This window comes from Carassius carassius, chromosome 7, assembly GCF_963082965.1.
Source record: "Carassius carassius chromosome 7, fCarCar2.1, whole genome shotgun sequence".
In the NCBI taxonomy this organism is placed as follows: Eukaryota; Metazoa; Chordata; class Actinopteri; order Cypriniformes; family Cyprinidae; genus Carassius; species Carassius carassius.
The window spans coordinates 28,134,719-28,256,614 of NC_081761.1; the positions used below are offsets into that span (position 1 = coordinate 28,134,719).

At 37.3% G+C, this 121,896-nt stretch overlaps 8 protein-coding genes across 15 annotated transcripts; 1 reads left to right on the forward strand and 7 right to left on the reverse strand.

Moving 5' to 3' along the window:
* Window positions 1-7,002: 7,002 nt before the first annotated feature.
* rtn4rl2a (reticulon 4 receptor-like 2 a) lies at window positions 7,003-10,519 on the reverse strand. Its single transcript, XM_059554432.1, has 3 exons — window positions 10,291-10,519; window positions 9,342-9,568; window positions 7,003-9,146 (listed from the first exon to the last, which is right to left on the reverse strand). Exons 1-3 carry the CDS (start codon window positions 10,346-10,348, stop codon window positions 8,055-8,057), a joined length of 1,377 nt encoding a protein of 458 aa, XP_059410415.1. The 5' UTR covers window positions 10,349-10,519; the 3' UTR covers window positions 7,003-8,054.
* Window positions 10,520-25,757: 15,238 nt separating this feature from the next.
* On the reverse strand, window positions 25,758-28,954 carry crybb1l2 (crystallin, beta B1, like 2). Its single transcript, XM_059554433.1, has 5 exons — window positions 28,819-28,954; window positions 28,460-28,578; window positions 28,237-28,369; window positions 27,575-27,717; window positions 25,758-26,426 (listed from the first exon to the last, which is right to left on the reverse strand). Exons 1-5 carry the CDS (start codon window positions 28,915-28,917, stop codon window positions 26,255-26,257), a joined length of 666 nt encoding a protein of 221 aa, XP_059410416.1. The 5' UTR covers window positions 28,918-28,954; the 3' UTR covers window positions 25,758-26,254.
* A 7,145-nt stretch (window positions 28,955-36,099) lies between these two features.
* On the reverse strand, window positions 36,100-48,729 carry unc93b1 (unc-93 homolog B1, TLR signaling regulator). The gene is made up of 13 exons (XM_059554434.1): window positions 48,547-48,729; window positions 48,112-48,243; window positions 45,409-45,550; window positions 44,833-44,986; window positions 44,390-44,551; window positions 43,014-43,143; window positions 42,706-42,799; window positions 40,462-40,586; window positions 39,309-39,491; window positions 38,768-39,041; window positions 38,569-38,687; window positions 37,050-37,172; window positions 36,100-36,771 (listed from the first exon to the last, which is right to left on the reverse strand). Exons 2-13 carry the CDS (start codon window positions 48,196-48,198, stop codon window positions 36,514-36,516), a joined length of 1,851 nt encoding a protein of 616 aa, XP_059410417.1. The 5' UTR covers window positions 48,199-48,243; window positions 48,547-48,729; the 3' UTR covers window positions 36,100-36,513.
* Window positions 48,730-50,060: 1,331 nt separating this feature from the next.
* Window positions 50,061-52,283, reverse strand: timm10 (translocase of inner mitochondrial membrane 10 homolog (yeast)). The gene is made up of 2 exons (XM_059553281.1): window positions 52,062-52,283; window positions 50,061-51,017 (listed from the first exon to the last, which is right to left on the reverse strand). The coding sequence occupies exons 1-2, from the start codon at window positions 52,130-52,132 to the stop codon at window positions 50,822-50,824; spliced, it is 267 nt and encodes an 88-aa protein (XP_059409264.1). The 5' UTR covers window positions 52,133-52,283; the 3' UTR covers window positions 50,061-50,821.
* Window positions 52,284-52,761: 478 nt separating this feature from the next.
* Window positions 52,762-59,068, reverse strand: LOC132143853 (uncharacterized). Its single transcript, XM_059554435.1, has 5 exons — window positions 58,378-59,068; window positions 56,959-57,785; window positions 56,300-56,747; window positions 53,415-55,487; window positions 52,762-53,322 (listed from the first exon to the last, which is right to left on the reverse strand). Exons 1-5 carry the CDS (start codon window positions 58,481-58,483, stop codon window positions 53,006-53,008), a joined length of 3,771 nt encoding a protein of 1,256 aa, XP_059410418.1. The 5' UTR covers window positions 58,484-59,068; the 3' UTR covers window positions 52,762-53,005.
* Window positions 59,069-60,080: 1,012 nt separating this feature from the next.
* On the reverse strand, window positions 60,081-91,639 carry ctnnd1 (catenin (cadherin-associated protein), delta 1). Of its 6 annotated transcripts, none has more exons than XM_059554439.1 (20): window positions 91,339-91,637; window positions 75,375-75,526; window positions 72,962-73,033; window positions 72,344-72,469; window positions 71,978-72,258; window positions 71,621-71,896; window positions 71,213-71,468; window positions 70,514-70,736; window positions 69,262-69,454; window positions 68,467-68,584; window positions 67,895-68,048; window positions 67,471-67,488; window positions 66,357-66,422; window positions 66,111-66,238; window positions 65,404-65,554; window positions 65,083-65,278; window positions 64,791-64,981; window positions 64,635-64,682; window positions 63,941-64,023; window positions 60,081-61,822 (listed from the first exon to the last, which is right to left on the reverse strand). In XM_059554439.1, the coding sequence occupies exons 2-20, from the start codon at window positions 75,519-75,521 to the stop codon at window positions 61,814-61,816; spliced, it is 2,736 nt and encodes a 911-aa protein (XP_059410422.1). In that variant the 5' UTR covers window positions 75,522-75,526; window positions 91,339-91,637; the 3' UTR covers window positions 60,081-61,813. The 6 variants fall into 6 exon arrangements, with proteins under 6 accessions (XP_059410422.1, XP_059410419.1, XP_059410420.1 ...); XM_059554436.1 differs by lacking the exon at window positions 60,081-61,822 and adding an exon at window positions 63,561-63,661 and having other exon boundaries at window positions 91,339-91,638; XM_059554437.1 differs by lacking the exons at window positions 60,081-61,822; window positions 91,339-91,637 and adding exons at window positions 63,561-63,661; window positions 91,054-91,325.
* Window positions 91,640-96,463: 4,824 nt separating this feature from the next.
* On the forward strand, window positions 96,464-106,595 carry slc43a3a (solute carrier family 43 member 3a). 2 transcript variants are annotated; one of them, XM_059554443.1, is made up of 13 exons: window positions 96,464-96,602; window positions 97,684-98,302; window positions 98,409-98,538; window positions 98,931-98,977; window positions 99,070-99,146; window positions 99,230-99,322; window positions 99,535-99,674; window positions 100,452-100,591; window positions 100,732-100,872; window positions 102,110-102,217; window positions 105,061-105,247; window positions 105,336-105,456; window positions 106,313-106,595. In XM_059554443.1, exons 2-13 carry the CDS (start codon window positions 98,110-98,112, stop codon window positions 106,454-106,456), a joined length of 1,521 nt encoding a protein of 506 aa, XP_059410426.1. In that variant the 5' UTR covers window positions 96,464-96,602; window positions 97,684-98,109; the 3' UTR covers window positions 106,457-106,595. The 2 variants fall into 2 exon arrangements, with proteins under 2 accessions (XP_059410426.1, XP_059410427.1); XM_059554444.1 differs by having other exon boundaries at window positions 99,118-99,146.
* A 386-nt stretch (window positions 106,596-106,981) lies between these two features.
* cabp2a (calcium binding protein 2a) lies at window positions 106,982-120,161 on the reverse strand. Of its 2 annotated transcripts, none has more exons than XM_059554446.1 (7): window positions 120,026-120,161; window positions 119,009-119,197; window positions 109,207-109,237; window positions 108,392-108,526; window positions 108,061-108,170; window positions 107,829-107,976; window positions 106,982-107,402 (listed from the first exon to the last, which is right to left on the reverse strand). In XM_059554446.1, the coding sequence occupies exons 1-7, from the start codon at window positions 120,086-120,088 to the stop codon at window positions 107,377-107,379; spliced, it is 702 nt and encodes a 233-aa protein (XP_059410429.1). In that variant the 5' UTR covers window positions 120,089-120,161; the 3' UTR covers window positions 106,982-107,376. The 2 variants fall into 2 exon arrangements, with proteins under 2 accessions (XP_059410429.1, XP_059410428.1); XM_059554445.1 differs by lacking the exons at window positions 119,009-119,197; window positions 120,026-120,161 and adding exons at window positions 112,074-112,286; window positions 113,380-113,829.
* Between the last annotated feature and the right edge of the window lie 1,735 nt (window positions 120,162-121,896).

The window sequence follows — 121,896 nt, forward strand, 5'->3', positions numbered from 1 at the left end:
ACAGCAGCAGGGATGATGCAGAGAAGACAGTGAGCGTGAAGTAAAAGATGAGGGACTGAAAATTTAAAAGACTTGAAAGGGAACACAGGAAGGAAGCATAAATATGGTCATAGACATATGATTGATTAAATATTTTCTGAATACATTTTTCTATTGTACATCTAGATAAAATCTTTGTTGAGTAATTATATTTGATACGTCAGGCGCTCAAATAGTATGATATAGGACAATATGGAACTAATATACGAGGAGGGAAAAAACACCCTGGTTTTATTCGGTGGTCCAAATTATTCAGAGGAAAATTAGCAACTTTCTGATATTTATATGAACAAAAGATACGATGAAATTCTGATAGCTTGTCCGGGATGTTTATAACAGTATATCAGACTACTTATATAAAATGTATATAAATATTACTTGTCACACCTTACATCTTAGTAAGATGTTTAAATGCTTAATGTTCTGACCTGTAGTTTTTATTGTGGGGCAAAACATATGATGCCATATATTACATATAATGTAATATAGTGATGACTGAGAAATGTACAAGAAAACATTTCTCAAAAGTCTGATATATCATATTTGATACTTGCATTTGAACATGTTTGTTCCAACAAGTTCTGTGTGGAGTCACTTCAGTCCAGTAAGTGCTTATTTTGAATAATTATTGCTAAGAACTTTTTTACGTTTACTTTATAATAATCAGTAAATATATATTTTCAAAAAGACATGTACCACAACCTGAAGGTGGACATTTTTATATTAAAAGGCCTTTTACTTGATTAAAACTATCAATCAGACAACAGAAAAAAAGGTAGAAGATTGTCTACAACATGCTTTTCAGCAAAACATATTAATAATTTAGAGGCCTTAGAAATTTGTGTATGAAATATGATATAGTAGATTCTCTAAGTTAATGACACAAACGGTTACAACACTGCTAGTTTTAATAACGAACATAGCACTAATAAAAAGTATAGATTTTTCCCATTTGTAACAACTCATACATTTTTTTGCAAATCTATTGGCCCGTGATGTAGAACATACTTTTTTTTTTTGAAACAATACATAGCACTTTTATTGTAATAAAACTACCTTAATATTCTAATAATTGTAAAGATGCAAACAGTATTACAGGCCAATGTGATGCTGAGTCAGTGATGTATAGCTTCTTAATACTGCATATGATATTAAACGTTATAAAATCTCTCAAACTTTGGACATAGCACAAAAGTGCAAAATAAGCAAGTCTGTCACTATAGCTTCATCAAAGTGAGCTCTGAGCATTCAAAGCTGGGCAGATATTCATGGTGTTCCTATACTGGATGTAGAACCAAAAGATTGAGTAGGGAAAAAATAATGACGGTTAATTTATTCATCTGTGTCGTCACCAAATGTCTGGCAAAAATGTATTAATAGTGTAGTGTGGGTCGACAGGGGGCAAAACTGAAATAGTCCTCACAAGACTTACATCTTCACAAGACTCACCTGATGTGAGGGTGTGACAAAAATATTAAGAAGAAAAACAACGCTAAACTTTAAGAATCACTGTCAGTTTTCTGAAACCACTATTTACACATCTTTAGAAGTCAGGCTCAGACTGGTATCTTATCCAGCCTCAGGAATTATGGGATTTCCAGTGGGAGACAGTGAGGAAACAAATAGGTAATTGACAAATCACATGGGCATTGTTTTTATTTATTTTTTTACGTCATTTGGCATAAGTGATTAATTTATATGATGTCACGTCAAGTTAAAAATAGTTCAGCTTTGAAAAAAAAAATGGAGACCGTCTCCTCTTTGTTCTGCTTTGTCTAGCTGTTTTGAATACAATGCAAGAAAACCTCTTGCATTAACGGCCCCTTAGAGATGAAAGTGTGCATCTCGTCTCTGCTGTTAGATCCAATTTGGATACTGATTTGGTCTTCATACAAGCAAATGTGTGATCTAGCTTTGCAGAAATAAGTGTAAACAGATGGCACTGGGGGTTTTTCAAAAGCCTAGTCAGTGACACTGTATTCACCTTTTGTGGCAGCTGTCTTGGTGCATCACCTTGGCATGTTCTTTGTAGCCTGCATTTCACATAATAATTCACACATGATAAGCTGCTGCAGCTTGACATGTCATGTCGACTACCCAAAAATATCACGTGCATAAAACCAAATGCATTAAAAAATTACAGATGATGAAGTTGCAACCATGTTTTTGTCATTCTCAGACTGGCTTAAATGCCTTCAAAAAAAAGACATCCACTCTAAAAGATGTATTTCTTAAAGATCCACTCTAAAAGACACCCTAATAGATAATATGTGACCCTGGAGCACAAAACCATTCTTAAATCGCTGGGTATGTTTGTAGCAATCGCCAAAAAAAAAACACTGAATGGGTCAAAATTATAAATGTTTCTTTCATGCCAAAAATCATTAGCACATTAAGTAAAGATCATGTTTCATGAAGATATTTTGTAAATTTCCTACTGTAACTATATCAAAACATAATTTTTGATTAGTAATATGCATTGATAAGAACTTCATTTGGACAACTTTAAAAGTGATTTTGCAACCTCAGATTCCAGATATTCAAATAGTTGTATCTCGGGCCAAATATTGTCCAATCCTAACAAACCATACATCAATGGAAAGCTTATTTATTGAAAAACAGTATGCATAATATGGAGAGGTCAGACAGGAAGTGTGGAAAAAATAAAATATGATAAACAACTGTAAATTCTAAGGGAGTGTTTCCCCAACTTTGGTCACTTTTGTTACAGTTTTGCTGCTGAAAGTATATTTTTTATTTTTTAATAGCTGGTGTACTTGGTTTCCAATGAGTAAAAAGTGTCAGAGCATGTTTAAAAAAAAAATAATAATAAAAATTGTGATTATATCTATATATAAACAATGGAACAGAACAGAATCTGAAATATCAAGGTAAACAGAGAACATGTTTTTTTAGGCCATTTCTAATCAACCTGTATTTGTATTAAATTATGCAGGAAGTGCAAAACCTATTATTTGATTAAATGTGTTTGAAATACTTAAAATGAAATGCTAGCATGTTAAAACAAAGAAGTCTGTCATTTTCTTCCAAAAAAAAAAAAAATGTCATTTCCTCCAACATCATTTCGACAACTGAAATAATGACAGAATCCTTCTTCAATTGCGTTCATTTTGCTACTGGATATTGCTAATTAGACAAAGTAATAAACTAGTGTGAAAAGTGCTATTTTTGTTTAAGTCCTGTAGGTAGCTACCAAAAAAGATGTTCCTTGTAACTAAATTTTACTTATTTCACTGGAGTGTATTTTTGACATTATTTTCACGTTGAAGGTGAGAAACAGTGTCAGAATATCAGGTGTAGAATGGGATACAATTTTCTGAAAAGAACACATTTCTTGGTTCTAATCCCTAAAGCCCACTCTTACACCTACCCCGAGCTTAACCATACTGCTGCAGATTGGCTTGCTTTTTCACAGCCAGTTACAGTAGGTGCTGAACACATAAGAAGATATTTTGAAGAATGTTGGTAACCAAACAGCCATTGACTTCCACAGTATAGAAACAATAATAATACTATGGAAGTCAATGGGTACCAGTAACTGTTTGGTAACCAACATTCTTCAAAACATCTTGTTTTGTACTCAAAAAAAAAAAAAACACATCACAACACAACAGCAACTTTAGATTGAGTAAATAATGACAGAATTTTTATTTTGGGTGAACTATCCCCCTAACTGACAGCTGTAATTTGTCTTGTATGAGTGCAGTGAATAGGGTTGTTTATGATTAAGATGTTTATGATTTTGCTTCAAGTTGACATGAAAACAGTGTCATCAGACAGTTAAGTTACAGGTATATGTGTAAGATTGCAACTCAGGCAGTGGAGACACGTGAAGCCTCCACGGTCCACTGATGAGAGCGATGACGCACTCCATTTGAAACCGTCTGCCTCACTGCGGGAAGAGTGCAGCTCTCTGCGAATGTGTGATTAGGGCTAAATGAGTGTGTATGTGTGCACCCGCGCAAGTGTGCGACTTTGCATACGCAATACATAAACTCTCCAAATGTCTGTGGCGCCGGAATCTGCCAAGAATGTGACTCAAATATTTCACATCTCCTCTCACTCCTCTCTGCATTTTATTCACCGTTTCACACACTATTTCAGCCCTGCCAATGTCTCTTGCAGTCTGTCTTTCTCTCTCTCCATCTCCCTTTTGGTTCCCTTTCAAGTTTCAACGTCAGCCACTGTCTCCTCCATTTACGCAGAGCAGTAGGTTTTACAGCTCTCTACACTTTGAAAACACATCAAAACATATGAGATTAAAAAAAAACCTGTCAGTGTGTTAACGGGAAGAATAGGAGTTGACGCATCAAATTAGCACCCCCGCCACTTTTTATTTTCCTCCCGCAACAGATAGCCAGGCTAGTAATCATTAAGAAGGACATCATTAAATTCTGGGCCTCCAATACAAATCAATCCTTGGGTTCATTACTCAACAGCACTGGGCTCAGAACACCTATAATTAAGCCCAAAAAAGGGAGAAAAGAGGGGAGAGTCAAGAAAAATGAGTGATAGGAAGAAAACGGTGACATGCTCATGACAAGAAGAGCTGGAGAAAGTGAGGAAACCAAGGGAGTGAATTGGAAAATGAGGGAGAGGAAGGTGAGGTGAGAGAGGAGCTGATGACGACAAACCAAGCGGAAAGACCAAAAGAAGAGAGAGTGTGGAAAAAACAGAATATGGTACAAAGAATGAGAGCTTTGAGCAGTGCACAACTGCACGCTAGACAGAGATGTGGGAATTTATTTAAAATCATTGCTAATTTATACTGAATGAAACTCCAGCAGCAGCTAGAAATGAGAAATTTGTGCTTATACGTTTTGTAATAATGTTTCATAGAGAGAAAATGCAATTTCAGATCACAAAAGTTTGCCTTTAAAATGAACTGAACAACACCAAAGGGGCATCCATGTGTATGTGTCGATATGTACCAGTTACTGTATTTATTTGACATTTCTTTTCATGGGGGCGATTACCGACACTTCCAAACTCTTGCTGTGATGAGCAACTTCCGGTAAACTCATTTGCACACATGCACACACAAATAAAAAACAAGTCGTTGCCTCCCATTTCTTTCTTTCTCACACATATCCCCCATTCATGTGATTCAGTGACTCATTCTTCATCTAATATTCAGCGATATTGACGTGGTCGCCACCCCTCGATTGCCAGCCGACTCATTGTGTCTCATTGTTGAATAGCGTGGCCGACAGCCAATAGGCACGCAGATGGTGGGTGGGATGATGAAGAACTATTTGCGCAACTGTACTCCATCCAATGGGTGCATCGCGATGCAGATGTCTTCCATTCAAAGGCCTGATTCAGAAAATAGCCTCATGCATCATAATTGGCCATAGTTTACTCAGTTGGTTGATTAGTTGAGTAATAGAGTAAATGTAGTCTACAAAATCTTGACATGAATGTGATTCACATCACTGATATCTTTAATCCACAATCAGTGCAAGTTGTAACACAGACAGGCTGATGACTGAGCATTGGATGGAAGATGAAACAGCCTGTTGGCAGTAGTTTTCATGGTAGATTTACAGTGGAATTGAGAGAAAAGGCACTTGAGCCTCTCATGGGGTCTCACACGTATTTGTGTGTGTGTGTATGTATGCGTACACGTTTGTGTTAAGCACAGCCTGCCTTTGCACATGGTGGGAGACTGAAACAAACTCTGCATCTTGCTGCTCTTTCAGTGAGAGCCATCTGCTAAAGACAGAAAGACAGAAAGAAAAAGAGGCTTTCTGAATCTGAATTAACAATAACCATTCAATACCACTCCAGGAGTGCTTTGTGAATACCTTATCCAATAACATCATCTTTTTGTCAGCCTCAGGGGTGCGCTTACTCGCACACACGTCTTGCATACTCTGCAACTCTGAATTGAAGCTCTGAATGGCGACCAGAGCGTTGCATGGTAACTGCATGCTATAGTGAATGATGTTGCCTTCAAAGAACTTTGCAAGCGGTGAGGAGTAGAGTTTGTGTATGTGTGTGTTTCTGTCTATTTGTCTGTCTGTCTGTATGTGTCAAGGGAGGTCAGACTGAGAGATGCGAGGGAGAGAAGGCACATGCAAGATTCTGCTGTAGAGTCATGGCCGCTGGATAAAGATATAAAGAAAGTACGCCCACACCAGAGATGTTTCATATTCACAGATAAGCATTTATTCTTTTGTCATGCTTTCTGTCCATCACTTTGTGTTGTAGTGAAAAGATTGAACAGCTCATTCTTTCACATTCTTACATTCGATTGCACATGATGCATACATTCTGGGTAAAAAGGTATAACTAATGCTTTGGTCATCTATGAGCAACCTCACAAACATGGTCACTCGAGAGCACCTTAAGGCAGTTTGACCTTACCCGTTCGGCTGATATACATTCACAAACATTGTAAGACATAACTGTGTCATGGTAACATCCGAGGGACAAAAAGATCAGCATTATTTGTTTCAGTACTGTCTCAGGGTATACAGGATATTGCTGGAATTAACAGTAGATCTTTACCTATTGTATTAAGGAACTTTAGATTGCATTTCTCTTTATCAGCATGTCCATCCTTTATCATCTATCTATTCGCCTCTGCTGCCCACATCCACCTCTGCTTTCCATGCATTTTTCCTCACACATTCATGTCCAATGTTAGACATTAATCTGAATGTCGACCAATATGTCAGTAAGCACATTTTTCTACAGTCACCAGTTCTAATTCAAGAGATAGTCTTTCCACAGTGTCCTTCATATATCGCCTTGTCTTGGATTCAGTCCTAGTTTTTAGCATTTTGCCAATTCTTTTTTTTCTGACTATAGCTGCAAGCTGTTGACTGGTTGGATTTAAAATTGATACTTTAAATGAGAAAGGATGTAATTTGCTGGAATATTCAGATACAATCAGTTACATTTGAATTTGAAAGGAAGAATAAACAAAGGGAAGTCTTGGAACAATGTAGGTAGTGTATTTTACAGTAATAACATATTAACAGTATTTTGAAAGACATACAGTAAAAAAGGACATTCACACTCAGATTGATCTTTCCATGCACTGACCAAATGATATCACAGATGTTACTCACAGTGACATTCTTGGCCATTCAGAACAGTGACAAGCATAAGGCCTTTCATAGCGTTATTTACAGCTCCCTCTGCCAAGATGTCATATTTACACAAGTGATAATTGCTGTCATATCTGGTGGGTGATGTAATGAATTCTTTCGCCTTTTCTTGTGCGTGCTCTCTGTCTCTCCTGCATGTGCTTTTGCGCTCTCCGTGCATCTTAAATTATAGTTGTATTGCAACACTTTCAAATTCATCACTCCATTGTGCTTTATCTATCTTGCTTCGCTGCTGCACGCCATTCCTTTTGTGCTTTTCAAGCCCTGAATGATTTTGAGACCCTTCTGTTATAATAGACGAAGTATAACATTCGATCTCTGCTTCCAAAGGGAATCAAAAGATTTGCTCATTTTGCTATTGTTACCAACTAACTACCGAAATAATGGAGCTGTGGCGTTGTTGGAAAGAGGGTGTCGTAGTGACATCACAAGCTATAATTACAACTATCATAGAAGCACTTACAGTGGCTGAAAAGTCTAAAAGTATACAAATATTGTACGTAAACCTAAGATGGAAATTTCTATCCTCTGTCTGCACTGACTGTGACAGAGACGGCTTAGAATACACTTGTCCTCAAATAAAGAAGGACCGAGTATCTGCTTAACTTAACCAAGCCCTCTGAACAGCTTTCATTACTTTCCATTAAGGGCCTGTACCGCCCAACGTTCCCTGCTTACCCACTGTATCCTAAATCAGTCTAGTGCCCTCTAGATACCAGGAACTAGAGGCTCGAACTGAACAGAACAGAGATACAGGTGAGGCTGATAGTAAACAGGAATCAAGGCATTGAAGAGTTAATTTGAGCAAACAGGGTTTTCCCTCCTCCAGAGAGGAGAAAATGAGGGGGAAGAGGGTTCTTCTTGAGATAAATAGATTCAGCCAAAAAGAAGATGGATGCAGACAGTCAAGACAGACATGGAGAGTAGCAAGAGAACAGAAGATGAGGAGCGAGAAGTAGAGGAAGATGGTGGCAGAGAGTCAAATTCGGGAGGGCACTCAAGCTCAAAGCAGCGCAAAGAGGTGATGCCCGCATCTTCATTGCCATAGTTGGCCCAATACTCTTCTGGGTCAAGCTTGGGAAGAAGAGCCTCTTCCTCCCCAAGCTCATATTTTGTGGATGTAGATGTGATTGAGGGATGCTGGGACTTGAAGGGGTATGCCTTGGTCTCGGAGGTCTTCTCAAAGATGCCCTTTGAAGTGCTGACGGGCTTGTGCTTGGAGAACCACCAGCGGGTCTTGGTGCTGAAGGTGGTGGTGGTGGTGCCAGAGAGGGAGCTGGGGTCGGGAAGAGGGCACAGAGCAAAGTCCATCTCCCTCAGAAAGCGCAGGTCCTGTCCACGACGAGAAGCTGGGGAGGCACACAGAACCTCGGAGCTGGACACACGGACGCCTCTGAAGAAATCCCACAGGGGACGAGCCTCACAGCCGCAGGCCCAGGGGTTGTTGTTCAGCCGCAGGAACTCGATGGAGGAGATGTCACGCATGGCCTGACCGGGCAGCTCTGCTAGGGAGTTGTTGAAGAGGAAGAGCATGGTCAGCCGGCCCAGATCACGGAAAGCGCGGCGATTGACCTGACGGACCCTGTTGTCGTGCAGCAGCAGATGGTCGAGGTTGACCAGGCCACGGAATACGTTCTCGGACAGAGTGCGGATGCGGTTGCCATGCAGGAAGAGTTGGCTGAGGTTGATCAGGTCAGAGAAGAGATCGTCCTGGATGAAGTGGAGCTGGTTCTCCTGCAGGTAGAGGAACTGCAGGCTGTAGAGCTTGTGGAAAATGTCATGGGGAAGGGCAGCAAGCCGGCAGCGGTGCATGTGGAGGCTCTGGAGCTTCTCCAGGCCCCGGAAAGCTCCACCCTCAAGGCGGTGCAGGTGAGGGTTGTCGCCCAGATCAAGCTCCTCCAGATCGCGCAGCTCGCTGAATGCACCAGCCTCAATCCAGGTGATGTTGTTAGAGAAGAGCCACAAAACCTGGTATGTGATGAATTGATGGACGGAAAGGAAAGGAAGAGGTAGAGGGAGGGAGACGTAATGAGGTGAAGGTATTGAGAAGAAATACAAAATTAGTAAATATCTCATAAATGTACTTTGAAATGTATATTCACAAATGTAAATATTAAATGTTCTATTCTGTCGCACACCAAGAGCCTACATACGCTTCCTTACCTGTGTTCCAAAAGCAAAAGACCCCACTCTCAGTTCAGTGATGCGGTTGTTCTGCAGAAAAACGCGCTGGGATTCGTAGGGCATGCCGTGGGGCACAATGGTGAAGTTCTGCGCCTGGCAGCTCACTGTCATGGGGGTCGGGTAACACACGCACCGGTGAGGGCAGTTCTGCGCAGGAACGGGTTTTACCACGACCAGCCAGACAACCAGCCACAGCGAGAGCGCACCTGATGGAAAGAGAAGAGCGCGTCACATCACAAAGTCCTAGTAGCTAAAGCACAAGTTTCCATTTTTGAGAGCTCTCTACAATGTTCTGTAAGTCTCATCTTATCCTTTGCCTTAATTCATGATAATAAAAGGATTTGATTTTGAAAAATTCACGGAACTCGGAACGAATTACTACAAATGTTATGTTTTACACATTATGCTAACATCTTGGTTTCCATCCATTTACGTTGTGACAATAATTTCTCTCATTAAGAACTTTTCGGAATTTCAGTTCTTAAGTCAGTCATTTTAAAGTGTTCGAAAAAAGCGTGTTTTGTTGTATCTTTAATTTTACTGACAGATTTTACAGCCTACCGCTCCGATTATTATTCTTTTGATCTCTTTGAATATAAATGCAATTCCAAATGTAACGTTCAACTTTTAAATATATGCGTACATTTGCTAAGACTTGTTTGAATAAAGTCATAAATTCAAAGAACTAAAGCATTCATGCAAAACATTTTACGCATCAAGCACAAAATATATATTCTAACCATGCTGCGTAAAACCAAGCATTTTCGGTCATATGCTAAATCCTAAAATAATTGATGTATTAATATTTATTATTAATAATAAATGCATTCATTTCCATTACTTAGAAATAGAATAGGCTACTTAAGAAATTCAGCATTTCAAAAGCATATTCACTATAAAGATGAACAGAGAAGAAGCAGAAACTTACTCTTAAAGTTGTGCGCAATGGAGCTGCGTTGGCTCCGCGTAAAAGTTGATGTTTCCATTCCGAACCAAAGCCGAGAGCGAGTTAGCCTAAGGAGTTTAGCGACTGATTCCTTGCTATCTCCGCTGATGCTCTGGTTCCCGAGTCGGAGCGACTGAGAGAGTGCCGAATGATGGGTCCCGGGCCCAATTTATACCCGAGCGCAGCGCGCGCCTACGGCTGTGGGCACCATGGAATCTCTCCTACGTCACTAGTCGGGTCAAGCCCAAGCGAGGGTGGCAAACGGAAAAGGCGGTGCAGAGAGAGGAGGGGAGGGCTCTAACGCACAAGTTTGGACAGAGGGAAGTTGGACGTCTTAGCTCACAATTACGATTGTGGAGACGTAGTTGGAAAGGGCGGGGGAGCGCAGGCACGGTGCCCGGTAATGACTGAGCTGAGAGCATGCGAGGAGGATCGCACGAGGCACATGAAAGAGGCACACAGCTCGTTTCTTGGCTTTGCTTATGCGTCCCTTCGGATTATCTTGTCCTCCGCATTATTAATGAGATGCCCGAATGAAACAAACGCATTGTTTGAAGTGGAGACTTTATGCTCTGGAGACACAAGTCATGACTTCAAATATAGAAATATAAAGCTATAAGCCTGAGATAATCGTTAAGGGATTTGGTAACGGATGACTAAAGAATGCAATTACTGTCACTTACTGCTGAAAGGAAAGACAAACCAATACCAAATTTGGTCTCAGCATATCCTATTTGGGCATCTTCCTGGAATCGACTAAAACATAAACCACTTTCCTTTTGTGTATCTCATTTAGCTACTTCAAAGCTTTTTGCATTATAGGTATATGCTGCATTCACAACACTAGTTCATACACAGAATCATTAAAACCAATAGTAATATATTTTGTGACAATTGTATTGATTACTTTTAAAGTGTATATGTGAAAAGTGCTGCTTATGGTCATACAGCACCATTTCTGTAAGGAATAATGTAAAGCCAGCTATTTATTAACGAATAATAAAGCCAGAAAGGTAGATCAGGACTCAATAATAAACAAATAGATGGACTTGAAATATTGATTTTACTTGAAATTATTTTATTATGTAAGTGAAAAAAGTGTGTCCAGGAAAACAGAACTCAATCAATCATTGATCATTGTCTTATTAGTTTCCTTGTAGAGACTATGAAGAGACCAAACAGAAGCACAACTATTAAGGAAACATAGGATTTCAGTGTGAGTGGTCAGTTACACATGCGCTGCCCTGGTCAGTGGCGTCACTGACCAATCAGAATCTAGCATTCCGAAAATCCTCGTAATAAACAGACAGACAAACTGAAAGACAACAGTAGACCCGAGGATGTCCATGTTGTTTATTTAACACCTCTTCCATTCGCTCATGTTCTGGACACCTCTTTCTTTTCCTCCCTCCCTCTCCACCTCCACAAAAACTCAAGATGACTGAACGAACAGGCTTTCCCCGCTCCACCTACACCTACCAGCTGGACGTGTGAGTGTGTGTGTGTGAGGGTTTTCATGTCTCGTGTATATTTCCCTATAACCAACAGTCAGCCGAGTGCACGCCATGACTGACAGCTTCTGGGTCGTGGGACAATTGTGTATGAAAACGAATTACCGGGCAACAACAAAAAGACTCTGACGGGGGAAGAGGAAGTACAAAGTGTGGTTGGAAAGGAGGAGTTTATGGAATTAAAAACAAGGCAAAGAAGCGACACATGACTCATAGATAGTGGAACGAGAGGGATATGGGACAGCACTTAGAGGGATGTAAGGCTTGATTAGTGTGCGGGCCAGCAGCCTAATGCATTAAAGCTGTATCCCTGTAGTATTCCAAGAGTGGCTTTGTAGTGCCCTAAGGGAGTGCTCTCCAGTGGCAACCCACATATAATGACAGATTTGCTTTGCCCTGTTGCATAGAGATAGCGGAATAAAATCAGCTCTGATAACTTTAGAGTCCTGCGTCATGAACCTCATTGGTTTGCTGTGCGTCGGAGAAATAATAAAGGGTGGAGGGGAGGTTTTGAGGAGTCTGACCCCCAAATTTATGGGAAAATTGACCCCAAAGTGAAAATGATGACATCATGACTGTGAAACAAAAAAGAAGATATTTTGAAAAATGAGTAAATGATGACTTTGTTTACAAATTCTTGTAATTTATAATTTACTTTAAAGGTTTAAATGAGTCAGATACATATACTTTATAGGAGTCGAATAAAGAGGTTTTGAAAAAGTACATTTATAAACTGAAAATAAAATGAAGTGTAAAATAAAAAGTTTGCTTTGACATGAAATTTTTTAATAAATATTTTTTACATCCTTCTCCCTGGTGACATCTCCAGTCATTTAGTCTTCTTAAACTCCACCACTTTCTAACTATCAGCTGCAAACTTGCATTCTGCTTTCATCCAATGAAGAACTGATGGATAAAAGCAAGCCCCGATCGTTCTTTTCTTTTTCAATAATCTGTTTCACCCAGATGTACGTCACAATATGAAAGAAAAGATCTGTCACTATTTCTGTTTCATCACAGCTTTAATTTACCAGCACCTTAGTATTAAATTAATTTCTGTGTTAATCAAACAAAAAAAAAGACACATTCAGGAATAAAACATAACTGGGGGACAGTTTATTGCTTTCCAAACACAGACTATCCATTTAGGTTATCTCTTAGACCCAAATTGTATTTTGGCAGCTCATTTTTCTCTAGACACAGTGAGCTGCCAAAATACAATTTGGATGTGAGAGACTAACATAAACGGATCATGGCCTGAAATGAACTATAAAAAATATTTTTTTAGAGTCATCTTTTGTACACTTGAAATAGAATATATGAATATATATATATATATATATATATATATATATATATATATATACACTTAGGAATCTGTCTTATATAAGTATAATTGATAGATTGTTAGTTTTTGTTAATATTTTAGATTTTTTTCTTTTACTTTAATTTTAGTCAAAGTTTTAGTAATTTTGTTTCACATTTTTGGCATTTATATATATATATGTTATATCTCTATATAGTTTATATATCTTTTTTATTCATTTATTGCTTTTAGTTTATTTAGTTTGTTATTTTAGTACCCTAAGTCAACAAAAATGAGAAATAAGTGTAAGTTTTTAATTATTTAATTTAATTATTTTATTTTATTTAATTTCAGTATTTTTTTTTCAGGTGGTGCATTTTTACGGTTTTAGCTTAATGTAATATTGAGGGTAGCTATCTTTGTTGTTTATATTATATAAGTGAAGGTGCAGTGAGGAATGTTCTATATACGTACGTACAGTGCTACATCACATATACTGAGGCTGTCGCTGTTCTCTTCCGGTGGGCTGTAATTCCCTTAGCTCTGCTTGTCTGGATACAAGAATAGTTACAACAAAGCCCAGAGCGCTGTAATCAGGTTTCAGAAGAATCTAATGATGCAGAACCACAATCAAACATTTAAAACCCCTGTGGTACCTTCACAGCCCACCTTTACTCTCTGTCTCTCTTTCTCTATGTCTCCGTTTCCCCTGCTTGCTCATTATTTCTTCCTTCTTAAGCTCTTTATGTCTTGCTAATTATCAATGTTTTGCGTTGATTAGGATCATCATGTATATATTCACATGTTTGAATTTGTGTAAAATTCTGAGGTGGTAGTGTCAGGATCCTTTCATGTTAATATAAACTGTCATCACACCTACACCTCTCAATTTCATAATTATTTATGAATATTTATAGTCTATTGGTGTAAATAACTTCTAAACATGCTATCCATTTGAGAATGTCTACAGCACCAAGTATAAGATATGGATTATGTTTCTATTAGACGTGTCTTATATGACTCTTCTGTAACTGTCTCTGTTGTATGTCTGTTGTAGCCGTTTGCTTTGATTATTCTCATTAGATGAAATCCATCTTAGACACATTCGCCGGGCTTCATGAAGCAAAGTGTCCACTAGAGATTTGGCAGAAAATTGGTGCTGCGGTTGACTAGAAGCGTTCTTGTTGGCTCAAGTGGCTCATCTTGAAGACTGGGAAATATAATGATGTTGCCTCGACTGTGCAAGAAAAAACAATCCCAGTTGGATCATAGGACTAAAATAGTGTTAGATACTGGTTCAGTAAAGTCACAGAAAGACCCAAATCATATATTCGAATGTTCCTTCAATTATGGACACTTTTGGCCCAGTCGAAATTAAATGTTCACTAATAAATATTCTGTCTTTCTTTTCCTCCCAATTTGTTTTGTACAAATTACATTTCCATCACCTAGTGTTTTAGACACAACTGGTTGTGTAAAGTTTGTTTACAAACTTTAATGTTGGCCTAAAAAAGCCTAGCCTTAGATAGATAGATAGATAGATAGATAGATAGATAGATAGATAGATAGATAGATAGATAGATAGATAGATAGACTCAAAATGAAAATATTCTGTTCACAAGTGATATTTCCCTTGATTTTCCTTTGCTCACACATTTCATATTTCTCATACAATACTTTCTTCAAGTCTCATTTCATCATATTCTTGCTCTTCACAAGCATTGGAGGGTCCTTGGAAAACAAGTGCAAATAAAACCTTTTATTAGTAGCAAAATTCTAGGTCATATCAGACCAGTACTGAGCGACAGTCATAATAAAAAAAAATTAATAAAAAGAATTACTATGAGTTTATATTATAATGATTTTACATGCAATAATTATATATATTTTTAAGACCATACGGAAACAAGATTTATTTAATATGATGAAGAAGCCAAAAGTTAAAATGTGTTTATTTTAATAAATTCAACCCCTGCATGGGACGTAAAAATGCCTTTAGTTATAGAAACACTCGTTTGCATCTGGAAAGTTCTTCCATCTAATACATCACTGCCTGCCGTGACAACACAAGATTATAATTAGGGAGAGACTTCCAGTCACGCGTCAGACAAAAAGACCATGACAAGCTGTCAGACTTTTCCTGTCCTTCTTGACAGAAGCATTGTGTTTGGTAAGTCGTTGTCTTTCTGTCTCCTCTGCCTACTTACAGACCCACTTCCTCTCGGTGTTTCTCATACAGCAGCCATGCACTCTGCACCGGCCACTATTTATTGATTTGATCCATTTCTGTAATGATGCACAAACTGAATCTACTGTAAAGTGATTTGACACTTGACACTTTAAAATCACATTACAACTGCATAAATATCAAATATTTTAAGGAAAGATAGCTTAAGCACACTTTTCCAACAAAATGTTTCACAAAAAGAAGTTTGTTGAGTTAAGATCCCTCTACACTTTTGGGTCACCACACTTAGTGGAACATGTCCATTGTAACTGTGATAAACTATGTACACTTATCCTGAGACTTACATGAATCTAAGCAGAACTGACTTCATACATCCACTAAAAATCATTAAGCAGACAGTCATACTAATACGGCAAGTTGTGATGAACCAAAGTGCAGCTTTTATTCAAAGTAATCAAACAAACAAAGAAAGGCTTGGCTTGGCTTGGCTTGGCTTGGCTTGGCTTGGCTTGGCTTGGCGACAGCAGGTTACAACATCAATACTCGACAGGAGACAATGGCAACATGAGGGCTATTTATATCAAACAATACAGGTCACATGATTAAGACAACCAATGAGAATATGACACATGAACAAAAATAACCAATGGCAGGATAACATGAGGGTAAAGGAATCTCATGACTAGACAGGAACCACAACAAGGCAAAAATATCAAAATAAAAGACAAGAAAAAAATGAACAAGGAACAAATCCCAAAACCCACATTGACTTGTAGTTCCAGTGTTACTTATATTTGGTAGAATGTCTAAATTAAACTATCAAAACAAGGCATTACCATTATGGATGCCACTTATTTAGATCGTACGTTTTTAAAGTATTTGTAGGTGTCCAAGTAGTTTCTGAGGCCACATCAACCTGTAAAGGTACAGAATTAAGTATACAGTGGACTGTAAACCTAATGGACTGAATGTGTCACAATACAAAAATACACACAGGTTTCTTTAAGTGTGATGAGATCAACCAAGCAAAAAAAAAAAAAAAACAGCGTAGTGGCGCATTCAGACGCTTTGTGTTCAAATGCCTGATGCGACTTTGATTTCATTTGAAAAGCTTTTTTATTTTTTACATAGTGTACTGTGGATTGTGTCACTATTGTATGCCATGCTGAGAAAGTACAATCATGAAAAGAACTCCATGTGATTCAGTGTGAATAAAGGAGGCTAGAAAGTGTTCATCTGACTCTCTCAGATCTTTGTACAGGGCGAGACGGATTATTAATTATGCATCGCAAAGTGCAAAGTGTGTCTCTGGTACACTAAGAAGCTGAACGTCACTGATGTTTTTCTAAAGCATTTCTTTTAAAGCCTGCGTCACTGTGCTGTGGTTCTCATCCTTATAATTTTATCATAATATAGCAAAATTATTTATATACTCAAGCTGTTCTTTCTGAAATGCAAAACTGCATATGGGTTGTCTTTGTGTTTTTACTGCGATTTAATGATGTACTCAATTATTACATGCATTATAATTATAGATGTGCACTATATCTACAGAAACATACATATATCTGTCTATACCCACACCTATATATTTATTTGTAATTAAAAGTATATAATACTGTCTTTATAATAATATTTGATCTAAATAAATATTTAAAATTAAAAGGTAATGATAATAATGTTACATTATATATATTTGAAGTGATTTATCAAATTGTTCCTGTCCTAAAAAGCTTGATAAGACAGAATTTTTTTTTTTTTTTTTTTTTGCCATCTGTGACCCATTTATTTGAGAGCCACTTCTACATAGGCTAAATGCACATGTACTGTAGACATCTATCTTCTCTATATTTGTAAGACTTGAACAACTTCTGACACTTTGATCTTTTGAGATACAAACAATACAAACAGAGTATCTCCAACAATATCTCACTGAGAGTAGATGTGGGTAAACTCTTTTTTCACCAATCCATTACATCCCCTTCCTTCTCCTCACCCATCCTTTCCTTCAGTCAGCTCACTCATACTGGGCAATAGCGTGTTCTACATTAATGCAACTGAAATTCATTTGAAATGTTTCCCTGTGACTGGTCCAGTGGTCTAGGTCTTACAAGAAGTACACTAAAAGGTACAGTAATACAGATCCTAAGAATTTAGAATTATGTTGCTTACTGTAAAGGGTGTGTCATTTCCCAGTGTCTTTCTTGCAAATTACCATCTGTCCCCAAAAGGTGTAAACTCTCCATGTCTAGGACTTGATCAATGTAAATTCCAATTGTTAGTTCCTGTCTCTATTAAGAGGATGTTTATCTACTTAAAGGGATAGTTTACCCAAAAATGAGAATTACCCAATGACATCCTACCTCATCCGCCATAAAGGCACATTCTCGTGTTAGCGGAAGTTAGAGATTAGTGTTTATAAAGTTTTAAATATGAATATTTTTGTTTAAAAAATGCATCCATTCGCTACAGGAGGTCTTTAATCACCCCCTGGAGCCATGTGAGGCACTTTTCTTTATGGATGGATGTGCTTTATTGGAGTTCTTTTGAACTATTGAAAAATAACACCCATTCACTGCCATTATAAAGCTTGGAAGAGCCAAGATGTTTTTAAATGTAACTCAGATTGGATTTGTCTGAATGAAGAAAGTCATATACACCTAGGATGGCTTGAGGGTGTGTAAATTATGGAGTAATTTTCATTTTTAGTAAACTATCTCTTTAAAGACATTTTTCAAGAAGGGGTACACCCAAACATACACACACACACAAAAACAAGCACACAAACAACGTATAATGTTTGTGTGCTTGTATATATATATATATATATATATATACAAGCATATATATATATATATATATATATATATATATATATATATATATATATATATCTCCTATGAATAATCAATAATAATTGCCATCCTAACCTAAATTTGAGGTTATAATAAAATTTTCGTACAGCAACAAGTCCACCATTGGATGCCTTTGTTGATCTCAATTAGGTGGACCTTACATATTGTATCTGTCAGCATCTATCTATATCTTTATCTATAGGCACTAAAAGTGTACTTGTTTACATCCCTATCTATAGACAGCTATCCATATCTACATCTACACATCTATATCTCACTATGTATTTATATCTATAGGCACCCATATATATCTGTCTATTTCTACATCTATATCTACACCTACATCCATGCGTAGAAAACTCTTCACTTCTTGACTTCTCTTTGCAGTTGTTGCATAACCGTGACCCACATCTTTCAGTCCATTTCTCTGTTATTAATGATACACAGTCGCATCTGCGTGTCGGCCTTCATTTTTGTCCTAATAAATCTTAGATCTTTCTGTTTTTCTCTCAGGCACATCCCTTCTCTCTGGCTCTCCCTCACATGTGCCTTTTGAGATTACAGTTCTTCTTAACTCTTCCTGCCTCATTCCTTTTTTTTCTGTTATGGTTTTTTTTTTGTGACATCCTCACTTTCCTCCTGTACCGTGCTGTTTTCCTCTCTCTCCTTTTCTTCCTCACCTTCTTTTCTGCACTGACTCTTTGTCAGACTCAAAAAGAGAGATGCAAGTGTTAGTTTGCTCACTGCCTTCTGTGTGTGTGTGATCGGAGTGTGGGCAAGTGTTCTGAAGGCAAAATGTGTAATGTTTGTGTACAGACACAGCCACAGTATAACTGACCCTGCATGTGCATTGTGGAAATGTGCTTGTGTGATGCTCAGCTTGAACCGTACACGTGTCTCTCTATGAATGTGACAATGTGACCATAGTTTTTATACAACAGTTTGTTCCAGTCCTCTGATTTGATTGGCCAAGCCATTTTCTAAGAGTCAAATCAGAGACCTATAATGTGGAGGAGGTGAACCACACACATAGAAAAATGATAGGAAATTTCTATACCATGATTTGAGCTAAACTAGCTACATTTGGCTGCAGTTATAAGCTAAATATTGCTACATAAGCTTAGCCTTTGGCTTTTGATGATTTTTAAGTAGCTATCTATGACTATTTAGTTTGGAGATGTACAAGGTCTTTCAACAAAAAGTCCGGCAGTTGACTTGGCATAAAAGGGATTTGCTAGTTTGCTAGTCTTTCACTGTCCTGTGGTTTTGCCCAGGGAAAAGAATAAATCAGAATTTCTGTGTTTTTTTATTGTCTTGCTTCAAGACAACATGCAAGCTTGATACTTTGACTTATTTTGGAACTATTTGCGTTGATGGGTGAAAAAATTCAAAATATCCCACCAAATTTGATCTGAAATTATAGGTACTTGATATTAACTTGTGGTTTATTTGACTGTTGTATACGGCTGTTTCTGAAAGCTGTGTTCATAGGCAGCACACGGAGGTAGGAAAGTAGCAAAGCAAATCCAAATCCAATGATCATATCAAATTCTGTGCCCTGATATGCTTTCTTCTGATTCATTTTTGAAGGCAGCATAGATGGTAGTCCTAGCTGTCCATGATATCCACTTTCCTGTTCAATTCAAAGACAGATAAGCATAACTAATACAATGGCATCTGAAAGTTGCAGCTGCCATTCAGTTTGTTTAGGTTTTTGCCAGGTTTTTTCAACTTAAACTTAATTTCTTGAAATAAATTAGTATACAGATGCTTCTCAATAAAGTAGAATGTTGAGGAAAGTTCATTTATTTCAGCAATTCAACTCAAATTGTGGAACTCATATATTAAATAAATTCAATTCACACAGACTGTAGTAGTAGTAGGCCTTTGGTTCTTTTAATTGTGATGATTTGGCTCACATTTAACAAAACCCCACCAATTCAAAATCTCAACAAATTAGAATATGGTGACATGCCAATCATCTAATCAACTCAAAACACCTGCAAAGGTTTCCTGAGCCTTCAAAATAGTCTCTGACAATCATTGACACCCTTCACAAGGAGTGTAAGTCACAAAAATTAATTGCCAATGAGCTGGCTGTTCACAGAGTGCTGTATCCAAGCATGTTAAGAGAAAGTTGAGTGGAACGAAAAAGTGTGGAAGAAAAGCATGCACAACCAACCGAGAGAACTGCAGCCTTATGAGGATCGTCAAGCAAACTGGATTCAAGAATTTTAGAGAACTTCAGAAGGAATGGACTAAGGCTGGGGTCAAGGCATCAAAAACCACCACACACAGAAGTGTCAAGAGATTTGGCTACAGTTGCCGTATTCCTCTTGTTAAGCCACTCCTGAACCACAGACAACATCAGAGGCATCTTACCTGGGCTAAGGAGAAGAAGAAATGGACTGTTGCCATTGGTCCAAAGTCCTCTTTTCAGATGAGAGCAAGTTTTTTATTTCATTTGGAAACCAAGGTCTGTGATGATTTGGGGTGCAATGTCATCTGCTGGTGTTGGTCCATTGTGTTTTTTGAAAACCAAAGTCACTGCACCCGTTTACCAAGAAATCTTGGAGCACTTCATGCTTCCTTCTGCTGACCAGCTTTTTGAAGATGCTGATTTCATTTTCCAGCAGGATTTGGCACATTCCCACACTGCCAAAAGCACCAAACGTTGGTTGAAAGACCATGATGTTGGTGTGCTTGACTGGCCAGCAAACTCACCAGACCTGAACCCCAGAGAGAATCTATGGGCTATTGTCAAGAGGAAGATAAGAAACAAGAGACCAAACAAAGCAGATGAGCTGAAGGCCACTGTCAAAGAAACCTGGGCTTCCATACCACCTCAGCAGTGCCACAAACTGATCACCTCCATGCCACGCTGAATTGAGGCAGTAATTAAAGCAAAAGGAGCCCCCTACCAAGTATTGAGTACATGTACAGTAAATGAACATACTTTCCAGAAGGCCAACAATTCACTAAATGTTTTTTTAATTGGTCTTATGAAGTATTCTTATTTGTTGAGATTGGTGAATTGGTGGGTTTTTGTTAAATGTGAGACAAAATCATCACAATTAAAAGAACCAAAGACTTAAACTACTTCAGTCTGTGTGCATTGAATTTATTTTAATACATGAGTTTAACAATTTGAGTTGAATTACTGAAATAGATCAACTTTTCCTCGACATTCTAATTTATTGATATGCACCTGTAGTGGTTTTACAATATTTGCTTGATGATGACCAAAGTTCTCTCTGTTTAATTATAGATCATTATACAGTGATGGTGTCTCAGAAACCTGTCCGAAATCAGTTTCAGGAGGTACTTTCAAGTTCAAACACTGTCTGAGAAGTCACTGGCTAAAGGCTGTGACAAACCAAGTCGACGGTCGGCTGTCTGCCAATGCCAGACTGTTGTTGAGTGTCTGTCGACTCCGCTTTTGTGGTGATTTGGTTTTGGGCAGTTTGTGAGACAGATCACTCTGACTGGCTGTTATAGCAGATGAGTGTATGAGAAGAAAAGCGAAAGTAAAAAAAGTGAGCAAACAACAAAGTCATGAGGCCACATCCAGTACAGACGGGACTTCTAATTTTACATCTTCATCTTACCTGAGCCTTACGATATGCAACATGAAATAATCCAGTATTTTCATAATGGCATGCCTGCCTTGAATGAACAAGGATCAACAAGACCATGCAAAACCAACGTGCTATTTTCCTGTTGCCTGTATTTGCAGCATTTGATGTTGATTGATGTTGGTTTGGTGTGTTATATTCACAGCAGCAAGGCAAAAAGTAAACTACCTATGCTTCAGGGGCTGTTTACACGACAACATTTTCATCCAAAAACAGTAAGCGTTTTATGAATTTTGCCTGTTCGCTTACACGACAACAGGGTTATGGGAACTGAAAATGCATATTTAAAAAAATTTAAAAAGGCACTGTTGTCGTTTCCGTGTAAACACTCAATAAGGGAATCTTTAAAAATGGTGATGTCATGCACGTGCGTAGTATGTGTAAGGTATGTAGACATGCGCAGTACGTGTTGATTTTCTGACAGTGATGCGGAGAGACACATAGGAGACAAATTGTTGAATAAAGTCATTATTTTTGTTTTCTTCATGTACCAAATGTATTCTCGTCACTTCATAATGTAACAGTTGAACCACTGATTGCAGATGGAGTATTCTGACGATGTCTTTCATACTTTTCTGGACCTTGGCACTGTTATTTACTTGGCAGTCAATGGGACAGTCACAAGCCTCCCGGTTTTCATCCAAAATATCTTAAATTGTGTTCCAAAGATGAACAAAGCTTTTACAGGTTTGGAACAACATGGGGGTAAGTGATTAATGACAAAATTATCATTTTGGGGTGGAGTATCCCTGTAAGTACTCAAATAAACAAAAACGAATAAATAAAAGATTTATTGAAAAAATAAAGATAAAATTAACAAGATTACTAAAACTTTAACTAAAATCAAAGTGAAAACAAAAATATTATATACTTAACAATAAGTACAATAGTTTATTAATATTAGTAAAATAACACTTGAGTAAAATGACAACCGTGCTCATATTCAGCAAGTTTACATGTTCACATTTTCCAGTTATCCTCTTGCCACGTTTTCTGATGTTTTCATTTCCAACAGATGAACGCTACATATAGATACTTTTTCCAAATAAAGGTTATGAGTACTATATATCATCCTCTTTCCACTTTTACACCTATCTAACACTAACTCATATTCTCCCACTAAAAATACTCTGCCTTCACATATGGCTCTTCCCCCAGATTCCTCAGACTTGCCCCAGCATCCCAATGCAGTTTCTGGCCTCTCAGCCTCATGCACTCGCTCACGCACACACTCTCACCCCTCTCTGCTCTTTATTTTTAACTCAGTCAATCAGACACCGCTCACCGATGACGCAGATCCACATGCAGCACTGACACCATCAGCCAGAATGAGAGAAAGAGAGAGGGAGGCTGGCAAAACAGGGACAAGCTGTGGCAAAGAGAAGAGACGGAGGGAGAAAAAAGTGCCAGATTTTAATCGAAGATGAAAATCCTTGAAATTTACAACTGAATGACAAGTGCATTGTTCAAATATTTTGTCAAGTAACATCTAAATTAATTGGTTTTATTCAAATAATGATATAGTATCGCTGAATCAACCACCAAAAAAGTTCCCGTTTTTAGTCAGATCAGGTAGAAAAAGCTCCTCAAGGAAACACCTGTACATTTTCACCTGTTTTATACAGTGTACTGTGTGTAAGATAAATATGCATCTTTGTAGGTGTCTTCACCCTTTGCCTGTCCTCCACTTTCTCTCTGTCACTTTCTCTCTAACTCTCTCTATCTTACTGATAGGTTCACACCCACTCGTTTGTTAAACACTGAGACAAATAGCTTACATCACTCTCGGCGGAAAGACTTTTTAGGAAGTTCCAGAAAAAGATGCGCTTCTCCCCCGGCTAACTCTCAACACAGCTGTGACGCAAGAAAGAGACCTGCCACACACACACACAGCTCTTGTAGAGTCTGTATATGCTTGTGCTTCAGAAGCAGAGAGATGAAACAGCAAAGGACATCTCTGTAGATTTGTGTGTGTGTGTTTAAATGGAATACAGAATATCCATTAGTGAAAGAGGATATTGCACTGTAAAAGGGATTTCTAAGGCAACCAAATGTGCTTATCTAATTTAACTGATCACTAATATGATTCTAAATAACTAAACCATATTTGGTTACTCTAATGAAATATTTTTGAAGTCAGATTAGGTAGAAATAAACCTTTAAGGTGACAACTGCATATTTGCACTGTATGTGTGTGTAGATGTGAAGCCATGCTGTTGTTGACGTCATCATGACGTATTTCTCGAATGTTGTGAAAAGAAAGCAACTACAATTATTTTCAAGTGCTGAAAAATGTGTGAAAGGAGCAAAAGAATAAGAAAACTAAGTAGACCGACATAACACAAATGTTAGTACCTTCTTGTGGTGGTTGTGTGGAACTACAAGAGTGAGATTCAATTACCTCAGAATCCCACTGAGTCTGTTTTCCCATTAAATCATTCCAGCCTGTGCCCCGAATCATGCTCTGTCTTCTCTTCATTACCTCTCTGAGAGTGAGGATGAGAAAAGTGTGAGAGATGGGATGATCACACACTTAGGATGTGGAGTTACTAGATTTCCCAAGGTGCTTGGAGTGTGTGTGTTTACGTGAGTGAGGCCTTAGGGCGACTGACGTCAGTGGAAAGGCTGGAGCTGTGATGAATCTTAATTGTGTCTGTGTATATGTTTTGGCCTTATGTGGGAAGCATGACATCAATTTCAAATAAATTATTAATTCATTCAGCAAGGTTTAGAAATGTGCTATGTTAAGATAATATAATATTCATGCATGTGTATGAAGAAATTGGTCAGGTGTTATATGAACCCACAATAATTCTGTTTATGATGACAGAAGACTATATCGGTCTTATTTTTTGCATTTTTATTCATTCATTTTATTTATTCATTTTTATTGAATTTTTTTATTTATTACTCGGAATCTTCATTTTAAATGAGTAATCCTAGATTATTGCTGTATTTAAATAGTTTAAATGGGTCATATCATATTTTTTTATTTTATTTTAGTGCATACATGCTAATGTATGCTGTAATTTAGTCTTTTAGTATTTTTTTTTTACTTTCTTAACTAAAACAGGCCAAATGTATTTTTTATGACCATATTCTCACTTTAGGTGCTTTTGAAGTATTCTGTCTTGCACATGACAACGTAGCTTAAGATACACAGTGTGCATTATGTGCGCTTTTTTTTTTGTAATTATTAGGGATTTAAACATGTTACCACATTTAGTTTGTTTTAGTATTGTTTATTTGTACAAAATTTGTACAAAAAGGCGTGGCTGATGTTAATGCATTTATTTAATTATTATTATTATTATTATTATTTTGTTAGTATGAGTAGGAATTTGCCAATTTACGAATTGCGGTAGGTGTTTCAGTGTTATTTCAGGATCACTGATATACTATTACAGCTTTTATCATTATTTTGTGGTTAGTTTTTAGTATTATCTTGTGTTTTCATTTTAAATTTAGTTAAATTTCACTAATTTTGTTTTGTTTTTGTCATTTTTTTATCATTATTTTTATATATATATATATTTTTTTATTTTTTTATTTTATTTCAGTTTTGGTTTTTAGTTATTTTAGTACATCAAGTTTTACTAAATGAAAATGAGAAATGTAGCGGAAATGATCCAACAGTTTTAAAGTTTTAGTTCACTATATCCATGTATCTTGTTATTATCACTACATACCAACCTTAGCCGCTTAGCTCCAATAAAGTTTCAGATTTCATAGTATGAAAATGTTCATTCCAAAAGATCAAGGCCTTTTTATTATACTACCCTTCACAGATGCTTTAATGCATAATTAATGTTAGCATTTGGTCCGTGTCTCTCTCTTGAAGGTGTTAGATAGTAGATTGAATTTTTGGGAATCTGATGATATGAGAGGCCTGACACATTAATACTAAAAATAAAATGCCATGGACACAGATAATCAGCAGTGATAACAAGGAACAACGGTCACAGGTGTTGCTTTTATTACTGTTCCAAAAGGATGTGGAGGTTTTACACGGCCTTTAGGCCAAAGCACCCTTCCCTCTGCCACCCATTGTCCCGCCCCCCAACCCACACTTGTCAATCATCATCCCTGACCCCCACGAGTCAGGCATCAGTTAAGGCTCTTTGTGATGGACTGATTTCCTCAGGGGGAAAAGTAAATGGAGGATGAGGAAGGGGAGGAAGAGGGAAGAAAGAATAAAATGGAGAAGAGGTGAAGAGGGGTGGGGAAGAAAAAGCCATTCTTTCATCTGTTATCAGCAGCCAAATTTCTATTGTGATGTTTTATCTGACTGACCTCCATCCCTCTGGCCTTCTTTCCCTTCCCAGGATGACTCATACGGGTGGTGCGCTCCTCCTCTCCTTCTTGCCCCTCCCCCCTCCCCCTCCTTCATCGTCTCCTCCTCCTCTCTTTCTCTCTCCCCTGTTCCCTCTCTTTCTCATCCTCCCTAGCCCTCACTTGGTGGCCATAGTGTAGCAACCGTCTGGGTGCCACTGCATGTCACGGATGCGCCTGACGGACTGAAACTGGGGATGGCGAGCGCCGTACTCATTAAAGTGACGGTAGTCGCCCTTCTCCAGCAGGTACTGGCTGCCACGGTAACCAGGATACTGGTAGCCCACCCAACTAAGACAAGAAATGAGAGGAAAGACAAATAAACATAGAGAATGGGTCAAACTCAAGTATAGAATTGAGAATAAAGAAGAGCCTCTTTTTCAGTTCTGTATGGTCAAAAGTACCACACTGGAAATTATTTTATTGAAATATTAAGAGCATTAATATGGTTGTTTAACTGAAATTAAAACTGAAGTGTGAAAAGCAAGACAAAAGTGACTGTTTTCAAACAGGTTTCCAGAAAGTCTGCCTGTAATTTGTAACAGTTTTATGTTTTGGAAAACTGGAGGCTTATTCATATAAATTATGCGATTTATAAAATGTAATCAAATTATATCATTTGTATGATCTGTTTATGCAACAATGTCAGTTATGTTTAGGGGACCTTCATGCTTTTTTCTGAAAATCATACATTTTTGTGTGATTAAGATTATATGAAATTGCCACCTCTTAGAACAGTTATGTTTTTTTTTCTGTGAGTTTGGGTTGGTCTTGCCAAAAAAGTACAATATTTTGAAAGTGCCAGATTTATACCATATTTTGTTGATTGAAATATTAGGAGCTTTGATACTGTTAACTTATTTAGTTTGAGTGTAATGGAAATTAAAAGTGAAGTGTATAATGCAAGATAAAAATTAATGACTGTTTTCAAACAGGTTTCCAGAAAGTCTGCCATTAGTCAGACAAACAATCTCCTGGTAATTCATAACTATTTTACGTTTTGAAGATTACTAATGAACAAATCACTTTCGTACAATTAGCTTTTCCCTCAGTACTGGTTAAGTTTAAGTCTTTCATGATTACTTTTATTATGTATGTATTATTGGAATTCACGTATGAATTACGAATTAATCCATATTAAATTGGCACCTGGCAAATCAGTTACATTTTCCCACGAGAACGGGTTGCCCATCCCCCCGAAAAAGGTCAATGTCTTGATAGTGCCACATTTTATACGCTTTTCAGTAGCTAGAAGAAAGTGTTTTAACATGAAAAACTACACATTTCTGTTTTAAACTCAGTGGATTTAGGAAGTGAGGGTATGACTTATAGATCACAGACTTCAAAATTCTCTCCTATCAGATCTATATTTTATGTTGAGCTCTTACTTCAGATACTCAGAAACTCTACTCAGATTTCTTTGATGAGAGACCACTTACGTGCCACAGCTGACCATGATGCTGCCGACGCGGTCGGTAAAGCCGAAGGTGTACATACTGGGAACATCATCATCGATAATCTCCATCTTACGGCCCTTGAATTCACCAACTTCATACAGACAGATCTTATGCTTTTCTGGGTCCTGTGAGGAGCACAAACAAGAGGAGATCAAGGTATAATATTTACTAATAAATGCATAAGATTTAAAAAAAAAAAATTTCTTTGACCACTTTTATCAGTGAGTGAGATAGGACAGGAAATGATGTGAGGGAAGAGATCAGGAAATGTTGGGAGCTAGATTCAAATTTGCATTGCCTTCAAAAACACCATGGCTAACGTGCCATAAAATATATTCATGAATATGTATTAAAAAATATATATATTTTATATATATGTATATATATATATATATATATATATATATATATATATATATATATATATATATATATATATATGAATTACTATTATTATTATTATTATTTTTCCTTTTCGGTTTATCTGTAGCTGGGAACATGAATCAAACTCATTTTTCTGAATGAGTACCATGGCTAAGGGAACCATTATCTGACTTTATGTTGAAATGATTTTGCTAAAAATGGAACGAAAACATAAAAAAAACCCACCACAAATGTGTATAATGAATGAAAGGGATGGATACCATTCTGACTGGTCTGAAGGACAGCAGGTAGTCGTTCCTGTGGCAGTTGCTCCAGCAGTCCCAGCGGGGGTACTCGCCCTTCTCCAGGATGTACATCTCTCCGCAGAAGTTCATCTGCTCCCAACCCACCCAACTAAATAAAAGAAAGAAGCACAGAGAAAATGGGAGTATTGTTGAAATGCACAACTGGTAAGTCACCCAAATGGATCATGGGAACACTCACGGGCCACACTCCACGCGGAGGGAACGCACTCTGTCCATGCCCATTTCACACACGTTCATGCACTCGTTGGAGATTTCGATCATGCGGCCCTGAAAGTTCTCCTGATCATACACATACATCTGAGAGAGAGAAAACAAGATGAAAATCTAATTAGTTTAGCTTGTTATGCAACTCTCAATTAAAGTTGTCAGTTTTTAGTTTAGCTTGGTATAAAAATAAAGCATACATACAACTTCCACATGTATTTCTATGGAAACTAAATTGACACTCAATTTCATTTAGCTGTTTGTTATCATGCACTTTTCATCAGTCATCATGTGCAACTTTTATGCATCTGTAAATATTGTACTGGCACATACCCTGTAGTTTCCCACGCCCATATCAGTTTTCTTCTGAGTTTGAGCAGCCTTCCCATCAGGCTGGGAGGCAGGCTTGGACTTCTCTCCACCAGTGGACATGATGGCTACAACAAGGGAGCAGAGAAACGTGAATAACTGGTAGCCTTCTTTCTGGAAATGTCTATTGTTGGACATGTAGTGATGTGAAGTGCTAAATATTGCTCAAAGCAAGTAACGAATCCCATTCCAACAAATCATTGAGTACATTTATAGCCCTTGAATGAATTCCTCACCCACTTACTTTGAAACACTTTCACAATAGTGTTACAGACGTACAATGCTCATACGTAACAATTTGCCCGGGATGACTAATTTACAAATATATCACAAAATGGTACATTATAATGGCTGAATATTCAAACTGAAACATGGAATGAGACCCTTACGGTATCTGATGGAAAACTGAGGAACTATTGGATGATACAATTCTTGCAACTTCTTCAAAATATTTGCGTAAGATATTAAATTAACCTAGCCCCGGATTCTCACAAGGCTTCAAGCAGCCCTTTTTAATTAAAATATCACCCGCCCCAATAAGTAATTAACAGTAATTTAAATCGGAGACTGTGTTTAATAAATAAATGAAAACCTGCATCACTGGTACTGCATTATTTAACACACCACCTATAATTTATATCTCTCTCTCTCTTCATATCCACAGCTTTTCTGTATTCATTTTTTTCTGTTATGACAAAAAGGTTACAGTTCTCCCTGATGATGAATAAAGTGCTATGTTCACAAAAGGATTACATTTTAATTGCCTTCTATCGGTGACTAATGTGTCAAAGCTGTTCGAGATATTCTAACACAAGCCCATGCTGGGGGTTCCTTGCTGTGTAGACTATACAACCAGACTAAACGTGGGATCAGCTCTCTCCCAGTTTTGTTTTTGCTCACAGAGCCCAGTCTCTTACCTGTGTTAGTCAGTAGCCGCTCTCTGTCTCAATCAGCGTGTGTATTGAAAGCAAACGTGTCCCTTTTATAGGCTGGCGCCCAGCATGGGGGTATTAGGCCCACAGAAACAAACTTGCTGAGCTCACCAACCCACACACAGAAAAGAAATCACCTCATCATCAAACAGAGAGAGAGAGAGAGAGAGAGAGAGAGAGAGAGTATATTTAAGAATAAGTATACTTATTTCTCAAACCCAAGAAGTCTTTCTCAAAAGCTTACCTTTTGTCAATGTGCATCTGGTTCTGAAGCTTTTACAAGGTGACAAAAAATACAAGATATTGAGTGCCATTACAGCAATACTTGCAGTTTATTTCACTGTAAAATGAGATATAGGAAACCTGATAAAAGTAAACCAAAGGAAAAATACGAGCAGCAATGTTACCAAAGTGAAGGCTTAGACTGGAATATTTTCCACTCTTACGTTTGATCTATGATATTTTACATAAAAGCTTAATTTATATAGTGGTAGTAGAAGTTCATCATTTTAAAACTACATTATTAGCCTGCTTCAACAGTACACTAAAATTGACTAAACAAAATCTCATTTGTCAGTGTAATGGAACACCATCGGGCCAAAGCCAAACCATCAGGCGCCAAATTGAAGACTTGGCAAATTTCCAAATGTACACTGAATTTACGAAATTTTTAATAAAATGCATGCTAATGTGGTGCCAATAAAAGTTAATTTGCGTCTCATTTCCAAAGTACATTACCCTTCATAAGCAGCCCATATGCTGTGTTAAAATTCTGGCAGACATGCTGCCAACTGTGTGAAAGTTAATTTTTAGGATAAAATGCCAACAAAACAGCACCAATTACAACATAAGATTCATGGTTGAATGATACTGTTAGCCTATTAATTGTAGCCATAAAACATGTTACAATAACATATCTCCTATGTGAAATATGTTCTTTTACACACAGCCACAGTGCACTCTTATTTATGTAGAAGGTGAAAATGTTACGTCAATGGCTTTGTTCAGAACAGCAATAAATCCCATAATGCAATGAGTTTGACTGTGATGGATGAAACGAAAGTAATATCAGCCATAGTTTGAAACCTCTTGCCTTAAAATTTGTCAGTCTGATGACACAGTAAGATATGTACTGGGGGGAAATGCATAAAACGAAAAAAAAATCATTTTCAAGATGGTAAGATCCTTCATTCCTGAGATTCAATTTAGGCATACCATTTTTCATGCATTATAATTTGCATTAGTATTCAGTAAACAGTGAGCTAGTCATCTAGTCTAAACCACATTCCCATTACTTCAACACTTCTGGCCTGGGTCATGGGTTATGGGCCATGGGTCAAGGTGAGGACAATGAGGAGCAGCCAGTATGTAGCACGTTCCTAATGGAACACTACATGTATATTCTAAAGTGTGGATTATTGATTTATGATGAATTTAGTATAGTACATTTGATTACAAAGGAAAAAGGTCTTGTTGCATCAAAGAAACATACTCATATTTTCATTTAAGATTTGAAAAAGATCTGTTTCCTAAATGAAAATTAGATAGGATACAGATAGAATTCTGTAACAATGTTTTTGTAAAACAGAAAAGAAAAGGGGAAAAAATAATTGAATTTATAGGACCTGCATCTAATTATTTTAAACCTCAAACTGAAATATAAAATCTTAAAAAAAAAAAAAAAAAAAGTGAAAGTGACATACAGCCAGCCATGTGAACACACACCTGGAGCAGTGGGCAGCCATTTATGCTGCGGCGCCCAGGGAGCAGTTGGGGGTTCAGTGCCTTGCTCAAGGGCACCTCAGTCGTGGTATTGAAGGTGGAGAGAGCACTGTACATGCACTCCCCCCAACCACAATTCCTGCCGGCCCGAAACTCGAACTCACAACCTTTTGATTGTGAGTCCGACTCTCTAACCATTAATCAAGACTCATCAGTCTAATGTTTAATGTGTGGGTTCGCTATGGTTGAGTAAGTTTACGCAAAATGACTAAACTGCCGTGGCTGTCTTCCAAAACTTAAGACAGCAGACAAACTATAAACATGTTTCTGATTTTTGAAAGAGAGAACGTTCACTGTATGCAGTGGGTCAAATCCCTGTATTCTCCACATATAGGCCGCTCATTGTGTAGCTTACGATGCACAGTGCTGACCGATAGGAATACAGGCGCTCGCGCTCCATTGTGTGTCAATCAATGTGTCTGCATTCACACGACTGCGGGCGTGCGCGCTCGCTCGCGGATACATCAAAACCAATGCGCTGACGGAGCAAAATGCTCCACAACTCTGGCCTCACAATAAAGAGAATGATCTCACAAACACAAACTCCCTCACTGAGTCTCAAAGATCCTTCCATCAATCTCAGCGTCGTGACGCGCACCCAGCTTTGATGGTCGCTATAAAATAGAAGGGTCAAATAATCATAAAACTCCTCTCCAAACGGGACTGACGAGCATCACAGGTGGAAATTCAGGTAAGATAAAGCTAGAGTAATAGATGGGTTTATGGAAATTCAGCCATAAAGACAAAATAAAAAAATAAGAACTTCAATTAATTTCTATTAGCTTTTAGGTGCCAAAAGTAATTGCACTTTGTCACAACAATAACTTATTTTCAATGTAGCATGTATGCTTCCGCTCACAATCAGCCTAGCAACGAACGCTGAAACAATATTACAATATTTTACATATTTTTACATGCAATATGATAAACAATTGTAATCTGCAAATGCACTTTCTATGGACGAGTTAAAATGTTACATGTAACGTAATTTAACTCCAATTTGTCTCTGACTGGTTATTCTTGTAAATATTTTTCTTTGTAGTGAGCTTCAATGTTTTGCCAAATGTATACTGCAAAAGGTGGTTTTTAAGTAAGTTACCATCATAAAAGCGATACTGAAGGCCACAAAAAGCATTTTTTACCACTGTTGTTTTGAGATGCAATGTGTTGACAATCAGCTATTTACTTTTTTAGTATTTGATGAAAAAGAGAGCTCGCGGAGTGATACAAAGGACATGAATGTAGCACCGGTTTGTTATCAGAATCAAGTATTCGGAAGAGCTGCAATTATTCATGTAAAATGATCATGTATTATAATAAATACGATTATTATAATATATATATATATATATATATATATATATATATATATATACACACACACAAACACACACACACACACACACACACACACACACACACACACACACACACACACACACTTTTATGTTTGTTCCAGTAGCCTTTTGACAGTAATTTCATTATCACTCCTTAGGTTTTCCCAGAATGCCCAAATGTACGTCAAACTATATGTTTGTATAAAACGTAACTGTACATCTCCCAAAGTTTGTAAAATACTTTTGAAGAAGTTTTAAGCCTCCACTCTTGAGCAGGAAAGAAGATTAACAGAGTTACTAGGATCCAAACAAACCCATCAGTGTCTGGGATAGACATGGCTCCTTGCTTTAAGGTAACCGCTCTTTCTCTCTAGTGAGAAGAACAATGACATTGTGAGAAACAAGCTATTGATTCTTTGTCTGAGAGTGAGAAACAAGGCACCAAACTATCAATATTTTAACAAAGGCTTTCTCTGCTTAGGTATTGATTTTGAGAATTTAAAGATGAATGCTCTGTGGACGGTTGCTGCTTCTTGTCCAAGATGTGCAGAAGTATGTGAAGAATTCTGTATTATTTAAAGGGATAGTTCACCGGAAATGAACATCATCGAGTTGTTCCAAACCTATACGAATTTCTTCTCTGGAACACAAAAGATGTTTTGAAGAATCTGGCTAACCGAACAGGTTCTGGTCCTTATTTACCGCTTTTCCACTGGAGCTGGTGGCGGGTTGGTGCCGGAGCTGGAGGTGGTGCTCAGTCAAGAGTGGCACTCGCTCAGAACCGGCTCCTGTTTCTACCGACATGGGCCAGAACCACTGATCTATATATGACTGGATCGCTCATCGCGTTCTTAACTGCCAACAGGCAGTGAAGCCACCGGAAGTGTTCGATCCGCCATCTTACTTTTTTTTAACTTGTTGACCACTTGGTGGTAGGTTTGTTTAAACACTACTGTTGTCATGTCCCCTGCTATCTCCTTATCAACGCGCTTTTTTATCATGCTACTTTTTAGTTTGCCTTGGATTTACCTCATCGACCAGATAGTGAGGATAGCATTGGTCTCTTCTGCGGACCACTGACATTTACTCGTTGTTTACTTGCCTGATCTGTGATACCTTTAAAAAAAAAATGACGGTTATCAAACTGTGGTCTGTAAGTGGAAGCCCCGCCCACTGACATCACGGGTTCCCTTGTTCAAGACCAACAAGGTTTTAGGGCCAGTTCGGAACCAAGATGTGGGCACCGGCTTATGATTTTTTTGAGTGGAAAAGTGCAGCCAGGTTCCCATTTGGGCTCCAGCACCGGCACCAGCCCGATGGAAAAGCGATAATATAAACGTAAACTTTTGTGAGACCATTTTTTTTATGGATGGGTGCTTTTTATTTCAATTCTTTTGGACTAATGCATGCAACACCTGGTGAGTGTCATTAAAAAGCTTGAAAGATCATACACAATTTTTTATATTACTCAGACTGGATTTATCTGAAAGAAATAAGTCATATACACCTAAGATGACTTGAAGGGGAGTAATTTATGGCCTAATTTTCATTTTTGGGTGAGATAACCCTTTAAGGGTTGAAGAATATGGTATGCAGAATATGTGCTTTATAAGTACGTATAAACAGTCAATAGGCATGCTAGCACTGTTTACTAGTTAACAATGAGAATTGGTCTCTAAACTAAGGTGTTTTTGCACATTACAAATTTTCCAATTTTGGTAATTGTAGATTATCACTTTCTATTAAAAAAAATGTTCCCATTCCCTTCCACACAGCTTGTCATAATGTATTCAGACACCACATTTTCTCCTCATTTCCTGTCATTGTCTGTTTCCCTGCAGCTTTGTGTGTTACGAGTACCCTGGCTATCGAGGACCCCTCAGATCCAGTCCATCCGCAGAATCCAGCAGTAATGCCTGAGGGCGCATGGAAGGAAACGGAAAACATGCAGAGCTTGGAAGCAGAGTCGTCACACCAGTCATTCTAGCAGCAGTCACTTTATGAGGTGCAGTGTGGCAAATTGTAAGACCTTCACTGGCTGCACATAGTTTCCACTTCAAAGCATACAAAGATACACATCAATGCCCCTTCAACAAAAATCACCAGCTCACATTAATCCCCATGTGATCCAAGGTAAAGTAGTAGCATATAATAACAATATTCTTATGAAACTAATATTCTATACAACATAAGTAAAGTGGGAGACACCGGAGAGTGAAAAGTGTCAATCAAGGCAAGATGTGTATCTGTATATGCAACCATGTCACGTCTCTGTGACGTTTGAGTGCCATATGGGGACAGATGGGAGTGTGTGTTAGACCATTCGGAGGATGGAATGTATTTTACAAAAATATTATTTTAAATTTACAATTATTTTGGGGAAAAAAATCCTGATTGACCACCATTCAGAGCAAATCATACTGTAGCGTCAGAGCATGCTCCATTTCTTTTCGTCTGAAATCCAAGCTCAAATGGGGCAGTTCACAGAGAGTGCATTATAACATCCCACTGTTTATGTAAACATGATGTGCTAAATTTTTTGGCTGTTGCATTGCACTCAAGTCTTGCATCTTTTGCAGCATCTTGCCCAACTGAAGCAACTTTTTGTTTGTCAATGTGACCAACTTAAACCAGTTTCAAAATCTGCTTAGGGAAATTGCATGGCAGTTGCATGGATTCCTATTGAAATAACTTGATTTCATCAGTGAAAAAATTCACTGGAACAGTGATAAACTTAAAAAAACTAAAATAAAACGCATATCAAGTTAAATATTTCCATTTCACTGCCCTCCCTAAAGCAAAAATGCATTGTTGAACTTTTCTGAACTTGAGTACTACATTTTTAGAATGTGGTGTCATGTACCAAAGTCCATCTAGAGCATGTTTAAATAAAAAATAAATGGAAAAAATAATGGCAAAATACCAAAAAGTAATTCTGGGTGAAGAAGAATATAATGGCATAAAATACCTTATCAAATGCGTATGAAAGGGAATCACTGCAAACTCTAAATAAAAAAAATTAAATAAAAAAAAAAGATCTTGCAGTATTATGGTGTTCATATTAAAGCACAACATACATTGGTTTAAAACATTCAAAAATAAGCCAAAGCACAATTTTAAATGATATATATCCTCTATTTTATGTTTATTACAAATTTTAAACTGGCTTTGTAACATGGAGAGAACTTTGGTTTTTCAGTTACAATCAGGAAAACAGATATGAATTGAATAAAGAATTACAGCGCACAGAAAAAAATCAGAATGAAATAACAACTCCAGTACATCACCTTGACCAAGTCTGAAATGCAGAAATATCCATTTCTATGGCAACAAACCACCTAACTTTACAAGGTATCTGCAGTCCTCATTTCAATGAAATGTTTGGTTCACCTCTACTTTTATTTTTACACTGTGAACTACTTTCTGACCTTCATTTTTTCCATCGGTGGCCTAGACTTTTTCTTTCCAAAGAAAAAAAGCACTATTTAAAATAAAAGTGAGTAAATGCTGCCCATACCATCGCTTCTCTTTCAATTGGCCATTCAGTATTTTACAACTTCCTCTCATCTCTTTTCAATCCCCAATCGTACCTTTTCACCTCTCCTTTTCTAGTCCCTTATGTGTTGTACATAGTCCTCCCTCTCTGCTGCCTGTTCGTAGGCAGAGTTGTCGTGTTTCTTTCTGCGGTCCCTAACCCTGCTCCTCTCCGGTCCCGGTGAACCCTGGGAATCCTTGTCTGTATTTCTGTCCTCCTCAACCAACCTTCTCTCATCCTCATCTTTCTCATCAGCATCAGCATCAGCATCACTCAAGTCTGTGTCAGATTCATCAGAATTTTCTTCCTCGAGGTATCGGTAACCTTTGACCTTTGAGGAACAGGACAGTAATGTAAGACATTAACAGTGAGAGTGATATGGATGTATAATAATCCAAATTGAGGATGAGTCAAAATTATCGTCTGTGGTTATCGACAGATTCTCTCAATAAAGTTGTTTTGAACCTGGAAACTTAATTTTTTTATTTTACCGAATAAATTAATCTACTTCTAAGCTAACAGAAAGGCACTGGAGAGGCTGTTTCTTTTATAAAATCACTTTAAAACCTCCAGGGACTCGCTGCTGTGACACATTAATAGCTGAATTACCTTGTGTCGTGGACGTGGAATCCGTGGCAACCTGAAAGGAATTTTCTTTGCCAGGCGTCGCTCCATCTGGACGTAGCAGAAACACGCCACTATGAGAGTCAACAATAGGAGTCCAAGCTTGGCCTTAGAAAGAGACCAGAGATAATGTTCAACAATGTTAAACAGCGATTTTTGAGTTAAAAACATGTGAATACATTTGCACATTTTTAATGGATTTTCATGAAGAAAAGGAGTTCATGGAGTTTCGCGCGAGTGTGAGAAAGCGCCCAGTGCAGAATTCGCAATGCTCATGTTAGTAACGCAAATGAAAGCTGCTTGGTATGAATTAACTTCTGTGTGAACTGTGCTTCTTAGTACATAAAAAAATTTGCTGAAATACTGCTAATGTTGTCACACCTTTAGACAGAACTCCAGACTACCACCAAACTGTGACAAAAAGCATCTGAGCACAGTTTAATGTGTTTGATTAGATCTCAGTGTTTTCTGTACTCATTAACAATGTGATTTTTTAACAAACAGTTTTTTTTAACAAAGTGCAGTCACCGTTTCAGCTAAATTTTGTTGACAAAAAGAGTCCATTGTCAATTGTCAGTTATAGTGCAGTGATATATAAAAAGCACAATTCACACAGAGGTCAATTTCAAACCAAACAACTGTTCAGTGTTGCAAATTTGCATGACCAACTGAACCCAAAGGGAACTCTGCAGGGGGAAATCATTCATCCTCATGCAAAATTCCCTGATCATGTGGGTTCCTGCTAAAATTACTAAAAAGCTTTAAACAGGAAAAAAATCAGTCAAAAAGATACACAAAACAGCTTCAAAATCGCTTGTTTACGTCATTTATTAATTCCAGTTGTTACTGAGCTCACAACTGACTCCCTTACTAAACTGCTACTAACAGTATATCCAATCTGAAATTAACTCAGGACGCTTACATTACTGTATTTACTTAATCATTCTCAAGTGACAATGTCTAATTAATAGTTCAAATTCAAAACATAGTTTGGACTATATGACCAATTTATAATAGGACTGTAAAAAATGCACTGAAATTTGTCATTGCATATAAATGCTTATGGTTTATGAGATTTAAAGGGATAGTTCACCCAAAAGTTAAAATCACCCCATGATTTATTATTCCTCAAGCCACCCTAAGTGTTTATGATTTTTCCTACTTTTTATATTTTAAAAAGTGTCCTGGCTCTTTCAAGCTTTATAATGGGGCTTACACCACGCCTACATCATCAGCTGGAACGGCGCCACTCTCTCGTGAACACACAGGAAGTTTTAAATATGGATATTATTTTAACACAAATGCATCGACTCACTTCAGAAAGCATTTATTATCCATGTGGAGTACTTTTTATGATGGATTTATGCACTTTATGTTAATTCAGGTGACATGTTGGAACCATAATTGACATAACTGAACATTTTGTAAATTATGTTTTGCCTGGTGTCCTGTTACAGCAAATGCAAAGTAGGCAGCCAAAACCTACAAAATATAAAGGCTTTACCCGCATAGGCAATGCAGACCAAAGATAGACGATGAAGATTGCAATGGCCTGCCACCAGTGGTAGATGGTATAAACAAAGTCTAGTCGCTCCTTGTCTTCATACAGCATCCCCAGCAGAGCTACACATAACAGCGTTATGTCAAATCATTGATGTTAGAACAATCTTGAAATGAGTGTAAGCTTAACGTGGAAAACTCACTGCTCAGTCCAGTCTTGTTGAGCGCAGTACCCAGACCCCAGAGGGCAGTGAGCACCAACAGATATGGAAGATAGCTAGGCTCTCGTGGTTGGGGCGACCAGCACATAAGGGCTATAATTAGCACAAAGTGCATGAAGGCACCCACTAGAAGAATAGTCTGCCTGGGCAAGCGCAGCAGCATCAGGGCCAGGCCCGAACAGATGGAGGATGACAAACCATACACCATAACTAACAACCACAGCTTCTCCATCCCTACTGCACACACTCCATATGACTGAGAAAGACAGGCATAAAAAAAAGAAGAGAAAATCTGTTTAGGTAATGAGTGATTGCATGCAGTTCCTTTAATAGCTTAATTAACCTAAATAGCAGGCAAATTGGTTTACTTGCAGTGTCTTCGTAGGTGTTTAATATTGTAAAACAGCAAACAAAAACTTGCCTTGTTAAGCTAAAAAATACTCCGTGCTGAAGGCTGACACTGTGACTTTTGGTATTCACATTTTACTTGTGTATTTCAGCTAGACAGTTCATTTCTTCTCACCAGTATGATTCCCTGGACAGCGAAGAGCACTTCAAAGCCAGAGTAGACGAAGAATGGACAGAGCAGACGGAGACGGTAGTCTCGTAAGTGCTTGAAGGGCAGCTGGAAGATGTTCCCCCAGCCGATGCTGCGGAGGTCAATCTCCTCTGTGGGACGATATGCAGCTCCACACAACACCAGGAACTGTTAGGGAACACCGGCAGCACACTGTTAAAACGGGTAGTTCACTCCAAAATTACAATTATTTTTAAACTGCAACATGAAAGGTGAAGTTTGATGAATTATGAGCAGTTTAATCCACTCGTGCACTACATGATAAAACATCGGAACGTTGTGTGAGGAACAGTCCAAAATATAGGCTTTGTTGCTGGTATCAAACCAGAGCACAAGATCAATTTTTTTAATGGCATTCTACATTATTCATTTGAAACACAATTGACTTTTTTGTAGTATGGGGATTATTAAATATTTCAATAGACAGCAATTACTGTTTTTTTTTTACTTAATTTTCTTAAAGAGAATGTTTAAAAAAATATCAAACATAAAACCTGATGTGATTCAGTTGAACAATGATAAAATTTTGATTTGTTTATCCCATAAATACAAAGCTGCATTGTATGGACCACTCTGTTAATTTTATAGCACTTGTTGTCATTTTGGAACTTGGTAGTCATTAAGTCATTCACTTATATGGAAATTAATTTTCAGAAAGAAAAAAGACACGTATTATTTAAATGTGTCTTTGTTACCATGTAATTACAAATGTGTACTGAGAAATCAATTAACGACGTGAACTTTCTATACTAACTGTTTGTAATTATGCATAATTTACTGTTATTTCTATAATAAATACATGTAATGTGTAACAAGGACACATTAAAAAAGTGCTAACAGAAAGTCTAATGGATTCAGAATAGCATGAGGCTATGTAAAAGATTTATTTCTGGTTGAAATATTCCTTTTTTGAATTATCACTTGATTTATTAAAAACAAAATAACAATCCTACTTTGTTTCAGTATGAAATATCTATGTGAAAGGACTATTAAGGTCAAACTGCTGTTGACTACAGACTGATATAATCCTATTTTTTATTTAAGATGATGTGGTGGATAGAGACGTCAGTGATGATGATGATGATGATGACAGTCTTACGATGAGCATGGCGAGGAAGGCTGCCCCCATGAGCACACTCTCCACCTCGATAAGGAGCAGAGAGCGAGGCAAGCTGAGCAAAACGGTCTTATTTAAATTCTCTATCACCCCTTTCCCGGAGGCTCCTGAGAGAGAGAGGGAAGATAAATTGAGACAAGAAAAAATAATGCGTTGCAGAAGACTGCAAGACAGTTTTTAAATTACATTTTGGGTCTGGACGCATACATTTTTTAAAGACTTGAGACTTCAAACTGCTTCTTTCTTTATACAGTGTTTTTCACTACACAATATGGCAAGTGGTTGACTTTCTATGTTAAGCAGGGCTGCTGGTAATTTGGTTATTTTGTAATTTTAAACACTGGTTAAAAAAAAAAAACTCATATCGTCATCTCTGCTGAGAGCTAGGAAGAGCCAGAAACAGCCGAGTGCTGAAGAGCAGATGTGCTGATGCCCTGGTTTGCAGGAAGACAAAAGTGTGAAGTTTCTCAGTGCCAAATAACTGATTTTTTCTTAACTGTAAATATTAACACATGAAACTACCATGCCTTCAAGATGATTTTGTTCCTATTTTTTTACTATTTTCTTTAGTGTTAAATGGAGTTGATTAAGGGTAAAATTATTTTCGGTGTAATTAAGTAAATGTGGTAGAAGTAATGGGCATTTCACTCTGTTAAGTATTTGGACACTACTAAGGCCATGCAACATATACAGAATATATTCATTTAAATTAGTTATAAATTAAAAAAATAAACAAAACAAGTAACATCTAGATATATATTATTCTGGAGAACAAACTTCACTTTTCGGAGTGAATTTTGCTATTATTACTGCATTACTTATGATCATGATTCACTAACATTTGACAACCACAAATGTGAGCCTGGAGCACAAAACCAGTTTTAAGTCACTGGGGTATATTTGTAGCAATAGCCAACAATACATTGTGTGGTTCAAAATTATATTTTTTTCTTTTATTTTAAAAGATATTTTGTAAATTTGTTACCGTAAATATATCAAAACTTAATTTTTGATTAGTAATATGCTTTGCTAAGAACTTCATTTGAACAACTTTAAAGGCGATTTTCTCAGTATTTTGATTTTTTTGCACCCTCAGATTCCAGATATTCAAATAGTTGTATCCTGGCCAAATATTTTCTGATCCTAACAAACCATACACCAATTGAAAGCTTATTTACTATATATTATCATGTATAAATAATACAAATATTTTAATTTAAATAATTGTATATTATGACTTTTTTTTGTCCAGGGTCACAAATATGTTTTCTCTTAGTTATGAATCCATACATATATTGTTTTATAAAACCAAACCAAAAAAAGACAAAGAAATTAGAAAAAGGGTTTCAAATGCTAAACATTCAAAAGTTTGGGGGTCAGTACATTTTCTCAAAGAAATTATTACATTTATTCAGTAAGGGTGCGTTCAATTTTTGTTCTCTCATTTGTAAGTCGCTTTGGATTAATTTATTAATTAACTAACTAATTCAAATAAATGCTGTTCTTTTAAACAATCCTGCAAAAATGGTTTCCATAAAAATAGTATGCAGCATCAAGTCAGCATGTTATCATGATTTCTTGAAGACTGGAGTAATGATGCTGAAATCTCAGCTTTACATCACAGGAATAAACTACATTTTAAAATATATTCAAATAGAAAAACATACTGTTTTACTGTATTTTGATCAAATAAATGCAGCCTTTGTATGCATACGATAAAAAACTATTTTTTTCAAAGATCTTACTGACAAACATTTGAATGAATCTCATACTGAAATCACTTTTTTCTGCCGTTGGGTTACTTATTTTCCTAGCAATTCTGGTTGGCATAGAAAGCAACAGCTGTTGGGGTGTTATATTGTTTTTCCATAGTGTCAGTTTTTGTTTTTATATTCTGTAGCTCCCTTATAAATATGTATACCTTATGTTTAATGTGGTGGGTTTTATTTTTATAGGTGTTATAACCCGCAAAAGGTGAATAACTTTTTAAAAGTCTCTCCAGTGAGCGCAGCAAGCAAGCACTTCAGTTTTGAAAGTCTTTAGTACTTCATACTCCCAAGTCTTTTTTTGACTATTCTTCGTTCTACATTAAGCATCAAGCATGTGAAAACATCACAAAAAGATATGAGAACTAAGCAAATATCATACTAAGCAGCTGCTCGATCTGTGAAAGACACCAAGTGTGTAAAGCTAAAAAGAGTACAAGATCAAGCGAGAGGATTTTACCACACTGCGTGACTTTGAAGAGAGTGTGTTTGTAATCATTCAGATAGCGATTCAGAAACAGCACCATGGGGAACTCGGCAAACACGAAACTCAGCTGCAGGAGAGAAGAGAGACAGAGTGAACGCTATAAATAGCTGCATATTAATGCACAAACCCACATATGCAGCCAGCATCTGACACATACACACACACGCAGCTCTGAATACACATAAACACTTCAGGGGAAAACACAACTAATTAAAGGTTAACTATTACTGATTTACTGCAACTGCACAGATTTGAGCCTGAAATGGATCATCTTATCTCACATGGAAAATGATGTAGAAGACGGACTGGAAAATGATGATGTAAGGATGGACGGCTCCTTTGGGGGGCTTCTTCTGCTCCTGGACATGTTCGTCCTTATAGTTCACATACTCATAATACTGCTGGGCCATTCTGATAACCACACAAAACAAAGAGGAGGGAGTGGGTGGGGAGTTAGTTAACTCTTATTGTATTTTTCTAGTGAGCAAAGACTATGTGAGGTGGTATAACTGAGAATTGCTAAATGCATAATCTGAAAAATAATGACCAAGCAGGTTTCCCCGTTTACCAACTCACAGTGCTGAGTTGTCGAGTCGGTGTTGCAATATTGAAAATCATCCTACATTTAGGCTTAGCTATAGTTTATCCAACAGAACTGGGATCATTTTACATTTACATTCAATCATTTAGCAGATGGTTTTATTGTTCTTATAAATAAGAACAATAGAAGCAATTAAACCAACAAACGGGTCATTTATATGTAAATATAATATGTAAATACTGTGACAAGTCCAGGTTAGTCTAACACCAATAGCAAGGGTTTTTTTTTAAATAATAAATAAAAAGAAAACAAGTAGAATTAAAAAATATATATTTTTGAAATGCTACTGTTAGAAGGTCAAGTTTCTTGTATTTCAAATATTTCACAGCAAAGGATTGTTTTCATGTTATGGCCTGTAACTGCAAAATGTGTGACCCTGGAGCACAAAACCTTAAGTCTTAAGCCGCTGGGGTATATTTGTAGCAATAGCCAACAATACATTGTACCGGTCAAAACTATTGATATTTTGTAAATTTCCTACTGTAAATATATCAAAACTTAACTTTTGATTATTCATATGCATTGCTAAGAACTTCATTTGGACAACTTTAAAAGTGATTTTCTCAATATTCACCCTCAGATTCCAGATTTTCAGATAGTTGTATCTCGGCCAAATATTGTCCTAATAAACCATTCGAAAAACGGACTCTTATGACTGGTTTTGTGGTCCAGGGTCACATATAGATCAAAATTCTCTAATATCGGACAATAATCAATATAATACTGATAAATCCTGCATTACAACTGCAGCTTCAGTTTTGCTTTTATTTTGCGTAATAATGCGAAACTACTGTGGAAAATTGAAATTGAAAAACTGAATTTTCCTTCAGAAATCTTTCTAATATGCTGATTTGGTGAAACATTACTCATTAACAATGATAAATTTTTCAGGATTCTTTGATGAATATAAAGAATAGTATTTATAATATTATAAATGTCTTTACTGTTGCTTTTGATCAATTTAAAGCTTACTTGCTCAATACAAGCATTCATGTCTTCCTCAAACTATATTGTACATCCCTGATCCGTGCACCTTCAGCTTCTGAACACCCTCACCTGGTGATGTAGTTTCCAAGTGATGCCCAAAGAGGAACAATGACAATACCAATGGCCACAGCTGACGGTACAAGAGTGTAATATCGCTCCCAGTAATTGGTTGATACAAAGAGAGCATAGATGCCCGAAGCCAGGAACATCATCCACTTAGTACCAAGAAATCTGAGAAAGAAATTGAGAAAAACAATTAAGGGTGTGGGATTACTGAACTGTAATTATCACCAGTCATTTTTAGTTCACACCACAATAATGAGAAGACCTTTGGTGCCAAAACTGCTTGAGCATTAAGCGGACAGTAGATGAACAGTAGAAGCGCTGCTAATAACTGTGACGGCGGGTGACAAACATCCAAAGAACCAAACTAAATGAGTAAAGCGGAAAAACGTAGGTTGCATGAGCATTATGAAACAAAAGACAAATGCAAGGAAAGACAAAAACTTAACCTAATGAGCACCGGCGTGTAGAGCAGGCCGACAATAGGTGTAACGTTGATGCCCATCAGCATTTTGTTGTCAATATCCTCCAGCCCTAAAGTACCATACTTCACCTCTCTATACGTCTCATCGTAGTGCAGAATTAACTGCATCTGTAACAGACCTACAAAGAAACAGCTCATGATGAAACATGCACAACTCTCCAAAAACCTTCTTTTGTTTTTGGCTTGTGACAAGACGTCTCAGATTTGTCAGCTGTTCCTCGATTTCACAGTCTCGGACCAAATAAGACATCTTTTTGTGTGTGTGTGTGTGTGCGTGCCAATGAACTTGCTAAAAATGGCCAGAAGAGTGAAGAGTCAGTGAAGTATGCCATCCACAAAACATGTCATATTCATTTGCACTGCAGACAGTGCATAATGAAATCACACTGATACAACAGTGTGACATAAGTAGAGTCCTACTCAGTGTCGTATTTAGAGTAAGATCTTTTTATAAAGCAGCATGCAGACTTTGAGGAGTATGAGGTCATCACTGGACTGATTCATGTTATGTGCCTGTGGTGTGTGATGCACAATGGCTGACCCATGTAAACGCTGTAGATGATCATTCCTCCGCAACTGGCCCCCACCACGTTCTTCACTACACCCAGCCTCTTTCGTCTGTAGTACTTGCGCTCCTCCACATCCTCATCGTAGTCAGGATGTGGGCCGAGAAACTCCTCAACCTGTCAGTGGAAGAATGGTCCAAAAGGTCTGAGACCACATTGAAAATTCTAGATTTTACCATTTTTCATGTATTTTTCAAATAAATGCAGCCTTGGAGAACATAAAAGACTTTTGAACAGTAGTGTAATTAGGGCTGCACAATTATGACAAAAATCATCATTGTCGATCATTCCCTTGAAATTGTACTAGCAATTATTAATTACGATTCTCACATTTTACATTGAATGATGTTTATATCATTGTTTGATGCAAGTGGATTCCGTATTTTTATATGAAAATAAACAAGCTGAAAACACTAACTTAAAAAAGCTTTTCTATAGTATTAAGCCTCAAATGTAAAATGTACAGGTTCTGGTCATATAATTAGAATATCATCAAAAAGTTGATTTATTTCACAAATTCCATTAAAAAAGTTAAACTTGTATATTATATTCATTCATTACACACACACTGATAAATTTCAAATGTTCATTTTTCTTTTGATTATGACTGACAACTAAGAAAAATCCCAAATTCAGTATCTCAGAAAATTAGACTATTTTGAAAAGGTTCAATATTAAAGACACCTGGTGCCACACTCTATTCAGCTAATTAACTCAAAACACCTGCAAAGCCTTTAAATGGTCTCTCAGTCTAGTTCTGTAGGCTACACAATCATGGGGAAGACTGCTGACTTGACAGTTGCCCAAAAGACGACCATTGACACCTTGCACAAGGAGGGCAAGACACAAAAGGTCATTGCAAAAGAGGCTGACTGTTCACAGAGCTCTGTGTCCAAGCACATTAATAGAGAGGCGAAGGGAAGGAAAAGATGTGGAAAACAAGTGTACAAGCATCAGGGATAACCGCACCCTGGAGAGGATTGTGAAACAAAACCCATTCAAAAATGTGGGGGAGATTCACAAAGAGTGGACTGCAGCTGGAGTCAGTGCTTCAAGAACCACTATGCCCAGACATATGCAAGACATGGGTTTCAGCTGTCGCATTCCTTGTGTCAATCCACTCTTGAACAACAAACAGCTTCAGGAGCGTCTAAAGACAAAAAGGACTGGACTGCTGCTGAGTGGTCCAAAATTTATGTTCTCTGATGAAAGTAAATTTTGCATTTCTTTAGGAAATCAGGGTCCCGGAGTCTGGAGGAAGAGAGAAGAGGCACACAATCACGTTGCTTAAGGTCCAGTGTAAAGTTTCCACAGTCAGTGATGGTTTGGGGTGCCATGTCATCTGCTGGTGTTGGTCCACTGTGTTTTCTGAGGTCCAAGATCAACGCAGCCGTATACCAGGAAGTTTTAGAGCACTTCATGCTTCCTGCTGCTGACCAACTTTATGAAGATGCATGATTTCATTTTCCAACAGGACTTGGCCCTAGCACACAGTGCCAAAGCTTCCAGTACCTGGTTTAAGGACCATGGCATCCCTGTTCTTAATTGGCCAGCAAACTCGCCTGACCTTAACCCCATAGAAAATCTATGGGGTATTGGAAGAGGAAGATTCGATATGCCAGACCCAACAATGCAGAAGAGCTGAAGGCCACTATCAGAGCAACCTGGGCTCTCATAACACCTGAGCAGTGCCACAGACTGATCGACTCCATGCCACGCTGCATTGCTGCAGTAATTCAGGCAAAAGAGCCCCAACTAAGTATTGAGTGCTGTACATGCTCATACTTTTCATTTTCATACTTTTTTAGTTGGCCAAGATTTATAAAAATCCTTTCTTTGTATTGGTCTTAAGTAATATTCTAATTTTCTGAGATAATGAATTTGGGATTTTCCTTAGTTGTCAGTTATAATCATCAAAATTAAAAGAAATAAACATTTGATATATATCAGTCCGTGTGTAATGAATGAATATAATATACAAGTTTCACTTTTTGAATGGAATTAGTGACATAAATCAACTTTTTGATGATATTCTAATTACATGACAAGCAACTGTACATAGGATTGGTGTCTTTAAAATATAAAAAAAGTAAAAAATATGAATGGTATTAACATGTTATACTAAAATTCCAATTTAAATAATGGGGAAAACACTTAAGATAACATGTAGAAAGAAAAAATGCATCTTAAGCACATAGAATAACATAAGTGGACTTTGAACGATTAATTGCTGGTTTGAATGATTATGTAATTGTGCCATCTATAATTGTAATCGAGATTAGAAATTCGATTAATTGTGCAGCCCTAAGTGTAATTTTAAAGAACATGTTGTAATAAATATAAAAAAAGACTTTTAAACTTCATGGTACGTCAGTATATTAAATTCACAAACTATAAATTCTGAGTATTTAAAGAAAATTAATTTAAATAAGAAGGCTGCAAGGAAATGTCAAATTAAAATTATTTATTATTTTTATATTATTGAATTATTTGATTTAAATATTTATTTCGTACATTTTCTCTTTTTTCAGTTTAGAAAACGTTTCAAGCTGTTTTGTCGTCAATAAAGCAGAAGTATCATTGATACATCCTAGCTTACATAAAAAAAGAAAAGTCCTAGCCCGCTACTGACGCTATACCTGTCCCTGTATGTTTCCGTCAGGAGCGGCCAGCTGCACGTGATCGTGTGCATCAGCAGGGGGCGCTCGGTTCCCCTCCGCCTCCGCCTCGCTGTACACGTTCTCCTCAGTGATCACTGCTGCCATCTGCCGGCCGCGCTGCTCTCTCACCGCAGTAACGCAGGTAGATCACTGCCAGAGGTAAACATTTCAAACATAAAACAAAATAAACAATTTGAGTGACAGCAAAGAAGAGGGAGAAGAATAGAAAACTGTTGCGACTGTGAGCCTGTAATGTTAAATTAAATACTACATAAACTTGTTCGAAACAAGGTTTGATTGTGGGCGGAAGGTCTAATACAGGTGTGTAAAACGACACGATAGCACAACGGCTTTTAACGTATTTATAGGTAATGTTGTATATGTAATGAAGCTTGACGATCAAGCAGGGCGAAGTAGACATTAAGCACTAACTAATGAGCAAATATAACTTACCAAAGTGGAAACGTCGCTATACCGTCAAAGTCTGCACAGTCGTTTAAAAGATTAAAACCTAACGTTTAAGGAACTTATATGGAGCATCTAATGAAATTTTCGTCTCGTAAAAAGATGGCTGTAGGTTTTATTAAGAAAACAGAGAAGGAAATGAAAGTTTTCTGCCCTAGTTCCCCATTTTCTTAAAGGGATAGTGCCTCCTAATGTGGGCTGTTCACGCGTGACATAAGGCAGTTGAAAGACTTGCTCAATGTTTGCACAACTTAATGAAGAAAGATAACATTGCTGTCAACACACTAGTTACTAGTAAATTACTAGGCACCGTTTTGATTGATTGCAGTTTTAATGTCAGTGTTGCCAACTAATTTTAATCGGACGTTGCTAAAGAAAGGTTGATTTGTTGCTAAAAGTTGCTAAACGACTCTGTGACTCTTGCGTAATCACGAAGCAAAATTGTATTAAATCTCATCAAATATATATATATATATATATATATATATATACACACACATACATATATGTACATACATTTAGATTTGTTTATAAAATAATACAAATTCTTAATGTAGTATTAAAATGCATATAACTGTTTTATTAAATATATATATTTTTTAAAACGTACGTTTTGAATGATTACAATTTAAGATTTTTTTTTGTTGTTGGCTAGTAAACTAGTAAAACTAAACAATCTGAACAATTCTATTTTTAACAGTGTATTAGGAATTAGTTAGTATGCTACACTCTAAGAAAAGTATGTCAAATAGGGCTCAATCTACTATGTTATTATGAACTAATTTTCTGTATTGATTTTTCCCTAATTTTTAATTACACATGGTATTTTGTGTTGTTGGGTTACAATAGATGTGTAATGCCCTTAAAAATTACTAGTACCTTTTCCATTTTTCTAGAATTTTTTTTACTACCTAATCAACAGTTGCAAGTACAAGCTTCTAACAAAATGTATCATAAATAAACAATTATTAAATTACAAAATTTTTATTATTAAATTAAACAATTGCAAATAGCAGATAATTTAATTCACGTGATGTGCGTGTAATACAAGGCATCTTTGGTTTTCTCTTGAGTAATTTAGATGGTAAATGTGTGCCTTTTTATCATTTGAGTCACTTATCAAAAGTTGCTAAAAGTGAAAGCTAACTGAGACTTGTTATAGCACTTGTATATCATTGCTCTTGTGTTGTTTTTGATTGCTTCCATTGTCCTCATTTGTAAGTCGCTTTGGATAAAAGCGTCTGCTAAATGACTAAATGTAATGTAAAAGTTCCCAAATAAATTTTAACAGCTAAATTTGTTGCTAGGTGCTTTTGGAAGAAAAATTGCTAGGGTAGTCTGAAAAGTTGCTAAATGAGAAAACTTGAAATAAAGGTGCCTTTGGAAATAAAAAAAATTACCATTATTAACGGTTTACCAACAAGAAATTAAATTGTTCATTTTTACCCTCATGTTGTTCCAAAACTGTTTGCTGTTGCTTCCATGAAGAATCTTCAAGCAGCTGTTTTCCATACAAATGTCAGTTTATGGTGCAGGTGACCTATACTGACCAAAACCGAACAGGAAACGTCTCGTTGAAAACAGAATTTATTACATAAGTGGTTCCTTAAAAAGATGAATTTACTGACACAATTTTTTAGCATACTGACAGTCCATTGGTTGTTGTTAAAAGTGGAAACTTTAAATTAATCCTCCTTAAACATATAATAATAAAATAAAAACTACATTCTCAACTATCAGGTAACCATCCTAACACAATTTTATTAAATAATACAGTTGTATATAATAACATGCTAATTTTTGCTCATTTTAAAGAAAGAGTCAGAAGAGAAACAGAAAGGTAAATATTTTAATTATATTGCGCAATAAAGGTACTTTGTAAAATGTCAGAAATTACAAAGATCAGCGACAACATAAAAAAAAAGTCTCAAACAAGTTCACAAGGACATAATTTCACAATATTTCACAAATATCCCTTCCCAGACAAACGCTTTATTCCTGTGATGTTAATAATGTTCATGCCAACAAACGATCAAAGACTCATAGGATAAAATATATCCCACCTTCTTCCAAAAGTCTTGATCTTTCAGTGGCATGTCTAATAATGGATCAATATTCGTCACAATATTGTTTATATTTGTGTTATGTTGTTAATAGCGGTAGCCATGCTGCTTGATTTCCCCCTTAAATATCCACAGAGCCCATTCCTCCCATAACCCCCATCCACAGGCCTTCAGGACCACCCTTAGAGTCTGCAGGAGGTCTATCCAGTGCCTGCAGCGGCCTTCCTCATCACCTCCTCATCCTGAACAGAGAGCTCAGTGAGTTTCCGTCCCAGTCTCTCATGCAAGTCCAAGTATTTGGCGACACAGCGGTCCAGACACACAGCTTCCCCCTTTGAAAGTTCTGCCTCCTTGTAATGAGGTGGAACACATTTCCTGTGACATGCATTGGTCATTCTGCATGAGGAAAAGGCACAGGACGAATGAGATCATACACATTTGGTAATGTAATGCATAATTTAAGTGAAACACATTTTAATTTGCATGAATTATTTAAGTAATATAATCTTTATTAATTCATGTCATTATTTTGTAGAGACTACGTACATACTAGGTCTGCAACAATTAATCAACATTTCAAAAAAAATTGCTAGGAAAAAAAAAGGGACAACAAATTTGTTGATTAATCGCATTTGCAGAAACGTCCAGAAGATTTCCAGTATTGCCATTGTACAGTAATGAATAATGCATTTCTATAATTTGAGCTGCTATATGTCTGCAGTAATTCTTAATTAAAATATATATGTTGATTTGTATGTTATGATGTAACGCACAAGTCATTGTATTTTTATGAGCGCAATAACAATAAAGGAAATATTGTAATGGGGTATAGATATTATTACTGTTCAGATTCAGCCTCTTACCACTTAGCCTTTTTTTTTTACTAGTGATTTAAACTTTAAATGTAAATTTGCAATGTGGTTTCAATAGCCTACAATTTGTAAGTTGTGATATATACACAAAATAAAATTAGGCTTTTCGTCTGATTAACTGAGAAATAATCGAGTACTATCCATTTAACACAATTTTTTTTTAATTCACCTGCTATAAAGTGCTTCTGTTAATTGCAAAAACTATGCAGATCTAAGGCGCCTATGGGCACAGGCTAACAGTTTGAGAGGTTTTTATATAACGTTTTTGATGATCAATCTGCTTTGACGGAGGCCAGAAGAGATGAACATTATTCGAGCTGTACGATTAGATACAGGATTCTATTTGAGTGCATACAGCGTGAAGTACAAAATAGTAATGTAGCTTTACTGATGTGACGTATATAGCCACTGACTGTAGTTCTACGCTGCATCTACAAGATACTATTAATTCAATAGCGTCACCCACTACACAAGTCAACAGATTTCGTAAGTCAGATGACGAGAATGTAAGTAATCTGACAGAAAGCATGCTGTCACACATTTACAGAGACCACCGTGGGCTTCATACCGGTTATACATGTCAGCCATCATTTCGACCTCCAGCTCCGCGGCGAGCTGCTGCGCTTTCATGGGGTCCATCTCTGCTAATGACCTTTCGGTTTATCCTCACTAAAAACCCACCGGACAACGTGTGGGTCACGTTCAACAAAGAGCTCTGACAGCTTACTTAACCCTCAGTGAGCGCACTTGACCGGAAAAAGTACCCACGTGGATCCATCCAGCAAATTGAAACTTCCGCTGACAATAAAGTTTTCTATTCAAAACCGCAGCTGTTTGCTTCGCTGCGTTATTATTATTATTTTTTTGCTGCGTTATGTTATGCTTTGATTCTGTATAATGACAATATCCCTTTAATTAATCATTTTTTCTTAATTTAACTATTATTTTAGCTCTTTTTCTAATTCCTATGACTTCCAGTTACTGGATAAAGAATATTATTATTATTTTTAAATTTAATAGAAACCACGTTGTCAACATTTCTAATAAAATCTTTTATAGCTGTGCCAATAGAATACTACCACATTCTTTCAAATTTCCTAATATTTCAAAGGAATTTAAGATTTTCACATCGGAAAGCAATTTTATGCTATATACTTGCTCAATTATTTAATTTAAGAAATAAAGATACACACAAAGTCAGATAAAATAAAATTAAAAACCAAATAGGTATTGTGATATATTTTAAATAAAGCACACGTACAAAAGTGTAATGTGAACTTATATAAATTGATTTTAATTTACATAATTTTAATATGTAACTTTATACTTGTATGAGACAATCCAAAATAAACAATGAATTTATAGGCTTATTCACATAAGTAATGTCATATTGACAAAAAAAAAAAAAATCTCACCATTTGATATATTAAACCTTGGGTTAAGAACTTGGTTTATACATCTGCTATTGATTTCAAAATGCTAAACATGTATTCTCAACATGAACATAAAAATTTATTCTGTCTCTTCTCCAGTGACATCTACCTCCTCTTCTTCAGTGGCATCCACCTCATCCTCTTGCTCCATTAGACACTCAATAGCCAGTGTGACAAACTGTCTAGCTGCCAAAAACCCTAACGGATCATCTACAGACTCATCGACAACATCTACGTCAATATCTTCTTCATCGGATGATTCTGAACTGGACGTCACCGCTGAGATATTCTCACTGCGCACTCTGGGGCTTTGATAGTTTGACTGAAGCGATACTTCAGTCTGGACAGAAGGAGCATCTCTGCATATTATTTCTTCTGTTTGTCTCAGTGTCAGATCTATGAGGACAAAAGAGAAATCAGGAATATGGATTATTGATAACAGGAGTATAAAAAATGTTGCGTTAGAATTCAACGTTTAGCCATTTTACCTCTGTTTGATGCATTATCTGCAATACCAGCACTCCTAATGTGTCCTTTACTCAATTTGTCTTCCTCCAGTAGGGTCTGTTCACCAGTCTTCCCAGCACTGTACTGGTCCCCCTCTTCATTAATTTCATCATCATCATCCCAGCCATTGGTGGTTTCCAAACACCTATCATCCAAAGAAGCCTCCACAAGCTCAGTTGCCCTCAGAAATTCAGTTTCTTCTCCCTCCTTAGTTTCTTCAATCATCTGAACCTCTTTGTTTCTTCCTATACAGCTAACATCCTGGGTATTAACACCACATGCTTCCTGAACACCTTTGTCCATGTCTGATGTCTCATTAGAAACTGTATCTTCCAGGTTTTGTTCATCTCGGAGATGTTTTGCTGGTGTACGATCAGGATTCATACTGAAATTCATTTCTATTCCCTCCATCATTGTCAGTGATTGGTGATTGGTAGAACCATCACAGTCTTTCTCTGTGGGCGACTTGGGATGATCAGCATCATCGATATCATCAGCCGGGATCATCATTTCCTTCATTACGTCCTCCTCAGATGTTAACGGCACAGAAATCTCGGTCATCTGGTCCTGAATGTCTTTTCCCATCTCGTTTTGGGAATCATTATTCTGTAACACATCGACTTGTCGGTCACTTGTAGGTGACCCTACGTGCTTGTCAGATACCTCCATGTCTTTATTCTCGTTCATCAGCAGAGATGTCTCTGCTTTTTTCTGCTTATTGAGCACTTCACTGCTATTCATCATTAATTTACTACACTCGTCTTCACTGTTACCTCCTTGGAATATTTGAAGGCTAAAAGAGGTGTCTCGTAGGCTAGATGTTAGCGGCTGATCAGTATTCAGAGAACTCTTACAAGCGAGGCTTTCAATACTTGGAAGAGTCTGATGGAAAATTTGATCAATGATTCTTTGTCCTTTTGCCTGACCAGCATATTTTAAGTGAGAATTCAGCGTCGTCTGTGCAAAATTGCCATTAGCATCTGCTTCTTCCATTTCTGTTGAGTCTTTCTCCTGCTGTGTATTTGGTTGTTGCTTATTACCCTGCTCAATATCACTGTCTTTCTTAGTTTTTTCTACTTCACTATCATCTTGTCTTGAAGCGGGCAATTTCTCTGCACTGTTGCACATGTGAGCTAGAGTGGTGTTTTTAGACTTAGGGGGTCTACCACGACCACGTTTTACAATACCAGTGTATTTTGGTTGTTCACGGTCAGCGTTCAACGAAGGCATTTTCTTACTGATAGGTGAAGACATTTCTTTTTTTCTCTTCACACCTGCAGTTGCTTTTCTGTTCGCATTGATTATGCGGGTACTGACTCTACGTGCGTTAGAAGTTGATGGCTTGATCTCTTCACAGCGGGGATCATCACACTTTGATATCCTCGGTTGAACCTGATCCTGATTTTCTAGCTTTTGAAACTTTGTATCCCCATTCACTTCTGACTTTTGAGTTGCAAGCCTCCGTCTTCTCGTCTTTCTCTGCTTCGGGTGCTCACTAGCATCTTTCACATCATGCCGAATGGTGTTTGTACTACTCCTACTCATCAACTCATTTTGTAAAAAGGAAGTCTTCGATTCTTGCTTTTCTGCAGGGTCAGGGCACGATCGATTTTGGCAGGCGATGAGGTCAGGCTGTGGATGTGGGTAGGAGGAATCAATCATCGAGCTTAGAGGGAAGTCCAATTTCAGTGGTGCTTCAGAAAGCCACAAGGGAAGGTTTTGTATTTCTAGGTCCTGTCTGTGTGGTGGTTCTTGTGTAGGAACATCACTGTCTCCCTTATCTGATTCAAGGGGGGAAAGGCATCGTAGTAGTTTGAATTCTGGCCTGTCATCCAGTGTGCTGGTCAAACCAAGGCTTGGCATTTCACCCTCGGCCGGAGAAGGGTTAGCTGGGGCAGCTGGGGCTTTTGGGGTTAAAAACAGGTCTTCTAACAGCAAGGGGGTGGGGTTTCTTGCCCCACCTGCCAGATTCTTATCTTTGTTCAAGTCGTCCTGTCCAGGTGTCTGAATCACGAGTGTATTGGATCTTGACTGATTTTGTAAGCCTGAGTGGTCTAGAAAACAAGGAGTACAGTCAGGAATAAAGCACTCGATGACATACATACATATATATATATACATATATATATATATATATATATAAAATTATTATATTTTAAATAAGTTAAAACATATTTTTGGGACCAAAAAGTCAAGGTTATACAACTGTCCTGATATAATGAAGAGAATACTATTATTATTATTATTGTTATTATTATTATATCTTAGAAAAGATATATGAACAAAATTGCTTTAATGTGTAGTAATATTTTAAAAAAAAAAACGAATATAGGCTACAAAATCAACTCAAATACGCAAATCAAAACAGTCATAAAAAATCATGAGAATATCAAGAGAATACCATAAATATCATATTTATGCATTATAAACCATGATGACAGGTTTTTTGCCTTTTAAAGCATTAAGTGTTAATATATGATGGTTGCACCATAGGACATTTCATTAAAAATGTGTTTTTGTTTTTTTTAACTAAACCAACATGAAATCAGATTTTTGCACTAGTGTTTTAAGCCAGATTATTTGTATATATATATACATATATATATATATATATATATATATATATATATATATATATATTTATCATGGGCAGTCTTATTTTTCATTGACCCATAGACTAAGGCACTGTTTGGGTTAAATAAGCATGGGAAGAGTACAGAGCTGAGAATGTGGGATGTTTGATGAATCTAAGTGCTATACTAAAACCATGAGAAAGAAAGCTGGGAGCATCACAAGACAATGAATGTGCACATGCATGGTCTAAAGAACCACAAACCCAAGACATTTTAAGATGATGCTTTATTACCTTCATGTCTTGGTCCTGGTGACCCAGCTGGTACTGCTGTCTTGCTAACATCAGATCCCCTCATCTCTGGCTCACAGCTTTGCATAAAAACACAAGCACCTTGAGCAGAGGCCTCAGCAGCCCTCTGCTGACCTTTCGGATCCTGAAGAAGACCTAGCTGCTCTTGCTCATCCAAATTTCTGTCTATTGGCATCAATGGCAGGATGTTTAAATCCATCAACATATCATCCAACATCTTTGCAATATGTTCATCAGATTCATCTGCTTGGGGAGGGCTTGAAGATAAAGTTGGTATTTCCAAAGGGGGGGAGATAGAAATGTGGTGTGGAGTATGGAGACATTTATCTGAAGAGGCATGCGAGGAAGAATAGGAGGGTGAAATAGTCAGATCCGTCGGTGGGGTGAGAGTTTCAAGACTTTGACCAGGAACTACACTAGCAGGGCAGCTCTTTAGTAAGAAAAAAAAATTTGTGAAATGAACACGAGAAAATATTGAAAAGACAGTTTGCTTATATATATATATATATATATGTTAAGCATGTTTTTTTTCAGGATGGATGATTTCAGGGTGTTTATTATCTATGTCAATATATCCATATAAACTATGTTTTATTTGTCTAAATTGTGTTCTAAATTTAGATTTAAAGATAAATCCTTACCTGAGTTTGAAGTCCACACTCTTTCATTTCTTCTGGGTTCTTCTCGCTCTCACCTTGGACAGAAACGAGAAGGTTGCTCTCCCAGCAAGCTCCGCTCCTCCTCAGTTTTATCCTAACTTTAAGTTGGTCCAATTTGGCCTCCTTCTGTTCAGCAGTAGCACTTTTTTGCCTGTTATCTACCTCTAAAAGTTTCTGGAAGTTTTTGCCCGAAACATTCATTTGTTGGCGAGTTAATCTTTTAAACTGGCTTTCTCTCTTTGCCATTTTCCACCTCTTCTTAGACTTTGTTTTCTGATGATTTATTACAGATGCTTCTGTCACGACGGCGAGGGAAGGAATAATGGCATTACTGGTCCGATTAAAAGCTGCAGTTGAACTAGCTTCATCAAGTAATGACATTGATGACAAATCAGCTTCCAGTAAACCACAAGCTTGCACTGGAAGAGTACTGCTCTGTATCCTTAATTGCTCAGAAACGATTTCACTTTCCTGGCTATACACATCTTCTGTCTGTACACCAATCTCTCTCCAATGTCTCACAACATCCTCAACTCCTCTTTCCATGTACACTCTCTTCTTTTCAAAAAGGTTTTTAAGTCCAAGTCTTAAGGAGGCAGTCATTACCTCCTCATGTTCGCTCTGACTCTTGATCTCCATTTCCCCTGTGTACAGGAACTTAACTAGCTTTAGTAAGGCATGAGATCCTACAGCCTCGAGGCTGAGAAGCCTGTTCTGCCCTGCCTGTGGAGCAGGGGAAGTGGAAAGGACTCTTGACAGGACAGGGCTTAGAGCAGCTAACACACAACTGTGAGCTGGAACACACACACCTGAAGAGATGAAAAGATTTTTTTAAAGAAAAGGAAAGCATAGAAAAAAAAAAAGATTTGTCAAATACAACATTACAGGCAGCGGAAGTCTATAGATTCCCATGAAACAAAAAAAGTTAAATATTGTGTAAAATAACTGCTCAGAAACCAAATTATTCTTTACCCCTAACAAAAGGCTATTTTTTCCATTTCTTAAAATGTCAAATTTTAAATGTTTTTGAATTACAAAAAAATCTGAGCAAACAAATCAACTGCCAAAAAAAAAAAAATCAAATCAAATAAATGTAAATATTATTGGAACTTTTATTAATGTTGCATCAGGAGCATTCAAACACTACTAACATATTACTTTGTAAAAAAAAAAAAAAAAAAAAGTTCATTTAATTTAATTTATATTACACATTTTTCAATAACTTATGTCTTTATGGCCAGCTTATTAATGTCTGTGATACAAATTGGAAATCATAGCATTGACATAATCAGGGTCTGTATATGATTTGTTTACAAGGTGCTCGTTGTAGAGTTGACAGCTCTTTCCAGTGACACAGACCCAGAGCTGGCCATCTTCAACAGAAGACCTCTGATCTCTTACCGTCGGTCTGCAGAAGTGTGTCGCAGAAGACGCTTCCCTGCTGCTGCTGCTTCTGAAGTTCTCCAAGCAGGAATACTGCAAAGTCTGGATGCTGATACCGCCACATGCTGGTAGCAACTTCAGACTAAAACACATTTAGAAACTCCAAAACAACAGTTAAAAGTTAACCATCCAGAAATAACAGCTTTCTTCAAATTTGCAAGATAAGATTTACTTGCTATGTGTTATTAATTCAGATCCAACTGTTGATATTAATTTGTTTTTTTTTAGATAGGACAGACCGACCTGTGATTTAACGTCAGGTAATTGTGATCTCAGTTCAACGGATTTATGTTGTTTGGTATTAAATGGCAAAGAAAGGCTAGCTCAGCCATATTTTCAAACTCTTAAGGTCAACTGAGCCTGATATCGCGAGGATTTATCGGTTATTAATACTGCCTTGTTTTCAAACGCTAAGTGCACGTTGTTCTTCAAACTTGCTAAAACGACACCGTTTTATAATCCAATATAGACACAAACAATGTAACATACGCAAACACAGGTGATCCGTAAGACACGTGAGCCGCTGCATCACAAATCATCTGAAGTCAAGCTCCACTCATCATCTTGCAGTCACGCGAATCTTTTGAATCAGTTCACCAGAATGATTCACTCACTGATTTGTTCAGTGGCTCCGCCTGCACCGACACACCACTAGATGGCGCTATGGGTGAGTCTGTTGAATTAATAATCATTCAAACGATCCGTTAAAAACACCAGGAGTTTCATGATTTTGTTCTCGTTTACTTGTGCAACTGAAATCTGACGAAGATTAATCAAATAAGACATTTCATTAAAAAAAAAAGACTATCTGACTGACATCTCAACTGCATTTATTGATTTAAAAGCTCTCTTCGATTAGGGTTGTATTGGTAGTTCTGAGCAGGGGGTGCTCACTAAAGCTTAAAATAGGGCAAAATGAGCTTCATTATCAGCCACAACTACCAAATAAAACAAACATATTTTTTCTTAATTAAAAAAAAAAATCAAATAAAAATAATAATCCCTGGGCATAGGAAGTAGCCTAATTTTAAGAAACGTGATGTATAGATTTAGAAAGGCCATGTAGCATTCTCATAAAAGTGTGTCTAGTTATGCCAAGCACAAAATATTAGGTAGACATTATAAGATAACTTGAAAACTCATGTTAATGCTTTGGTATAAAGGGATGGGAACATTGCTGTGGACAAGATTCAGGAAAAAGCTTGTTGTAAACCACTGGTTTACTGAAGTAATTTAAGATGACAACTAGCAGATTTAGTTCACACTGTCTTGACTAGGTTTTTTTGTTTGTTTTGTAACTCTTATTAAGTTTAATAAATTCAATAATGATGCCATGTGTATCAAACATATTTCTCTGTAAGCAGATAGCCTGTATTTGGTAAAACATATTACATTTCTCAATTACTTCATTATACTGATATAAAACACTCTTTGAACCATACAAAAATTCACTGTTATAACTCTGGAAAAAAAATCATTCTTTTATTAAAAAAAAAACAAAACAAAACAAAAAAAAACAGTATTGCTAAGTTACATTTTCAATCCATGAGAGAAAGGTGCAACAGTTAAGACCAAAGGTAAAGTGTTGAAATATAGGAATTATGAATCAAGATCCACATGTTAGTGTTGCAGAAACATGTCAACCGACAGTACGACACAAATAGTTTTTCCTTTCGTCTTTAATTAAAAGATATAAACCATAAATGCATTTATTTAAAAAATAAAACTGATTGCATATGCATTCACCCACAACACCCCCGAAAACAACATCAGCCCTAATCATAAAATATAGAAAAGAAATAGCAACAGAACAAAAACCAAGAAAACAAAATAATTAAAATTAACAAATATTCTCTGGTATATTTAGTAAAATGTGCTTTTTTATCCATCTTATCTCATCAAGCTAGAATCAAAATCTAGCTAAATCCTGCCTCAAAGAGATGCAATTTTCTTGTAATTAAAAGATTTATTTATCTGCCTCCCTCAACACTGATCAATCGATTGATTCCTCAAACTTGTGAACAGCCTCCTGTATCAAGACTCGGACTTCTGGCTCACATCCACACAGTCAACAGCCAACCTTTCCTTTACTGACTCTAGCGTCTCGAAGGATTGGACTGCGGATTGGCAGATCCAGGGAATTAAAAAGGAATAAAAATAAAAAATAAAAAACATCCATTGCCCCGGTGCCAAAGTTTCCATTCAGTAAATATCTACAACAGACTTACTGTGCATTTTTAATTATGCAGTCTAAGAAACGAGCACTGTACTTATGGATCTCAGAAAAAAAAAAAATGCATATACATCCTCAAATGTACACTCGTTCACGCTCTACACAGACAGGCACTGAAACCAAACGTCCCTGTTCACCGCTCAACACAAACGACGCGCTGAGCAAGTGAGGCACTCCAAGTATGCAGAGTGGATTTGTGAGACACGGTCATATTTACACATTCATTTACATTTAGACAGATCCAAGACCAGGGCTACCATTTGTCTCTGAGTTAAAGGCTTTTTTTTTATCTTCTCTTTTGTGGTCATTTAATTGTACTTCTAAATGAATAGTGAGGAACTCTCGAGTTCCCACACAGAAGCTAATCGTTGTCAGTGACCATTTTAAGACAAAACAAAGGGGGGGAAATATCATCCCAAATCAGCTTTCCCACTCTGGAATGCTTTGCAAATTTGACAGCTGAATGAATAATTATACTTGCCTACGGCTAGAGAACTTTCTTGAATGCTACTGGTTTAAAAAACAAACAACAAAAACAGATCTCCCAATCAAATATCCCTCTGCATCTTTTGTGATGCTTCATCAATATGTGCACAACCACTTCCTAGAGACCCAACACTCCACAAGACCACAGATGGATAACTTAAGGAGAATTGGTGGTCATCTAGTGCTTTCAGAAAATGACAAAAAATAGGCCTCATGCCTGTTGCAATTTATCAACAAGACACAAAATTTACCGAAAAACTCTATATACATTATTTTCTGCAGGCTGCATATGACTGATGCAATTTGGCATTACATTTTTATCAATGTGAACCACAAAGCAGGATGAAGCAAAATAATCAAAACACCAATGCTGTACTATACTAATGTTCTAATAGATGCAGAAGCAAAAAATAAAAAGGAAATGATTTATAAAGCTAAATAGAGCTTGTAGTCCCTAGTGTTTCCATTATTTGACATAAAAAGAGTCTGTTTGACGTAGTGGCTGTTCTCAATCACATTGAACTCAATGAAAGCAGGAGAGTGACAACATGAGAATGGAGTAAACTACAGAAGGGTCATTGCAATTAGTGGCTATGGTCCCGTAAGTGATGAGATCAGAGGCTCAGCAGGGACAGTAGGCAGGAGGAGGAAACTCACGGCGGGTGATGCACACGATCAGTTTTTCTGTGGACAGAAACAGGATGAGACATGAAGGTCAGACGTGGTACTCGCTTACATTGATAAAGGAAAATGATTCAGTAATGTGTCATCAGACAGCTGAGATGGGAATTTGTGTGCATTACACAATTCACATCAGCCATTTTATGTGCCAAAGTGATGACGGATACAACCACTGAAACATCAGTCATGTGACCAGAGTGGACACATAAGAGGAAGAGATCAGTGTTGGGGAGAAACTAAAGTAGCAACACTACTAATGGAACGTGACACTGGCTGAGCTGTTTTCTGAAAATATTTTTTATTTAATGTACTTTTCAGTCGTTTGTTTCAACACCAGATTAATTAGAGCTCTAATGAAAAAAAATCAATACAAGAATACATAAAAAAAAACAAAAAACAGGTGAAATATTGACTATTCAGTTTTTTTTTTTTTGCTTTAGTTGTTCATTGTAAATTTGTTTACCGTATTTTTCGGACTATAAGTCGCACCTGAGTATAAGTCGCATCAGTCCAAAAATACGTCATGACGAGGAAAAAAACAAGTCGCACTGGACTATAAGTCGCATTTATTTAGAACTAAGAGAAAACATTACCGTCTCCAGCCACGAGAGGGCGCTCTAAGCTTTCTTTGGTAGGCTACAGGAGCACTGAGCAGCATAGAGTGCCCTCTCGCGGCTGGAGATGGTAATGTTTTCTCTTGGTTCATTTCTCTGGGTTCATGTCAAATTAATTTTGATAAATAAGTCGCACCGGACTATAAGTCACAGGACCATTCATTTGAATTTAAAGCTGTTATCCCATTAGATATCCTTGTTTTTGCACCAGATAAATGGCTCCAACTGAAAAAAAGAAAATTACAATTGGAATCCATTTTACCTCGACTTTAGTAGTTAAATGTTTCACAAAAGAAATATATATATTTATATATGTGCGTGCATGCACATTTTTATTAATGCGGTCAAAGGATTAATCATTGTTAAATCACATCCAAAATAAGTTGTTTACATAATGTGTACTGTGTATATTTATTATGTATATACAAATACACATTAAATATTTTGAAAATATTTACATGCATATATTTATATTCATATAATTTATATTATATATAAAAATATTTAATATAAAATTTTTTTTCTTAAATATATACATGTGTGTGTTTATATATATATATATATATACACACATACACACACACACACACACACACACACACACACACACACACACACACACACAAATATACACAGCATACATACATTATGAAAACAAAACTTATTTTGGATGTGATTAATCATTTGAAAATACTAATTTACACACACACACACACACACGTGTAGCGGTCACTATTTTTATTTTTTATGTACATTTTTGTGCAACTTAAACCTGTCTTCCTATTTGACATTATTATTTTTGTATGAGATAATTTTTACTACTGGGGCCATAATTAAGTTCTAAAAATCCATTACGATAAATTAATTCATTTTAATAAACAGCTTGCATGCCTAACTGCATTTCAGTAGTTGTAGCTTAATTCAACTACTGTGAAACTAAAGCTTTCCAATTTTAAAGAAGCTTCTCCAACACTGGACGAGATTTACAGAAATTAGTGAAAACCATTTCCACTCAAGTTCAGAATAACAAAATAAAGTTAATGAGGGTTAGAACCACAAATACACTGAGCAGCACACATACACTTAAATATCCACATGAAGGCCATGCAGAAGGTGGACACACATACCATGCGTGCTCATGCACTGAGTGGGGGGGAGGGGGAGTGGCCTAACCATCATAAGAGTCCAACAGAGGCAAAGAGCCCCGCCTCTCCCCATACATTCCTCCCTGAGAGTCAAAGAGAAAGAGAGAGAGAGAGAGGATAAAAGAAAGGGAAAGGCATTGAAGAAGAGGTGAGTGACAATGGGAGGGAGAGAGGTGTGTGAGAGTTAGTTGAGGTGAGACCCCTCCTAGTATTATTAGTGAAATCACAGCAGGTTAATAACAGGTTTCAGGTTGTGTAGTGTGTGAGTTTTGGGAGTCTGGTGTGCTGAATTGTTTGTGAGGGAAGTTTAGTGAGAACAAGTTTGATGTGTGGGTGGATGTTCCCTTGCAGGGGTGTGTTACCTGAGGTGCCTCTCTGTCAGAGCGATCCAGAGTGTCGTCTAAAGTGTTTCTCCGTCCTCTCTGGTCTAGCGTAGAGTAAGCGTCTGGCATCACAGATAAAAAGCATTTTAAGTATTAAAAATACTTTTTTCCCCTCAAGAAAGTCACACTTGTATTCAGCAAAAGTGATCATCTGTAACACTGTGTTTACCATTTCTTTTTTTTTTTCCAAAATTATGTTAAAATCAGCATATTAGAATGATTTCTGAAGGATCATGTGACAATGAAAACCTAATCCACCATTTGAAAATATGGCTAAAATGTCATTTTTAACACTGTATATAACCATTAGGTGCGTCCCAGATCCTGTACTTATGCACTATTCTATGATGTTTTTAGTATAAATAGTGCATTCACACTGAAAATTCCAAAAAGAAAAAGAGTGCACTCGCGGATGTAAACACGCGGATGGTGCACTTAAATAACCGCAAAAATGAAGTGTGGAATGTTGGACACACTTCATACACTCATCTGTCACAGCTTTAATTACGTAGCGAAGGTGGAGGGGCTATCAAGCTCTGATTATGAATGACAAAACATCCTTATATAATTCATGCACTACATGGTTGAGTAAATAGTGTACGAGTGCATAGTGTATAGTGTGTCATTTGGGACGCAGCTACAATCTATGAGAATAAAGTATGTGTTTTTTTACCTGGTCCCATGTCATTAAGAGGAATCATGTCTCGGTCCTGTTTGCCCCCTAACAAAGAGACCCAAACAAAGTCAGATCACAAAAAACACTGAGATGTTTGTTGCATTAACACACTAAAGAGCATTCAGCAGGAATGTGTTTGTGTGTGTGTCTTACCCCGGTCTATTAGCGGCAGGGTGCTGTCCTCGTATCCTCCATTGCTGCGGTTGTTGTTAGGAGGGTTAAGGTTCACCATGAAGTCAGTTTTCTTCCAGCCATCTTTCTCCAGCGTGCGACGGAGATCTTTGAAGCCCCACACGATCTGCAGCACCTGCCCAGCGCCACGCACCTCCCGATCTGAACGGTTGCTATAAGGGAAAGCGGAGGATTGGCATTTGCAGTTAAATACTTGTTCCTCTTCAGGTTTCTCCAATTTGACCAGACAGTTTTAAAAATCACTTATACATACCCGTCTTTGTTGATGAGCACCAGTCTCTCGATGCCCTGGGAGCTGCGCAGGGTTTTGGCCGCATCCACGCTGGAGCCGACCACCTCCGCCATAGTGCTGAGAACAGACACCACCGTCTCCTCCGAGAGCACGCGCGCAGGCTGACTCTGACCACCGCCTGGCAGATTGGCCACCAAGTTAGGCACTGCATGGTTCCCTACACAGAGAGAGGAAGAGGGGAAAATACACTGGGATTCGTTCACTGGGACTGTCCAAATATGGCTTTTTAAATATGAATAACACTGAATGGACATGAACACGTTTACATGTTTGCTCACATACCTAGCAGCTCACGGTTGCGAGCATCAATGGCCAGGTTTCTCAAGGCTCCGGACATGGCTCGGACCACACGGTCGTTCCCATGAGACAACAGCTCGGTCATCATCGGCAGGCCATGCTCCTGTCTGACCACTGCTCTGATGTACCGCCCATACTGAAGAGAGAAGGACAGAAGTTAAATTAGAAAACTGTCAGATTTTAAAAAACAAAACTTGATTAAAAAACAAACATTAAAAAGGAATAAATGATGATAGACAAGAGCTGCTCAAACATGACAAAAATAAAATTTTATTATTATTATTATTATTATAACAACAACAAAACCACTTTAACTCCTTTAATTGAATGTTTTTCAAATTTAATAAACGTTATTACATGGTCATGTGGCATAGTTAAATCACCCTTGGGATACGTGAAAACCAATCAGTATCAATAAATAAATATGGCATATTTATTGTAAAAGAGGTCAAATGATACTTTCGTTTACTTTTCTCCCCACTGATGTCCACTTATGTAAACTAAATTGTTTTTACAGCCTAGCTTCCATAAATGCTTGTATTTCTATATTAAAGAGTTCAAGTTGCATTAGGTTTTCATAGTAAATCAAGCTTTTAATTACATAATAAAAATATGGCTCCTTTAATGATGAATAAGTCTAATACGGTATCATATCTTCATACAAAAATCTATTCAAAGTGACTATAACTCACAGTCCAGCGGCCCGCACACAGGTTCTGCACGGCCCCCGCCGCCGCTTCCAGAACCGAGGGGTTCTTGCTCTCTTTCAGGAGAGAAGTGTACACACGCACCACCTCTGGCTGGAACAGCAACTCATAACCTACAAAACACAATCGGTACGCTTTACTTCATCTATTATTTAACTACAATACGAAGGAAACTAAACAAAGCATTAAAAGCATTAAAGCATTCAGAGCGAAACAAGACTGTCATTGTACCTTTGGCTGGTGTGCTTCTCTTTGGAATGTCAATGGTATCTGATGTTCCATCATCCTCTTTTTTTCCTGAACAAAGCAGACGACATGAGCAACAAGTGAAATATAGTAGTGACACATGAAGTGGCACAGAAATCTTATCTGCTGTTTAATGGTTGTGATGTCATTTGTGATTTAAGAGGACAAAGACTTCTTCAGACACAGTTATGGCAGAGGCTACGTTCATTCCCTAAGGAAAACCCCATGTGCTTTAATGACTGATGACTTAAAGCCCCAGTATACTTCAAGCCAAGTCAAAGAATAAACTGGTGTGATGTCATTTCAAATAAAATCAGCCCAAAACAAAGTCCATTCTGAGCTTGAAACGGCTGTGCTAAAGCAAACTTTTCATTATAAAGTCCACCACAATGAGTAGTGAACACCTATGAAATGACCATTCGACTTCATAGAGAGGTGACAAAGTGCAAGTTTAAAAGAATCAGACAATTCTCTTTTAAGAGGTCTATATGATTAAAGATTAACAGTGAAGGTTTATAAAGAATGGAGTTATCAGAAATGATGCGTTCTGGCATCCTCTGTTGGCTACTAGTGAAATGTTATAACTACAGAAAACATTTTTACAGAGCACCCAGCCACACAAAAATAATATCTAAACGATTTTGAGGACATTTCCTAGTTAGATTTGTAAACTCATGCTAAAGATTTTTTGTCCATGATATGTCTGGATGCCTACTAGGCTTTAAAACGGAGCCCTAGAGTTTAGTGTCCAGCGACATAATCTGATACTTGTTAATGATTCCACGTCTACTTCCTTCAGATCAATAAAAACCTTATTTGTGTGACTGGTCCCCTTAAAATGCCTTCTACTTCACCAAAGTAGTGCAGCTCATAAAACGAATCTGAAATGGGATATATATATATATATATATATATATATATATATATAAAAACATTATTTTCCCCTAAAACACCCTTGAGACCTGTAACAGTGTTAATGATGGGTTACAGTGAGATGAAAAAATGTGATTCCCATGAAAGCAAAGCAAAGCCTTTTTACTCCCTCCAAAAAAAAAAGGAAAGAAAATAAAATAAAAAATAAAAAGAGAGTAAAGCTTACCTTTGGAAAACCACTCGTCTGTTACAGGATAAAAAGACGTACGGATTGAAAGCAGAAAAGACAGATACAGAAGAAAATGAGAGGAAAGGACTGTTTTGGCATTAAAAAAAAACTGCAATAGTGCCCCAGCCACCATACAATTATTCAGCAACAAACCCACAATGCACACACTCGTGTGAAAGTTATGCACATCGCATCTCCTTCGTGTGTAAACAAACTTGATCTGGCACATATCAAACTTACAAGCTTAACACACTTTAAAGTGTGTCCTATGATTAAGACAAGGAATAGACCTGGCCTCTTGGTTTGGTTTACACAACACAGATCATGCACTAGAATGCAAAGATAGCAAGTTAACTTCTTTTAATTGATGACGGCCCACAGCCAGTGCCTGTGTTTTTCTTTAAATGAATCAGACACGCACCTTTGCCCTTTCGGGAGCTGAAGCAGCCGCCCTTTTGGGACGGGGCGGGGCCTTGATTGACAGGAGCCGTCTCCTGATAGCGCTCGCAGCCTGGTATCTCCCGATGCACCTGATAGGACAGATTCCTCAGCAGACACACACTGTTCTCAATCAGCTGCACAAAGACATAAACATGATTAAATATTAGATACCGTGTAAGAGAATTTATCAGGACAGCTACCAATGCAAAATTTTGTTTTAATATATAAAATAATTGGAGACTTATTCTATTAACTAAAGAGTAATATGTGAAGTATGTAATATATAAGTATATGAGTTTAATAGCAAAATAATTATTATATATATTAATAAAGGTCAAACCCCAAAACAAAAACCACTAGCTCTAAATAACCCTTCCCTGACCCAAATAATAACACTGCATCAATATGCAATAATAAAATTGACCAACAATGCTTTGTTCCCCCTTTGCTCTTCCCTAAAACGCTCTACTTATGTGCTTCCCTATCATAAAAAGAGTAGTGCGCACTAAAGTACAGCTTTCAAATCCAGAAAGGTCAAAGTCCAGTTGTTACCTTGTTGTCCACATCTTTACAGTTGATCTGTGACTGGACGATGTACATGAGCGAGTCGACCAGTCCAGTGCACTCCCTCAGCTTCCTCCTGGCCTCGCTCCGCTCCGAGCTCACATTCCTGAGAGCAAAACGTCATGCAACTAATTAGGACACAGCCGGTTTAATGTTTGGTAAAGTTTGGAACGCACAGAAAGTTTTCGCTCCAGGACATCACCTAAAACATATTAACCAAGTGTATACACAGATGGCATCTGAAAAGCTGAACGGTGAGGGTTATAAAGGCAAGACACCGTTAGCTCTACTTAAATGTAATCACAGTGTAAAACCATTCCTCCGACTGCTTTCTAAAAACAGACGAGTAGGAGAAGTGAAGGACACTCTCAAAGAGAAGCACTCAAGGGAAATAAGTGGACTCAAAGATCACATTTCTCTCTTTTGTCCAAACTTGGTCCTGATTCTTTCACAGCCTCAAAGGTTCCTGATCGCAAACACAATTCAATAGCATTTCCTTTGCACTTCACTCCTTTCTTCGACATAAAATGCAGTTTCCTCACACACACACAAACTTTCTTGACAGGAATTCTTTAGCAGCACTGAGGCACACCCCTCCTCCCTTTAACCTCTTTCATTAATCTGAATCATAAAACTGTCCCTCCTCAATACATCCTAACACTTTCCTTCGCCTCTCTCTCTGACTTAACTACTCTTGATTCTCAGGCTGAAAAAATTATCATTTGAATTCACTCTCAGCCACTTTGGATAAAAGCTTCTGGCGAATGCATGAATGTAACGGACCTTAAGCAGCCAGTGGTGTTGGTGAGTGCCGTCTCCCACTCCAAGTGTCTGGGTTTGCAGCTCTCCTCTCCCCCTTCGTTCCCCCTCTCCCAGCCCGAGTGAGGAACCATCACCTCGTCGGACAGGGCATGCAGCGCGTGGTCAACGATCTCCATCTTTACAGAGTCGTGAGATGACAGGTTCCACAGCGTGCCTGAGAGAGAACGAGCCATCAGTTACTACAAAATGTAAGCGACAAACTGTCTTGCCTTGTGCTTGAATCACCTGAAACAGGTTGGTAACATCAAAATGCTAATTGACAGAACATGATTTGTTTTTTTTTTTGACAGAAGTCTCTTATGCTTACTAAAGGTGAATCTATTTCATCAAAAATAAAGTTAAAAAGCAATATTTTGCAACATTATAGCTTTTAAATAGCCCTTCTATATTAAATATTTTAAATCAATTTATTTCTGTCACTTATTTCAGCCATTACTCCAGTCTTTAGTGTCACATAATTGTTCAGAAATCACTCTAATATGCTGATTTGGTGCTCAAGAAATAGTTCTTAGTATTGTAAACAGTTGTACTGCTTAATATGTCAAAATGATAATTATATTTTACCAGGATTGTATGATGAAGTTCTGAAACAGAAATATTCCAAAATCTTATAGGTAAACGTGTTTACTGTCACTGTTCGATCAAATGTAATGCCCTTTAAAAAAAAACAATTACAAAATTACAAATTACATTCAAATATGATTAAATAAAATTCAAAGTGTATTAAAAACAACCGAAAGAACTAAAGTTGAAATACACACATTTTCGAAATGCATGTTATTGATCTTAAATGTAAATGATCAATCCATGCACCTTTTGTTTTTTCCTTTGAGCTCGTAATTTTTAAATCAAAAGCTCAGTGAAACGACAGATTTTTATCTGATGACGTTTTACTGCATTCAGATCTGCCTCCAGCCAATCAACAACCAATGGATAAGTCCCTGTCCTATATTTTTTCTTTTTTGTTAAAAATATGGATTTGTTGCTAACCCCAGACGTGACGTCTACACTGGATGTGGCAAAGTAAGCATTTAAAAATATTTGTTGCTAACAAGGCAGCAGTTTACTGACTGGGATTTGTTTCGTCGCATCCATTGTAGATAGCATCACTGATAATAATGATAATCACACTACACCACGCCATTCACATCCGGTGTGGAGACGGTGCAAGTCTGTTTCATTGTGACTTTACTAGCATAAAAACCGTTTGTACCCGTTATGGTGTCAGTAAGGTCCTGATCTCTCGTCTTCCTCAGTAGCCGCACCAGCGCGGGAATTCCGTCACAGTTCTTGATGGCTATCTTGTTATCTGGATCTCGTCCGTATGAGATGTTCTTGAGTGCTCCGCATGCTGCGTAATGCACCTCCTTCTTTGGGTTATCCAGCATGGACACGAGGGCAGGGATCCCCTTCAGTCTTCTTACTTCTGACTTCACCTGCAGAGACAGAGAGGAAAGACTGAGGGCATGGAATCTGCACAGACACCATGTCATTTGGGTGACTTCTCAAAAGCCAGTACTAAGTGATTAAATCACAGGCAAATCAGAATAAAAGTTTGGCTTGAGTAGGTTTTTAAATTAATACTATTATTTAGCAAGGACTAACAACAAAGGAGTTAGTAAAGACATTTATAATGTTACAAAAATATTTTATTTAAATAACTTGGCACATTAAAGTTTGTAAAAAAAAATATTAAGCAGAACAACCTTTCAACAATTCTGCTCAAGAAACTTTACTATCATCAAATCAGCATATTAGAAGGATTTCTGAAGGATCATGTGACACAAAAAATTTAAGTAATGACAATTACTGAGCAATACTGTTTTTTAATTAAAAACCAACTTTTGAACAGTATTGGATTTGACGTTTAAATATACGTTTGTCCCAGCACATTGTGTACATTCATACTAACCTTATCATTCTTAAAAGTGAGATGTTGCAAGTACGCTGCAGCGTTGCTTTTGACAGGGTCCAGGCGGTAGTTGAGCATAGCGATGACTTCAGGAAGCTCCGGCTGCCTCCATGTTGTGGGGACGGGGCCTTTACGCAGTGTGCTGTCCAATGATGCCATGCTGCCTCTCTCTCCCTGAGCCAGCGGAGCTCCTCCTCCCCAATAATATATATCACCAGCTCCACTCATATCACCATCCAGTGTGCCCTCATATGACCTACACAAAACCAACAGAGGTTCAAGCTGACTGACTTTTTTTTTACTCCCTTCTTCTGTGAAACGCAAAAGCTGATATATAAAAAAAAAAAGTGGGTAAATATAATTTTCTATTCCTTTAATACCTTTTCCAGTCAAAATGAATACACTTACCCTGTCCGGCGTGGAGGTGGGGCATGATGTGCATGTGCCAACCGGGGCATTGTGCTGTAATGCATGGCTGGTCCCATGCCATAATCAGGTTCGTCATATCCCAGGCTCCTCTGATCATCCTCCAGGCCGTATGGCTCTGGTACAAATCTCTGTATGCCAGAGATCTCCATAGCACTGCCCATACGTCCTACCTGGGGCTGGGCTGTGTACGGGTCCAACTGCGGCCGACTGTGGGTCCGATACGCAGAGTCCAGCGTGCGATAGGCCTCCACGGGCCTAAAGAGAAAGAACCAGGTAAATTAATTAGTACATCTACAATGCTCGCTCTCACACAATGCAAATGCAACAGGCACAGACCTGTAGCGGTCATCCATTCGTGTTCCTCGGCTAAGACTGGTGTAGGCTTCAGAAGGAGGGTAGCTGCGGAAATCATCATAGCCTGGTGGTCCATAGTGATAGTTACGGGGGACAGTAGCGGTGGGGTAGTCCATGGGGCCAACCGGTGGCCTGTACACACGGTCCATTGGGGTATTACAACTTGGCATCCCAGTGACTGAACCAGTGCCATCAAGGGAAAGTGTGTCGGAGACTGAGGGAATGACTGTTCGTGTGGTAGTCGTCTTTGTGACCTTCTTTACCTGATAAGAGGAAGCACCATCATTATCCTTCCAAAGTGTTCATACTTGACAAAATATTGTCAGTATAATTAGATTGCACACTTACTGTAGTCTCAGTGCGACGTGTGGTGCCATCATCACTGGTTTCAACTGAAATAATTGGCATCGACTCACGGGGGTCCTCCTCCACAGTGACCGACTCAACAAAATGACCCGGGTCCAACATCCTGTACTGTAGCACAGACGCATAAACAAAGAACAATAGTGAGCATAAGGCAAGAACAGGAAGTGTGTACACTCACGCAAACACACCATCTGGAGAATTCGCTGGTGGACGGTAATGACAACACAACAACAAGTTGTGAATTAAGTGTGAAGGTATGCGCAGGAGTACATTTCACGTACACTGACACACAGGGTTCAACAACAGAGACAAGAGCTGTTTTTCAAAGCATAAAACAGATGAACAAGAAAGCATTTTAATTTACACAATTTACCTTTTTTTACCTGAATAAAGGGTTTACAAAAAAAACGAAATGTTTTTTCCTGACATAAAATAACTATAATCATTATTTAGGCCTATATTTTATTATAATAATAATAATAATAAAACCATCTTAAGTAATTCACTTTTGTGAAAATATTATTAGCAGTAGTAGTAGTATTCATATTATTAATCTAGTTGCACAACTGGAAAAGGATCCATTGCGGACACCATACTAACCTGAGTCCCGTTTATGTATCCCTCGCTTAATTTGAGCCGTTCTAACTCTGCATCACCAGTGACACGGCCGTTCTAAAGAGACAGAGAGAGAAAAATTACAACAGCCCGAAACAACAACGAAAAAGAGAGAAGCGGTCAATGTGGCAAGTGATCATGTCAGTGAATACCCAGAGAGACCACAAATTGTAGCAGGACCTCGGATTAAATACCTTAACAAATAAACATTTTCTTATGAATGTTCATGCAAAGGATGCATAGGGATGAACAACACTTAGAACAAATGACTTAAGTTAATGAGTCCATTGCATAAGAGAAACATGACAATGTTGCAGAAATGGATGATGGATGAATAAATGACTGCCAGGAATGAGAAGAGGATTGACTTTTACTAGATAATATTACTCATGCTTTTACATGACAATGGCATGCAGCACCATTCACACTTCAAGCACAAATTCTCTACACACAAACCAGGGGAAGTGGGCTGCTGTACTATTCCCAGTCCACAGAGGGAGCCGTGAAAGTAGATGGTAATCTTAGCTGACAGGCGGGCTTGTGGGAACCTGTCAGCAGGTAGGACCTGAGCCTGCTCAGCATGTTAAAATCTACACAACTATGTCAACAGAGAGCAGATACATATGATGGCGGCATTCCAAGCACTGCTGACCAGCTTATCTTTACATACATGTCTGTCTCTGTGTGTTAAAGTGTGCTAGAGAAATAAATGGAAAAGATTTACAAAATAACCTCTCTACTATTTACTCGCCAATTTAAGCCATATGGTACTTTTATGTGATGATAATACCTAGATCTCAATCTTTCTGTAGTTCTCCGTATCATTCGTACCATTGTGGTGAATACAACAATGTGGAGCATCAAAATGTGTTGCACAAGCGTCGAATGGTGGTTCTCTTGCTCCATATTCAGTGCAAATGACATTTAAGAGTTATGACAGATGGAAAGCTTTTTAATTAAATAAATCAAATTAAAACTACTGAAGTGGTGGCTAGAATGTTTGGACTGTATTTATGGTGCTTTATATTAATTTCTATAAAGTCTTTATTAGTAAATAAAATCAAGTCCCTATTTATTATTATAAATTGAATTAACACAAAGTGCAACCTAGACATCCTGCAAAAGATCATGTTGCATGTAAGAAAATAAGCCGTAAGATAACGGTCTTATTAAAATAAAGGTGTTATTAAAGGGATAGTTTACCCAAATAGGAAAATTGTCATTTAATCTCCCTCATGTCGTTCCAAACCTATGCTTTTTTTTCTAATGTTGAAGTATGATCAACTATCATTTTCAGTGATTGAAAAAGCAGAAAAAAATGAGATGAAAATCTTAAAATTAGAAATGTTGGCACTTAACTGAATAAATCAAAAACTCACAACTGACTGAAGTTATACAAAAATACTTAAATGACAAGCACATAAATTGCTCAAACTAAAATGGAAATGAAAAAAGGCCAATTCAAAACATTATTAAATACTACATTATTATATAAATAACACTAAAACAACAGTTATTTTACACTAAGATAGAGTATAAATGACAGAATATAGATTTAGGTGAAGAACTGCCAATTTTGAGATATTATGTTTGTCTGATGTATGAGTGCCAAGAGAAGCAAAAGTTGTCTATGCATCTATCAAGCCATGAATAAAACCTTCAGATCTTTTGAAATCACACACACAGTCGACGCCCTCGAAGGAGGGGCAGTTTCTAAGTAGAATCATGCAACCAATCAGAGAAGTCTTCTAGTCTGAAGTAAACTGAGATTAAGACGATACTTGAAATGTTCGCATTGAGCAATTGCCACCATAAAGATAGAGCTTTCTGACATCCTCTACACACAAGGGAGACTCATCTCACAAAACCGGTTATCGCTCCACTCACAGGCATCAGAGGAAGGGGGTTTTGGTGTTGAGAAAGTTTCAGTGATACCTGAGACGTTCACCTCGAGGACAGTGAGTTAATGGGGGAAATTCCTCTTCGCTGAAGAATTCTCATACCGCTAAGTCAAACAGAAAGGTTACTGACACACGTACAGACATGCGTTTGTGTGACATTCACAAAAAAAAAAAAAAAAAAATGGTTATGTGGTGGCAAACAAATTGGCGACATGAGGAAACATGCAAGGGAAGTGTGACTTTAAAACAAAGTATTCTGTGACGCCATAAACCGCAGAATGATGCAGACGGCTGCGTTTAATGACGACAAAGGGCGGGTGGTGAATGATGACAAGAGGAAAGGATGCAAAAAGTGGGTTCTTGTGACATTAGAAACAACGGTGAAGGATGGGTTAATCGCCATGCTCCTTGAGGTGCCAACATTGGTGCAGAGTGGTGCAGCATGGGTGATGATGCGGAGAACCCTGCTGCTGCGTGATTGGCTGGGAGGGCGTTACCTGCAGGGTGGGGAGGGGGCGGGGTAGGGTACCGGAGGGCCCCACGCTCCTCCTCTCCTCCTCCAGAGCTCGAGTCAGACGCTCGAACTGCATCTCCTGCTCTCGCACAGAGGCCAGGAGAGATGCGGCATTCTCACACTGCTCCATACACACTGAGAGAAAGAGGACAGGGTTACACACTCCCACACACCATGAGACTCATGACACACATGCCCTGAAACACACACACACACACACATGCGCTCCACGCAGACACAAATACACCACATAAGAAGGCGAGCGCAACGTGACCCATGCGGCAAGCTAAATCGAGATACGGTAACTCTGAGAGACGGAAAAGAAATGTGAGAGATAGAGAGAACATGACAGACAGAAAATAAGAACTGTGAAGAGACGGGTGCTAACAAAGCGCTTCAGACGCAGACGTGATCACGCTGCCACCGCTGAGTGACAACACACAGAGGAAACCAGACCGGTTTCCAGCTCGCAAATAGGAGAGTGATTCAGACGCTGTGTGAGAAGAGATTGTGTCGAGGCAGGAACGACGAGTGCAGACACAACATGTAATGAGCCAAGGTCGGTTCAAATAAAAAGCAGCTCCACGAAATCGTACTGCAGCTCAAGAAACGGTCCGTTCTGCTGTGCTGGCCTTTCTGGAGGCCATTTCACTGTCTGACAACTGGAAACAAACTCTGTGTTTTAATGATTAGGCATTTTCTAAATAGCACTGCAGCAGTAGCACGGTACTGTCAGCAATACATGTATATACAATGACATTGCATAATATATTTGTTAAATGATACAAATCTTCAAATGTATAAATAAATACAGATAAAACTCATTTTACTCATTTGTAAATATATGGTCACTGCCATATATTGTGTTGTCAAAAGACCCGGTACTTTGGTACCATGTCAGTACTAAAAAAATGAAAATGTCACGGTAGCTGGTTTTGTTAAGTACCAGTGATACAGAGTACCGGGTCAACGCGGTTCTTGATGCATACAGCGCTATGATTTCAAAATCCAGTCATGAAAATGAAACTTACATTTTAATATGGAGAGTCACAGAATTTGTCAAAGTTACCATAAGTTAATCAAATCTCCATATGGACCAGTATCTGTAAATGTTAAGCCGCAAAAGTTGGTTGAAATATGAATCCGTGTTCTGCACATCTCAGTGCGAATGAATGAATAGGAGAGACGTGCAGGTTTGTTTACTACATAGACTGAAGCGCATGACACTTGCAGTAATGAGGACATAAATACAGCAACATCACCAGAACTGTTCTGAATCACTTCAAAAGCATTTTACCGTTTCATTTGAGTAAAACCAGTGTCAATTTAAAGGTATTCACGGTAATCCGTCAAAATAAAAGTTCATTTTTACATAAAGGCATTGCGCTAGAAATATTACTTTTATTTAGTAGAATATATGTGATACTGCTACTACTGTTGAAAAAATTTATAAAACTTTTTAAAGAAATATAAAATCACACAATATTTGTTCCATGTTTTAATTTTAATAGCAAATTCCCTTTATTTACCAAGAAATTGAATGTGTTTAAATTTCCTTAATTAAAAGACAAATCATTTTTTTTACTTTTATTACTTGTAGAAAAACTTTAAACACAATTGTAAATAAGTATAAAGAATGGCATTGGTTTTATTTTTAGTGATAAAAAGTGTGTTTTTTTTTAAATTAGCATATTTTTGTGTTTTGCTTTGGTACCGAAATTGGTACCGAGAACTGGTATCGGTTACCGAATACTGAAATTTTGGTACCATGACAACACTAACTACAACTATACACCATAATTAAAAAATGTTATGTTACAGGTCAAAGAAATGAAGTGTTATCAGAGGTGGAAAGAGTACAAAAATATTCTATTCAAGTAAAAGTACCATTACATTAATGAAATTTTACTTAAGTACAAGTAAAAGTACCAGTCTAAAAATCAACTCAAGTAAAAGTAAAAAGTAGCTCATTTAAAATTTACTCAGAGTAAAAATTACTTAGTTACATTTTAACAGTGGGAGGGAGTCAAAATGGGACAGGCCAAGGGTGTCAAACTCAGTTCCTGGAGGGCCACAGTCCTGCACAGTTTAGATTTAACCCTAATTAGACACACCTGATCCAGCTAATCTAATCATTTAGGTTTATTTGAAAACTACACGATATGTGTGCTGGAGCAGGGTTAGAACTAAACTCTGCAGGGCTACGGCCCTCCAGGAACGGAGTTTGACACCCCTGGGATAGGTCTATTAATCTCAAACTAGTTGTTTTTAATTAAAGGAATCAGTTATTTAGAATAATAAAACATTTGGGCTGTTACCAGGCAAATCAGTATCAACAAACTCATCTTTTAATGCAGAGGAAATGCAGAAGATTCATTGGAAGTGGCATTTAGATGTATTACACTGTTTAGTGCAGGACAAGAATGCATTTAACCTGCAGTTACAAATGCATGAATAATGTTTTGATATACAAGACATAAAATGTTGAATACTCATTTGAAATGATAAGAAATTAATTATTTAAAAAAATTAAAAGATACTTTAAATGTGAAATTAAAATGGCCAGTATGTGTCAGCAAGTCACTGTTAATAAGTGAGTCATTGCGATTGAACCGAATCATTTAAACTGTTGATTCATTCAGGAACGAAACACTGTCACGTTGCTCAGAGACGCAAAACTGTGCTTTGGTGGCTGTGTTTGGAATTATTTTCTGTTGTAGAAATAGAGCTAAAAAGGCAATATGGTGTCCAAAACGTAAGTCTCTTAATTAACTTGTTTACTGAACTGTTATATATGTATGTATGTATGTATGTATGTATATATTCATGATGATTTTTGGAGGAAAAGACGGCCTTCTTTGTGTGAATTTGATTTAATATATGAAATTATATAAATATGTGAATTTTCTGCCCCTATATCTTCAATTTTTTGATCATTCTAAATGCATTTTAGGAGACTGAATCACACAGTGAAAGAACGCACTATAAATGCGCGCGCACATCATTAAAACAAAAATTATGATATTATCACAGACGATATATATAGCACACTCCTAACCACTGTCTTTTTGGCTAATTTGTGTAAAACCTCTTGCTAACATATCAAAGCTTCATTTTAACCACCAATGCAACGATGCAATTATTTAGCTTACCTCTACATTCTTGCGAAGAGTGGATGTCTCGTCGAGATTTTATAAGCTGCTAGTTTGGTCTTCCTAGGCAAGTACAGCTTACACTGCATAATTGAGCATACATATGGCCAGGGGTTCACTTCATTTCCTTCGAGTTAAACTTCAGAATATGACGGGGTTTCGTTTTCAGCGGTGTCTGCACCACTAACGCCTGTTTTGTCCGTCTGCATCTTTCTTGTGATTTTAGCGCCAGTTTGCCCTCCTGCCCATTATTTACTGCCGTAGTTTCCAGGGAGCGATTTTTTTTTTTTTTTACTCAGTAATTAATGTGTTTTAAAATGTAGCGAAGTACAATACTTTAAACAAAATATACTTAAGTAAAAGTAAAATTACAGATTTAAAAAATTACTTTAAAAAGTATTAGTACACAAAAAAGCTACTCAATTACAGTAACGCGAGTAAATGTAATTCGTTACTTTCCACCTCTAAGTGTTACACACACACACACACACACACACACACACACACACACACAAAAAACAACAACTTTATTTTAGTACATTGCAGGCAGTATCTGCTCACTGCATTTTTACCCTGGTTTTAAAATAAGCCTCTTATTAACTAACAACTACAGTGAAGTTTATAAAACAGCTGGAGATGCTACTGTGAAGGCTCCGAGATCTTTTATTATTATTCGCTGTTAAACATAGAAGCTCCAGTCTTAGATGTGGAACTTATCAAGATATCAGTAGTGTAGTGTATAAATAACCGCTTCTGTGAGTTCATGCTGCATTTGCTCGTTAGCACCACTGATCTGGGTGGGGTGCAAACGCTGCGTGCGAACAGCAGGTGGTAAAAAAACACCACCACCTCTGGAGCCCTCATCTGAGCCCTGATATCAGCACAGTGATGTGCTCTGAAACATGACTGAAGTCATCTATGGGAAGCTGAGTCAATTTGATTCAGAGGTCAAGAGAAGTTTAAAAGGTTCCCTGGAAGAGCTACAAAGAGGGCACGGCAGCTTTACACAATCTATATAAGCTTACACTAAAGGGAAGATAGGGAACCTAAGAACTATTTCCGATCATTTCCAACTGAACTATTTTTTTTTGTTTTATTACGGTTAAGCCAAAGTGAAAGAGAAACAAGGCTTTACCTGTACCTGCCCTTGTTCGGGAATCATTACTACAATATCATTTCAAAAGATAACAAAAACATAACTTGGGCACAAACATCAATGGGCCAAATGTAAAAACAAATTTCCAAACCTGTGACAAAACAAGCGATAAATAAAACTGGAAATCCAAATTCCCCTAGAAATCACCTGCATGCAAGTGCAACAACATTACTATGTTTACAGGAATAATTCATTCAAAAAAGGGTCAACATTTACTCACTCATTCTCATGCCATGACTAGTCTATAAGTGATATCTGGTGGTAGTCAACTAATATGAGCTTTTTAAGTGCCAATGCTGATATCTTAATGTAAATTAATAAGAGGCATATATTGTTCACCCTGCTATACATTTAATAATTTATTTTAAATGTTTTTGTAATAAATTCATAATTTCTGCAATTAAAAGATTTTCAAGTTTAGTAAATATTAGAAATAAATTAAAGGCTCAATATGAAACAATTTGAATCTGATTTTTACTTATTTAACCCTATTATAATATTTTTCACAAACTGTTAAATTATGAATAAAATTAGCTGTTACCAGCAGCGCACTCAGTAATCGGATTAATTTGTGAACACTGGAAATCATATTTTCCTAAATAAATACAAATAATAAAACACACAACAATTATTTATTATCTAGTACAAGTGAATATGTCATGGATATATGACATGGATAACTTGAAATCAAGGATTTAAAGGTGCTTTAACTCTCTTGTCTGTATCCAACTCACATGGTTTGCATCATTCACATCTCATAAAAAAGAAAGATAAACTAAGCTTGAATATGTGAAAGCACAAATAAAAGAATGACTAAAAATGACTTCTGGAAAGATTATCCATGAATAATGTCTTTATGCCCATTGTGCAACATTGGTCCACTCACTGGAGCCTTTAGGATGCAAACAATGCAACATCTTTTCTGTGCAATACGTTATTTAATAAAGCTTAAATTTGAAACAAAAAACACCTTGTTTGTACTGTCTTTGTATTGTAAAAAAGCAAACTGTTTATCGCTGACTGTACTGCAAAAAAGACTTAACTTTGCACTATTGGCTTGTATTGTATAGTAATAACACTTTTTCTCTATTAAAGATGTTTAAGTTACATGTGACTGCACTGTTAGGGTTGCTCAACTTTCACTATCTTTGTATAGTGACAAAGAGTCTTGAATAATAAACTTAAGTTTTAGCCTAAAATGTACGGCTTGAAAAGACTTCAGAACAACATGTGGTTAAATACTGACAGTTTTAATGGCTGCATATAAAACCGAACTACAACGCATGACTCATACGGAACATTTTAAGGTACTTTGAGTAGTTTTAGGAACTTGATAGCTTTTGATCACTTTATGCTTTGTTGGATGGAAAAGAACAGCATGGACATTCTTCAAAATGCACACAAGAACAATCACCGAATGTATATTTTCAGTTGAAAAAGGTATTTAAAACAAATAAATCACAAGATTCCTAACAGCTGGTCAAAGCACTCCAAAACAGTGGTCTTTAACTGAATACGGAATCGAAGACCAAATACAATCAATCTGGGCTTTGAATCTTTGGGTGTACTCACACTAGGCACGGTTGCCATGAACCGGGCCCGAGTACGATTGTCCCCCCTCCCCACTCCCCCTCTGGCCTGCACTCACATAGGAGGGTTTCAGCATTCGTGCCGGAGCACGCTTACGTCATTATGGTGCGCGCCGGTTTCGGGATAAACAGGAAGAGCGGCGCTCTCTCAACACAATGGAGTCCATCGCTGTTTTCTTTGTGGATAATTTTGTGTCGTTTGGTCCACGGTGGTCCACAGCCCTCTCACAGCCTGTTGTTAAACAGATGTGTCGCCTTAGTGGCGCGAAAATTTTCACGTAATCGTGCTGCTCGTATGAGGAGGTTTGCAAGGTACCAGTTGAGCTTTTGGAGCGTCGCAAAACCGTGACGCCACGCGTCCTGTTCCGTGCTCCAGCACAGTAAGCGCTCACACTGCATGCGAACCGCGCCCGAGTCCAACTGAACCGTGCTCTGGCCCACCTCTTCCAAGCGGGCCAGGACCGGCCAATCGAGCCGCGCCCGGGCACGGTACGGAGCACTCACACTAGTCAAACGAACCGCGCTTTGGTGGTCAAACGCACTCGGGAACGGTTCAAACTGGCTAGTGTGAGTACACCCTTTATCTACAGCTCTGCAGTAGGGCTGCAACTAACGATTATTTTGATAATCAATTAATCTGTCAATTCTTTTTACGATTAATCTTTATGTACTTATATTTTTGTTTTGCCCATTTTTTCCAATTAAATTATTAACAAAGGGTCTTTATCATTCAACATAGACTTTTAGAGATTTTAACCATTGTGCATTGTCATATCCTCATCAAAAATATACCTGGAGTTTTGTTTTATTATGTTAGTAATTCTTTTTCAAACTCTTCTGCAATCAAAACACTGACCCATACTCTAGCAAATTTCACAAGATTTCAAATAATGTTTTCACCATGGCAGTCCTTAGGGCTCCTAAAGTAGTTTAACATCCCGAACAAAGCTTATTAAGGAATCTTATTCACGAAGAATAAGAATAAATCAGAATAAATTTGCAGTACATTGCATTTTATTATTTTTTTCCTGTAAACACACAACTTATACCTGGGAAACAGCTCTATAGCTTATGCTGTGAAATTGTAAATAATCCTTCGAATAAAGTGCCAATGGCGTGAAACCTGAATGGAACTCACAATTTAAAGTAAAATCCATCAGAAGGTTGTCCAGAAAAAAAAATGTGAAAACACACAAAAAACCTGCTGTGTGAAAAAGAGCAATGAATACTTAGAAGAAGAAAAAAAAGAGCATTTCAAATACATTTAAACATTTACCTCTCTCATTCTGTCATAATTAGGCTGCAAGACTGAATGATGAACTGGTAAACGACAAACTGATCACAGAACATGTTTGTAAATCTTTAAAAGTTAACTGTTAAAAAGCAATGTTATCGGCTTTAACGACTAAACATTTGCAAACAACATTGTACTGGAGAATCTGCACAGATAAAAGTCTTAAACAGTTAAACAGTTCAGTAGTGCAGAGTTTACAGGTTACTCTTTTTTGAAGGCTCAAAGTAAAGTTCTCCCACACTTTGGATGACTTCGTTCGATTAGTTTTATCTTTCGCTTTTTTCTTTTTCTTTCTCAAGCTTACTCCACTGCCATCTGTCTCCATCTCGCTGCTGCAGACGCAGTTCGGGAAGCACGTGACATAAAACGAGGCCAGCTATTGGCTATTTGCTACTTCTCCTGCTGTACTGGCTGAGTAAAACCTCCGGTGGCTCATTACTGCCACACTTTGGTCATCGCAGATTTAAAATATGCACAAAATGAGCCGCTTACGGCAAATAAAAGTTGTTTAGCAACTAATCGATGACTAAATTAGTTGACAACCATTTTAATAATCCATTTTAATCGATTAAATCGATTAGTTGTTTCAGCTCTAATCTGCAGTGATCGAAACTTCCCAACATCTGCAACAAAGCCACTGCATAAAGCACAAACTCAACTGAGATTTCTAGACGTGCACAAAACTACCGTGCATGTCAGAAACTATTTTAAGGAGACCACAAAAGCACAACAATCCAAGAGCGAAAAAGAATCCCGAAAAACAAACAGCGGCTATCATGAGAGCAGGACTGAAATGGAAGCATACAAGAGTCAAGGCCAAAATGTACAAAGCGGCAGCATAGGAAAAGCTCCGCCCCCCGAGTTCTGTGGCCACTGAAGATTCAAGAAGCGAACTCAACCCGCAACCAGCTCAGGAAATATTTGCAGCTGTCTGCCTAGTGGTTAACAGAACAATAGGAAATGTGTGTCCACTACAGAGAATCAGTGGAGAGCCGGACAGCATCGTGGTGTGCATATGCCGTGGTGATTTTAGTTCGCCGGGGGGGGGGGGGGGGGGGGGGTGTGATGATCGCATTGTCCTTGAAAACACAGATGCAGCAGTCAGTTTCATCTAGGACTGAAACTGTTCTACACCTCTCTTCGACTTCCCTCCCCACAAAGCAAACAGACTCTCGTAGAAAGCGAGGAATGAACACACACACACGCACAAACACACACACACACATTCCAGCTTGTATTGTGGCATGTCAGATCCTGTCTCAGCTCCTCTGGCCGCTCGAAAATAACTGGGAAAAAAAAAAAAAAAACACTTCTCTTCCTTTCTCCTTATATGTCGCTCTTTCTCTGCATTCCCTATGACATATGTCCTCATTCTTTCCCTAAGCCTCTGATTGAAGAGTGTGTAACCAATGACTCATTCACATCTCAGACCGTTTCTGGCTGATGCATGCATCATCCAGACAACAAAGACTTCTGATACACTTTTCAAAAAATTAAACACAGAGGGGAGCGTCTTAATTCTAATAGCTCTCTGGGATTACTTCATTCTGATTGGTTGATGGCAATATTCTGTGGTTAAACATTTTTGTGCTTGTGTTAGTTGTGCATCTCTCATTCCACTCTGTGGTCTCTTCGACCATTATGATTTCGTCTTAAACCATTATTTCACGTCCATTAGTTTGTTTATTTAATAAGTAGTTTGTATTACGTGCAGTAATGTACAGAGAATTAGTCGTTACTGGAAAATAAACCCCATTCAAGATGATAGAAGGACATGGGTTGTGCTTTATTTCACTATGATGACCAGCTGGAACTGCATTAGTACCAACTAGACACTCATCCCACGAGACGAGGCACGAGACTGGGTTCACGAGGACGAGACAAGACTTTTTTAAGGAATCCTCAAGTGATGAAATATATAGGGAAAAATAGTCTTTTATTCAACCGAAAAACACAAAATCCAAAAAATTTAGTTTCATTTTGAAATCAATTTATACTTTATGAAATTAAACTTCTATTTTAATGAATTATATGCAGAAATAACATGAGAGCTGCAAGATTCTGGATAAATTGAGATATATATATAATGTGTGTGTACATAAATTGTATTGGAGATCACGATTCTAAAATAAAAAAATATTAGAAAACTAAAAACAATTTACTAGTGGTTCTGAAAAAAATTTAATTGCTTAAGTCTTTTTTTATATATATTCATTTGAAAATAAAAAATAAAAAAGGAGTCAGTGTCTCATTTAAAATCTTTTGAATGACCGATTCAATGACAAATACTTTAAATGGGTAGTTGTCGCCACCTCGTGAAGGAAGAAGATATTGTGTTTCAATACATACAAGTGTTAAGATACTTTCGTTATGATCGCTACTGTAGAGAGAATAGGGATGGGACGGTATGAAAATTTAATATCACGATTATAGTGACTAAAATTATCACGATTATCAATATTATCACGGTTTTGTTGAAACGAGATGAAAGTGTTCAAAAATAGTTGATGCTCACACTGAAAACATTTCAGCAAGTTTTATATTTAATAATCAACAAACAACTAATAAAACAAGCAACTCTATGCACTTAATTTAAAGAAAGATTAAATTCTGTGGCATTTCCTTCCTTACAATGAAAAGTGTAGAAGCATAGAAAAGCATAGAAAAGTCACTGACTTTCGCCATTCCTTCTCGAAAAAAAACAAAAAAAAATTGTGCGCTGCGCTTGCGTCAGACTGTTGCTGGCTGGACATGATTTAATAGTGAGTTATTAAAACCGCGATAATCAAACACGGTTTTAATGATAATTCATTTTTAAACGATATTACTAACCTTCAGCACATTTTATCACGGTTATCAATAAAACCGGTTATCGTCCCATCCCTAAGAGAGAATAAGTGTTCATACCCAAACTCCAAACTTTTATATCAATACTTCTGTTATCTAAATGTCTGTAACACAGAAATAATGATGTGTGGTAGAAAAAAAAAACTGTGCGTGTTGCTCATTACTAAACATTGGCAGCAACAAAACGTGCTTCTCACTCTCCACTGACACCCGCGATGTGAAACAGTCGTAATATACATAGCTGAATCGCTGTCATTCAGGAATAAGATCACGTGGGTGTTTGAATTGAGATCGCCATCTTTAAACGATTAATCTTGCAGCTCTAATGTAAACACTGCAAATTGTCTTGCGAGAAAAATCGGATCTCGTCACATCCGTAGTACCAACGTAACTTTGTTTTTGAGAAAGATTATTAAACAAAACATACGCTTGTAAAGAACGATTTTCGAAGTTGTTCGTATTTTTCAATACGTTTAAATTTGATGTTTAAAACAATGCCATTTCTTTGTAATAAGCAATTTCTTTGTAATAAGTTTCACTAGAATTTGTTGACTATAGAAAAGCTTTCTTATAAAAAAAAAAAAAAAAAAAGTAAAAAAAAGTGTTCTATCATAAAATAAAACATTTTCAAACATAAATCAACAGAGAAGTTGCGCATCACAAGATCGTGTTATGACATTTATTAAAAATGTCAAAAATAGTTAAAGGAAACATTTATGGATGAATTGTTCACAATAAGCTTGTTAAGAAAACTGATATGGTGAATTTCCATTTCATGCTGCAACTTCACAAATGTAATGACACATACAAGTGACACCTTGCAGACAAGACGCTATAATACCATTGTGTTTGCGGGTGTGATGTCTACCGGATTGTGGTTCACAACCAGAGCTTCGACTGTGTCTGAAACAGAAGGCAGCTTCCTTGCTGACTAGTCAATCAATGACTTCACAGACAGCAGTTTTTGTAAAAAGGTAGCTGGAATAAGGAAACCGGTCTTCTAAATGATAGACCAAAGAGATGGACTTCTACCACTAAAATGCTACACAACAAATGAGCTGAAATCAATTCAAATCAAACATAAATAATGAAATCAAAAAGTAATAAATATCTCAAACATTTATGTATGCTTATATTCTGTCTAATATAAATATACATCAGTGAGATGAAGGCTTCCAAGCAGACAGGATGTTACACATTTGTAAGCTGCATTTTTCAAGTTTCAGACACAGCCTATTTGCTTTACAAATAGGCCTCCACAGGACGCTACCAGCGAAGGTTCTCGACTTCTAAGGAGAAAACTGTCATGGGACGACTCCCTAAATAGGTCTGACCTAGAACACCCTGAAACTTGGGCAAGAACCACATAAAACATGGTTTAACACCACAGGTACACTTTATCTGCAGAGCTCAGCGTGCTGAACTATGTGTCAAAAACCCAGCATCACTGGCACAAAAAGCACATCTGGTCAAATGCCAGTTCATATTAAGAAAGCGTGATTCATAATGCACCAAAACCCCACCAAGACTGCCCTGAGCTCTGGCGGGATTACAGAGAAAGTGCCCCGTGTGACATCATCAATGCATCATCAAAACCATTTGATTGTAGAAGCCTCATGACTGACGGAGGTAGGGATGGCAGCATTAGATATAAGCCAGAGTCATTTCATTTGCAGGTGCTTAACCATTTGCATCCTTTAATGGGATAGCAGAGGTATTAGACAGCTAAGCCACTAAGCATCCAGACTCTAAACACCTTTGATAACACTTACAGCGAGCTACAATATAACCGGACATAGTTTAAACATTAAGGGCAAGAAAATTGATCTTGCTGTTTAACAGACTACAACTGCAGCAGGCGGTCAAATATGATCATCATATGCACGTGGGAGGCAATTCAGACAACAGCTGCTGACTTCTACTCCAAATATGTGGATTATGGGAAAAAAAAACATTATGTGGACTATAATGTGCCTTCATATACAGAGACAGACAATGTCAATACAGGTGTCCAAGTAGGAAAACTTTTAAAGGAGAACTTTAAACACACATACCAGTGTGAGAATAGACCTTTATCAGGGTAGCGTCATATTTAATTTTTGATAGCAACAAAAACAAGGCTGCGAGAGAGAAGTACGGTATGTTCAATGGATTTACAACAGTAAAACTGATCCGACCGAAATAAAATATCTGCATCAAAAAGTTGAGTTTGAAAGGGAGTCATGAAAACTAAGTGATCTTGGATTCTTATGCCACTGTCAAGACTGTAAGTCTATCCCTCACAATCTCGCTTTCATCTGCGTTAAACTCAATATGGCGTCTAACCTGACTAAGGTGTATAGCATTTGTAGTGCTATCTCACCACACATCATGCATGCTACTGGGTTCCTGCTGACTCAGGCAATGCTGTGCAATGTAAAGAGCAACACCATCAGCACTGGCTCATCTCCAGTCTAATGCTCAGTGAACTTTGGTACACACAGAGCCATCTGATCCACAATCAGTCATGCGCTTTAACCCACTCCAACTGCAACCCACATTCGGTGTGTGTTAAAGCCTCAAAGCATTTGGGAAGTATCTACTGACCTTTTCTGCACAGACACATGAATTAGTCTTTATAAATTATAGCCTTTACTTCTCATTCAGACCGCTTGCAGTCAGAACGCAGAGACCAGAAAACTGGTGCTGGTGACGTAATGCTTTTCAAAACATCAACCTGAGGCCGTTACTGCAGGTACAAGGTAACAAGGAGGGGCAGACCTTCCTCTCTTCCTGTAATGACGTTGCCTGGAATTTGAAAACCTAAAGTATAGTGTTGTAACCACTGAGGAAAAGAGAAGGGTGTGCTTTTTTTAAACCATGCTTGGAAGAACTATTACTAGCTCAGTTTCTCTCCACAAAGTTCTTTCCTTTGGAAGAACTGCAATAGAACAAGTGGTAATACTTTTTTGGGGGGCCAAATTGCTTTAACAGAGACATAAATGATACATTAGGCTATTTCTGATAAAAATGGAAAAGTATTATCTTATGAACAATTTATGAGTACATAGGATTTCCCTATACATTTGGAAGAATAACTTATTAAAGCAAGCCCCTCAACTCCTATACAACTAGAAAGTCAGCAAAACTATAACTCTTTAGCAGTTATCACTTCCAAACTGGGTTAAATGAGATCAAAAAAACACATTTTTCAAAAACAAAACTTCTTGGAAACCCCTGTTGCCTGTAATATGTTAAAGACCAGCTGGCTGGTTCTCTACAAATATTGTATTAAAATAAGATAAGAGGTCCCAAGCAAGATTTTACCCGTCAGTTTTTTAATCGCCATTTAATCTTCCACTGACATCCCATAATACGCCCATCAATAAGTCTCCCTCATGTTGTTTCAAACCTGTATGACTTGGAATATAAAGTATATTTTGAGAAATGCTTCAGGGTTTTGTACAATGAAAGTAAACATTATTCCAAAAAAAAATTTAGCAGGAGAAACAAATCCATACAAGTTTGGAAGGCCACAGGGTGTCTAAATAATGACAGAATTCACATTTTTGGGTGAAACATTCCTTCAAGCAAAAAGGTTGTAGCATATTGTTAATAGAGTCACTGTCCAAGCATGCAGTGAAGTGCCTTTTTTGCTTGATTGTTACTACATATTAAAAGTGAGAAAACGTATTCAAAAAGCTACCAATCTAATCAAAAGTGTTGATCTGTCATTTGTCATTTTAACTTCATAAACAAATAAACAAAACAAAAAAAAGTATAGACTTACTTAATGCCCAAGGTCCCAAATGTTCTTTTTAAAGTCCAGATTTGATCTTTTAGAGTTTAAAAATGATCCGCCTTTTTATTCTACTACTAATTAATTATTATTATTATTATAAAATCTTTGTATGGTGCTACTCTGATTTATTTTTACAGTAATGCACGCTACAATTTAACACTATTATTTTGCACCGGTATGCTATGTTAACTGTATATCCTGCATGCATGTTAGTAAGAAATAATTAAACCGTTTTTAAAAACAGTGCTGTGTCCTTCCGCGTTTGAAAGACACACCCTGCTGTTAACATTAGAGCCGGTCATTACCGCGGTCAGACTATTTGGTTACCCGTCCTCAAAGACACGCCTCCCCTCGCAGGTTTTGACTCATTCTTCACTAATTCAGTTAGTAACGGGAGGATCGAGCTTCCTCTATGGGTGGGGGGCGTCTTAAATCGGGCGAGTGTACACACGCACCGGTCTTTACAGGTCAAGGTAAGAGAGGAAGTAAAATCCCAAACATTCCTGCTTTGAGCCTTTTGGTTTCTGCTAAGGGTCTGATCATGAGCGAGCAGCACTGACGGGTCGAGAGGTAAATCACACACACGCACTCAGTGTAACCTGCTGCTTCCCAGGGGTTGTGTGTAAATGAGAGTCACTGTTAACACACACACACACACACTGGACCGCGCCTTCCCCTTCCCCCACCCACACACAAAAAATACTAACTCAACAGGTTCCCAAACTTTTCTTCGCAATGATCATTGCCTATATTCCGATTCCGAACTGACCGAATCTTGCCCACTTCTGGGGAAAAAATAGGAGTCAAAGTCAAGCAAGCCTGAGGAACACAGCGCACCTGTGAAGCTCAGTTCAGGTGAAGCAGTAGTGGCCAACGCGATACTACATAAATGTGTGACTCCCGACCCAATACACATCTGAAACACCAATGCATTCATCCGCATTTGAAAAATGGCGTTATTTTCATTTCAGTTAAATCCACTAGTTTATTAAGAGCCACTTCTATTTCTTAGATTTAATTCCAAAACTCACTGGATACCATATTTTCCAACTTTTTCTATTCTCCATAAAAAGTGCTTCAAATAACTTCCGCAAACTCAGGTGTGTTCACGGGCCTTGCCCTGTTTGACTTCACTGCAGTGAACAGTTAATCCTCACTGACATTTATTCACCAACAGATGCATTACTTACAGTTTAAATTCACATATCAAAAAAATAATTTGCTATGACACCTACATCAAAATATATTAAAGTCTCGAGAAGAAGAAGAAAAAAAAACAGGCGGAAAATTCCCCCTTAGGAATATAAACCATTAAAATCGACACATTATTAGATGTGAGGCACTGACGACAATCTAAATGTAAATCAGCTGCTGGATTAATTCGGAGGAATTATGTCTTGAACATGAACATTATTAATACAAGAGCACGGTCATGTTAACTTATGCACATTAAATAAAAGAGTTCCCAAAACCCAGAACTTTATCCGCTCTATTTATCCTGAATATCTGCAACACGGTTGAAGGAAAACAGCAGAACCCTCCGCTACCAGTTATTCTCTCACAAAGCCTGTATTACAGAACAAAGCAAAGACAACGCACTCGATTTACAGACGAACTTTAAGGAATTTCAGGGAAGCAAGCTCCCTCCGTCCCAAAGATCCTCCTCACGCTCGTGCCATTTCGATTAGCACGGCGGCTAACCCCACTAGCCTGCTAACATGGAGAGCTGGCTAACTTTGTTCTAACGTTAACGTTACTCCTCAATTACGAGGCCAAACAGGGCAAACCAGAAGACAACAAAGAGAGCTATCAGAACAAACACAAGAGTTTCCATGGAGTCTACCTTTGTTTTTGGTTTCGTTAAAGTCCCGATGTGAGGTCGTGGCCTATCGAAACGGGCTTCTCTATGGCCAGTTTCAGATTTTCCAAGCGGTAGGAACTGATTGTAATTCCAAACGTTTGCTGTTCTATATTTGGGCGTTTCAGCCCCACGCTACGCCAGACGCATCTGCCATATATTATGAGTTCGCTTTCTAAAGACCGGCCTGTAACGCGTTTCTTCCGACGAAGCAAAACAAAGAAGAAACCTGAGATTGAACAGATTTAAGGAGTCTTTTTAAAAACCCACCAATCTATCTGGCTCCCCTTGTTCACTCCTCTCTGTGCTCGTCGTCCCACCGTGAAGCGTCTGACCCCTCCCCCGTGGAGCAGGAGTTCAGCTCACCGACACTCACACCGCTTTGGGCGGGCACACGGAGCACTTTTCAATATTCAAGCGAAAGAAAACAATCGCAAGATCACGCTGCAGAATTGTTCTTTCGATGTAAACGCACTTAAACGCAGACATTCGTCGTCGTGTGAATGATCAGACTGCGCTGTAGATGATATGCCGCGAAACGACGACTTTTCGCTGCACCTGTGAACCTGCGATAATTCGTCACGGATTGACTGGAAATCTGAGCTGAGAGAATTCCACCAAAATGGAATCGTTTATTAGGAACAAAAAATATATATACTAGGCTATAAAGAACGTAGATAAAATAAACATCAAAGGCAAAAAAATGCACTACAGCTTTCTCACATAATTCCTTCATATTTATTAAAACACTCTATAAACAAATTGTTTATTAATTGTATTTTGTATTATTCGATCAAACTTCTATTTATTTATTACAGTTTTTGCCTATGTGTTAAGTCCCTATTTTGCATATAGACAGTTATTTATCTTTCTATATTTTTTTATTTCTTCATTTATTTATTTATGTTTATTTAATAATTCTGTATGATGATATGAAAATCAAATACAACTTTTTAGGGTTCCGCATTTAATGTCTTCAGATTGTCAGGTTGTGTTTCTCCAACGGGTTCAACTATTGTAAATATTTCCTAAAGTGTCTTTTTAATTTGTACCCTGCTTGCGCAATATAGAAAACAATACAAAAAATGTTTTTCAAAAAAAAAAAAAAAAAACGATCAGTCATTATCAATAAGAGGGAAGATAATATGCTGGCTAACTATTTAGCCTGATTTCAGATTTTGAATTTCATTATTCTTTTAAGAAGCCCTCACATTAGTTTTTCAAGATCAACTATGAGGAATCTGAGATTTGAGGTTGGTTAATTTAGTTTTGAGTTTAGTGGAGATTCTGTTTATTCAGTTTGATGAGAATCTTGGTCGACTTGTTATCACTACACATAACTGACATTGCATTCAAAACATATGAATTATTAATGCTGTGGTCCATCTCAGTTTGCACTTCATTTGCTCAGAAGACTTCCCGAGGTCACCAGATGGATATGCCACTTTTCAAATAGATTTTATAATTACAGTAAATAAAACAAGAACTAACCTTAAACAGTGATATTGGTAATGAAAGGTTATCTGTCATTTTTTGCCATGTCAGACAGAACAATTAAATGTAACAAAATAAATAGATAATTCTGACAATATCACACAGTCAGTAACTAATTAAAGAGATTGTTTTTAAACAATTTAAAATAAATTTAAAAGTTCAAATGTTATCTATTACTTCCATAACAACCAACTCATTTCTATATTTATCACTTGATGATCTGTCACTGGTGGGTCAATGAAGCATCAGTCATAATGTCATCTGAACCTTTCTGCGTGGGATATTACAGTAACACTGAGTACCCCACCCAGTGAATAAAGCTCTGCTGATGTTAAAACTCGGTTCAGTTGAAAACTAAGCTTAACGCAGTCAGTCAGGAAGGGAGTTTGTAGATCATCCAAGCGCTCAGTATGAGTCAGAGTCACCCAACTATTAGCAAGTAGGAGCACACAGTAGCTCCTGATAGGTTCGTAGGTCACTCTCTTGACCCTAAGGCACACAAATATGTTCAGCAGCTACAGCACAGAGTTTTCCATGTTTGTCCATTTGGTGTTGCACACTGGTGTCAAGTCACATGATGTATTGTTAGCCAGCAGGGAGTTTTTTTGCAGAAACTATCCCAGCACCTCTCTTCATTTCTGCTTAATTGCTTATCTTTTTGTTTAATTTTAATTGACATTATTATGCATCGGAAGGCATTTTTTTAAAAAAGATTATGCATGGGAATATATTGTTTTACAATATTCCTGGATACTGTATTTGTGATCGATTAAATGCAACCTTGGTGAGCATAAAATGTTACAATCTTTTGAATGGTAGTGTATGCCCACTTGGCTCTATTGTTTATTCTGTGCCTGCTTAGAACAGTTCCTGATGTTCTCTCTGAATGCCACACTTAAATCTCAGATAAGGTTAAGGTTGGAATACATGACCATTTCAAGGACTGACAAGACAAATAAGCAAATACTGGCAAAACACCAGAGACGTTCAAAGGACCTTAAACTGGTTTGGAGCTCTCACAGATTTTTTTTTTTTTACATTGAACAAAAAGTTGGAACCAGTTGTGCTGTATCATTTCAGTATGTGCCTTATTTCACATATAATGCAGCCTTTCTTGAAAAGGTCCCTGAGATACATCCTCATCAAATTGCAGGCCTCCATTGAGGAGCTAGTAACAAATCCACTATTAAGGCATTTCACTTTACATTGTTGCTTCTAATAAAGCTTCCTTCAGTGAAAATGTCAATTTCCTGTTGTCCTCTTACATCAAAATCCACTGACATATTTGGTTAGAACTGGAATTTGTTTCTTAAAAACACAAAGCTTTTCACTTCACAAGACGTTAATTGTGGATTATTGTCTTGTTTTTATCAGCTGTTTGGACTCTCATTTTGACGGCACCCATTCACTACAGAGGATTCACTGCTGAGCAAGTAATGTAATGCTAAATTTCTCCAAATCTGTTCAGATGATGAAACAAACTCATCTACATCTTACATGGCCTGAGGGAGAGTACACAGCTATTTATTTATTTTTTTATTTTGGGTAAACTGTTCCTTTAGGACTGAGACTGAGACTGAGATAAACTGGACATAAATAGGTAGATGATTCTGGCAGGCGACAGAAGTAAGCTTTTTATCACAACATGAATACAAACTCAGCTGCAAAGACATATAGTTGCCAAAAGCTAGACAGGTTTGATTAAAAGTGTTTCATTGAGCTGACGAGAACAAAATGCAGGGAGGTTAGGATCAGATGAAGAATTTTAATATTTGCCAAATGTGCCAGAGTATGAAATAACTGATTAAACTCTGCATGGGGGCACAAGATGACTCATGATGTTGAGCAGAACAAGTCAGTCACGAGAGGGTTGATTAGGGCTCTCATGGCTCCACCTAGTGTTCATCAGTGGAAACTACAGCGGGGCACTCTCAGCACTTAAAGGAACAGTTCGCTCAAAAAATTAAATTTGCTGTTAATATACACACAGATTAGTTTGTTTTTTTAAGTGGGAGAGATTTGGAGGTATTTAGCATTTTATTACTCTCTTACCAATTGATCCTCTGCAGTGAATGGGTGCCGTCAGAATGAGAGTCCAAACAGTTAAAAATATCACAATAATCCACAAGTATAGATCTGTTTTGGATTGCCTTTGCTTGTAAACAGTGCTTGATCTGTGCATATTCCTCTTCTTATTCAGCCCAACAACTTTTTTACTATTGAATATTATGGATGGAGTCATATTTTAGCTGGATATAATGCTTTTTAACACCTTGATGGATTTTAGCTTTTCACTTATGATGTTAATGGAATGACTGCAGTCAGCTGATTATTGTGATGTTTTTATCAGCTGTTTAAACTCTAATTTTGATGGCACTGACAACACAGACACTAGTACTCTTCATTCGGATCTTCACCTTTTACACATGTAATAAGTGTATTTTAATTTCCTTTAGCACCTGCATCACACAAAGACTGCATAAGCTCTCATGATCAAACACACAAAGCCTTAATGTCAACCCACAAGAGGGAGCCAGATGGCCACAAGATTGAATTATCTGTTCAACCAGGCAGGACAGATAAAGGTCAGGAACCACAAGTCCATTATATCTTTAACCTTACCTGGTTACTTCCTTGCGTTCGCTTGCTCTGTATCTCTTTAAATTTTCCATCACACAAAGAAGCGCACAAAAAGAGTACAAAATATTGGCAATTTCTTCTTTTTCTACAAATGGACAATGAACAGCACAATAACACACTGATCAAAATATTGTCTGTTTATCGTTATCGATAAAAAGCCAGAAATCACAGAGATATAATTATTTGTCAATACTGCAAACCCTTAATTTTTTTTTCTTTATTTTGATGTGCCACCCCAAGATTTACCGTGGCCTCATCTGGCCACCCCTATTAACAGCACTGTGACTGCAGTGGAGTCATTTAGATTCCTGGGAACCACCATCTCTCAGGACCTAAAGTGGGACAATCACATTGACTCCATTGTGAAAAAGGCCCAACAAAGGTTGTACTTCCTTCGCCAGCTGAGGAAGTTTAACCAGCCACAGGAGCTGCTGAAACAGTTCTACTCAGCCGTCATTGAGTCTGTCCTGTGTACTTCAATTACTGTCTGGTTTGGTTCAACTACAAAATCAAACATCAGAAGACTACAGAGAACTGTTCGGACTGCCGAAAGGATTATTGGTGCTCCCCTGCCCACCCTTCAAGAACTGTATACATCCAGAGTGAGGAAAAGGGCTCAGAAAATCACTCTGGATCCCTCACATCCAAGTTACCCCATCTTTGAACTTTTGCCATCTGGCCGGCGCCTCAGAGCCGCAAATACCAGAACAGTCAGGCACAAGAACAGTTTCTTCCCCCAGGCAATCTACCTCATGAACAGTTAAATGTTCGCCACTTATGCTTATGCAATAAAAATGTGCAATATCCTTATATTTATTTGTTACCCCTCCATCCTAGTACATCCCTGCATCTTACTCAATCCTATTCCATTATCATTTATAGCACAATTGTTTATACAATTATTTATTTGCCAATTTTTTTTTGTCTGTGTGTTGTTGTCTCTGTGTACTGGAAGCTTATGTCACTAAAACAAATTCCTTGTATGCGCAAGCATACTTGGCAATAAAGCTCTTTCTGATTCTGATTCTGATTCTATTAAAATTTTATGGGGGCGCCACTGGAGGGGAGGGGCTTACCAATAGGTCAGTTAGAACACTAAATAAACTTAAAATAATTTTTAAACCGCGAATATAAAACTAATTTCGTAGTTCTAGGACCAATTCATATATTTAAATAATTATTTTAAATGACTGGTTTGGGCTGTAGTCAATTAATCTGTATTAGCAGCTATAGTAACAAACATAGACAGTAAAAGAACGTGTTCTCGTTCATTTTGGCTAACTGCCAGAATCATGAACGCGCACAGACGTGCACACAGGTTTAGTAGTTTACTGCTCAGCACAAAACGGGATTTTACAGCGCTTCAGCGTCTCCGTCATTCAGTGTGACAGAAGACTGTTGTGAGTAGATGTCTATATGCAAATAGAATCATTTTGTATGAAGAAACAATTTTAATTTAGAAAACCTGACTCATGCCCATGTATTTAGTATTGCTCAAGCTTGGAATGGAAAGGTAGTAAAATCCATTTACTTGTGATGGTTTTAATTTAATTAGATCTGACGCTCTTTTAGCATTATATCGGATATCGCCTGTATCTGTTATATCTTTTACATTACCCATAAAAACGGTGGACGAGGACAACTGTTGTTCTTGTTAGAGAGATTAGAGCTCGCAGACATGATAATCTGGATTAGTCAACTGTCCACAGAGCGCGCGCATGTGTGCCATCAGTGATCAACAGTTTTACCTTATGTCACATTTCAAGATTCTAGACACTGTTGCAGCACGTCTTAACTGCTAAATCACAATTATGTAAGGGATACTGTACAGACAGACGATCATTATAACAAGCAAAAACCCTCTTCATCCGGGTTATCCGAGATCCCCTCTTTATAGATGATGATGATATTTAAATGTACATTTTACTGCTTGCCAAGTAAACAGAGAAAAATATTGATTTGAGTTGAAATTACATATTTCTTTTTTTCGTATAGCCTGTTATCTATTACATTATTAATCAATAATAATAATAACACCTTTAAATTACTACTACTAGTTTACAACTACTACTAATGTTGTTGTTGTATTGTTCTGCCTTTCAGATTGCTTTATAAATTTGCTTCCTTCTCTTTTTTGTTTTTATTGATTTGATTGGACATTGACTGGGAATTCCCATGCCTCTAACTATCTATCAATATTTTATTCTTGCCATAGATTTACATTGTCCTTCCATCTGTTTTTATTATTAGCCTACTGTCAGTGTTCCCAGTGATACCGAGATGGTGCTACTATAATTTGCGATGCAAGATAAATGTCCAATTTTGGGGTGATTATGCAAAAAATAGTTGAGTGTTGCTCAGTGCTGTGACTGACCAATCAGAATCAAGTGTGGTTAGGGTATTGATACCTTTGAAAAATATTTTTATTGATTAAATTGAATTGCATCAGTAAAATGTGATTTTGTCTGTCTCTTCTTGCAGTTTTACATAACCTTCAGACACATGCACAGTTTTAGAGGGTGAGAATTTTAGGGAGAGGCCTACAAACTAAAAGAATCGTGGCATACAAAGATAATAAACTCCATGCAAACTTCTTAAGTGTTCTGTCATGTTGTTTTCAACAGCAGATCTGTACCTCCCTCTCTTGAGAGGAACATGCACAATTTAGTCCAAACACGTGGAAAACGTTATCTCTACCACCATATAACCGACTTGCATAGTGTCTTTCTGGTCAAATATAAGCAAGCCTTAACACAAACAAGAGAAGTGGATCAGGATTTAGGATGATGCATTCAAGATTCAAATTAATTTAACAACATCTAGTGGCAAGCGTATACAGTGCACCTTCCTACACAAGTGGATATTTCAAGAAGCGTTGCTGACCCTGACGGTGCGGAAGTGCAAAGGATGCTGGGATGCAAGGGATCATCTGGGACTGGGGTGAGATACAAGCTGACTCTGGCTACAGGACTGCTGGAGTGCTTGTGTTTTGCTGGAGTCGTGTTTGGTTGGGCGTCTCTCGTGTTTGTCCTAAAGACTGATGGCTACTTCAGCGATTTGTGCATCAATGCGACAGACGCTAGTGGAGAAGTTAGCACAGGTGAGGCCGTTTACAACAGTGGCTTTAAAGTTCTTACATGGTTCACTTCATTTTATGCTTTTTCAGTTTGGTCTGTGTCTTCCTGCTCATCTGTTTTTCTCTTTAGATTGCAGTCTGCAAGATGAGGATTTCTCACTGGTTTTTACCGTAGCCTCCTTCATGAACAACTTTCTCACTCTGCCCAACGGATTCTTCTACGACCATTTTGGCACGATGGCAACACGATTTTTGGCTATGTGAGTTATTTCCTCATAGGATGCAAAGCAGAGGTCAGGCAAGACTGAACAGAACTGCTGTGTCTCTCTGCAGTAGAGACTGGAAGTTTATCTGTTTGTGTGTGGGGTGTGCTTTAAGCAGATAGTAGAAATCATCGTTTGACTGGGCTCCAAAAACAGGGCTTTGTGCACTGCAGCCATTAAGTAAAAACAGCCCCTAAGTAAAATTAGTTGAGACTGCCAGAGTATGTGCAAATGTAAGCTGTTCTGTAATGTTAGTGACCACTTGTTCTATACATTTATAAAAAAAAACACTGAACCATCACAATCATATTTGAACAGTTAAATGTTTCCTAATTTATTTTATATTATATTTTATTTATACAACTTTATGTATAATCATTATTTTGTAGATTTCTTTACACCACTGGCACTCTTATTGTGGCATTGTCCAATAAAGGTAAAGACAGATGTTTTTTTATTAATAATTACATCAAACTCATCATGGACATATTTGATTTGACTAATTTTTCTTTCTTGTCATTGAAACAGCTCTCTCTATCTTGCTTTTTCCTGCTCTGTCGATCGTAGCTGTTGGAGGTATTTTATTTCTAATGACAAATATGCAGGTATGTTCATGAATGATTATATTTCATACATGCAATACATCAAGGGTATGATCAATTGCGTGCATTACTTGTCCTCATTATAGGTGGGGAACCTTTTTGGCTCTCGTAGATCTACAATTATTACAGTCTATAATGGGGCCTTTGACTCTTCGTCAGTTATTTTTCTTATCATCAAGGTAAAAACTACTCACACACACACACACACACACCCACACCCACACCCACCCACCCACACACACACACACACACACACACACACACACACACACACACACACACACACACACACACACACACACACACACACACACACACACACATATAAAATGCATTGAATAGTCCTATATTAAAAAAGAGTTTATGATACCCTGTATAACCATTTCTGAAGGTGCTCTATGAGAGAGGGGTTTCTCTTCGCTCCTCATTTCTCTTCCTCTCAGCTTGTAATCTCATTCATCTCCTCCGGACTCTTTTCCTTATGCCAAAATCACACATTCCCTATCCCATCCCAGATGACTACAAATATGGGTGAGTGAAATGATAAGATGAGTATAAGATGAATAAACAACAGTCCAAATGTTTTGGGTCAGAGATAAATTATTTTATTCAGCAAAGATTCATTATATTGATCAAAAGCGAAACTATAGACTTTTACATTGTTACAAAAAATAATTACATTTTAAATACATGCTGTTCTTTTAAACTTTTTATTCATCAAATAATTAAAAAGAAGCATCATGGTTTCCACAAAAGCATGGACAAGCAGGTGTTTTCAACATTGATAATAATAATAATAAAAACATTTTTTGAGCAGCAAATCAGCATATTTGAATGATTTCTGAAGGTTTATGTGACACTGAAGTCTAGAGTAATGATTAATAGCGATTAATCACATTTAAAATAAAAGTTTGTTTACATACTGTATGTGTGTACTGTAGTGTGTATATTTATTATGTATATATAAATACACACATGTATATGTTAAGGAAAACTGTTATATTTATATATAAAATAGTCATATTTAATATAAATTATATACAAATATACATACAAATATTTTTTTAAATATATACATATATGCCTGTGTATTTATATATACATAATACATATACACAGTACACACATTTAGTATATAAACAAAAGCTTTTATTTTGAATGCGATTAATCACGAGTAATCGTTTTGCAGCCCTAATACGTATATACTCTATATTTATTATGTAGTAAATCTGATATTGCATTAACTACGTATAGTACATAATTCATGCTCTTATCCATATTAATTCAAATGCAAATCCTTATTTACAGGATGAGCTGTGCTAAATCACATAGCTACAATGTTGAACAGTATGAGGCAGAGCGAGACCCTAGTTCAGACAGAGGCAGAGGTGTAGCTGATGAGCCACTGGAGACTGACACACTCCAGCTAACAGACAACTCTGAGAAAGGTGCTGCTTGGCTTGCATAGCTCTTAATTTGGTAGACACTGCATGGTTGTGGAACCATTTCTTTTCAATGAATGGTTCAAATAACTGACTGAAATAATTAAATAAAATTTTAAAAAATTCTTAAATTTTTTTCCCTATAGACAGTTTTAGGAGCTGTGTTCTGTCCTGGTTCTTTCTGTGGCACCTCATATGGCTGTCAGTCATGCAGCTGCGGCATTATTTCTTCATTGGAACTCTAAATCCAATGCTCAACAGACTGGCCAACCAAGACCCAGACATTGGTAAACAATTTTTACTCTTTACTATGATGCAGTTCAGTGAATTCTGTTTAATCTTTGTTAATGTTAGTAGTCTCTCAGTTCATAAAATCAACTGGAATTTGAATTACAGGACGAGGAATTTAAAATTGGGAAGTTGTGGCCTAATGGTTAGAGAGTTGGACTCGCTATCGAAGGGTTGTGAGTTCGAGGCTTGGGCTGGCAGGAATTGTGGGTGGGGGGAGTGCATGTACAGTGCTTTCTCCACCCTCAATACCACGACTTAGGTGCCCTTGAGCAAGGCATCGAACCCCCAACTGCTTCCCGGGCGCCGCAGCATAAATGGCTGCCCTCTGCTCCGGGTGTGTGTTCACAGTGTGTGTGTGCACTGCTCTGTGTGTGTGTACACTTTGGATGGGTTAAATGCAGAGCATTAATTCTGAGTATGGGTCACCAAACTTGGCTGAATGTCACGTCACTTTATTTGCTGAATTCAAAGACAACACTATCACACATTAGACTTCATTTAAAACACTCTGGGTTATTAAGAGATTTTGCACTATGGCCCATAATATATATTTCTATATTAAATATACTGTATACTTATAGATATATAGATTTCACTTATATAATTAACATATTAAATGTAAAATCATTTAAATAAAAAAATCTATTAATAAAATTTCCACAACTGATTATTAATATAATGTTATATTTCTATATATCCTATGTGTGTGTGTGTGTGTGTGTGTGTGTATAATCATTGCTAATTTTTCAAATTTACTGAATTCAAAGGCATTTAACACAATCACACATCAGACTTTGTGGTAAATTAAAGCATTCTTAATTGATGTAAATTAAATATATAAATATAAATTATATTTAATAAAAAAATAAATGAATACAAATAAAAATATATGTTAATGACATATTTCCAGAAATATTCCATATGTTGTGTGATGGGTAATGTTTATGGATAATTTTATCTGACAGATTTTTTGGTTAAAAACTACACTTACAACGTGAATTCAATACCATTTGAATTCTACTCCCTTAAATAAATAATAATAAAAAAACATCTATCTACAGTTCTACATCCTCTTTGCTATACCAGTCAAAATTCAGGAAAGGAATTGGATTTTCAGTTGTCAATGCAATTCTGATTGGCAACACCCATAGGATTATTTTCAAGTGCATTACTATGTAGCAGCAGAGGTTACGGAGTTTGAATGAGACTTCTCTATCTCTTTTTCATTCTCAGTGAGTGAGTACACCAATGCATTTGCTTTCACCCAGTTGTGTGGAGTTCTCTGTGCTCCCTGGAATGGACTGCTAATGGACAGACACAAAAGAAAACCCCTAGATACAGGTCAGTTAAAAGAGAAATGTGAAGGTCTGTTCCCTTTCAATACTTCACTTATACTGTGTTGCTAGACACTTTTAATTGGAAAACTCCTTTTTCTCCAATCACTGAAGCCTTTTTCAATCACCCTATGGTGTCCATGGGGTCATGCAGTGAAATAAAAATTAATCAATGACTCGCCAGCCGAGCAAATTTCTCAAAAGAGCAAGAGTTCTCTCTACTCAAGAGTGCCAAGTCCCATCACAGTGACCTACCACACGTACAAATCCAACACCTAGCCACATGAGCCGAGGCCCGTGATTCAGCGGCATGTTTTAAACCTTAGTGCAGAGCAAGGAAGCTCATGTCCCACGCTCCAAGGTGAGGATTTTACTGGCAAATGGAGCTGTAGAGATGGATTTCGCCAGCTCAGAGTGAATCAGGCTTCTACAGCCGTTACTTTCTTGTCCCCAAGAAGGATCTCAGGGCCCATCCTCGATCTCAGGCACCTGTACCGCGCCCTCATGAAATGCTGATTCTGGATGACTACTTTGAAACAGATCCTCTTGCAAATATGGCCAGGGGATTGGTTCTTTTCTCTGGACCTGAAAGACGATTACTTTCACATTCAGATAACCCCCCTCGTAGATGATTCCTGAGATTCACAGATTCCATCCCTTCGGACTGTCCCTGGCTTTTACGATATGCATGGATGCGGCTCTCTCCCCTCTGAGACAGATGGGAATCTGCATACTGAACTACCTCGATGAGTGGCTCATCCTATCCCAGTCGGAGGCCGAGATAATATCTCACAGATCCCTCTTTCTCAGCCACTTAGAGTTTGTGGGTCTCAGGGTCAATTTTGCCAAGAGCTCACTGTCTCCCAGCCAACAAATCTCAGGATGGGGGCAGTTTCTGATAGTTGCACCGGAATGCGCAAGGGCCATACAACACCTTGTGGCTTCCTTCAAAATTGGAGCCTCTTTCCCTCTCAAAATGTTTTAAAAGATGCTAGGCCCCATGGGAGCTCTGTGTAAGGCCAAACCGACTTTCAGCTCCTGGTCGGACAAAGAAGGTCGGCTACACATCAACTGCCTTGAAATTTTGGTAGTGTGCCAAGGCCCTTCAGACCTACTTACCAGATCTGAAGGGACACCGTGACATGCTAGTCCACTCGGACAGCATGACAGTGGTATCTTATATAAATTGCCAAGGCAGGTTCACCCCGAAGTGCCCCTTCGAGATGGTAAACCGCCTCTTGGAATGGGCACATCTCAACATTCTCCACCTGGTACTAACACTTGACGAAAGCTCGGCTTCTTGTGATATTGATATCGTTCTTCCTACAAGAGCTGTTCCCCTTCCACGCTCAAGGTCTGTGTGGCAGCTATAGAAACTCTCCATGCTCTTATATCCGGATAGTAGGTGTGCAGGAACAACTTATTTTTTCACTTTTTGAAGGGATCCAGGAGACTCAATCCGCCTCCGCCTCTTATCATCTCTACATGGGATATGTGCGTGGTTCTGAGAGCCCTGAAGGGTCCCCCCTTTGAGCCGCTACAATTAGCATACCTAAGAACCCTGTTGCTAAAAAACACTCTGCAACTGGCATTGGCATCGGTAAAGTGAGTAGGTGGCTTGCAGGTACTCTCTATAAGCCCTACTTGCATTTAGTTTGGGCCTAGCAATTTCAAGGTTGTCCTAAAGCCAAGGCATGGATATGTTCCCAAAGCACTCTACACCCTGGTTAGAGCACAGGTTATTACTATCTCTGCACTTCCTCCTTCGGCGGAAGACCAGGAGCTGAACCTTCTCTGTCCTGTCAGGGCTCTGAGAATTAACGTCGAGCATTCCACCCTGTTCATGCAGTCAGAACAACTCTTTGTGTGCCTCAGTGGCTGCACCAAAGGGTCTCCGGTCATGAAGCAGAAAATCTATCGATTGTTAGTTGATGCTATTGCGCTAGCATACTCCTCCCTAGGCATGCAGTGCCCCTTGGGAGTAAGAGCCCACTCTACACTGGGCGTAGCCTCGCTGTGGTCTAGCAGTGTGTCAATAGCAGACATCTGTGCAGCGGCCGGCTGGGTCTCGCTGTTCACCTTTGCCTGGTTCTATAACTTGGATGTTTCGGCCTTACAGGCTCAAATCCTCCTAAATGGGCATGCAACTCCCAAAAAGCAGATCCAATCTGGCATCTGCTTTACTTCATGTAAGCTCTTGGCCCTTTGTAGAAGTGCCAAGGCTATATAGGATTGTTTGGAATGATTATTCAACGCTGAGCTGACCTCAGTGAGTTCAGCCCTCCTGGCTCCTGTGGGGCTCATCCTACTTATACTTGGTCCATTTGAGCTCTTAGATGCTCAAGGCCAGTTAATTTTAGTTGTTCCTCTATCATAGCATGTTGGGATTGTACTGGTTCCCTATAAGCGTCTAGAGATGCAGTACGAGTGAAGTATCGAAGGGAACATACTCGGTTACTAACGTAAACTCGGTTTCCTGAGTTACAGGAGTACTGCTTTGTTAGCCATGCTATGATGCTACATGACTCCGTGTTGTCGCATCAGTCGAATTTACCTGAGGATCCTATGGTGAAATGCCTGCTTATATAGCCAGATGGCCCCACCCATGCTGGCACGCTCTGGTGGGCTTCATTGAGGCTTGTACAGTTCCACTGCCGAGGCATTGGTTCGTTTTTATTTCACTTCATGAACCAAGAGTTGTGCAGTTACACTTCAGTGATCAGAGAAAAAAAGAGTTTTCTTTTTTCCCTATATGTGTCTAGCGACGCAGTACTCGTTCATTACATTAGTAACCGAGTATGTTTTCTTTAAAATGTTTCTTTTACATTCACACCCTGATTTTTTTTGTAGGTGTGTCAGAACGGGAAGCAGATCTGCGCTCGTCTGTTCTGTCTCTCCTCCTCACCTCTCTGCAGTGCTTGTTGTTTTCCATCTGTGCAAGCATTCCGTTCCTCCCTCTCCAGTATGTCACATTCATCCTTCAGGTCCTTAATCGCTCTTTTCTGTATGGAGGGAATGCTGCATTCATCAGCATAGCGTAAGTAAATCGGGTGATATATGTATCACGACTGTCACTAGACTGGAATCTTTACTTTAGTGAGTGCAATAAATCTGAATTCCTACAGGTTTCCTGGCCGTCATTTCGGAAAGCTGTATGGTCTAGCGATGTCTCTATCAGCTGTGGTATCATTGCTGCAGTATCCCTGCTTCGCCCTCAACAAAGTTTTTGGAGGAGACCCCTTCTGTGTAAATCTATGATTCCCACACTACTGTTTCAACTACATAGAGCTCATATACAGTGGCCCCAAAAGTTTGCAACTTGTAATTGTATGAAAGTCATTGAATTATATCACAAAAAAAATCAACCAAGTCACATTTATTTTAAATAAATATAGCACAAGCACACTTTTAAAGCAAGGACTTTTTTACTAAAAGATGTTTTAAGTTATTAAACAATATACTAAGATACAAAAAGTATTGATTGAACTTGATTTGATATTTTGTTATCTAATTTAATGAAATTAATTTATTTTAAATTTATTTTAAATGTGCATTTGAGGTTTTAAAACTATTTGGGGGCCGCTAGATGTGGATTCCTATGGAAGCCCATTTCTGCAAAAAAATTTGCTTTGGTAAATCATAAAAGCCAAAATTATATAAAGTTAGAATTATGAGATAAAAAAAGTCACAAAAAAAAAAAAAAACACTGAAGTCAAAAAGCTGAAATAATGTGATAAAAATTGTGATATAAAAAGGCAGTTTTTCTGATTTTATTCAAAGTCAAACATGCTGTGGAGTTAGTTCTAATTGAAAATTATTAGATACTGTGTGTGGCAGTAATGTTCTTCCATACTTTACCTGCAACGGGATTATATGATTAAATGCTATATACTAAAACCATATAAATACTAAAAAAGCCTATAAAAGTGAGTTTTTCACATCAAACATAAATACCAAATAAATGATTTCTCCATATAAATTTCCAGTAGCATTTGATTAAATATCCAGTTAGTTTTAATCCTTGTGTTTAAATTGACCATAATTATTTATTTGTTTTCCACAGCTTTTACTGTAATCAGTAAGTTCTACTGTGTTTCTGCAGGTGAACATCATCTTGACTGTCCTGACTCTACTGGCCTTCATTCATCCTGTCTATGTGTTTCTTCACTGCAGAGAGCTTGCAAAACAGCGAGAGAATTCACAAAGTATTTTAGAAGCCTCCATACAGGAAACATCAATGTATTAATTTAAATCTACTATAGACATACTTGATTCGTTCTTTTGATTATGCAAACCTATCTAGGCCTTAGCTTTTGTAACTGACAAAGGGAAGATTATTAAGCATTTTGATTCTTGTGTATTCAGTGCAATGTTTTACCACCATTGTATTTTAGCGATTGAAATACTTGAAATATTGAAATTAATTCCATTTAATTTAACTGGTTATTAAATATTTACAATCTTTATGAGTACAGAAATAACAATAAAAATATTGAAGTTTTTTTTTAATAGTTCGGTGTTGGCATGAACAGATATTTAGATAAAAACATTTATTTAAACAATGATTAAGGAGCAAGGGGAGATCACATAGGTGTCAGAAACTCTTCTGGAGTTGTATGAGATCCAATTTTGCATGTTAATATCCTGTTCCCACTGGAAAAGCATTAACTGTCCTTAAAGCATCATACAGGAACTCTAGACCCATTAACCAGTGGTTTACCTTCCAAAACACTCGTAAAACTGATTTATATCTGGCACTGCAGTGTAAGTCCACAATGACCATTTCACAATCTCATATACAGTTTTCAGAAGTTATTAATTCATGTCCATTTAGGATTTATAGCATGTTTTATAAATAATATGTGCTACAGCTATGCTTCCTTACAATTCTGAACATGTTAATTACTTAATTAACTCCTTAATTATTATTATTTTAAAAATTTTATTTCAGACCAAAATGTTGAAATAAATTATAAGAAACAAACGTTTCCGCTTTGTCATAAAAACAAATGTGTGCAATAAAGGTGTGTGTATGGAAGAAAGAAAAAAAAAAGTATGCTTTGAATAATTACATAAGGTAGTTAATTAAAGCAGATGCATAGCTTTTCATTCTTCACATTAGGAGTTGGCAAGCTGGTTCTTTTCCTTTTTCATGAGTCTTCTAAGTTAGCGAGACATCATTCGGACAAACTCTGTGGAGCATAAGGTGAAACAAATAGGTTATACAGATTAAATGTATATATTTACATTTATGCATTTAGCATATGCTTTTGTCCAAAGCAACTTACAGTGCATTCAGGCTATTTATTTGTTTGTTTTACCAATATGCGTGTTTTCTGGAGCTTGAAACCACAACCTTTTGTGCTGACGCAATGCTCTACCCCTGAGCCACAGGAACAGCATGGGCTCAGTGGTAGAACTGATTGTTCAATATGTATATTGCTTAGTTGCTGCTATGTGATTGGCTGATTAGAAATTTGTGTTAACAAGCAGTTGAACACATGTACCTAATAAATTGGCAAGCGCTATTAATATAGACTACATATATAATGGTTTCCCCAAAAGCACATACAAGATTCAAAATGAAAGAACCTGTGGAGCACAATTATATTTCTAACCTTCAAAGTCAACCTGCCCATCTCCATTGAGGTCAACATCCCTGAGGATCTCATCAATCTCTCTGTGGTTGAGCTGCTCTCCCATCAGCTTCTTCATGGCTTCCCTCAGTTCAGCCAGACTGATCTCACCATCACCATCTGAGTCAAACTGAGACAAAAAGATCAATTTTAAAGGGGTGTGACTTGAGAACTTGGGAATACAGTACACCTGTCAGTAGCATGGAACACCAACCTCTCTAAAAGCATCTCTCAGTTCTTTCACTCCGATCATGTCTGCTGTCTCAGCCAGCATCTTTGGACCCATAAGGTCTACAAAGTCCTCGAAGTCCACTCTACCACCACCTATTGAACAAACAAACAATCATGTAAGAAGTATCATGAATACACCCCAAATATAAAGTATATGCTGCCAACTGAGATTAGGAAGTACAATGATAACAAGGTCACAGTTGCCAACTCTCAAGCATCTGGCGTGACACTCATGCTTGGACTTCAGCATGAGATTGATGCTGAAAGCGTGAGTGTCATGCCAGATGCGTGAACCCTGCAAGGTTGCCACTCACAGATCTGCTGACTCAGTTCAATCAGCTCCATTTCTGTTGGCATGTAGCCCATCGTCCTCATGCACTCGCCCAGATCCTTACAGCTAATGAAGCCGTCTTTGTCTTTGTCAAATTCTTGGAAGGCTTCTTTTAACTCTGAAGGCAGAGAAAGAATGAGAGAGAGCGTCTTCCTCAGTTTGTTGACATTAATGTGTAATCTGTCCAGTAAGAGGATTTTGAAGGATAAAGGTACGGTGATCACTCATATAATTTGTTGGGGGAGTAGTTCATCCAAAACTACTCACACCTATGCAATTGCAAAGCAATAGCTAATGCCCCCCCCCCTCCCGTGTTTAGAACACAAAAGGAAACAATTAAATTATGAAATGAGCAGGATCTGTCAAGCTAAGAATATACTGTACAAAAGTATCCTAAAGTGGTCCACGTCTTCTGAAGCCATGTCAAGAACAGACTTGAATTCAGATTAAATCACAGCCATTAATTATCTTTTTTGAATATAGCGAAATGTGAATAAGATCTATGAAACATTCTTTGAAGTTCTCCTTTTGTGTTCCACAGAAGAAAGAAAATATGCATGAGCGCAAATGAGTTATTTTCATAATTTAGTTGAATTATTAAATTGGATGTATCCTATCAAGGGATTTAGAGGAGACTGAAGGTAGATTTGTTTAAATTGAGAGAGGTAATGGCAAGATTCCATGTTGATGGAGGGAGATGAAGTCAATCAGGGAAGGAATCATATTACTTTGGATGGTGGGAGAGTTTAATGCTCTTAATGATATAAAGCATATCAGTGATGTTGAATATCTCTGTACCTTCAATTTCCTCTGGTCGTAGATCTCTGTCCTGCAGTGAGAACAGATTTCAGAGACATACAGAGACAAACTATTAGGACAAACACACAGATACGTAGCCAGGCACATACATACAAAACACACACAAAATGTGCGTAATAATGAAAATTATGATAAATAATGAATACAAATAAATAATTAAAAATAGTATAATCATAACAAAATATAAATAATCAAAATAATTCAATTACATTTTTTTAATGGTTTAATCATCAAATCATTGTAAATGGTGTGGAAAAATCATTGTTATAAAATGTGGGAACCCTGTATTATAATCTTTCCTGTAATCTGCTTTGCATTCAGACTGCTTGTTGAACTGTCACTCAAAGTACATTGTACCAGTGCGCCTCACACACACCTGTCGCTGGGAGCAACCATCTGCACACCACTGCATGAACACGCGGGTGGATGAATGAAACACATGAGGCTCAGATCACCGGTCAACACAAGTAAAGACAAAAGAAGTGCCTGCACGTAAAATGTGCTTTGGATCGCACATAGCACTAATGCATGTATCTTCTTCTTTCCAGGGAAGATTCAGCTGATCCAGATCACACTTGTTACCAGTTCTCCCAAAAAAATCCACAGAATCATCCATAAAATCGATTTATAAACCCTGTTTTGGGGTTTACAACTGTTTCACCTACAGTAAAACACATACTGCACAACATACTAACAAATGTAGTAGTTCACTCCAAAATAAAAAACTGCTGAAAACGTACTCCCACCATCCAAGATTTAGATGAGTTTTCTTCATCTGAAGAGATTTGGAGAAATTTGGCATCACTTGCTCCAAACAGTTGATAATCTACACAAGTAATCTACACAACTCCATCAATCCATTAATGTCTTGTGAAAAGCTGTGTGTTTGTATTTTTTTTAATCCATTATTAAGTCGGTTTGACTTCAAACTTTTGCTTCTGGCTAAACTATGAGTCCTCTATCCATCATATGGCTTTTCCCAGTGAAACAGTCATCTTGTCAGGGGAGAAATATGCACAGATCAAACACTGTTTATAAAACACCTAATGGATTTGTTTATTACAAATACCAAGCTTTTCACTTCACAAGATGTTAATTGATGGATGTGAGTTGTATGAAGTACTTGTGCATTATTGTGATGTATTTAGCAGCTGTTTGGACTCTCATTCTGACGGCACCCATTCACTGCAGAGGATCCATTGGTGAGCAAATGATGTAATGCTTAATTTCTCTGAATCTGTTCTGATGAAGAAACAAACTCGTCTACATCTTGAATGGCTTGAGGAGGAGTACATTTTCAGCAATTTTTCCTTTTTGGGTGAACTATTCCTTTAATGAACTTAGCATACAGTAATTATGGACTTATGGATTTAATATTTTACCTAATAATACTGAGGTCCTGAAGCAAAACTGTCTGAGAATCACAGTGTTATGATATTATGGATTACACTGTAAGTTATCTAAGGATAGAAATGCACACACATAAAATTGCATGTTGTCAGATATTCATGTTCGTGGAAATGCAGAAACTCTCATTAAAACATTATCAACATAGCTCCAAGTAAAAAAGAACAAGCAGAGCAATGAAATCTCAAATGAATCAACATTTATACATTACATAAGTAATAAATGGTAGAGTGATTTGGATTTTGATCTGATTGACTGAGCCTGTGTTTTGGCAGTGGCCAGTCAGAACATATTCACACAGCTGGGGAGTATTTAGGCTGATTACTACCATGAATTGGCAAGCATGATGCAAGCAGCAGTAGGATAAGGTCACTATGGTGAACATATTACAAGGGTCCAGGTTGCCAGGCAACAAATGGAGTCGAATAAAGTTCACATATAATTTTTTTTGAAAATCAAGTGTACTCGCCCATACAATATATAGTTTTTACGTAGTCTGTTCAACAGGCACCCTGGAGCATCAATACGTGCTGCACTACTAAGCAGATAAAAATACAGTGATATTATTTGGTGAAAAAGGCTTTAGATAAATAAATAAATATGTCACAAACAATTTCAGGGATATTTTCCATCTGTTTTGTCTTTGCAGCAATTTCTGCAGCTTACACCCTACTTTTCTATCCACACCAAAAATGATTCTGGGATTATCAGACAGATGTTGACATCGATATGAAACATTAAGCTACTACGAAACAACACACTTGTACACTTTTTCTCTTTGTAGTTTTGACTACATTCACCAGACTAACATAAGGATCTGATTATACTGCCAATGGTAGGTAAAAAATCTTCACCTCTTTGAAAAAAACAAAAAACATGCACAATTATTTTTTCTTTTTTTTTTCTGCAGAGACATAAGAGGTATTACCAAGGTTCTCCCATGAGTAAAACAGAACATTATACTAACGGCATACATAAATCACAATTGACAGCAGAAGGATATTACATTATCAGGTAATATTATATTATTCTATATAATTTCCGATCTGGTGAATACTTGTGCGTAATTAGGTTGAAGAAATGCATTCATGGTAGGTTGTGCATTCATGTCTATTATGAACACTTTAATGTGAATTATTATTTTTAAGTGCATTTAAATTTAAGCATCCTTACAAATCTGCATGAAGGACTTGGCAACATGAAAAATGACCTGGTATTGACTTTTGAAGAACAATGCGGCTCAGCATCCTCCAGTCACAGGAATGGGAGATGATGGATCATTATGAAAGTAATGGCGGCTCAAGGGAGGATTTGACTGAAGATGGATAAGACAGATAATTTGCATTCAAAAATCCTGATGGAAATTCTGACACTGATGTTCTGTGTCCACAATATGCATTGTCTAAAAAAGGTGTGATTGTAAGTGTGTGTGTACATACGAGTTGAGCCTGAGCGAAGCTTTGTCGGAGAAAGATGCAGGCCGGGCCCACGATGTTGTGTAGCATGGTACAGTTCTGAACCAGAGCACATATCGGCTCCTCAAACTGCTGCCCCAACTCTTCATCATCCTCGTCCTCAGCTGCCGCATCACCACCGTCTCCTAACACAGCGGATGCCAATGGAAGACCACTGCCTTCCAGGGGAGGGACCCCCTTTGCAAGGAACCATTTCGTTATGCACCAGACAAAATCGCAGTCTGACAAGATCTAATGCTGTATGTTGTGCAAATGTCTATACTATGAATTACAAATATAATTTAATTAAAACAAAATTGGGGGGAACCAAATCAGTTCTCAATTTTTTTTATAATAATAAATAAATAAAAGCACCATAAAAGCATCACAAAAGTGCACTATATTACAAATCTTCTGAGGCCATATGACTGCTTTGTGTGAAGTAATGAGTGAAATTTGATTACAGGAAATCTGAAAAATCCTTGTCAAAAGCAATGGTTACCATTCAGTTTTACTGTAATAGAGCAGCTTGGACATTCTTCTATAAATATTATGTTTGGAATGACATGAACGTGAAGATATTTATAATTTATCATTATATATACTACTTTTCAAAGGTTTGGGGTCAGTAAGGGTTGTAATTTGTAAACAATTAATAATTAAGTTTTAAGTAATTAATAATTTTCTTCAGCAAGAATGCATTAATAAAAAAAAACAAAAAACAAAACTACAAGTAAATACATTTATAATGTTTCCAGTAATTTCCAAAAAACTATTTTAAATAAATGTTGTAATATTTTGTATCCCTGTTTAGACAAATATTAAGCATAACAACTGTTTATAGCATCGATAATAATAATAAATAATCTTTCAGCATATTCAGCTTATCAGAATGATTTCTGAAGGATCATGTGACAGTGAAAACTGTGGTAATGACTGGTTAAAATTCAGCTTTGCCATCACAGGAATAAAATGTAATTATTTTAAAATAAGGTAAAGCACAACAAAGTTGTTTTAAATTGTAGTAATATTTTAGCATACATATCAGCACAAGAGACTTCTTGTTAAAACCCCCAAACTTCTGAAGTGGTGAAATATTCCTTTAAGTTTGTACATTACAAATATTGCAAATTACATTCACACACTTTCTTTCAATAGATTAATTAATGACACCAAATACTTTCTGCAAAAGGCCAAGTAAGTATGAATAGTTTCAAGTAATTTTCTAAATCAGTCTCACTAATCTACATCTTATAAAATAGTCCTTTTAAAAAACTTACATAGTTCTTACCTTCTTCACGCTGTTTCTTTTAGATGGCTTCGCTCCCATCATTTGTATTTCTCTAATTCTCACTGCTCCAACTCTTTCTTGTCATCTCTGTCCCTCCCTCTTTATCACTCACTCTTGGTTCCTGTCCTCAGATTATTACATAAACTTTGCGACACACAATCCCTGTCGTCAGAATATCCCAAAAGGGGCGGAGCTGCTTAAACAAGAGGTGATGGGTAGTGATGCTCAAATAACCAAAAACAGTCAAGGCATGCTTAAAGGAGCAGTGAGACCTATTCCTTCAGCCAGAAATGGCATTTCCATGCTTTTCTGAGCACAATAACCCTGATGCTCTTGGACCTTGCATCTTTTGTCTGTTTTCTCTCTCTCTGCACGTTTTTTCTTCTCCCTTCTTTCTTTTTTTCACGTTCTCTCACATCCTCATTTTGCTTGTGACGGACTCTAATCGCACTTGTTCTACTGGAAGTGACTGACACGGTACAAAATGGGATGGGATGGAGGGATGAGGAGAGAAATAGAGAGAGAGAGAGAGAGAGAGAGAGTAAAGGGGTGGGGAAGGTCCATATAATCCACAACATTCCAGATTACATGGTGAGTGCGACGCAGCTGGCAGTGCTGATAATGGAAAGTAGGATTGTAGAAAGATTGTAGAGCGCAGGTAGACAGCCGTCAGATGGTTTTTTAGAAGGGCGATGAGCTGCAGTGTCAGGGGTCAGAGGTCAAAAGGGTCAGATGAGAGGATAGATGGATCAGCAAATCAGTACTTATAATAAATGTCAGTGATGAAAACAGGGGAAATGTGTATATTGTTATATAGGTTATTAGTTACTATATGTTGTTATTCAGTACTATAGTACATAGCAATGTATGTTACTATATATGTTACTATATTGTACTATATTATTACTAAAAATATTACTATATGATCTATTTTGGTCCATTTTCCTTTATGTGAAAGACTGTTATAAACAAACAAACAAAGAAATAATAAATAAATATCAGAATGACAGCTATCCCGGGACACATCAACATGGTTGTTTGTTTTGCTCTAATCTACTCATAACTCCCAAAATATGATATTCTGGGCAAAGATCTAATTCTTGGTATTAGAGGGAGAAAAAAGTATTTTACAGTGGCTTACAGAATTACTTTAACGAATTACAGAATTATCACTGATTAACATCAGTAACACTGGTTGAAATTAAATTATACTTGTCTATGAGATTAGATGGGTTTAAACATGCAGGTGAGCTCAAAACATGTTTTACAAGCAAGAAGAGTTTTTGTCCAGATCAAGGTATTACTTTGTTCAATCCCACATTCATGCGATATTACAATGTAATCTCTTCATGCCATGCTAGGCTATTCTCTTTTATACACAACTAATATATCTTAAGATCGGTTAAAAGATAATTGTGCTTAAAAGCTCTTCAGGTGGAGACAAAGTAGGTATACACAGACAGAGATGTGACTGTTTCGTAATACAACAAAATTTGGCATTTTAATGATATTAGGTTTGTTAATATAGAGCTCCCTAGCACAAGAGGGCAGCGTCAATTCAGTGAATCGTGCATGAATGATTTAATTATGAATAATTCATATTTTCTTTATATCTGCTTTATAAAAGAGTGATCTTACACATCCTGCAGAATAAGCTAAAGCTATATATCTTGTTCTCTTCAGATTCCTTTCTATCTAGAGTCAGCAGCTGTATTATGGAAATATAACCACTAGGGGGAATCAAACAAGCATTTTTGATATTCCGTAATGTTTACAAGGTGATAGACCTGTGCTACACCATTTACACACTTACATTTGTTAAGATGTGGTAAAAATGAATATATTGATGCCGAAATCATCTGTAATGCATATGTACACTGTTATTGGAAGGGGTTTATTTTCCTTTAGCGCACAGGGCCAAAAGTGCCCATAGGTTTAAAACATTTAGCCTTTGGTTGGCATTTTTTTCACTCTGCTACTGTTTGTCTGTGCCAGAGTTGACTAAGATATAATGCAAAGTTTAATAGTTTATGAACATATGGTAATAAAACCTACTGCAATCTTTGTAGGAACTCCTACAACACTGCTTGTAAGGTGTCACGTGCCACCTATAGTCTAGGGAGGAAGCTACTTTGAGCAATATAAAATACACAATAGTTCTTATACTTCAATTTTTAGTTATATATAACTGTAATAGCTTATATAAAATGTAGAAAATAGTAATAATAAAGAGTGGGTGTGTCCAAACCTTTGACTAGTATGAAATGAGCATTGAAGGAAAGGGATGTAATCTCGTAAAATATATAAATCCTTATGAAGTTTTCTCTGTTCTGAAGAAGAGTTCTGAAGGTGAGGATTATAACCAAAATCACACACACAAACCTAAACTAAAAAGAACATTATTTCAGGTAGAAAATTCATACACATTTACAAATTTACAAAGATTCAAATATTTAATTATTTTGTATTTAATTATAATCAAAATAAAAATAAAAAATAAATAAAAATCCTTCCTGCATCACAGTTTAAAGACAAATGAATTTAGGCAAAACACATTATTATACATAATGCAGGTCAATTTTCTTAAATGTGCTCTATAATGTTTTTAGTTTTTTCATAGAATCAGTCATTGCAATAGGCTACCATAAAAGTTGTTTAAGCATTATATTAGTATATTATATAATAGTATATTATTTTATTATAGCCTTCCAGGTTTTGACTTCAGGCTCAGCATTCAATAAGTACACCACACCATAGAGCAGGTCTACATTAAAACAGTGATAGCTCACACAAAAATTAAAATTTGTCTTTATTTTACTGTAAACACTGTAAAAAACAACAACAACAACAAAAAACTGTGAGACGTTCTTCTGAATATCTTCTTTTGTGTGCCACAGGATTCTCACTCATAATTGTTTTTCATGTAATAAAGTACCAGCCAGCGACACTGTTCAGAGCGGCTCCTAATTGGGTTACCCATAAAGACCTGGTCTCTGATTGGTGGATTAAATGACTTATTGTAAAACAGCCAGACAACTGACCTACAGCAGTGAAATGTAGAGCGTCTCGTTTCTGTTGACTCAAACAGCTTTTGTACTTGTTTGTTTGTATATGTGTGTGGGCTATAGAGGAGATTTGGGTTGTCTGCTTTGTATTGGTGGGCTGTCGATGGATTAAGGCCAAAACACAAGAGACAAGCAACAGTGAAACACGGAAGCAGAGAGGAAAAAAGATGTTAATTGAATGCAGAATGTTTGTGTGGCTGTCAGCACCTGATGTATCCTACAGTCACACGAATATTTTAAGTTTTTACTCTTTTTAATTTAACAAAATTACACCTTGATTAGAAATTACACAGTAAGTGATGTTTTCCTTCTTTGGCATTGTTTCCATGTGATCAGGAAACCAAAATAAAAATTAAAAATGGATGTGGCAGTTAATATTTTACTTATTAGGATATTTTCTTCTGAATTGAAGCAAATATATAAGCATTTTTAAACAGATCTTTGATGATACATAGGATATAGGATAAAGGTTCTTAATAGACATCAATGATTTCATGAAGAATCTTTTAAATCCATTAAATCTGTGACATTTATTTTGAAGAGGTTCTTTGAGGAACCTTCTTCTACATGTATTTCTATGTTTTTTATGCAAACTATTACTGGCAAATTGTTGGTGAGGGACGGTTGTAATTTGTGTAAAAGAAGTCATGTAACACACACACACACACACACACACTCACTAACACAAAATGAAATATTTCATTCCACATTGAATTTAGAATTTACTATATCATACACCAATTATTTTGTCCAGTGTACATTTAAATCTAAACTTGAAAAAAATAAGAAATAAATAAATAAATAAATAAATATATATATAAATGTGACTTTCATTTTCCAAAGAAAAAAGTTGAAACTCTTAGTTTTAATATAAATCAATAAACAAGACGTATCATTTCCTTTATGATTTCAGCATCTGGGATACTGGATGGTGCATGAGATGTTTTGAAAATTCTGCAGCTGTCCCCACGTCTAGTGTGTGTTGTTATTATTACGATGACCAAAGCTGGAGTGTTCACAAGAGTGTTCTTGTGAGTGAATCAGTTTTTAGATCTGATCTCTTTGAGTCGTTAATCTCACCCATATAATCCTCCCCTTCTCAATCAATCTCTCTTATTCTTTTTCTTTTATCCCTCACTCTCTTCTCCCATGCCTTTCACTCCTCCTCCTTTCTTCCCCCTTTAAGTGTTATTGTTTTTCTTTGAGTGAGTGATATGATATCCAAGATTAAATCTCTGCATTGTGGATGAATTACACTTTCTCAGACGTATGTTTTTTTTGGCATGTATAGCAGCATACTAAGACTATATTGTTATTAGATTCTGACACGTCAAAGGATAAAATTGTAGTGTTTTTTTAAGGTTTTGAAACTAGTATTAATAATGCTATTAAGTCAGTCCTGTTTAAAGAATTTGAATGTTGTTATAGTTGGTCTTTTTTTTAAGTAAGTGATGAAGGTTAGTGAATTAGTGAAAAGTGAAATAAAGAGATTTAATGGAAAGCTGTGGTAGTTTTATATCCAATGTGTTTGGGAAGGCAAGCTTTAAAGAATGAGGTGTGGTGAATAATAGATAAAACATAACACTCTTTCAGCTTTTACCCATAATCCTCTGAAAGCAGAGAGTTTGTCAGAAAATGATTATTATGATTAATGCTGTGTGAAAGGGTTTCAGAATAAATAAACTACAGACCGGAAAGAGTAAATGTGAGGGGAGTGTAGATGAAGAGAACAATTCTGTGTTTCTTTAAAGATTTTTCAGCAGTTAACAATGGTGACATGTTTACTGACAAGTTTATTAAAGTTTTTTTGGTCTTGTTTTACAAGAATAAACTAATTCAGTCTGTCTGCTTCACAATTTCATGTTTAAAAGTGTAAATTGTTTGTACACCAATTCTATTTTCAGTGACAGTGTAATATCTCCTATCCAGTTAAAATATTTTAGCTCCCAGTGTGTATTATTATTACATAAAATGTCTAAGCACAATGCAGGCATCGGATAACTTTTAACCAACATTTGATAATTCAGCATTTGAAATAGGCTTTTTTCCCTTTTTTTCCCATACCAGAAGAACTAGTGTAATGCCAACTAATAAGTAACATTGTAGTAAGAATTTCTTTTTAACATCATGTTCTTAACATAAAACATTTAAAAAGCACAACGTATAAACTGCAAATAACCCAGACACTACAGAATCCTGATTAGCGGTCTTTCAGTTAATTAAGCAAAAAATGCCCATGTGACCCATTCACAAATGGAGACCCTCATTCAGAATCACATAAAAAATTGAAAAAAAAATTCATTAGCAATCACAGTTCCTCTTTTTTTGAATAGTAGGCCTATATGACAGACCCGATCACCATTTTTAATTCAAGTGTGAGCAGTATCATCAAGCACTTAATAGAGAAAGTTTCGCATTAACCACTATTTGATGCTTACAGCCTGTGAATAAGCTCAAAACATTTGTTTAAATCAAGTCAATGACTGAAAATACAAGAGCTCACTGTTCACCTCAGCACAACACAAAACCATAAATAACTTCCTGCGTGACACAGCAGCCCATACCTGACCAAAGACGGATGCCACAATGGGTCTGAGTTTCCTGCGCTCGGTCTCTACTCTGAGGGGCTCTGTGTCCGGGTCAGTGGGTGAGTTCAGACTGAGGGTTTTGGTTTTGGGTGGCCGTTTAAAGCTGCCGCCGCCTGAAGAGGTGCTCCATCTCCTCAGCTTCTCTATCTTCTTCCTGAAGGACCCCTGCATTTACATTATGGAGCAGAAGAGCATTTTATGATCTAAAAAAAAAAATGTTTTTGTGCAATTCAAAGTGTGCTACACACAGGTGAGTGGACCTGAATAAACCACCTATAGTAACACACTTTCCTCTCTGTGCACAGACACTTTTCACACACTGCTGTGTGTACAAAATCCCCCAAAAGAGTAATATGTGTATGTTTACATGCTCATACACTACAAATCATCTTGCACTGTTCCCCAGTCAGCCGCTTGATTTACGATGTTTTTCTTTGCACATGTACAGTACTATGTGAAGCATATTTTATTTAGTTTATATATAGGTAAACATCTATATAAAGTACATTTATAGTCAAAATCTGTCATTAGGTTAGTTGTGCATAGGTTTATACTGTTTACTTCATTTTTGTATGTCTGTATTTATGTAGTACCATGGTCCTGTGAGACATGACATTTCATTCCAATGTATGTCCACACATGTAGCAGAATGACAATAAAGCTCAACTTGAACTTGAGCTCCAATTATGAAATGTGGATGCCAGGAGTAGTTGTCACATGGGTTATATATCAACAACGATTAGATTTTGAGGAAACTACAGTCTCACAAGTACTTGTACAACACTAGTTAATGTGAAAATTCAAATGTGTCAAAATTAGCAGGTATGTGCCTGTACAGAAAACCTAGAAACATTAACTTGACTAAATAGTGTGACAACCAGCCCCAGTCTTTCTGATTTATTTCATAATTGTTAAGCACACATACAAAGTTTCATACTTCATTTTCAATCATTTGTCCTCCATCTCATAGGCTAAGACTCAAAGGTCACATACCTTTTTGACAATCTTGTCTTGAGGAACCTCAATGGTTTCCATGCTGCCTGCTTCCATTGACATCGTTCTCTGTGATGACTGATGACTGATTAATGCTTTTCTATAGCTCTGTGATTCCTCCTCTCACTCTGAGGAATGTTTAGATTCTGTTGCAGAAAATAACATTGAGTGTTTCCATCTTTGGGCATCACTCGCTCCTCCTTTCCTCCCCCCAGCCCCCACAGCTCGCATTCTCATCGTTCAGTCTCTCTCAATCTGTTCCTCTCTAATACTGTCCCTCCATCTCTCATTCTTTCTCACTCATTCATACGTAGGTTCTCTGTCTCCTCCCCCTTTGTTGTATAGTTGCTCTGAGTCAAGTAAATATATCAAATATTTACAGACATATGACACATGTGACTTCAAGAACAGTGATAAAAGAAAACTATGATTCTTTTGAAAGAAAAATTACTCCCACAAATGTCTAACTCATATTCAGCATCATTTCACATCTCAGTCTTACTGTTTTAGTTGTGGCAAATTGTTTAAGGCAAATTCAAATGAATTTCTCTTCATTCTCACAACAACAACATTGACTTTCTCTTATCAGACACTATAAGAGAATGCACTGGCAGTTTATGATTAGACTGCAGATAAGAAGAAATGTTCCATCTCTCATTCTTTTTCCTGATTTACATCTGATTTAATCCTTTACCCTGTCTCCTGCTCTCTCATAAAATCCTCTTACACGTCCATGTTCTTGTCTATAATTTTTCATCCTGTGTTTCCACCCAACACCATTTATTTATATTGCCAAATCTATATGGGTCATTTGAAATTAAGTCAATAACCTTCTCTAAATGTTGCTTACCTTTTGATGATAACTTTAAGAGCTTTATTAATAGTATAGTAGTAGTAGTAGTGGCAGTAGTAGTATAATACATATATGATAATAATTAATACTTTTTTTTTTACAAGATTAGTCATTTGTGGGAAAAGTGGCATTATCTTATTGCTATCTTTATGCATCTTCTGAAGTCAGACCTCAGTCATAGACCAGATGTTCTGACAAGCAGCATCTTAAATAACTAGGTGTAAGACTCACATTCCACAGCAGTGCTTTTGTTTGCAGGTGAAGATTTCATGATATGCTTTGCACGCACAGCCCACACAACAGTAATGTTATGTAAAAATAGAAAGGGAGAATAAAGAAAAAATCAAATCTCTATGATCTGCATATTGTTCTGATCTCGAGTAACTGTCACATTCACAGGGATGTTAGAGATGTATTCAACTGATAATCTGACTGCTAAACTTAATTTAAAAATAAGCATATTTAATAGCTGTGGGAAGAATATGTAAATGTGGGTTCTTGCTAAGCATGTATGTGTTAGTGAACACGTACACTCTGGTGTAAAGCGCTTCTTGATTTGGTCACTGTCCATAGCTGGGTTCCTCATTCCCTTTGTCCTGAAGTGCTCAGAGTAGCCACAAGCTGCTAGTGACGCATAAATGGAGTTTTAATACCGCTAAGAGCATCTGTTTCATACTGTTACATTCTTTTACAGCTTAAAACGTGAACTGTTCCGTCTGTCCACTCTGTGCTCCATCCGTTTAACAATTTAAAACAATTTTTCCCCCCACATGATCCCTTGCTAACTACAGCTGCTTATTAAAAACTGGGTTAATGCACATGGAGTATACAGATACTGTGGAAGTTTTGTACAGTACAGAACTATCTATTAAATAAGCCATATTTAAATAATAATTATTATAGATTTTGTATTTTGACAGTGATGGGAATTTAGGAAGAAATATTTGAGATTCTGCACTTTTCAATGTCACTAATCCAGTAAGCAAATTTATAACGTTGATCATGTGAGATTCTTTGT

Excerpts from the sequence above, each read along its gene's own strand:
- rtn4rl2a (XM_059554432.1), bottom strand. The coding sequence starts at position 10,348 with ATGGAAACATCAACTTTTACGCGGAGCCAACGCAGCTCCATTGCGCAC. Across the intron at positions 9,569-10,290 it reads CATTGCGCACAACTTTAAGA|GTGCGCTCTCGCTGTGGCTG; the intron begins GTAAGTTTCTGC and ends TCTTTCCATCAG. Across the intron at positions 9,147-9,341 it reads CTTTTGCTTTTGGAACACAG|GTTTTGTGGCTCTTCTCTAA; the intron begins GTAAGGAAGCGT and ends ATCACATACCAG.
- crybb1l2 (XM_059554433.1), bottom strand. The coding sequence starts at position 28,917 with ATGTCCACTGGTGGAGAGAAGTCCAAGCCTGCCTCCCAGCCTGATGGG. Across the intron at positions 28,579-28,818 it reads TGGGCGTGGGAAACTACAGG|ATGTATGTGTATGATCAGGA; the intron begins GTATGTGCCAGT and ends TCTCTCTCTCAG. Across the intron at positions 28,370-28,459 it reads CTCCGCGTGGAGTGTGGCCC|TTGGGTGGGTTGGGAGCAGA; the intron begins GTGAGTGTTCCC and ends TCTTTTATTTAG.
- unc93b1 (XM_059554434.1), bottom strand. The coding sequence starts at position 48,198 with ATGGCAGCAGTGATCACTGAGGAGAACGTGTACAGCGAGGCGGAGGCG. Across the intron at positions 42,800-43,013 it reads TCTTCTACATCATTTTCCAT|CTGAGTTTCGTGTTTGCCGA; the intron begins GTGAGATAAGAT and ends TCTCTCCTGCAG. Across the intron at positions 39,042-39,308 it reads CTGTCCAGGGAATCATACTG|TCATATGGAGTGTGTGCAGT; the intron begins GTGAGAAGAAAT and ends TGTCTTTCTCAG.
- timm10 (XM_059553281.1), bottom strand. The coding sequence starts at position 52,132 with ATGGACCCCATGAAAGCGCAGCAGCTCGCCGCGGAGCTGGAGGTCGAA. Across the intron at positions 51,018-52,061 it reads ATGGCTGACATGTATAACCG|AATGACCAATGCATGTCACA; the intron begins GTATGAAGCCCA and ends TTCCTCATGCAG.
- LOC132143853 (XM_059554435.1), bottom strand. The coding sequence starts at position 58,483 with ATGTGGCGGTATCAGCATCCAGACTTTGCAGTATTCCTGCTTGGAGAA. Across the intron at positions 57,786-58,377 it reads CACACTTCTGCAGACCGACG|GTGTGTGTGTTCCAGCTCAC; the intron begins GTAAGAGATCAG and ends TCATCTCTTCAG. Across the intron at positions 53,323-53,414 it reads AGATAATGCATCAAACAGAG|ATCTGACACTGAGACAAACA; the intron begins GTAAAATGGCTA and ends TTGTCCTCATAG.
- ctnnd1 (XM_059554436.1), bottom strand. The coding sequence starts at position 75,521 with ATGGAGCAGTGTGAGAATGCCGCATCTCTCCTGGCCTCTGTGCGAGAG. Across the intron at positions 64,024-64,634 it reads TCTTAATGACATGGGACCAG|ACGCTTACTCTACGCTAGAC; the intron begins GTAAAAAAACAC and ends CTGTGATGCCAG. Across the intron at positions 63,662-63,940 it reads CTGACAGAGAGGCACCTCAG|GGAGGAATGTATGGGGAGAG; the intron begins GTAACACACCCC and ends TTTGACTCTCAG.
- slc43a3a (XM_059554443.1), top strand. The coding sequence starts at position 98,110 with ATGCTGGGATGCAAGGGATCATCTGGGACTGGGGTGAGATACAAGCTG. Across the intron at positions 99,147-99,229 it reads TTCTAATGACAAATATGCAG|GTGGGGAACCTTTTTGGCTC; the intron begins GTATGTTCATGA and ends TCCTCATTATAG. Across the intron at positions 105,248-105,335 it reads GCTGCATTCATCAGCATAGC|GTTTCCTGGCCGTCATTTCG; the intron begins GTAAGTAAATCG and ends GAATTCCTACAG.
- cabp2a (XM_059554445.1), bottom strand. The coding sequence starts at position 113,421 with ATGATGGGAGCGAAGCCATCTAAAAGAAACAGCGTGAAGAAG. Across the intron at positions 112,287-113,379 it reads AAAGAAACAGCGTGAAGAAG|GGGGTCCCTCCCCTGGAAGG; the intron begins GTAAGAACTATG and ends TTCCTTGCAAAG. Across the intron at positions 108,527-109,206 it reads ACGACCAGAGGAAATTGAAG|AGTTAAAAGAAGCCTTCCAA; the intron begins GTACAGAGATAT and ends CTCTGCCTTCAG.